This window comes from Lithobates pipiens, unplaced genomic scaffold (assembly GCF_037356315.1).
Source record: "Lithobates pipiens isolate NorthernLeopardFrog02 unplaced genomic scaffold, aLitPip1_a1.2 Scaffold_19, whole genome shotgun sequence".
Taxonomy (NCBI): Eukaryota; Metazoa; Chordata; class Amphibia; order Anura; family Ranidae; genus Lithobates; species Lithobates pipiens.
Genome location: NW_027507764.1, coordinates 27782424 through 27926602, shown reverse-complemented (window position 1 = coordinate 27926602; position 144179 = coordinate 27782424). Strand labels below are relative to the sequence as shown.

Genomic DNA, 144179 nt, shown 5'->3' with positions numbered 1-144179 from the left:
CAATCCTGATTGGGTGCCCACCACTTCTGCAGCACCAGTACTTCCCCCATTCACTGGCAAGCCCGGTATTCAGGTGGATACAGCTGATTTTACGCCACTTGATTTTTATTCGCTGTATTTCACGGAAGATCTCTATAGACCTATTGTGGACCAAACTAATTTATATGCTGGTCAACACATCGCCGCTAATCCCCAGTTGCCTTCCCTTGCCAGAGATCGGAAACCGTAACTGGTTTCCAAATTGAAGACCTTTCCCTCAACATGGGCACACATAAATTCATGACGTTGCTGGCATATTGGTCCACGCATCCGACTGACCACAATGACAATGAACTTTGTCGTCATCGTGGAGACCCTGAATACGATCGGCTCTACAAAATTCGGCCCCTCATAAACCACTTCAACCAACGTTTTGCAGACTTGTTTACTCCCCATCAAGTTGTCTGCGTTGATGAGTCCCTGATTACGTTTTCTGGTCGCTTGTCATTCAAACAATACATTCCCAACAAGCGTACCAGATGATACGGGGTCAAGCTCTATAAGTTCTGTGACAGGGCCACAGGCTATACATGGAGCTTTATGGTTTATGAGGGTAAAGATAGTTACGTAGAACCGGACAACTGCCCTGACTACATAGGAAGCACTGGCAAGATAGTGTGGAACTTGGTGTCACCCTTGTTCGGAAAGGGGTATCACTTGTACGTGGACAATTATTACACGAGCGTGCCACTGTTTAGTCATTTGTTTGATCAGCAGATTGGAGCATGTGGCACCGTGCGACCTAATCGCCGGGGCTTTCCCCAGCGGCTTGTAGATTCCCGTCTTAGGCTGGGGGAGAGAGCCTGCTATCGGTGTAATAATTTGCTCGCTATGAAGTGGAGGGATAATAAGAATGTTTTCGTTCTTACCTCCCTTGATGCAGACACGACGGTCCAAATTCATACGGCGACTGGTATTGTGGAGAAACCCCTCTGTGTCCACGAACAAAAATATGGGAGGGGTGGACCTCAATGACAAGTTGTTGGCGCCGTATCTAGTTGCCGTAAGGCCAGACGCTGGTACAAAAAAGTGTCTGTTTACTTATTTCAATTGGCTTTGCCGACTGTTTATGTGCTATACAGAGCTTCAGGCGGGACTTTAACCTTTTTTTCCAGAGAGGTTGTCACAGACCTTCTGTATCCAGACAGTTCTGCACCTCACCATTCCCAACCAAAGGCATTATCCTTATGCCCGCCCAAGTACCCCTACCCAACGAACCCCCCAAAGATGTCGTGTCCGCACCAAGCGCGGATATAGGCGTGACACCCGTTGTTATTGTCCACGCTGTCCTGGCCTTTGCCTTGGTGAGTGTTTTGAACGCTACCATTCACTAGTGAAGTATTAGCATAGGGTACAGCATTTCACAGGCTAGGCACACTAACACAGCGTCTCCCAAGATGCCATCGCATTTTGAGAGACCCGAACCGTTACAGTTGTTAGTTTACAGTTCAAAAAAAAAGTGTAAATTATATATATATATATATATATATATATATATATATATATATATATATATATATATATATATATATATAAAAAATAAAAACCAAAAATAGTTGTTTTATTGTTCTCTCTAATTTTTAATACTTTACTGTTTACTGTGTTTTATTGTTAACCATTTTTTTTGTTTTCAGGTACGCCATTCAGCTGCAGCGCGGATTTATTTATCTTGACAGCAATAGCGTTTGCTCCCACGATACATAAAGCCGTGACTCCAGTGCTGTAGGAGGTGATTTCACCACCACAGTTAAAAAAAAAAAAAAAAAAAAAAAAAAAAAAAAGCATATATGCCGAAGCATGGGGGCAGCAGGGGAAGAGGAGCGATTTTGCTCCTAATGCCACGTACATACGGTCGAAATTCCGACGGAGGGCTTGCCCATGGAAAAGTTTGACCGTGTGTACGTGGCATAACTTTTTTGTGGGAGGATGCCCCCATGCTTCGGCATATATAAATGGTGCATGTATGCCCATCATTAGAAGTGGGTGGATGAAGGGAGGTATTCTAATGGTGGGCATACCCAACAATCAATCTCTTTTTTTTTTCGTTCAGCCAACATGACTCTCAGAAAATAGCTTGGGGTGTCTACTTTCCAAAATGTGGTCATTTGGGGGGGTTTTGTGCTATTTTGGCATTTTATGGCCTTCGAAACTGTGATAGGTAGTGAGGAGTGAAATCAAAAACTTACGCCCTTAGAAATCCTGAAGGTGGTAATTGGTTTTCGGGGTGCCGTATGCGGCTAGGCTCCCAAAAAGTCCCACACATGTGGTATCCCCGTACTCAGAAGTAGCAGAATATATTTTGGGTTGCAATTCCACATATAACCATGGCATGTGTGAGCAATATATCATTTAGTGACAACTTTTTGTAAAACATTTTTTTGTCATTATTCAATCCCTTGGGACAAAAAAATAAATATTCAATGGGCTCAACATGCCTCTCAGCAATTTCCTTGGGGTGTCTACTTTCCAAAATGGGGTCATTGGGGGGGGGGGGGGGGGGGGGGTTTGTACTGCCCTGCCATTTTAGCACCTCAAAAAATGAGATAGGCAGTCAAAAATTAAAAGCTGTGTAAATTCCAGAAAATGTACTCTAGTTTGTAGAAGCTATAACTTTTGCACAAACCAATAAATATACGCTTATTGACATTTTTTTTACTAAAAGACATGTGGCTGAATACATTTTGCCCTAAATGTATGACTAAAATTGAGTTTATTAGATTTTTCTTATAACAAAAAGTAAAAAAATATATTTTTTTCTCAAAATTTTCTTCTTTTCTTTCTTTCCATTTATATCGCAAAAAAAAAAAAAAAATTAATAAAAATCGCAGAGGCAATCAAATACCATCAAAAGAAAGCTATATTTGTGGGAAGAAAAAGACACAAATTTCGTTTGGGTACAACATTGCATGACCGCGCAATTACCAGTTAAAGCAGTGCGAAATTGTAAAAAGACCTCTGGTCCTTAGGCTGACAATTGGTCCGGGGCTGAAGTGGTTAACTTATAATATTGGTGATGAGGTTCTTGTTTATAATTCTAGGAAGTGTGGAAGGAAAGGAAGAAGACTGGAAAGTGACTTCAATGGGCCATATATTAAGGCCATGTGTAGCAAAGGTTGTTCAGGTGGCGAATACGTGCGGGCATACGCTGAAGCAAAACACTTATATGGACCACATCGAGCCATTCATAAGAAGCAAATAGAGTTCAGCACCCCAGACAGAAAGTGCTGTCCAGTCATTGAACGCCTGAGGAGATCACCACCACCATATCATCTACACCACAAAGGACTTCCGTAAACAATTTGCTACACCACAAAAAGGTCAGTACTATTGAGGAACCAGCAAACTTGATACATGAATAGCTTGCTTAAATCTGCATTACATATAAAAAGTGCCTTGTTCTGTTTTCTCAGCCTAGGTTTTCATTCATGTAATATATACACATCCTAAAGTTATAATAAAGTTAAATTGATTAACATTAATTTTGGTTTTTAAAGACTTCAGCATCTTTCATCCCCGAGATAGCAGAAGACAGAGGTAGCAGTTAATGGGTTATTCATTACTACTTTGACCCCGTTGGTCATTTGTTTGGCCGTGCCATGTTGGTTGGCCTAGCCTTCTCACTCTGTTGGCCATCCTGTCCTTTTTATTTTTAAGTTTCCGCTGTTTGGCATTCTGTTCTATCCAGTTCTTGTTTTTTTTTTTTTTTTTTTAATTCTTTTTATTGAGTTTGCAATTAAAACATAAAACAACTTACAGCCTATTGGGCATACCCAGGCTGATTACTACAACCCCCTGAATCAACAACAACAACAACAAACCCCCCCCCCCCCCCCCCAAGATGCCGCCACCAGCGTAAACAACCAAAAAAAAAAAAAAAAAAAAAAACCCACCGTACACTCTAGCACCACTGCTCACTGCTCAGGACAATCTTCCAGTTCGCTCATGCTCTACTGCAGGCCATCCCCGGATGAAGCATGCAAGCCTTCGCCCCCCCCAACCAACTCCCCACTGCCCCTGTAAGGAGGACCCAAGACTACAGACGTGTTAATACCCTAGAACACCTCCACTAAGTCCTAATGAAACATTGTCAGTCAGCACTCGAGTCAGCATTGGTGTCTCGTGACTCCGTCCAAATGTCCCATACTTTATGAAATTTAGCTCCGCAGCCACGCGAAAGATAGGTGGCCTTGTATAGGGGAAGAGCCGTGTTCACTAAACGCTTCCAAAAATTAACAGAGGGGGCCAACGGAGCCTTCCACTTAACAACAATAGACTTATGGGCATAATATAACAGTAATCCCAGGAGTGTTCTGATCGCTCGGCGTGGGGCCAGCGATCCGACCAAACCCAATAGACATATTTCAACAGACAACGGTACCATTACAGTGGTAACCGACCGAATAAAGTTAGTCACCTCCACCCAAAAAATAGCTATTTGAGGACAGCCCCAGAATACATGTATAAAATCCGCTGAGAGTGAGTTGCATCTCCAACAGGAGGCAGGGACAGATGGGTAGATTCTATGGAGACGTTGCAGAGTATAATATACCCTATGCACTATTTTAAATTGCACTAATCTATCTCTGGCTGACACTAACTGTAAGAAAGGATACTCCCAGACGTCCTCCCAGTCCTCTGTGTCCAAAGAGGAGGAATCCGCCTCCCACTTTGCCCTCAGGAGCTCGAGACCGGTATGAACATTCGGGAGCAAAACCTTGTATATGGCCGACAGAGGTTTAGACAGATCATCGTCTCTGAGCAGAGTCTCTAGCCTCGAAGTGTAGAGCGCCACTGGGGCATTTCCAAACTGTGTTCGAAAGGCATGGCTAAGTTGCAGGAATCTGAATAAAATGTGAGTTAGGCAAAGCGTACTGTTGCTTCAGCCTGTGAAAGGTCTGTAATTTACCCTCAAAACAAAAAGTTGCTCAATATATTTGATGCCCCTGTTAGCCCACACACTAGGATCAGGAATAGAACCAAATTCCGGCAAATTGGGGTTAAACCAAAAAGAGGACTATGCGGAGAGATGTGCCTCGAAGGTACGGGACGCATCGAGCTAGCTATGTTCCATGCCCTCACAACCGCCCGCATTGCGGCAGTAAGAGGGAACGGGGCCCGAAGACCGCGATACATTAAGTTTCTCAATGCTTCATATGACCCCAACCACGCCGCCTCCAGAACCACCGCCGCATTGGACTCATCCGAAACCAGCCAATTGTGGGCATGGGACAGAAGGGCCGCCACATAATAGGAGTGTAGGTCCGGGCAAGCCAAACCACCCTCCCCCCAAGGCCTCTGCAAAACCGTCAGCCGAAACCTCGGCTGACCAGCGCCCCAGAGAAACGACACCAGGAGAGAGTTGATCATGCGGAATGTTTTTTTAGGAATCCAGATTGGAGCATGTCTGAGAACATAGAGGAAAGCAGGCAAAAGCTTCATCTTGAATAAATTAATCCTCCCAATCAAGGTGAGAGGGAGATGTGACCACGCCTTCAGTCTAGTCCTCATGTTCTGCACCAATGGATCCAGATTAAGGGCACAAAAATCAGAGGTAGAGGAGGAGATATAAATCCCCAAGTATTTGATTGTGTCCGTCCACACTAATGTTAGGCCGGGATCCGCTGCAGCTTTAGCCCCCCTGTCTATGGGCATGATTTGAGACTTGTCCCAATTTACCTTCAACCCCAAACACTCAGTGAAGTGGGAAAGAATGAGTAGTGTCTCCCGGAGAGACTGGGCAGGGTCACTTAAAAAAAGTATGAGATCGTCTGCATATAAAGCTACCTTTTCTCGAATGGAACCCACCCGTATCCCTCGAATCCCCTCCGCCCTCCTGAGGGCCGACGCGAGCGGCTCCATCACCAGGGCAAAAAGAGCCGGTGACAATGGGCAACCCTGCCTCGTACCCCTCCGGACAGCGAAAGGCGCTGACAAGGCGCCACCTATCTTAATCTGTGCCAAGGGCTCTTTATATAAAACATGAATCCAATTACGGAATTCCTCTCCAAAACCCATAACCTCCAGCACCAGGGACATAAACTGCCATGCCACAGAATCGAAAGCTTTTTCGATATCCAATGACACTATTACCCTCGTGGAAGACTCAGTGGATGGCAACTGCAAATGAGTGAGTAAAAACTATCCAGTTCTTGTTTAATGAACCTTACAAGTTTGATATTATACCAAAGTCTATCTACAGGTTGAGTAAAAGCCTTATCAGACATGCCACCCACCGATTTAATATTTTAAAAAAAATTCATATAAAAAAAATCATAAATGATTTTTCAGATTAGGTAATACCCAACTTGTATTGGCTTTGGCTCCCAAGTGTACAATAACAGATATATAATTTACTATTTTTCCTTCTTTTTTTTTCCTCAGTTAAAATCATTTGGGCTACAGAAAATCTTGGCTCGGTGGAAGCAGAAGTGGGACCATACAAGCTGTATGTATCTTCATTTCAAACACTGTGTGAGAGAAAGAGGTTGGTGGATGAGGTAAGATACTACACTCAATTTGAAAATGTATCAAAACCCACACTTCATAATTATTGTGGTTCCTAATTTTATTTTATTATTATTTTTTATATATATTTTTTTTAATGCAGGTGATTGATGCTTATCTTTACCATTTGAAAGAAAAAAGGTAAGTGTGAATTATGTGTATGCTTGTCTTATATGTATTTTGCATTGTTGTTCAGCATTTTGTGCTCATTTTTAATCTTTTTTTCACAGGAACCTGTTCACCTAATGTGTGCAGTGATTGCAAAGGCGATGTTTACTGGACAAACTAGAAGGCTTGGCAAGGTTGGTCACAATTACAGCTATACAGGAGAATAAAAAAATAAAATAAAAAATGTGTGTGTGTGTGTGTGTATTATATATAAATATTATTTTACTTAACTGGCTTTCTACCTCCTTTCCGACGACGTTTCTTACAGAAGAACTCTCACTATGCCCTATTAACACTGGATTTTAGTGGTAATTTATTTGTGAAATGAGTTAATTTGCCAATCTTCTGAGTCCATTCTCACAGGGGCGACTTTGGATCCGACTTGAAGTCGCCCCAAGTCACATGATACAATCAAAGTAAGTGAATGAGAGCCGTATTAATGCACACTACTGAAGTCGCTGCGACTTCAGAAAAAGGTTCACAAAGATCCAGCAGACCAATAGGAGGAAGAAATACCCAAAACATGGGAGCGGTTTGCAACACTCATTGAAAAAATGGATTGAAAACTGGACGCCCTGGGAGACTGAAGAGAGTGGCTTTGGTATTATGTGGCAGGAATGCTGAATAAAGTCCCGCAGGAACGAAAAAAACTATGTTAAGAAAGCTGTGATGGGCCTCCTGGAGGCTAACATGCTAAATGAGCCAGCCACTGACCGCTCACCAATTGTTGGCCCCCTACTAACTCCATCAGGCCCTTACTATGGATTTTTTCAAACCCTCCGCCACCCAGAACCCACCCTTACTATCCCCCCTCGCTACCGTCCATACACAGACGAGTATGGCAATGCCATAAACCCAGGAAATACCCCGATCCCCTATCCATCACCGTCCCCTATTACATGTACCCTTGGTGCACCAGGGAATCAACGATTCAATCAAGAATCATTTGAAATGCCACCCACACCTTCCCTAAGGCCTTCCTCCAGCTCTGCTCATAACCAACATACCATCAATTGTTAATTTTTGTGAATTATTTTTTCATGTTTTAAAAAATTAAAGTTTTGTGTGCTTCTACTGTCAGGGCCGGTTCACACTGCGGGCGACTGCGATCCGACTTCAGGTCGGTCTAGGTCGCCTCAAGTCGCCTCCAGGTCGCGCTGCATTAAAAACAATGATAGTCAATGGAGCGGTCTTAATATACGCTACTGCAGTAGCTCCGACTTTTAAAAAAGGTTCCTGTACTACTTGGAAACGACTTCTAGGCGACTTGTACCCATTCATGTCAATGTAAGTCGCCTCTCCTGTTCATCTGTAGGCTACTTGCAGGCTACTTGACAGGAAGTCACCCAGCCCCCACTGCAGGCAGCCCCTCCTTTCCATACACATTAGTTTCGTTTTCCTCCTTATCTTGAACTCACACAGACCAAGAGCTCTCTCCTCCAAAATGTCTGCTGTGAACAGGAGAGAACCAGTGGACAATGAGTCCCTCATACGCTTTGTTCGGGAGAGAAGGTGTCTGTATGCCAAGACCGACAAAGCATACCAGTTAATACAAAAAAGAGAGAGAGTGCCTGGCTTGAGATCTGCAGACTCTCTTTCGAAGACTGGGATGTCTTGTCACAGGCCGACCGCTCTGCAAAAAGTAAGTTTATATGTCTTTTCTCCTTCACTATGCATGATTGTTGTAGTTCAATTTAGGTCTTGTAGGTCTTCTTTTGCACAGGGAATCGGTGCATAAATGCCCCCTTTCACAACAGTCCTTGGTTCCTCCCCCTAGATCCCCCTGCCATCAAAAATATCACACCAGAGCAACAAAAGCTCCAATTACATGAACATTAGATGAATTGACTGTTCTAATAGTGTCTGAACTGTATTCCCCAAGTTTTTGCTTCAAAAAAGCATTGTTTCAATACCAACTTGATGTGCCACGTGACCTGCCACGGCTGCCACGGGACCTGCCACGGGACGTGCCACGGGTGCCACGGGACCTGCCACGGGTGCCACGGGACCTGCCACGGGTGCCACGGGACCTGCCACGGGTGACACGGGACCTGCCACGGGTGACACGGGACCTGCCACGGGTGCCACGGGACGTGCCACGGGACCTGCCACATGTAACATTTTACATGGCGCTCATTACAGGTCACCTGGCACTTGGGGTTCCTAATGGTGCCTATTAACTCTAGGGCAAGATTACGGAGCAACATTGGGAAGTCTGTCACTGATGTGTAGCACTATGATAATTTTATTACAATAATGATTGAACAATATAACCACATCAAAAGTAATTTCAACCTAATTTTAACATATTAAATTTATTGAACATATAATAACAAACAACAAAAAACATAGCAGACAACTTTAATTAAAAAACAATAATCCATATCAGCACGTTAACAACCGTACTCAAAAATTCCCAAAAAGATACTTGATATGAAATCAAAACAGTTGTGTAAAAATATTTTTGAATTTGATTAGGAAATGGCGTCCATCTGCCACGGCAATTCACCATCCGGTGAATTGAAATAGGATCTAAATTGATCGCGCACTGTGGCACCATCAGAGGATCCCCTTGTAGCACTGATGTGTGCACTTTCCATTTCGTGTAGTAGAGAATCCTCAAAACAATATCCGTCCCTGACTCTGACAAAATTGTGCAGCACGCATGCTGCTTTTACAGCAGTTATAGCATTTTCAATGTTTAAGCTTATTGTAGTATGTAGAAAGCGCAATTTATTGGCTAGAATTCCAAAACTACACTCAACCACCCTTCTTGCCCTTGTTAACCGGTAGTTGAAAATCCTTTTAGGAGTGGACAGGTTCCTACTAGAGTAAGGCCTCATCATGTGTTCACCCAATGCAAAGGCCTCATCCGCAACAAACACATAGGGTAGCGCAGGTTCAGCTGTGCCAGGAAGGGGGCAATTTTCAGGAATAGCAAGTAGATTCTCCCGTAGTCTTTCACCAAAGGATGAATTTCCTAAAATCCTTGCATCACAGCTACCTCCATAGGATCCAATGTCTACATATGTGAAACAGTAGTTGGAATCTGTAACGGCGAGCAGTACAAAGGAGCAATATTTTTTATAGTTAAAGTACATACTTCCGCTACCCACAGGCTTTTGTACACGTATATGCTTCCCATCGATAGCTCCAATGCAATTGGGAAAATTGCACCTACTCCAAAATTTATTTGCTATATCACGCCATGTTTCAGGTGTCGGCCTCTTCATCACCATGGTGTTAAGCATGTCCCATAAAACTTTGCAGGTGTCTCGGATGATATAGCTGATAGTCGACTTGCCAGCCATGAACTCATAATGTAGACTTACAATTGAATGACCTGTTGCAAGGTATCTGAAAAACAAAAGAATTGATTATGTTCCTGTTTATGTTTTGCAGTGACCATCTTACAAACCAGGTGGAAGGGGCTCCGCGATTGCTATAATCGCCATTTAAAAAAAATATTGAACCAACGAAGTGGTTCCGGGGGGAAAAGGGTAGCACCCTATATCCATGCCGAGGAGATGGAGTTCCTGAGGCCGTTCATGGATCTTAGAGCGTAAGATAATATCTTTCATATTAGGACAGTGATACTATACAGTTGGATAAGGTTATAATAATTGTATTCTATCTTTCATGCAGAACACAATCCAGTATGCCGCACCCGGAACAGCCAGGTACATCGGCCCAATGTGCTGCGGCGGGCAATGCTCCCAGCGGAGAGGAAGGGGCACCTTCTCCATCATTAATACAGAGTCTTGGCCAAAACTCAATTGAAACAAATGAGGATTCCCAGCCGGCCAATCTCAGCATGGCTGAGGTAGAGGAACCCGAAGGCAGACAGGAACCAGACCGTCCCGCTCTCCATGGAAGATCGGGAAGACCGTCCCGCTCTCCATGGAAGATCGGGAAGACCAATTCGCTTGCAAAACAACTTGGAACGTTTTGCAACACTAATGGAGAAGATGAATACCAAGTTAAGTGACATGGAGAGTGCAGAAAGCGGATTTGGGATTATGGTGGCAGCAATGCTTAAAAAAGTACCGCAGGAGCGCCAGGCTTTTGTTAAGAAAAACATTATAGATCTGCTTGAGGCAAATATAGCCTACCAGCCTGCCACCACTGCCCCCTCTCCAGTGTTTGCCCCACCACCACCCCCATCAGTACCCTTCCCTAACTATTATAATCCCCCGCCACCCAGAACCCACCCCTACTATTCCCCTCGTTATAGGCCATATTGTGACGAGTATGGCAACAACACCCAAAGCACAAATGCCCCCATGCCCTATCCATTACCTACCCCTGCAATGGCCACCCGTGAAAACGTCCAACCCACACCTTCCCCCATTCCTTCGACTGAAGGTGACAATTTTTTCCCATCGTACCAGAATTTATAGTTTTTCTCATTGATGTCTTGATTTTTCTTACAATATGTGCTGATGTTATTTCTTTAAAAGTTACTTACTGTTTGTTGATGCTATTTGCAAAAATTATGTTAATATTAAAAAAAGTTTATGTTTTGCTAATGTGTGGTATGTTTGAGTTTATTACATTTAATTACATGCTATGTTTTTTTATGTCAAAAATAATTACCTAGGTGGCTGCAGCATTGGAGCAAAGCTTCATCTGCTGCTCCTTCACACAAAAAATAATAATCAAACATCATCAATGGGTCTCTTCTATCCCCTCCAAGATGTGAGAGCTGCTGACACTCAGCAGCTATCCTGCTCTGCTCCTCCACGCTAATTGTAGCGCTGAGCTGTGAGGATGCAAAGTGTATTGCGCACCAGAAAGACAGTTTACCTTAATGTAATAATTAGTCTTTCAATGGATGAGATACTCTTCCTGTATGTTGTGTTCTGTCGCTCAAGATGGATGTCAACCAGACCAAGCAATTCATCAAAACTGCAACAAACCAAAAAAATTTTGTTAATCATCTATGTTAGAAAATAATAAATATAAACCACTGGTATCTACACACACACACACACACACATTATCGCATCAACAATATGCCAAATATAAATCATCCGATTGAAGGGATTTAGCTAGGGTGAGGTGACGTAGCAAGTCATGTGTTAAGTAGACAATACACAAAGTGTGGAATGTGTGACACCTGTGACAGGTAATGTGGAAGGGGAAAACTACTCTATTTTACTCCTGAAAAATGCTTTTGCAACATGACTTTAAGGCCACATATTTGTGAACAATTACTGCTAGCAAACACACTACTTCTGGTTTGTCATGTGCCATCTGTGCCAAGTCATGTGACACCCGTGGCACGTCCCGTGGCACTTTCCGTGGCACGTCCCGTGGCACTTTCCGTGGCACGTCCCGTGGCACTTTCCGTGGCACGTCCCGTGGCACTTTCCGTGGCACGTCCCGTGGCACTTTCCGTGGCACGTCCCGTGGCACGTCCCGTGGCACTTCCCGTGGCACTTTCCGTGGCACGTCCCGTGGCACTTCCCGTGGCACGTCCCGTGGCACTTCCCGTGGCACGTCCCGTGGCACTTCCCGTGGCACGTCCCGTGGCACGTCCCGTGGCAGCCGTGGCAGGTCCCGTGGCAGCCGTTGCAGGTCCCGTGGCAGCCGTTGCAGGTCCCGTGGCAGCCGTTGCAGGTCCCGTTGAAGGTCCCGTGGCACGTCTTGTGCCAAGCGCGGCACGTCGCGTGACATGGCACATGTGGCAAGGGACGTGGCAGGTCGACAATCCACAACTTGTGGCAAGTGACGTGGAAAGTGGACAATGACATACAGCATATGTACTTGCCTTGTGATCGACATCCGTGTATACTTGAAAAACTTGTCATCAAACCTACGCAAGTTCTCATACATAGCCCAGAACTGCCCTCTGTTATGTCGATTGGCAATGATTGGATGGATCCAGTAGCGACGTCTTCTTCCCATCCTCCTCCTCCGCTTCATTTCTTCTTCTTCCTCTTCCATCAGTACTGCCAAACCAGCTGTTAGGACAGCTGACATAAGGTAACGCACAGAGAGCATTTTGGACACAGAACAACTGTCAAAAACAGGAACAAGGAAGAAGACAGGAACAGGAATGATGTCACAAGGGGTGAAAGCTCACTTGTACAGTTCCCTGTCCTGGAGGCGACTTGTATCCGACTTAACAGCGCGACTTACAAGTCGTATCCGACTTGGCTTCCCAAGTAGTGTCGCCTCGTGTCGCCCCCTGTGTGAACCGGCCCTTATGCTGATAAACCTACTGTTTTATAAATATTAAAACATTGTTTAGAGATTATATATATATCTATATATATCTATATATATCTATATATATCTATATATATCTATATATATCTATATATATATATATATATATATCTCAAAAAGTTTAGATTTTTCTAACTTTTTGGTATGTTTGTGTGCCAAAATTTTGAAATGGGCCTTACACGATATGGTTTTAAAAAATAAAAAATAAAAATAAAAATATTACCCAGGTGGATGCAGCTTCACAGGGATGCTACATCTGTCTACTGCCACTTCTTCACACAGAACTGAGTCAACAAACATTGTATATGGCTCGCTTCTCTCCCCTCCATGAGCTGAGAGCTGCTGACTGTCATTCAGCAGCTCTCCTGCTCTGCCACGCTCATTAGAGCGCTGAGCTGTGAAGGGGTGGAGAGCGGCTTGCTGAGAGGCTGGGACTGCCATCAGTCAAGGCAGCTGCAGTCATTTGACCCGTTGGAGAAGACCGGACAAATGAGCACAGTTTGGACTTTATTCATGTGGAAAATATGCTATTAATGTGCATAAAAAAGATAGTTTACTTTAGTGTAATAAGAAGTCTTTCAGTGGATGAGATACTCCTCCTATGCGATGTATTCTGTCACCCAAGATGGATGTCAACCAGACCAAGCAATTCGTCAAAAATGCAATAAAACCCGAAAAAGAATGTCATTTACTATATTGAAAATAAGAAATATCAACCAATGGTAGCTACACACACGCACATATTACCGCTTAGCCAACCACTCTTATTTAAGAAGGTCTTCTTTCTGAAAAAAACATTTCCCGCAGTCAGAACATGAATAGGGACCATCTCCAGTGGCAACTATACAATGTAGCTGTGGATTGGTATTCCTTTAGTGTTGTGTTGCTTGTGATGGTAACTGGAGAGTCAACCATCCACGGCCAGTCCTCTAGTCTGTCAGTTTTTGGCTTGGACCAAAACTTGGAAGATCTTATTAAAAAACCCTCCGAGTAAAAATCCCAAACGTCTGCAAATGAGCAAAGACATCATCAAAAAAAGTCATCCATTCTTAAGTGATATCAAGTGAGATGAACTCAAGCAACTTAAAACGACTGCCCTATGTATAGCCAAGTGATGTGTGACAATCTACAAAAGACATCAGGTGAGACCAGACACAAGAGACAACGTGGGAAAAGGGTTCCAAATCAACATCCTCTCTTTGCCAGCCTGAAATGACGCGGCTGATCATCATCATGTTTTTAAAGCCCAAGAAGATTTAGATTGTGCTGGACTGCAGGTAACCAATTTGTAAACCTTTTGAAAGAAATAAAATTTAAAGTGTCAACATAGATCTGTAGAGAAGTTTAAAGCTTTTGATTGGCGGTTTCTCATTTTAACTTTTTGAACTTATCAATGTCCCTTCTTGACATTTTCAATGTAGGTCTGCAGTCATGCTTTGAAATGGTCGCACTTCTGGTTTGGGCCGGGCTTGGTTACTCAACCATGGCTGGTGGGGGACTATTTTCTACTGATTGAAGTTCATGGTAATTTTGCTCGCGCCTCTACGAGGCTTGTTGGTTTACTGGGAGGTAATAAAGTTGGCTAGTCAAGTTTAATAAAAAAGGTGGCTTTCAAGTTTTTACATAATTTGCTGGTCCTCAGCTGCCTAATATGAGGTAGGAGAGACCAGCAGAAATTATGTTCCTGAATTGTACATTAGCAATGCTCCCGAGTGTGAAGTCTCTGATATTTTAGAAGGTCAGAGATAGTCCAGTGTCAATTTAGGTTGATATAGAGGGAATCTTCTGTTCACATTTCATATATTTCATTCACCATCCTCACAAAAGTTTTTTTCTTATTCCTTTTTAACCTTTAAAAACATTGTTTTTGTTGTTATTGTATTGTTTGTTGTTTAGTGTTCCAGTATGGAAATCGCAAAAAACAACCCCCCTCAATGGACCAGTGATCTTTCTTCCTCGCATTTTCTTCTTCGTCAGCCACAGCTTAGACGTCTTTTTTTTTTTGCATGGATCATGGTGTCTATAGTTGTAATCTTACTGTGCACAATCCTGTAAATAAAGGACAACCCTCCTCCATAGACTTATGATCTCCCCTTCTTGTGTGTTCTTCTGTAACCTCAACTTTCACACTTTTTGGTTCTTGACCCCGATCATGGTGAGAGATGATCTTCTTGTGTGGAATCCAAAGAATAGAGAATAAACTTCCTCCATAGACTACTGATCTCCCCAACCTCAACTTTGATGTCTTTTAGTATGTAGCCCTGTTAATGGTGAGAGATGGTGTGGAATCCTGGGAACAGAGGACAACCCTTCTTTATAGACTGCTGATCTCCCCTCCCCGTGTTTTCGGCTTCTGTAGCCTCAAATGAGATGTCTTTCAGCTCTTGACCAAAATCATAATGAGAGATGTGTGGAATCTCAGGAATACAATGGATTGGGACATATCTCTGCTGGTTTTGTTACTTGATCCATCAGCATGACACCTTTGTAGAGATCCTTGTGTTCTAAATACTCCCACTCCTCTATAGAGAAATAGACAGTGATACCCTGACACCAGTTCTTGGCCATGATCATTGTGAGAGATGGTATGATCTTCCTGTGTGAAATCACCAAAATAGAGGACAACCCTCCTCCATAGACCACTGATCTTCCCTCCCTGCGTTTTCTTCTTCTGTAACCTCAACTTTAAATGTTTTTCAGTTGACCCCTTGACCCCTATTATGGGTGAGAGATGGTATGATCTTCCTGGATGGAAAACCAGAAATAAGAGGAAAACCCTCCTCCATAGACCGCTGATCTTCACTACCTATGTTTTTTTCTTCTGCAGCCTTAAAATGTAATGGCTTTTAGTTCTTGACCCCGATCATGGTGAAAGATGGTGCAATCCTGTGTGGACTCCCAAGAAAAGAAGACAACCCTACTCCATAGACTACTGATCTTCACACCCTATAAAATTTTCTTCTTCTGTAACCTAACCTTTGATGTCTTTCAGTTCTTGACCCCGATCATGAGAGATGGTGTACTCCTCCTGTGTAATCTCAGAAATACAGTGGATTGGGACATATCTCTGGTGGTTTTCCGACACTGGATCCATCCTGCGATGGAGGAGCAGTGTCAAGAAAATAGCCAAAGAATGGGAAACCCTGCCAGTACTCGTCATGGATGCGCAACGGTGGGTGTGCGCAAACGCACACGAAGTAACAGATGTTGGTGCCCGCTGGCCTATTTAAACCTGACACATTCAGATTGCTGGTTTGTCTTCAGCTCCCTTTATCTCCTGTGCCTTGTGTAGCCTGATCCTTTGGACTTCCTGCTACCGACCCGGCTTGCTGTACCCGTTTATCCTGAACCTCTGGCTTGACCCCTGGCTCACGTCTTGACCTCTGCTCCTGTCTGCTCCATTGTGATTGATCCTGGACCGGCTGACTACTCTGTTATCTCCTGCCCTCAGTGTATGGCCCAGCTTGCTCCTGTACCTATCTCGGACTGATTCTACTGACTCCTGGCTTGGCTATTGACTGACCTGAAAACATGACAGGCAGCTGATTCTTCAGCATGACATTTTTGTAGAGATCTTAGTGTCCTAAATACTCCCACTCCACCATAGAGAAATAGACAGTGATACCCTGACAACAGTTCTTGACCCTGATCATTGTGAAAGGTGGTTTGATCTTTCTGTGTGGAATCAGAATAGGGGACAACCTATACAACCTCCATAGGACTGCTGATCTTTCCTTCCTGTGGTTTTCTTTTCCTGTAACATCAACGTTGATGTCCTTCAGTTCTTGACCCCGATCATGGTGAGAGATGGTGTGATCTTTCAGAGGACCATAGACCATCCTCCATAGACTGCTGTTCTTCACTCCCTATATTTTCTTCTTATGTAACCTCAACTATGATGTCTCTGTTCTTGACCTCGATCATAGTGATGGATGGTATGATCTTCCTGTGTGGAATTTCAGTATACAGTACAGTATAAAATAAATAAATACAGTAACTACATTTATCGTCCTTACTGGTAACATGTCATCCTGTTGCTGCGACTGGCCTTATCCATTACATTTTTATTGAAGGAAAAAGGGTTATGACAACAAAAAAGTTTGTATAGTACTTATTGGCGAATGTATACATTCCTGGAGTGCTCACAATGTGGTATGGTGGATTTAATCACTGTACCAAATAGCCTACAAGTGTGTCTGTCCCTAAAGTTTGAACTGGCAGCATACTTTGGGTTAGCTGCGCTGTTAAAATAAAAGGAAATCCAGCCCTCTAAATTTGACTATTAGGGTGATTAAGGGAAGCATCTTCTTCTGAAACTAGTGACAGTCTAAGAATAAGTGCTACAGCATACCTAATGCGCATCCACAGCTTTCTCTAAGACCTGTTACTCTTCATGACCACTGTCTGCAGAATCCATTAGCTGGGCCCACTGTCCACATTTGGCAGTGGGGAGGACCAGAGTAGGACCCAGAAGGTGGACTTTTCTGCATTAGAGCACCTCCCCACATCCTTCGGGAATTATGGAATTGTTAAGACAATGTTCTGGGAGCGGTGAACAGGCTCCTATTCTGGACCCCAGAAGATAGCACCAAGAACCAGCACCAACCAGAATCCAGTAAAAACATTACACCACATTTCAAAGGGCCCTTGGGCTGTGGGCCTGGATTCACATCCTGTATTCGTGGCATCCATTTTGTAGTCTAGTTCTTCAGATGTGCCTGGGGAGGACTGGCACAAGACATTGACAGATGGAAAAAAAATATGTCTTGGATATGTCTTCCCAAAGCTGCAGCAGCACAACAACAATGCCCAGCACATGAAACTCATCTAGCACCAGTTGCACTAGTATGAGAAGAAGTGCACAAGACCAAGTGTCCTTGGGCAGACTCGTTTATCATCGGATTATTTCATAGTGGCTTGTGCCAAGGTATTTCTCATATCAAAACCAGGAGTCAAACAAGCTGCTGGCTGTAAAAAATAGCAAAAAAGGCACCTGAAGCAGCCAACATGGCAAGGCATGTTTTTGGAGGTGAAGGATAACCAATCCTTTGTCTATAGCAGGGGTCTCAAATGCCTGTTGGAGTAATGCTTGTAACTGTCAGCCTTGCAATGCCTCATGGGACTTGTAGTTTCGCAACAGCTGGAGGGCCGCAAGTTTGAGACTCCTGGTCTATAGCTATCAAAGCTTCCAGAAGTTGACACACTGCGGATTTGGTTGTGGAAGAATCATTTCGGGCGTGAACATTAGGATTTGTAAGGAACTATGTTGGAAGGCTGGCCGTAGGCCAGCCTGTATTTGTGGGAGGAGCCCGGCACTATTTAGCCCTCCTTCCCTGTCAGGGGCAGCATCTGTGGCTATTTCCGGGTCACGTCGTCATTTCCGGTGACGTACTTCCAGTTTTGCGTTTCAGCCGTGGTTACCACAGCACTCGGCCTATCGTGGCTCCTGGTCGGACGGGCGGGAGGTATATGGTGGTGGTGGTGATGGGGGGGGGGGGGCTGCGCTGATGGCTCTGATGGTTGAGCAGGCAGCACTGCTCCGCGGCCGGTCTCCTCACGCCTGGCTGTTGCCATGCTGGAGGTGGACAGCCAGGTCACTGGGACACGCTGCTGCTGTCAGTATCATAGAACACTGCACAGCATACCCTATACCATCCAGCACAGTACATCATAGAATACTGCCATGTCCTATCATCTAGCACAGAATATCATGAAATAGAAATACTGTCATGCCCTATCATCCAGCACACTATTTTATGAAATACTGCTGTGCCTCATTTGTAGCTCGTCACGTTTCTTGTGTTTTTTCACCGCAGATTCATCATGTCACGTCACATGTATCGGAGAGTGACGAATTTGCTTTATTCCTTCATTAGTCACCGGGGGGGGGGGGGGGGGGGGTCTGTGCACGGCAGCACCCCATCATTGAGGAGCTGGATGGTATCCAGGCGCACGGCAGACCTTCGTCGCGGGGGGGATTTCTTTTCCGGCCACGGCCTGGAAGGCTGAACTTTTTAGACTGTTGTGCTCTAGCTCGGATCTGCCACTCCCTGCTAACAGCATGTCGCAGGTTTCAGTGCAAAATTCACTCACGCCAATTCACACATTGTTAAAACACGTTATCCACTTCCATGTCTCAGATGCAGGACAGAATGGAGGTGGTGGAAGCGCATGCGGTCAGAGCGCAGGCGCTTCCTGTGTCCCCAGCTCCAGTCCTTCCCATTGCTCCCACAGGTAATGTGGCCATTTCCCTGCCTATCACAGCTCCGTCTCCTTTGGCAGCTCCCCCATCTGTTTCACCAGCTCACTTCATTCCTGCAAAATTTGAAGGACATCTTTGAAGGGAAGGATGTGAATTTAGCTTACTTACTGATTGCATCGCAAGACATCACTGAGAACAAGTCTTATGCTTGCGGTGAGGTGTCGGTTGTGCTGAAAGTCAAGGACCCCAGACTCAAATCGCAAACTCAATGTGGCCGAGTTTGTGCTGGCTTTCTGCATTTTCCGTGACATTATTTGTGCAGTCAGTCCAGACAGGAGGGTGGAGTTGGATCTATATCTACACAAGGTAGTGGATCTGTTTTAGAAAAGTTTTAAAGGTTTATTGTGTGACTATTAGAAAAACAATAACCCTGAGACTGATTTTTAAAATGACTTCTGAGCACGTTGTTGTATTAAACTTGCTGTATCGTTTTGTTTTAATTAACTCCATACTAAGTTGTAGGATGATTAGGTTTAACTATAGATAGTAGCACAAGTTTGTAAAGGAAACCCTGTTTAGCCAAAATAAAGTATCATCGTGTACGAGGCACGCTATCTATGTTTCCTCAACCAATAGAAGCGTAGAGGCTGTATTATTGTAGGTATTAGAAGGGGGAATATACATTCCTTTGTGTGAACCTTACTGCATCTTTTGGCTTGTAAGCTTCTCCCTGTTGCGTGACACATCAGAAATAAAATTGTCTGCTTCTCAATACACCTGGAATTTGACTGATCACAAGAGAAGAAGTTTCCCAACAATCTGGCACACAAGTATGGCGGTTGCAGTTCTTATGATTACCACCGTTCTTTTGCGGCCACGGTGGAGGCCACTTGGGCTCAGTTCCAGGTGGTCATGTGTTGGAGCAACTTAGATATGGAGCTTTTCTGCAGACATTTTGCCAATCAGAAATCCCCGGTATGCAGCTCCTGTCAAGTCTTCGGCACATACCCTTGCTTGGTGTCCTGTGGTTGAGGCCCTGGGCCCGTCAGGGGTTAGTAGGCAGGGGGTTGGTGTCTCTTCCACGGGACCGTCAGGCCAGGTGGACAAGCTGGGTAGGACCATTTTTTTATTTTTTATTTTTTTGGGGGAAATCGCAGGTTTGCAACAACTTCAACCATGCTGGCTGCAATTACAACCAACCAATGTAGACTCCTGCATGTTTGTTCCAATTGTTTCCATGCTCATCCTAAATCTTCCTGTCTGGTCAAACCATTCGGGAGTGCATGACTAAGCCAGGTGGATGTTGCCACCTTAGGGGGATAGTTAGAGGATCACCCATCCGCAGATGTCAGGCAGTTTGTTAGATGTCTTCACAGTTGGTTTCCATACAGGGTTGATCACTTTGCCTACGGAGACATTCGAATGTAGGAATCTTTTGTCTGCTGACCACCATGCCTCATTAGTAGACCATTTGTTGTAAATAGAAGTAGCCAAAAGGTTTTGTGACCGGGCTTTTTTCGTCCTCACCGTTCGGTATGTGGAGGGTCAGCCCTATCGGGGTTGTGTGTGGTAAATTTTCCAATAAATACCGTCTCATTTATGGATTTGTCCGCTCCTCATTTTTCACTCGTCCCAAGTATCAATTCACTGATTCATTCTGAAGAGTTTTCTTTGAAATAATCTTCTGTAGATTCAGCCATTCAGCTCATTCTTCAGTCAGGTAAAGGGGCTTGGTTATCCAAGGTGGACATTGCCGATGCGTTCAAGCTACTACAGATCAGTGCGGCGCTTTGGCAATGGTATGGCCTCAGGTGGCGTGACTGTTACTATTTTGCCACTAAATTAACATTTGGGGCCAAAAGCAGTCCGTTTGTTCAACATTTTCGCCCAGGCTCTCCATTGGATCCTGGGTCATCACAAAGGCTGTCGGGGGGTGGTGCACTACCTTGATGATTTTTTGCTCATGGAGGATCTGTCAGCCACCTAGGGATCTGCAGTGTCTCATGAGTTTGTTCACGGAATTAAATGTGCCATTGGCTGTCAAAAAGTGGAAGGTCCCGCCAATATCATCAATTTTTTAGGCATCACGCTGGATTCCAGTCGCATGATTGCGAGTTTGCCCAAGGAGAAGCTGGACAGAATTCATCTGACCGTCCATGCATTTGTACGATCTCCCGTCCGTTCAAAAAGGGACTTGCAGTCACTCTTGGGCATGCTCATTCATGCGATGAGAATCATTCCGCAAGGCAGGGCTTTTGTTTCCAGATTATTGGCCCTCTTGCCCCTCGTTCAGGATGTGGACGCTTGCGTCAGTTTGTAAGCTGACGCACCTGCCGACTTGGTCATGTGGGATCAGTTTCTGCGGGACTGGAATGGCATTTCGTTACTCGTGCCTCAGCCTTCCAGCTCTTCACCAAGGGTGTTCTCTGATGCAGCAGCATCAGGGGGGTTTGCGGCCATGTGTGGGGTTGAATCGTTGGCCCCCGGGAGGTGTTCCAGTTGCCCAAAGCAATGTTTGAAATCTACCCAATTGTGGCAGCAGCAGTCACTTGGGGTGGGGGTGGGGGGGGCGGTCTGGGAAGTTCAGTCATCTTTTTCACGGGCAATCTGGCCACTGCCATAATCAACAAAGGCAGGTCAGGGTCCCTGGTCATCATGACCTTCATGCGCAGATTGACTTGGTTGGGTTTGACTCACAGGTTCCATTTTCAGGGGGAATTCATCAGTGGGGATTTCAACAGGGCTGCCGATGTATTGTCACGATTTAAAAGCAGAATAGGTGGGCAAGCCGGTCCCTCCATTTTACCTGCTCACCATGGACTGACAAGATTCTGGACACAGGCGATCAATTTGGCTAACGCATCCTTATCCAACAACACATTCAAAGCCTAATCTACGGGGTGGAGGAGCTTTCTTGGGTTTTTGAGGCAGCATCCTACCAGCAGGCCATGGGATATCAAATCTGTCATGGCATTTGCGGCCTATTGCCACAGTGAGTTGGCTTTGTCCGCCGGTACCATCAGGTCTTATCTCGCAGGCATACAGCATTTCAGGTCCCTCCAAGACCCTTCTAGGTCTGTCCATTTTTGACACTCACCCTCTCAAAGCCTTGCTGAGGGGTATTCAGAAATCTCAAGGTCAAGCCCGGGCTTCCAGGCTGCCCATTTCCGGTCAGATGGTTCGGGATATTTCTGATCTGCTGTCGTCATCCCCTTTTGGTGTAGGTCCCAGTCTGGTGATTAAAGCGGCAGTTTACTTAAGTTTCTTTTGTTTCCTCAGACCAGGGGAGGTTTCACGGGTCAGAAATCATGCACCTTTCTTGTTCAAGGGCAGTCTCAGCAGGTTCCCGGATCACTTCGCCCTGCAGCTCAACAACAAGACCAGGCAGGTGGGTCAGTGTTATGTGGTTAAGTTTTACGGTACCAATAGCAGGTGGTGTCCACTCCAGGTACTCGATTCTCTTGATGCGTTTTTTGCTGCATCTCCCCCAGACAGCCCTTTGTTACCATTTTCCTCCGATCTGCTGTCATCCAAACAGTTCATGGCACGGGTTAGAATATTAATCACCAAGTTAGGGTTGGACCCTACATCATACACTGGCCATTCATTCAGAATCGGGTGGGCAGCATCTGCCTCGTCCAAACAGGGGGTGACCCCTTACATCATCAAGCACATGGGGCGCTGGAATTCCTCCTGTTTTAGCAGGTGCATCCCCGATCTGCAGTTAGAAGTCAGCAGGGTGTTCGCCACCTCTTTGTTAAATTAATCTCGGTTATTTCAGTACTATTAAACACTCTGTTTATTCACCTACTCATGTGTCTTTTGCCCTCTTTTCAGGTATACCGAACAACAGGCCAAGGCACAATGCAGGTCTTAGTTAGGTTGTAGTCATGTGTCGAGGAGGGCCCTGATTACAAGTTGGAAGGCTGGCCGTAGGCCAACCTGTATTTGTGGGAGGAGCCCGGCACTATTTAGCCCTCCTTCCCTGTCAGGGGTAGCGTCTGTGGCTATTTCCGGGTACCCACCCTCCCGGTTCCCACAATCTTAGCACTCATAGTCAGTTCATTCATAGAGGTTATGCCCTCTTTTCAGGTATACCGACCAACAGGCCAAGGCACAATGCAGGTCTTAGATTGTCCTCATGCTTCGAGGAGGGCTCCGATTACAAATATATATGTGTGGCAAGTTATCAGAGGAAGGGGACCACTCTGGGAGCTGCCTAAGGATCACATATGAGCTTCTTTGACCCTCTGTAATAGGGTGGTCAACTACATTTGCTAAGAGGCTGTGTGTGTGTGTGTGTTGGTGGTGATGGTGGCGGTCTCCAATCTGGATCTATGTTCAAGTCCAGCTCTCTAGTTTGACTATTAGGGTGATTAAGGGAAGCATCTTCTTCTGGAACTAGTAGAGTGACAGTCTAAGAATAATTGCTGCATTATCCTTCATGCACCTCCACAGCTTTCTCCAAAACCTGCTACTCACACTGGCCACCAATAGTAACTGGTGTCTGCTGGATCCATAAACCAGTGATAAAATTTCACGTTCTTCACTGGGAGACCCTGGAATAAAAAGGATCAACCCATTCAGGACTGAGCCAAGTAGAACAGCCCTGTTGCAAACCTGCCTGCGCTCTCCTTTGAAATTGAGGCCTAGTAAAATGGCTGACAGTGTGCAATCAAGATTATACAGTACATTTTTATTTCACCATAAAACCTGCCTGGTCTCTGGCCTCTGCAACCACGGCCTAGTAAAAATGTCTAACGGTGTGCTGAGTCTAAAGAAAAATCGTTTTTTCTCTCAGAAATATTACCTTAATATTTTTATTTCCCCGTGAAATCTGCCTAAGCCTACAAAATTGGAGTCTAGTGAAAAAGATGACATGGTAAGGTCTGTACAGTTTTTCTGGCTATATCTCATTAAACACACTCTGTTATATATTTCATGATAAAACCTGCCTCTTAAATTGCAGCCTAGTAATAAGGCTGACACTTATGTGCATTTAGTCCATACATTTTTTTTAATCCTATGATAAAACCTGGGTGGTCTCTGGCCTCTGAATTTACAGCCTAGGAAAAAGCTTGACAATGTGTGTTGAGCATGTACAGTATTTCTTGATAAAATCTGCCTGGTCTCTCCTTCTGAGATAGCGTACCAGTAAAAGGCTGACAGAGCGTGTGTGTATTGTCTGTACAATTTTTCTGCCTTTTCTCTCTCGGGATAATACTCTTATTGCGTGGGGGGGGAAAAAAATGCAGTCTCTGCCTCTGAAATTGTGGCTTAGCAAAAAGACTGACAGTGTGCAAGTGGTCTGTACAGTATTTCAGGCTATTGTCTGACTAATAATATACTATTTCAGTATAAAACCTTTTACCCCTGAAAGTGTGGCCTTGTAAAACTAGCAGTGTGCATAGCTTCCGTACAATTTTTAAAATTTATGATAAACCTGTCTGGTCTTTGGCATCTGAAATTTTGGCCTATTAAATTGGACGAACGTGTGTATCGAGACAATATTTTTAGCTTGTCTCAGAAATAATGCACTCTATTTCTTGATAAAACCTGCCTGGTACTCTCCTTCTGAGATAGTTTTCCAGTTAAAGTCTGACATAGCATGTTGTCTGTACGATATTTCTGGCTTTTCTCTCAAAATTATACACTTGTTTTTATTTCCTGGCAAAAAAACGAAATATAGTCTCTTCCTCGGAAATGTGAACCTGGCCTTATAAACCAGCTAACAGTGTGCATAGCACAGTGCCACAACACTACCTGCCTGGAGTCTTTACACGTTCTTCCTGCGCCTGCGTGGGTTTCCTCGGGTACTCCAGTTTCCTCCCGCACTTCAAAGGCATGCCTGTAGATTAATTGACTTCTGACTAAATTGGCCCTAGTATACAAATATGAGTTAGGGACCTTAAAAATTGTAAGCTCCTTGAGGGTAGGGACTGATGTGAATGTACAATGCATATGTAAAGTGCTGCGTAAATTGATGCCGCTATACAAGTACCTTAAATAATAATAACATTTGTACAATATTTTTTCTAATTTGTATTTCATGATAAACCTGCCTGGTGTTTGCCCTCTGACAGCTGAAATTTTGGCCTAGTGAATAGGATGAAAATGTATATTATATAGACAATATTTTTAGCCTGTCTCAGAAATAAATACACCTTGTTTTATTGGATGACAAAACTTGCTCGCCTATTCCTCTGAAAATGTGGCTTGGAATACAGACTGCCATAGTGTGCAAGGAGTCTGTACAATATTTCTGGTTATTGTCTCACTAATAATACATTCTGTTTCAGTATAAATGTTTTGTGCACTTTTTATCTGTCAAAATTTTAACACAGTGCGGTATTAGATTAAGAACTGATACTATGAAATGGGAGGTGCTTCATCGGATCAAGTGAAAGGAATTAGGAAGTGCTTTGGAGCACAGGCTTAAGACGGGGTTAATGCTGCTGATCCGGTTTCAGATGAGACCATCACCACATCACACAGTATACTAAGGCATGTTTTTTTTTATTATGAAATGTGAGTGTAACCTTGTGAAGTTTAAGTTGTAATAAATATTTAAAAAAAAATATATTACACCATTGCAAGGCTGTTTCTACATGTGACATATATGAGAGGAGGAGGTCACTGGTAACCAGGAGAAAGGAGTTGTTCTTGATCTGTAATTTGAGCCAAATAGAATGAGGAATCACAGGAGGATTTCCTAAGCTGTTAACATGAACTAGAGGTTATTATACAAATCCCTTAAAAAAAAGGGTGAGCGTACATCTGGTGGAGGAATACACTAGGATTGTGTGCACACTGCATCAAGGCACCAGCATCACTTTTATCCATGTCTTTATGATGGACTGTCAAGATTTTGATTCAATATATTAAGGATATCGTGCAGCACACAGAGCATGGGACTTTATTGTGGACATTATAAATAAATTGAATGTTATGTTAAACTTCACCTTTGAAGATTTGTTTCACAGGACATAATAGATTTTAGTAGATTTGTGTAATATATTTTTTATAGTTATTTCATTAATTTATTCACCATTTAGCCTTAGGGCCGCACATTTATGTAATTTTTTTATTGTTCCACTTAGGGAAGTATGAAGAGTACTGGCTGGCAGCTGTCTATTTTATTATTTCATTGCATTATTTTAAGCAGCTCACAAAAAAAAAAAGTTTTTACCTATCATACATGCTAAGAAATGGTTTTGCTGCTAGCCCTTCTTTAGAAGGTTGTGCTGCCTCTATGGTAATCCCTCTCCTTCAAACATAGTAGATCATTATAGAAGGTCGCACTGTCTCTATGGTAATCCTCCTCCATCATCCATAACAGATCCCTATAGAAGGTAGCACTGTCTCTGTAAAAATCCCCCTCCATCATATATAAAAGATCCCTATAGAAGGTCGCACTGTCTCTTTCTGATAATCCTCCTCCATCATCTATAATAGATTCCTAGCTCAGCTCTTCTTCTGCAGATCTCTATGGTAATCCTCCTCTATCCGCTCTGTATCTCAGGCATCCTCTATGATAGACTGGAATAGAAGGTCGCACTATCTCTCCCTCACTCTCCTCCATCCCCCAAACTGTATATTTCCCGCCTCCTCTCTCATAGAATACAGATAATCGGATCGCCATCTCTCTCCTGCATCTGCTCCTCGCTATGTCTCCGCACATACTACTTCCTCTCCCAGCAGCCTCCGCGTTTTATTCCTAATACGCTAGAGGACGATTTGTCTCATATCCGGTCTCCGGCAGGCGGCCATTTTGCCGATGACCTCATGCATTGTATTTAATGGGATTGATTTCTCAGACACTAGAGAACAAAATCCTCCATTCTGAGGCTCCGGCTGGAGACCGCCATGATACAGAGGACAAAGTCACCTCATGTAGCTGTTAAGGGGGAATACATATAATTCCTGACATTTTGTATAATAATGATATATACAGTATAAATCCAGTGTTATATCTCTATGTGTGTGTATATATAAATATATATATATATATATATACACATATATACATATATATACACATATATACATATATATATATACACACATATATATATATATATATACACATATACATATATATACATATATATATATATATATACACATACACACACACAAACACACAACACAAAGTATATACACGCACAATATATACACTCACACACAGTATATATACGCACAATATATACACTCACACACAGTATATACACACCCCCAGTATATACATATACACACCCACAGTGTATACATATACACACACACAGTACTGTGTGTGTGTATATGTATACACTGTGGGTGTGTTTTTTTATATACTGGGGGTGTGTATATACTGTGTGTGAGTGTATATATTGTGCGTGTATATACTGTGTGTGTGTGTGTGTGTATATATATATATATATATATATATATATATACACACAGAATTTCATATATACACATACAGTATATGCATATATACACACGCTGTATATACATATACACACAGAATTTACATATATGTGGAAATTCGGGACAGTTGGCAACTATGATATATATATATATATATATATATATATATATATATATATATATATATATATATATATATATATATATATATATATATATATATATATATATATATATATATATATATATATATATATATATATATATATATACATACACACACAGTATCAGACATCCCAACCTGCAAAAAATAATTTCAGGGAGGTCAAGCTCCATGATGACATTAACCCCTTCCCTGCCAGTGTCATTAGCACAGTGATAGTGCATATTTTTAGCACTGATCACTGTATTAGTGTCACTGATTCCCCAGCGCAATATCGCAGTCCCACTATAAGTCACTGATCGCTGCCATTGCTAGTAAAAAAAAAAGATAAAATAAATATCCCATAACTTTTGCGCAAACCAATCAATATACCCTTATTGGGATTTTTTTTAACAAAAATATGCAGCAGAATACATATTGGCCTAAATTGATGAAGAAATTCGATATTTTTTTCTATTTTATTTTTTATTTTTATTATTTGATGTGTTTTATAGCAGAAATTTAAAAAAATCTTTTTTTTTTCCATAATTGTTGGCTTTTTTTTTGTAGCACGATAAAAAACCCTGCAGAAGTGATGAAATACCACAAAAAAGAAAGCTCTATTTGTGGAAAAAAAATTACACCTTTAATTTATGGACAGCGTCACACGACCGCACAATTGTCAAAGTAACTCAGGCCTGTATCCCAAAAAATGGCCTGGTCATGCAGGGGGGAGGGGAGTAAATCTTCTGGAGGGCAAGTGATTAATTAGATCCACTTTCATAATATATGGGCTGTTGGTAATTTTTTATTTTTTATTTGTTGCATGTAGATCCCTTTCACACTGAGGTAGTTTTCAGGCGTTTTAGCGCTAGAAATAGCTCCTGAAAACTGCCTCCCTTTCCTGTACTTGTGGTTATTTAGCATGAAGAGTTCTGTACCATGTCATCTGGTATACTGTATTTACTTCATATGACAACAATAAAGCACCTTTGATTGTAAAAAAAATAAATAAATAAAAAATAGAAGAAGAAAACCGCCTCCCATGTCACACCGGGGCGGTGCGCGCCTGCGGGACATTAGAAAAAGTCCTACAAGCAGCTTCTTTAGGGTGGATTGGAGAGCGATGTATTTAGCACTCCCAAAACGCCCGACACATTGCAATGAATGAAAAGCGATTCAGAAGCGCCACAACACAGGAGTTTAAGACCCCCTTTTTGGGGTTAAAAGCACCCCGCTAGCACCCCAAAAGCACCACTTAAACAGCGGTAAACCGCCACTAAAATTCAGAGGGATTTTACCGCAAACGCACAGACGGCCTCTAGTGTGAAAGGGGTCTTAGAACGACTTGAATTTGGCGCAGGAGTCGCCTTCGGAATTTGAGATGGTCACAAACGCTACATGAATTGGCATAATACATTAACGCCAAAGAAGACCCCCCCATTGTGTATATTCGGGGCTGTGCACCCAACATGGATGTCACATTTGGGGGCGGCGTCCTGACATGAATGGGACGCCTGTATATGGGGATGGACACAACCCCTGTATATCCCTGTGTGGGGGGCATCGTGTGAACGAATCCTTCAATTTAGAAAACTTTGGAGCAGACAGGTAGTTTATTGTAGAAAATAAATGCAGCATTACTTCTGTAATAAACTGAACCGCCGTCTACATCAGCATGCGCAGTTTACATCCCCACGCGGATCCTGTTTTCCCGGGGCAACCAAACTCCCATACATGCGTGTGACTGCTATACAACACATATCTCATCTCTGATTGGTGATTCCTCCATAGAGACACACCGGGATTTATTCTGATTTTGCACAGGAGGATTGGGGATATTTGTAGTTGCTATGGGTTACAGCGAGAACCCCGCCCTGATCCCGGGAGAGGATTGTGTTTTGGGGGTACAGCACAAATTATCTATAGAAGAGATCAGATTGTGTTTTATATAAAAGCCGAGTGTTGGGGATTTATTAATAAACTCAGGAGGGGGGCCACACCTATTAACCACTTACCTACGAGGGGCAATTATTACATTTTCACACACACAGGAAAATCAGCTTCTCTTTTTTTTTTTTTGCTAGAAAATGACTTATGGTCCGTACACCTGATCCAAAATGATACGAAAAATACTCCTGTGAATGGAGGAGGTGAGCAGTGATGAGTAGGCCTCACTTAGCAACGTCCTGAGGAGTATTCCAGTCAGGCTTCATGAGGTATGTGAAAGGCCCACACCTATAGGAAGGGTATTGTTCATCTTTAGTCAGGGCTGCACAGTTTTTTTTCATCTACAGACTCCCCTTATCTGCATTGGCAGGTTTTGTTTGTAAAGGTGAACTATCCTTTTAACCAATTAAGGACCGGGCCTATTTTTCAGACTCTGTGTTTACAAGTTAAAATCATTTTTTTTTTGCTAGAAAATTACTCAGAACCCCCAAACATTATATATATATATATATATTTTCGAACACCCTAGAGAATAAGATGGCGGTTGTTGCAATACTTTCTGTCACACCATATTGGCACAGCGGTCTTGCAAGAGCACTTTTTTTTTTGGATTTTTTTTTTTTAACTTAATAAGACAGTAAAGTTAACCCATTTTTTTTTTTTTTTATATTGTGAAAGATAATGTTACACCGAGTAAATTGATACCCAACATGTCACACTTTAAAATTGTGCCCACTCATGGAATGGCGACAAACTTTTACCCTTAAAAATCTGCACAGGCGACGTTTAACATTTTCTACAGGTTACATGTTTAGAGTTACAGAGGAGGTCTAGGGCTAGAATTATTGCTCTCGCTCTAACGATCACAGCGATACCTCACGTGTGTGATTTGAACACTGTTTTTTATATGCAGGCGCGACTTACATTTGCTTCTGCGCGTGAGCTCGCCGGGACAAGGTGCTTTAAAAAAATCTATATATTTTTTTTATTTTACTTTATTTTTTTTACACTATCTTTTAAAAAAAAAAAAGTTTGGGTCACTTTTATTCTTATTACAAGGAATGTAAACATCCCTTGTAATATAAAAAAAAAAAAAGCATGACAGGACCTCTTAAATATGAGATCTGGGGTGAAAAAGACCTCAGATCTCACATTTACACTTAGCCCCCTTTCACACTGGGGCATTTTGCAGGTGATACAGCGCTAAAAATAGCGGCTGCAAAGCGCGCTGAAAGAGCCGCTGCTTTCACACTGGAGCGGTGCGCTGGCAGGACTCCTGCAAGCAGCATCTTTGGAGCGGTGTGTAGACCGCTCCTAAACCGCTCCTGCCCACTGAAATCAATGGGGCAATGTGGCTATACCACCGGCAAAGCGCTGCTGCAGCGGCGCTTAGCGGGCAGTTTTAACCCTTTTTCGGCCGCTAGCAGGGGGTTAATACCGCCCCACTAGTGGCCGAATAGAGCCGTTAAAATGACTGTAAACCGATTCCCCCACCACCCCAGTGTGACAGGGGCTTTAAATTCAATAAAAAATAGGTAAATACACATATAAAAATAATTAAGTGTGTTTTTTTTTTATTTTTTTTACAAAAATAAATAAATAAAAAATTCCCCTTTAAAAGCATTGGGCGGAAGTGACGTTTGACATCACTTCCGCCCTCCAATGCTATGGATTGAGAGGGGGGGGCATCTTTCCCTCACTTGGCATCCATGCAGTGAGGGGAACGGACGCGGTCGTCTCTGCCACTACCAACGGCTCCGGTAAGCGGCGGAGACGACCATAGCGTGGCAGGAGGGGGGCCCGCTCTCCCCCCCTTGATAAAAATGATCTTGCGGTGAATCCGCCGCTGAGACCACTTATCTGAAAGAGGACCGCCGGCCGTTTTTAAAAATACCGGGGGGGTTATAGCAGCTAGCTGCTGCCATAACAACGGCATTTAACCACTTAAGGACCAGGCCTCTTTTTCAGACTTGGTGTTTACATGTTTAAAACAGTTTTTTTTTTGCTAGAAAATTACTTAGAACCCCCAAACATTTTATATTGTTTTTTTTCTAACACCCTAGAGAATAAAAAGGCGGTCATTGAAATACTTTTTTTCACACCGTATTTGCGCAGCGGTCTTACAAGCGCACTTTTTTTGGAAAAAATTCACTTTTTTTGAATAAAAAAATAAGACAACAGTAAAATTAGCCCAATTTTTTTTTATGTTGTGAAAGATAATGGTACGCCGAGTATATTGATACCCAACATGTCACGCTTCAAAATTGCGCCCGCTCGTGGAATGGCATCAAACTTTTAGCCTCAAAAATCTCCATAAGTGACATTTAAAAAATTCTACAGGTTGAATTTTTTGTGTTACAGAGGAGGTCTAGGGCTAGAATTATTGCTCTCGCTCTACCGATCGCGGCGATACCTCACATGTGTGGTTTGACCACCGTTTTCATATGCGGGCGCTACTCATGTATGCTCTAGCTTCTGTGCGCAAGCTCGTCGTGACGGGGTGTTTTTAAAAAAAAAAAATTCTCTTATTTATTTTAATTGATTTTATTTATTTTTACACTGTTTTAAAAAAATAAAAAAAAATGGATCACTTATATTCCTATTACAAGGAATGTAAATATCCCTTGTAATAGAAAAAAAGCATGACAGGTCCTCTTAAATATGAGATCTGGGGTCAAAAAGTCCTCAGATCTCATATTTGGGCTAAAATGCAAAAAAAAAAGAAAAAAGAAAATCTGACATTTAAAAAAAATATACCTTTAAGAGGTATGGGCGGAAGTGGCGTTTTGACGTCGCTTCTGCCCTCCTATGGTATAGAGACGAGTGGGGGCCATCTTAGCCTCACTTGTCTCTATGCCCAGCTAACGAAAGGACCCGATCGCCTCCGCCACTACCGACGGCTCCGGTAAGCGGCGGAAGGTGCGGGAGGGCGGCGGGAGGGGGGGTGGCACCTCTCCTGCCGCCGATAGCGGTGATCTCGCGGCGAATCCGCCGCGGAGACCACCATTATCGTACAGCCGACCGCCGCCTGAAGAGATGGATATCTCGGTTGTGGCAGCAGCTGCTGCCGTTACCGAGATATCCCTCTTCAAAAATAGGACGTACATCGTCATGCGGCGGTAGGCAAGTGGTTAAACATCAAAGTAGCGACGTATAACAACGGCGGCTGGTCCTTAAGTTGTCAAAGACAATTGTGAAGCTTCATGCACAGATGTCTATCGAAGGCGCCCCAAAAATCAGCAAAAGTAGCGCAGGAACTACTTCTGCAGAACGGTGCCATTGCCGGCATTAGGCTGCAACTTGTCATGTGATTTGACCCGCTTCAATGTGAGGGAGGACAAAGACACACCGCGATTTATTCTGAGGCTGCACGGGAGGATTGGGGAGATTTGTGGTTGCTATGGGTTACAGCGAGAACCCCACCCTGATCCCGGGAGAGGATTGTGTTGGGGGAGGGGTGCAGCACAAATTATCTATAGAAGAGATCAGATTGTGTTCTATATAAAAGCCGAGTGTTGGGGATTTATTGATCAATTCAGGAGGGGGAAGGGAGGACCACACCTATTAACCACTTACGTACCGGGGAAAATGACATCTCACACACATATATAGGAAAATCAGCAGTTTGGGGTTTTTTTTTATTAGAAAATGACTTATGGCCCCGTACACACGATCAAAAAATGTATGAAAATACAGTTTTCAAATCAATCATACGATAATCTGATCGTCAGTACGCGGCTTTTCATAGCCGACCACAACAGTTGATCTGATATTATCTGATGGGACAAGCATGAAAATCTTCTCTCGGATGATAACAGATCGGATGGTTTTCATTTAGGCCGGATTCACACTATTCATTTATTTTTCTCCTTTTTGCAGATTTGCACCTCAGAGCGTGTTCCATAGGAAGCCATGTTATATGGACTGGACTGCAGATCTGCAAAAAGAACAAAAAATGTATAGGAGAGAATCAGGCCTTAAATCCATATAGTTGTCACCTGACAATACATGACAACACATGACGATACATGGCATCACATGACGATACATGACATCAACTGACAATACATGACATCACATGACGATACATGGCATCAACTGACAATACATGACATCACATGACGATACATGGCATCACATGACAATACATGACATCACATGACAACACATGACATCACATGACAACACATGACACTACATGACATCACATAACATTACATGACAATACATGACATTACATGACTACACATGACAACACATGGCATTACAGGACATCACATGACAATACAGGACATCACATGACAACACATGGCATCACATGACAACACATGACATTACATGACAATACATGACTACACATGGCATCACATGACAATACATGACAACACATGGCAATACATGATATTACATGACAACACATGATATTACATGATATTACATGACAATACATGACATCACATGACAATACAGGACATCACATGACAACACATGGCATCACATGACAATACATGACAACACATGGCAATACATGATATTACATGACAACACATGACAATACATGACATCACATGACAATACAGGACATCACATGACATCACATGACAATGCAGGACATCACATGACATCACATGACAATGCAGGACATCACATGACAATACATGACAACACATGACAATACATGATATTACATGACAACACATGACAATACATGACTACACATGACAATACATGACTACACATGACAATACAGGACATCACATGACAATACATGACAACACAGGACATTACATGACTACACATGACATCACATGACAATACATGATATTACATGACAACACATGACAATACATGACATCACATGACAATACATGACAACACATGGCATCACATGACAATACATGACAACACATGACATCACATGACAATACATGACAACACTTCCACATTTTTATCCTGCCATAGGAGAATTTTCATAACTTTAGTAATCTCTCCATTTTCTACTAGCAAGTGAGAAAAGTCAATATGTGGCCCAATTTTCAGATCACGTATGTACAGGGCATTCCACTGAGAAAAAAGATCGTTCAAAAATTTTGTATTTTGAACATTCATTCCAATTTCTGAGCATAAATCAAAAATAGTTTTTAAGTGTGGAGACCAAAAAAAAAAAAAAGAAAAAAAAAAGAAAAAAGTTGGAAAATGTTTGCTAAATTACCAAAACACTGAAAGCATAATTAGTTTACCGGACATTAAAAATGGTAATATTTGTATTACACGCGTGAGAAAAGTTTATATGGGAGTAAAAAAAGTATGTTTGCTCAAAATGTTTATTATTATACAGTATATATGTATTATAATATACAGGATGTGTATATATTTATATTATTATACAGTATATATGTAGTTATAATATTACACAGGATTTATATGGCACCAACAGGTTGTGTCGTGCTTTTGAGATATCTACAAATAAATCCTGAAGTCCTGTATAATATATATATGTAGTATGGTGTAGTATGGTGTGGTGTAGTATGGTGTAGTGTGGTGTAGTGTGGTGTAGTGTAGTGTGGTGTGGTGTAGTATGGTGTAGTGTAGTGTGGTGTAGTGTAGTATGGTGTAGTGTGGTGTAGTGTAGTATGGTGTGGTGTAGTATGGTGAAGTATGGTTTAGTGTGGTGTAGTATGGTGTAGTGTGGTGTAGTGTAGTATGGTGTAGTATGGTGTAGTGTGGTGTAGTGTAGTATGGTGTGGTGTAGTATGGTGAAGTATGGTTTAGTGTGGTGTGGTGTAGTATGGTGTAGTGTGGTGTAGTGTAGTATGGTGAAGTATGGTTTAGTGTGGTGTAGTATGGTGTAGTGTGGTGTAGTGTAGTATGGTGTAGTGTGGTGTAGTGTGGTGTAGTGTAGTATGGTGTGGTGTAGTATGGTGAAGTATGGTTTAGTGTGGTGTGGTGTAGTATGGTGTAGTGTGGTGTAGTGTAGTATGGTGAAGTATGGTTTAGTGTGGTGTAATATGGTGTAGTATGGTGTAGTGTAGTATGGTATGGTGAAGTATGGTGTGGTGTGGTGTAGTGTAGTATGGTATGGTGAAGTATGGTGTGGTGTGGTGTAGTGTAGTATGGTGTGGTGTAGTGTGGTGTAGTATGGTGTAGTGTGGTGTAGTGTAGTATGGTGAAGTATGGTTTAGTGTGGTGTAGTATGGTGTAGTATGGTGTAGTGTGGTGTAGTGTAGTATGGTGTGGTGTAGTATGGTGAAGTATGGTGTGGTGTAGTGTAGTGTAGTGTAGTGTGGTGTAGTGTAGTATGGTGAAGTATGGTGTGGTGTAGTGTAGTGTAGTGTGGTGTAGTGTGGTTTAGTGTGGTGTAGTGTAGTGTAGTGTAGTGTGGTTTAGTGTGGTGTAGTGTGGTTTAGTGTGGTGTAGTGTAGTGTAGTGTGGTGTGGTGTGGTGTAGTATGGTTTAGTGTGGTGTAGTATGGTTTAGTGTGGTGTGGTATAGTGTAGTGTAGTGTGGTGTGGTGTGGTGTAGTGTAGTGTAGTGTAGTGTAGTGTAGTGTAGTGTAGTGTAGTGTAGTGTAGTGTAGTGTAGTGTAGTGTAGTGTGGTGTGGTGTGGTGTAGTGTAGTGTGGTGTAGTGTAGTGTAGTGTGGTGTGGTGTAGTATGGTGTAGTGTGGTGTAATGTAGTATGGTGTAGTGTGGTGTAGTGTAGTATGGTGAAGTATGGTTTAGTGTGGTGTAGTGTAGTGTGGTGTAGTGTAGAGTGGTGTGGTGTGGTGTAGTATGGTATGGTGTGGTGTAGTATGGTGTAGTGTGGTGTAGTGTAGTATGGTGTGGTGTAGTATGGTGTAGTGTAGTATGGTGTGGTGTAGTATGGTGAAGTATGGTTTAGTGTGGTGTAGTGTAGAGTGGTGTGGTGTGGTGTAGTGCGGTGTGTGTCATCCCCAGGTGCTGGGTGTGGAGGAGTGTAATCACACACTGACAGCGCCCGCCGTTAGCGCTGCTTGTTTTAGCGGCACTGTTCTGTCGCTAGCTGGGCAGTTTTAACCCCAAAAAAGGGTTAAAAAGCTCCAGTTTTGTGGCGCTTTCAAATCGCTTTTCAGGCACTTTGGAAGCGCTGTCCATTCATTCCATTGGGCGGGGCGTTTTGGGATCGCTAAATACATCGATCTCAGCCCACCCCAAAGACGCTGCTTGGAGGACTTCTCCTAACGTCCCACAAGAGCCCCGCCCCCCGGTGTGAAAAGTCGCACTGGAATGAATGAGAGGCGGTTTTCAATCTCCCCAGTGTGAAAGGCGTCTTAACGTGGCATCGGTTTTGAAGAGTTGCCCGCACTACTTTGGTCCGGAGAATGTAAAGTCGCATCAAAGTGGCACCAAAAGTCTCTCCAGAGTCACGCTGGAAATGCTGCGACTTTGGAGACTCTGCTGTGATTGGAGCCTCCATCTCTCTTCTCTTCCTTCCTCCTCTACATGTCTGTGATGTGAATTCCACACCAATACACGGCGTTCAGAGGACACCGCCACACACATCACTGTGATCACGGTAATGGAATTCACTAAAGACACACTTTAACCACTTCTGGAAGGTTTTACCCCCCTTCATGACCAGGCCGTATAACGGATATTTTCTACTTTCTGCTATAAAACATTCCCAATAAAATCTCATTTCATAAATCTAGGCCAAAATATATTCTGCTACAATATCCCAATAAGTGTCTATTGATTGGTTGGTGTGAGAGTTCTATCATCTACAATGTATGGGATATATATGGGAATTTACCCCCCTATGATGGGGGAGATCAGACACTTCTAGTGTGACTGTGATAGGGTGGCGGACAATCCGACACTGACTGACACTGACATCACTAGTGACACTAAGGCCACTTTCACACTGCCAGCGCCCTGGCGTCGGCGGAAAAGCGCCGCTACTTTTAGCATCACTTTACCTTCGTTTTAGCGGCTCTATTCAGCCGCTAGCGGGGCAGTTTTAACCCCCGCTAGCAGCCGAAAAAGGGTTAAAACCACCCACAAAATGTCGGTGCAGCGGGCGCTTTGCTGGCGCTGCCCATTGATTTCGATAGGCAGAGGCACTTTAGGAGCCGTGTATTCACCACTCCTACAGCTCTGCAAAGAAGCTGCTGGCAGGACTTTTTGTGACGCCAGCGCAGCGCCCCCGTGTGGAAGCCCTCGGTCTTCATACTGGGATTACAGATGAGGATTTTTTCAGGCGCTTTACAGACGTTATTTTAGCGCCTGAAAAATGATTCCAGTGTGGGAGGGGCCTAATACAGAGATCAGTGATAATACTGAACACGGGCGGACAGAACTCCTCTATATCTCTGTGCGGGTAAACACGCCCCTCCACATACAGGTATGCACACCCCATGTTACAGGTATGTATGTACCATGTCACAGGTATGTACACCCCATATCACAGGTATGTACACTCCATGTCACAGGTATGTACACCCCATATCACAGGTATGTACACTCCATGTCACAGGTATGTACACCCCATGTTACAGGTATGTACACTCCATATCACAGGTATGTACACCCCATGTCACAGGTATGTACACCCTATGTCACAGGTATATACACCCCATGTCACAGGTATGTACGCCCCATGTCACAGGTATGTAGCCCCATGTCACAGGTATGTACGCCCCATGTCACAGGTATGTACGCCCCATGTCACAGGTATGTACACCCCATATCACAGGTATGTACACCCCGTGTCACAGGTATGCACGCTCCATGTCACATGTATGTACACCCCATGTCACAGGTATGTACACTCCATATCACAGGTATGTACACCCCATGTCACAGGTATGTACACCCTATGTCACAGGTATATACACCCCATGTCACAGGTATGTACGCTCCATGTCACAGGTATGTACGCCCCATGTCACAGGTATGTAGCCCCATGTCACAGGTATGTACGCCCCATGTCACAGGTATGTACGCCCCATGTCACAGGTATGTACACCCCGTGTCACAGGTATGCACGCTCCATGTCACATGTATGTACACCCCATGTCACAGGTATGTACACCCCATGTCACATGTATGTACACCCCATGTCACAGGTATGTACACCCCATGTCACAGGTATGTACGTCCCATGTCACAGGTATGAACACTCCATGTCACAGGTATGTACGCTCCATGTCATAGGTATGTACGCCCCATGTCACAGGTATGTACGCCCAATGTCACAGGTATGTAGCGCCATGTCACAGGTATGTAGCCCCATGTCACAGGTATGTACGCCCCATGTCACAGGTATGTACGCCCCATGTCACAGGTATGTACACCCCATGTCACAGGTATGTACGCCTAATGTCACAGGTATGTAGCCCCATGTCACAGGTATGTACACTCCATGTCACAGGTATATACACTCCATGTCACATGTATGTACACCCCGTGTCACAGGTATGCACGCTCCATGTCACATGTATGTACACCCCATGTCACAGGTATGTACACCCCATGTCACAGGTATTTACGTCCCATGTCACAGGTATGTACGCTCCATGTCACAGGTATGTACACTCCATGTCACAGGTATGTATGCCCCGCGTCACATGTATGTACACCCCATGTTACAGGTATGTAGCCCCGTGTCACATCTATGTACAATCCCGTGTCACAGGTATGTACACCCCATTTATGTATGCCCCGTGTCACATGTATGTAGCTCCATGTCACAGGTATGTACACCCCATGTCACAGGCATGTACACTCCATGTCACAGGTATATACACTCCATGTCACGCCCCATGTATGTATGTATGTATGCCCCACGTCACAGTTATGTACACCCCGTGTCACAGGTATGTACACTCCATGTGAACAAGGCTTTCATTTAGAACACTATGAGGCAGTCTATTGTAGAAAACACACACAATGTCACTTCTGTGATAACGTAATTTGTCCCTCTTCATTAGAATGCAGTGATCACATCCCCACACTGATCCTGTGTGTCGGGGGAACTCCTGCGCATGCGTGTGGTTGCTATGGGATACAACAACCCTCCCCTTATCTCTGATTGGTGATTCCTCCATAGAGACACACCGGGATTTATTCTGAGGCTGCACGGGAGGATTGGGGAGATTTGTGGTTGCTATGGGTTACAGCGAGAACCCCGCCCTGATCCCGGGGAGAGGAGTGTGTTGGGGGAGGGGTACAGCACAAATTATCTATAGAAGAGATCAGATTGTGTTTTATATAAAAGCCGAGTGTTGGGGATTTATTGATAAACTCAGGAGGGGGGAGGGGGGCCACACCTATTAACCACTTACCTACCGGGGATAAATTTTGCATTTTTCACACACACAGGAAAATCTGCTTTTTTTTTGTTGGAAAAAGATTTATTCATGAAATATTCCTCCCCTCCCCTCCCCCCCCATTGATGTTTCTTTCTAACAAACTTGTGTTTCAGCATCAATGAAATGTAATGATGTCTTCTTGAAAACCAATAAAATTATTGAATACAAATAAAACAATTATAAATGAAAAAAATGTAAAAGAAATAATTGTATAAGTCAAATTGCATTGTTAGTCTTCGGGTCGCACTGAATCCGACTTTTAAATTGTGTGACTTCACCTGAAGATGCCCAATTTTCAAAGTTGCATGTCAGTGTGACTTAGCAGACATCGGTGCGATTTCGGGTGCAACATTGGCTGACATCAGTGCGACTTCAGGTGCAACATTGGCTGACATCAGTGCGACTTCAGGTGCAACATTGGCAGACATCGGTGCGACTTCAGGCGCAACATTGGCAGACATCGGTGCGACTTCAGGTGCAACATTGGCTGACATCAGTGCGACTTCAGGTGCAACATTGGCAGACATCGGTGCGACTTCAGGCGCAACATTGGCAGACATCGGTGCGACTTCAGGTGCAACATTGGCTGACATCAGTGCGACTTCAGGTGCAACATTGGCAGACATCGGTGCGACTTCAGGCGCAACATTGGCAGACATCGGTGCGACTTCAGGTGCAACATTGGCTGACATCAGTGCGACTTCAGGTGCAACATTGGCAGACATCGGTGCGACTTCATGCACAGATGTCTATGCATGTCACACCTGAATTTGCAAAAAAGTAGTGCGGGAACAACTTTCAAAATCTGATTGACTCCGATGGAGTTGGAGTCGCACTGATTGGACCTCTTCCATTACGGACAATAGGGGGACTGACTTGTATTATGCAATTTGAAACAACCAAATTGCATGACAAAGTCGCACTTGGGGGGGGGGGGGGGGGGGCTCTGGCCTGGTTCACCCCCAATACGTTTTCTGATTCTTTTTTTTGCAGAAACAAACTACCGTCCATTTACCATGGTCTCCTATGGGACACGTTCACATCTATGCTTTTATTTTTTATTTTTTTTCAGCCGCTGCGTTTTTGGAAAGGGTCAGGGAACTTTTTTCAACGCATATCGGCGCTTTTTTTGGTTCAATAGACTTTAACGTGGAAGCTGCAGAAAAGCATGTAGTGCGTTTTGAATCCGCCCCAACAACAAATTGGCCAAAGAAAAAAAAAAAAAAAACATAACAAATGCGAAACGCATGAAAAAACACGGGGGGGGGGGGCAAAAAAACACGTGCGCAAGAACGCAAAACGCACAGCAAAAAAGCGCTGCAGAAATGGATAAAAAACAGCAAACTGCCGAGTGCAAGGTGGAGGTTTTCAAGCGCTTTTGCCACCATAGCAGTAATACGTCCTGACATTGGGGGGGGGAGGGATAATCTGAATGATGGGGGCAGCTACAGGCATCATTCAGATATCATTATTTGCAGCCGGCGATTCTGTGCACCATAAGAATGATCATAGCGGCAGTTTCGCCCGGTGTCGGATGAGGACCATAGAGATTTCCGGTGACCAGATGGTCAGCAGTCATCTCTATGACCATCGGAGGCCCGGGCACAACGTTATGACGTCACGCCAGGGCCCCCCCCCCCCAGAAATAAACGAACTCGCAATCGCGGCTGTCAGCATGAGATCGGGAAATTAAATTTTTCTCCAATCTCATGCTTTGCAGCCTGGAGGAGAGATGTGGGGGTCTTATTGACCTAAAGAGGACCCGTCACGCAGATTCCTATTACAAGGGATGTTTACATTCCTTGTAATAGGAATAAAAGTGATCAAAAACATTTTTTTTTAAAGTGTAAAAATAAAAAAAAAAATGGAATAAAATAAAAAATAAATAATAATAAAAAAAAAAAATGAAAACGCCCCCATCCCCGGTAGCTCGCACTCATGAAGCGAACACACACATAAGCCCCGCCCACGTATGTAAACGCCGCTCACACCACACACGTGAGGTATCGCCGCGTGCGTTCGAGCGCGTGCAACAATTCTAGCCCTAGATCTCCTCTGTAAACTCTAAACTGCTAACCTGTACAAAATGTTTAAGTGTTGCCTATGGAGAGTTTTAAGTACCGAAGTTTGGCGCCATTCCACGAGCGTGCGCAATTTTAAAGCGTGACATGTTAGGTATCCATTTACTCGGCGTAACATCATCTTTCACAATATACAAAAAAAAAAAAAATTGGGCTAACTTTCCTGTTTTGTTATTTTTTTTAATTCATGGAAAAAAAAAAAAAGGCGTTTGAAAAATGATTGCGCAAATACCGTGCGAGATAAAAAGTTGCAATGACCGCCATTTTATTCCCTAGGGCAGTGATGGCGAACCTTGGCACTCCAGATGTTTTGGAACTACATTTCCCATGATGCTCCTGCACTCTGCAGTGTAGCTGAGCATCATGGGAAATGTAGTTCCAAAACATCTGGGGTGCCAAGGTTCGCCATCACTGTCCTAGGGTGTCTGCTAAAAAAACACAAAAAAAAAAACATATATAATATTTGGGGTTCTGAGTAATTTTCTAGCAAACAAATGATGATTTTTACATTTACAAAAAAAAAAAAAAAAAAGAACCTAAAAAGATCAAGAACAACGCTTCCCTTTAACCACCGGGCGCTTTACCCCCTTCCTGCCCAGGCCAATTTTCAGCTTTCAGCGCTCTCACATTCTGAATGATAATTGCGCGGTCATAGAAAACTGTACACATGTGACATTTTTATCATTTTCTTCACACAAATAGAGCTTTGTTTTGGTGGGATTTGATCACTTCTGGGATTTTTTATTTCTGCAGAAAAATTTTATTTGAAAAAAAAAAAAAAAGTTTCTTTCTGTCAGTAAATTTTGTAAATAAGTAATTTTTCTCCTTCATTTGAGGCCCCAATATGCCGCACTTATTGGCACTTATATGTGGCACTGATGATCAATGAAAGGTGGCACAGATGGGCGGCACTGGTGGGCACAGATAGGCAGCACTGGTGGGCAAAGATAGGCAGCACGGATAGTGGGCACTGATAGGTGGGAGGGATAGTGGGCACTGATAGGTGGGACGGATAGTGGGCACTGATAGTCGGCACAGATAGGCAGCACTGGTGGGCACAGATAGGCGGCACGGATAGTGGGCACTGATAGGTGGGACGGATAGTGGGCACTGATAGGTGGGACGGATAGTGGGCACTGATAGGCGGCACAGATAGGCAGCACTGGTGGGCACAGATAGGCAGCACTGGTGGGCACAGATAGGCGGCACGGATAGTGGGCACTGATAGGCGGCACGGATAGTGGGCACTGATAGGCGGCACGGATAGTGGGAGCTGATAGGCGGCACGGATAGTGGGAACTGATGGGGTGGCATTGATGAGCAGCAGTGATGAGCATTGATGGGCAGCACTGATAGCCAGCACTGACTGAGATCACTAATGGCCACTGATTGCTGGCCCTTGTGGGCACAGATTGGTGGCAGTGCTGGGCAATTAATTGTAATCAGTGCCCTGATTACATACCTAGATGTCCCCTGTGAGGAGATGCCATTGATCGGCTCTCCTCTCCTCTCGCTCTCTCAGTGTGAGGTGAGGAGCGCCGATTACTGGCATTTCCGTGTTTACACGTGATTGGACGCAGCCGATCACATGGTTAAAGAGCCGCGGCTCTTTACACAGATCAGGGACGCGCCTAGGGTTGCCACCTTTTCTTCAAGCCAAACCCAAACACTTTAGCGGCCTGGGACACCTTTAGGTGCCCCAAGGAGAGTAGTAATGTGGTTGCGTATAGTGTGCTGGAGCAAACAGTGGGTGTAGCTAAATTGCTCTTACTGACATCATCACCGTGCCCCAATGATGCCAAACCTCACCCAAAAACAGCCGCCTGCAGCTCCCAACAGATTTGTGTGTTGACTATCTTGGTTATTTGGGCAGCCACAGGCCGGTCTGAATAATGTGTCCAGGTTTCAGTCCACCTGAAACCTGGACACAAGATTCAAAACCTGGACTGTCCAGGTGAATCCTGGACAGATGGCAACCCTAGACGCGCCATGTCATAGCAACACGGCACGCCTGCGTGCCCACGGAGGTGCCCGAGAGCGGTCTTTCTGGGAGGCCGTCATATGACGTCCACCCAGAATGAGAGCCACACCCGCCCCGCCCTCCTTTGACGGTGGGGGGGTGGCAAGTGGTTAAAATAAATGAATGAGTTCACACTGGGCCGGTGCGCTTCCATTGCGTTTTTCTTGGAAAAGAAAGTAATCCCGCTTGCAGCATTTTTGGAGCATGTTCGGGGAGTTAAAAATAAATAAATAAAAATGCACCAAAAACGCAACTTCCCATTGAAAACAATGGAGAAGGTGGTAAAGAGGCCCCTGGAGACCCGCTCTCACTCTCACTGTGATTGGACGCAGCATTTAGCCAGTCCTGCCTGAAGACAGCGCTGTGCTTAAGACCCCTTTCACACTGAAGGCGTATTTATGGCATTTTAGCGCTAAAATAGCACCTGTAAAGCGCCTCTCAAGCCACCCCCAGTGTAAAAGTCTGCTTGCGGGATGGGAAGCAGCATTTTTGGGGCGGTGCGGGAGCGCTGTACACACCGCTCCTCCCCCGTCCCCGCCCATTGAAATCGATGGGTGCTTTTTGAGGAAGTGATGTAAAAGTTGTGTCACCCCACCAGTGGCGTATATAGCACATCTCGCACCCGGGGCTGGACTTTTTTTTTTGCACGTGGCAATGTAGCGGCGACATGTCAACACTGTGGGTGTGGTCAGATTGCATCAACAGTGGGAGGAGCTTAACCACTTAAGGACAGGGCCTATTTTTCAAACTTGGTGTTTACAAGTTAAAATCAGTTTTTTTGACAATTACTTAGAACCCCAAACATTATATATATTTTTTTAAAACACCCTAGAGAATAAAATGGCGGTCGTTGCAATACTTTTTGCCACACCGTATTTGTACAACAGTCTTACAAGCGCACTTTTTGGGGGGGGGGGGGGAATACACTTTTTTAAATTAAAAAAATAAGACAACAGTAAAGTTAGCCCAATTTTTTTTTTTTTATATTGTGAAAGATAATGTTACGCCGAGTAAATTGATAGCCAACATGTCCCGATTCAAAATTGCGCCCGCTCGTGGAATGGCGACAAACTTTTACCCTTAAAAATCTCCATAGGCAAAGTTTACATTTTTTTACAGGTTGCATCTTTTGAGTTACAGAGGAGGTCTGGGGCTAGAATTATTGCTCTCGCTCTACCGATCGCGGCGATACCTCACATGTGCGGTTTGAACACCGTTTTCATATGCGGGCGCGACCTACGTATGAGTTCGCTTCTGCACACAAGCTCGGAGGAACAGGGCGCATTTAAATTTGATTAAATGTTTTTCTTATTTATTTTACCTTTTATTTTTTTTATTTTTACACTGTTCTTTAAAAAAAAAAAAAAAATAAGTAACTTTTATTCCTATTATAAGGAATGTAAACATCCCTTGTAATAGAAAAATAGCATGACAGGACCTCTTATATATGAGATCTGGGGGGTCAAAAACACCTCATACCTCATATTTACACTAAAATGCAATAGAAAAAAAAAATTATTATTTTTTATGTCATTTAAAAAAAAAAAAATTCCCTTTAAGAGCTGTGGGCGGAAGTGACGTTTTGACGTTGCTTTCGCTCTGCAATGATATGGAGACGGGTGGGGGCCATCTTCTCCTCATTCCTCTCCATGCCAAGCCAGGGACAGGACACGATTGCCCCCACCACTGTCGGTGGCTCCGGTAAGCGGCGGAGGGCATCAGAGAGCGGCGGGAGGGAGGGGGCCCCCTCTCCCACCGCCGATAAAAGTGATCATGCGGTGAATCCCCCACAGAGACCATTTTTTTCTTGAAGCGGACCTCCCGCTGAAGAAGAGGATACCGGGGGTTATGGTAGCTAGCTTCTGCCATAACAACATTATTCCGCCTCAAAGTAGCGACGTGTAACGGCGGCGGGCGGTCCGTAGGTGATTAAAGAGGGCTTCCAGATTCCAATAACCCCCCCCCAGCCTGTTCCCACAGACACTTTTCTCTTGATTTCTGTGTGGAGTTCTTCCTTTAAATCCAGACCAGACCAGACCAGGGGGACTTTTTTGTTTGGGGGGGGGTCCCCATTTCCATCTACATCATGTCGGTGTTACTGTAGTAGGTGGTATATATTTTTATATTTTTATTGTTTTACTTTAACCACTTCAATACCGGGCACTTTTACCCCCTTCCTGCCCAGGTCAATGTTTAGCTTTCAGCGCTGTCACACTTTGAGTGATCATTTCGTGGTCATGCAACACTGTATCCCATATGACAATTTTTATAATTTTGTTCACACAGCTAGAGTTCTCGTTTGCTGGTATTTAACCACTTTCAGACCGGACCATTTTGCTGGTAAATGACCAGAGGTCTTTTTACACTTTGGCACTGCGCTGCTTTAACTGGTAATTGCGCGGTCATGCAATATTGTACCCAAACAAAATTTGCGTCCTTTTCTTCCCACAAATAGAGCTTTCTTTTGATGGTATTTGATTGCCTCTGCGATTTTTATTTTTTGCGATATAAACGTAAAAAGACCGCAAATTTTGAAAAAAAATGATATTTTCTACTTTTTGTTATTAGAAAAATCCAATAAACTCAATTTTAGTCATACATTTAGGCCAAAATGTATTCAGCCACATGTCTTTGGTAAAAAAAAAGTCAATAATTGTATATTTATTGGTTTGCGCAAAAGTTGTCACATCTACAAACTAAGGTACGTTTTCTGGAATTTACGCAGCTTTTAGTTTACGACTGCCTATCTCATTTCTTGAGGTGCTAAAATGGCAGGGCAGTACAAAACCCCCCCAAATGACCCCATTTTGGAAAGTAGACCCCCTAAGGAAATTGATAAGAGGCATGTTGAGCCCATTGAATATTTTATTTTTTTGCCTCAAGCGATTGAATAATGACAAAAAAAAAATTTTTTTTTTTTTTTTACACAAAGTTGTCACTAAATGATATATTGCTCACACATGCTATGGGCGTATGTGAAATGACACCCCAAAATAAATTCTGCTGCTTCTCCTGAGTACGGGGATACCACATATGTGGGACTTTTTGGGAGCCTAGCCGCGTACGGGGCCCCGAAAACCAAGCACCGCCTTCAGGCTTTCTAAGGGCGTAAATTTTTGAGTTCACTTCTCACTACCTATTACAGTTTTGAAGGCCATAAAATGCCAAGATGGCACAAAACCCCCACAAATGACCCCATTTTAGAAAGTAGACACCCCAAGCTATTTGCTGAGAGGCATGTTGAGTTCATGGAATATTTTATATTTTGCCACAAGTTGCGGGAAAATTACAAACTTTTTTTTTTTTTTTTTTTTTTTCACAAAGTTGTCACTAAATGATATATTGCTCACACATGCCATGGGCATATGTGAAATGACACCCCAAAATAAATTCTGCTGCTTCTCCTGAGTACGGGGATACCACATATGTGGGACTTTTTGGGAGCCTAGCCGCGTACGGGGCCCCGAAAACCAAGCACCGCCTTCAGGCTTTCTAAGGGCGTAAATATTTGACTTCACTCCTCACTACCTATTACAGTTTTGAAGGCCATAAAATGCCAAGATGGCACAAAACCCCCACAAATGACCCCATTTTAGAAAGTAGACACCCCAAGCTATTTGCTGAGAGGCATGTTGAGTCCATGGAATATTTTATATTTTGCCACAAGTTGCGGGAAAATTACAAACTTTTTTTTTTTTTTTTTTTTTTTCACAAAGTTGTCACTAAATGATATATTGCTCACGCATGCCATGGGCATATGTGAAATGACACCCCAAAATAAATTCTGCTGCTTCTCCTGAGTACGGGGATACCACATATGTGGGACTTTTTGGGAGCCTAGCCGCGTACGGGGCCCCGAAAACCAAGCACCGCCTTCAGGCTTTCTAAGGGCGTTACAGTTTTGAAGGCCATAAAATGCCAAGATGGCACAAACCCCCCCCAAATGACCCCATTTTGGAAAGTAGACACCCCTAAATTTAGGGGTACACTAGTGAGACTAGGTAATAAATGGCGGGTGCCCTGAAACTATAAAAAAATAACTAACCAACCAGCGTCACCTGTAACAGTTATATGGTGATCACTGGTGAAAGGGTTAACTAGGGGGCAATCAGGGGGCTTTATGCGGTAGTATATGGGGGTCCCTGGCGCTATAAAAAGCTGCGGCGAACCTAAATACCTACTTGCCTAACTAGCGTCACCTGTGACACTAATACAGCGATCAGAAAAACGATCGCTTATTAGGCTGGGTTCACACTGGAGCGATGCGGGAACGCCACGAATGCGCGGCGGGTTCCCGCATCGCATGCCTCCCGGCGGCAGTTCACACTGCCCTATGCGAACTGCTGGGAGTGTCAGTGAAATGTTACTGACACCCCCAGATCAGTTCGCATATCGCAGTGCGATCTGCAAACTCGGATCGCATGGTGTGAACACCCATGCGATCCGATTCTGCTGCGGGCCAAAAAAAGGGTCCCGTGCGAATTTGCGGCGGGTGCGGCGGGTGTGGCGGGTGCGGCGAATGGCTGAACTCGAATCGCACAGAGATCGGATGTGATTTGCACTGCAGTGCGAATCACATCCGTTCTCAAACCGCTGCAATCTGAACCCAGCCTTAGTGACACTGGCGACGGGGGGTGATCACGGGGTTAAACCTTTATTGGGGGGGTTAGGGGGGTACCTTAGAACTAAAGGGGGCTAACCCTAACTGCCCTAACAGTTATTAGTCACAAATGACACCCGCCGGGTGATCAGGGGGTTAAACCTTTATTAGGTAATAAATGGCGGGTGCCCTGAAACTATAAAAAAATAACTAACCAACCAGCGTCACCTGTAACAGTTATATGGTGATCACTGGTGAAAGGGTTAACTAGGGGGCAATCAGGGGGCTTTATGCGGTAGTATATGGGGGTCCCTGGCGCTATAAAAAGCTGCGGCGAACCTAAATACCTACCTGCCTAACTAGCGTCACCTGGGACACTAATACGGCGATCAGAAAAATGATCGCTTATTAGGCTGGGTTCACACTGGAGCGATGCGGAAACGCCGCGAATCCGCGGCGGGTTCCCGCATCGCATGCCTCCCGGCGGCAGTTCACACTGCCCTATGCGAACTGCTGGGAGTGTCAGTGAAATGTTACTGACACCCCCAGATCAGTTCGCATATCGCAGTGCGATCTGCAAACTCGGATCGCATGGTGTGAACACCCATGCGATCCGATTCTGCTGCGGGCCAAAAAAAGGGTCCCGTGCGAATTTGCGGCGGGTGCGGCGGGTGTGGCGGGTGCGGCGGGTGCGGCGAATGGCTGAACTCGAATCGCACAGAGATCGGATGTGATTTGCACTGCAGTGCGGTGCGAATCACATTCGTTCTCATAAACCGCTGCAATGTGAACCCAGCCTTAGTGACACTGGCGACGGGGGGTGATCACGGGGTTAAACCTTTATTGGGGGGGTTAGGGGGGTACATTAGAACTAAAGGGGGCTAACTCTAACTGCCCTAACAGTTATTACAGTCACAAATGACACCAATGCAAAAAAAAAAAAAAAAAAAAAAAAAATGACATTGGTGTCACTGTGACTGGGGGGCAGGGGTAATTGGGGGGGTGATCGGGGGGTAAAGGGGGGGTGTGAGTGTGCCTGGCATGTTCTACTGTGTGTGGGATGTGTTGGTGCAACTCACTGATCCGCTCTCCTCCGTGTCGGAACGAAAAATACCGACACGGAGGAGAGAATACATCACTTCCTCTCCTGTGTTTACATTACAGGAGAGGAAGTGATGTCACCGGGGATTTCTATTCGTCGGGAGCGATCGCGAGGGGGTGGCCATGAATGAATGGCCGTCCCCTCGTCCGGGATCGCTCCCGAACGAAAACCGACCGCCGCAGGCACCGGGCGGGGGCCCGATCGGGCCCCCGACCCGCGGGAGGCAAATCACGTACATGTACGTGCTTATGCCTGCCCGTGCCATTCTGCCGACGTACATCGGCGTTAGGCGGTCGGCAAGTGGTTAACCACTTACACACCAGAAGATTTTCCCCCTTAATGACCGGGCCATTTTTTTTTTTTTTTGCAATAGTGCACTGCGTGGCTTTAACTGACAATTGCACGGTCGTGCGATGCTGTACCCAAACAAAATTTAGGTCTTCCCCCCCCCCCACAAATAGAGCTTTCTTTTGGTGGTAATTGATCACCTCTGTGGTTTTTATTTGTTACGCTATAAACAAAAAAAAGCGTGACAATTTAGAAAAAAAAAAACAATATTTTTTACTTTTTGCTATAATAAATATGCCAAAAAAAAATGTCTTCAGCAGTTTAGGCCAATATGTATTCTTCTACATATTTCTGGTAAAAAAATATTTCAATAAGTTTATATTGATTGGTTTGCACAAAAGTTATAGTGCCTACAAAATAGGAGATATGTTTTCGGCATTTTTATTATTTATTTATTTTTTACTAGTAATGGAGGCAATCTGAGATTTTAAGCGGGACTGTGACATTGCGGCAGACAGTTTGGACACTTTTGAGACCATTTGGACACTTTTTGGGACCATTGACATTTATACAGTGATTAGTGCTATAAAAATGCACTACATGATTACTGTGTAAATGTCACTGGCAGGGAAAGGGTTGACACTAGGGGGCGATCAAGGGGTTAGGTGTTCCCTGGGAGGTTTTTCTAACTGTGAGGAGGGGACTGACTGATGGAGGAGGAGAGAGATCGCTGTTCCTAATCACTAGGAACAGCCGATCTCTCTCTCCTCCACTGTCAGAACGAGGGATCTTTCTGTTTACATTGACAGATCCCCATTCTGGATCTCTTTCCCGAGATCGCTCTGGATCTCTTTCCCGAGATCGCGGGTGGTTCGGCGGACACCACGGCTGCCAGCCACGTGCATCGGGTCCCCCGCCATGCAGCGCACGTGCGCCTGCTATGACTCTTAGAGGAGCCAACGTACACCTACGGTGATTTGCGGGAACGGGCCGACCTGCCGCAGTATAATGATGGCGGCCGGTCGGCAAGTGGTTAATCACCACTGGCCTTTTTTATTTTATGCTAAATAAATGGAATTTTTTTTTTTTTTTCTTAGTTTCTGTTATAACATTTTAATTGTTCTTCATAAATTGAGCCCAACATGTATTCTGTATTCTTTCTTTGGTGAAAATAACCCAAATCAGTGTATATTATTTAGTCTGTAGGAAAGTTATAGAGTCCACAAACTAAGGAATGTATATCTGAAAATCGATCAATCCTGATGTACTGACGACCGATCTCATTTCTTGAGGCCTTAAAATGTCAGGACAGTACAGATACCCCCCAAATGACCCCTGTTTGTAAAATAGACAGTCCAAGGTATTTAGTAAGAGGCATTGCAGGTTTTTTGAAATTGTAATTTTTTTGTCATTATATTTTTTTGAAAATTAAGAAATATAAATATATATATATATATATATATATATATATATATATATTTTTTTTTTTTTTAAATGTCAATTATTTTTTTTACATGCTAACTGGTGTGGCGGTGATCAGGGACACTGACTTGTGACAGTATAAATTAAAGTTATAATTTTTAAACACACTGTGACCAGACCAAAAAAAAAAGCTATCAAAGTAACATTGTACTATTCTAGGGAAGTGATCAGGTTTGTTTTTTTAATTTATATGCATTATGTTTGCTTATAGCAGTGCATTACATTGCTATAAGTTTTTTTTCTGATTATCTGTGATTGGTCAAAGCTGACCAATCACAGCTAGCAACATAGTTGTACACATTGGATGGCATGAAAGGAAGCCACCCATTGTGTACAACTGCCATGTGACTGTTGTGTAAAATTTTATGAAGATGTATTTTTAATGTATTGTCATAAGTGTCTCCCAGTGTTAGCGCTCCCGCAGCCCGCTCTAAAGAGCTGACTGGGGCAGACTGACGCTGGTTGAGATCTGTTTGGTAGTGAAAAGCTCCTTGGGGATGTAGAGAAGTGTTTGCGGAGTGGGGACATGTCCGCCAGCTAAGGGCCCCTGTGCGATGCACAGAACGATCGTCTGGTGGGAATGTGTTCGCTCTGCAAAGACATTGTCGGTTTAAGGAGTGTGCACTCGTGTCGCCCCTGCTTGCCTGATCAACATATTTGTGGCCCCGTGAGTGTACACCTGCTGATAATCTCTCGTCCACGAGGACAGTAGAATAGTCCGGGTATGTGTTGTTCTCTGGAACAACGTAGAATAAGGATTCACAAACAAACGATAAGAACGGGATTCTTGTGAATCGTTGTGGTCAGGGGAGGTGTTCATAGTCTCGGGCTTCCTGTGATCAGGGACAGGGGGCTGGAGATTGCGCATGCTGCCCCTGCCCAGACACGCCCATAAGACTCCTGAAGTCATTGTTCATTGGTTGTATTTCCTATGTTGAAAGTCATGTCTTTATTTGGTCATGGCCTTATATGGTCATTTCCTGTGTTGTCATTATGTATAGAGGGAGTGATTGGCTGTTGTAATCACCACTTCCTGTTTGACATAGCTTTTGTGATGTTGGAAATAAAAGCAAGGGGGACTGTGAAGAAAGGCAGTGATGCTGAGATGAGGACGTAAGAATGTGGTAATGTCTGTTTACTGGGGAATGGGGAACCAGGGGAGACATGGGATCAAAAGGCTGCAGTATATCATTATGGTGGAAGAGCGCTTATTAGCGCAAGAGTGTAGTGGAATATCGACAACGGTGACCTACTGTGATTTGTCACAATGGTCATATGGTACCAGCAAGGAGCCGGTACACGGATCAGTCATTGGCCGCGTCCCGTGGACATTGGCGGTGACTTATCCTGCCATTGAGCGGCCCCATGTGGGCCCTGATCTGGGAGAACCTCATATGATATCCAGATTGACGAGAGGCCAGTGCCAGCACCATCTGACCATAGGCTGGACAGGAACCGGTTAAAGTAGAAGTACTGTATAGACGAAACTTTTTCATTTTGGACAGAGTAAGGGCCCCTGTCAATTTTATGTCGAGCTACACTACATCCCCACTGCTTATATATGTGCGACAGCTGGTTACTAAGCAATCAGCCTCCACGGTCATACTAGGAAATGCCCGGGGCCACAACTACTCATTGAAACACTACCAAATAGGTTCACACAAAAGAGTTATGCCAGCCAAAGTCAGATCAAGCAAGGAGCAGCCACCTCCTAAGTCCCGGCCGGAGCTCCCTGGCAGGGACACATGCTGTGGCTATCTTGCCTTTCTCCCTGGGTACCAGGCCGACACCAGCTGTCCAGAAGGACCTGCGGCAGCTATTTACAATGGATCCTGAAAGAAAGGAGGCATCACAGCCTGAAGCTGCAGCATGACTGCTCAAGGATTCTTCCACCTCAGCCATCCTACCTGCCATAGAGGCCAGTAAGACCACACTCATAAGCAAGATCGATACCCTGGTGATTGAGTGTGGCCTTATCTGGGAGGATCTGGACAAATTCAGAGGCTGTTTAACTACTGCTTCTTAACAACAAAGTCCCGCATATCAGAAATAGAGGCCACCGCTCTCACCACCCATCACAGTACAGAAGTACTACAATGTACTGTGAAAATCCTGATGGCCCGGTCGGAGGATGCAGAAAACATGCTTCGCTGCAATAATGTGCATGTGGTGGGACTCCCAGAAGGATCGGAGGGATTGCATCCTACAAGCTTTGAGGAATCATTCTGTAAGAAGATCATCAATTTGGCTTTGTGCTGATGTTCTTTCTTGCTCGCCACAATACAGGAAGACATGTTTTCAGAAAGTGGCTAAAGTCTTGTGCACCCCTTCACTCTCATCCCTGCCGGAGGAGTACCGCTCTCTCATCAGAAAACAACACCTCACACATTGCATCAGATTGTAGAGAATAGTAAAGCCGGTGACATCATTCTTCATTTTTAGAGGATTCTAAACCTTCTGTGTGCGGTTCTCCCGGGACTACTGACACCTGAGCTGAGCGATCGCTAGAGACGTCCACAAGACGACACATAATTGCAGGGGTGGGACGGCTCCATTCACAATACAACAACTACGTCACCAAAGAACAAACCTGAGATAAAAGTTTCTGCCGGATTCCCCCCAGGAAACAGACGCTGAATTTACTGATCACCATCTGCTTTCCAATACAAACTATCATCATACAAGTCTTATTATGTCTCTTCACTTTAAAGTGGTTGTAAACCCTTACAACACACTTTTACCTACAGGTAAGCCTAGATTAAGGCTTACCTGTAGGTCCAAGAAATATCTCCTAAACCTATACGGTTTAGGAGATATTTACCGAAAGACAGGCACCGCTGTCTACAGCGCATGCGTCGTAGACAGCGGTGTACAGGCGCACTGAGCGCGCCGCCACCAGCGGCGATATGCCGCGCATGGCGGCTCCCGTGCGCATGCGCAGGAGTGACGTCATCGCGGCTTCGCCGAATGACAGCGGCGGAGTGGCGAGACCCACCGAGAAGATGGATGCGGCGGACTACAGGGGACAGTGGTGACATCGTTGGCTCCTGTGTCAGGTAAGTGACACATAATGGACTACTATGCGATGCATAGTAGTCCATTATACTTTGCCTTTAAAGGGAATGAAAGAGGAAGTAAACTCATCAGGGTTTACTTCCTCTTTAACTATCCAGTTTAGGTGAATAGCAATAAGATACATACAAATTAATTAATAAAATAATAATAATACAAATATCAATATTATTACTATATTATTATTATTATTAGTAGTAGTAGTAGTAGTAGTAGTATTTTATGTAGCGGCAGCTCCTGAAGAGCATGCGCTATGCGTTAGTTAAAATTACCTAAACTGCAGTTTAGTTTGGGTGCAATTATCTAAATTAGACTTCAGCATCAGTCTGACTGGACTGTGAGACTGTCTGGCAGGCATTGGAACTATGTACTCCAGTACGTTGTAGTGGAGTTCTTTCTTTGGTATGGATTGCCATTATTGAGGCTGTTCTGCCAGCGACTGAAAGACGCTCGCATGACTGACAATTAGATTGTGTAGATGCGATCGGGATTGGAGGTTCAGAGTGAGGCTTGGTTAGGTGGTAACCGCTTAAAGGGAGGTGACGCAGCGTGCCGCCCATGCCCCTTGATAACGCAATCTATTACGAAACGCGTAGGTCTGAAAGACGCGCTGACGTCACCTCGTGCCAGTAGCCGAACACTCAGGAGGAACGGGTTTGTCTGAGTGTGTATCGCCCGATGCACTGGACTTGAGGCTCTTTTGAACTTATGCTTGTAAGTGTTACTCTTTTTTTCTATATACAATAAATACGTGGGTTTTACACTATCGGAGATCTTTTGTTTTTTATGTTGCAACGTTAATGTCCGTTCGGACCAACGATTGTTTGACCGGAGAGCACCGAAGGGTTGTCCACTGTTTGGAGGCTGTACATCATAAGAGAACTTCGGGATTGTGCAAGGATTTGGGAGATCCACCATTGTTGCAGGCTTTCTATGACCTTCTGTAACGGGGGGTCATAGACATCTGGTAAGCAGCCAATCTTTAAGTTTTTGGTGGTGGATCGGTCACAGCACCCATATATGAAGATTTGTTTATGGATGGACTTCATTTAATTTACAACATATTTTTACATCTATTTTCTTCCATATATTTTTGAATAATCAATATTTATTTTTGTTTTTTGATGAATGAGATATTTGTTCACTATATGTGGGATCAGGCTGGGTTCACATTGCAGCAATGCGGGAACGCTGCGAATCTGCCGCGTTTTCCCGCATCGCATGCCTCCCGGCGGCAGTTCACACTGTCCTATGCGAACTGCTGGGAGTGTCAGTGAAATGTTAATGACACCCCCAGATCAGTTCGCATATCGCAGTGCGATCTACAAACTCGGACAGGAATCGGATCGCATGGTGTGAACACCCATGCGATCCAATCCTGCTGCGGACTAAAAAAAGGGTCCTGTACAAGTTTGGGCCGGATGCGATGCAAATTCGGCCATACTATCTGTATGGCTGAACTCGCATCGCACAGAGATCGGATGTGATTTGCACTGCAGTGCGGTGCGAATCACATCCGATCTCATAAACTGCTGCAGTGTGAACCCAGCCTTATACACAACTAACCAATGTACTTAATCGTATTGTGATTTATAGTTATAAATGACACAATTGTTTAGGTCATTTTTCACAAAATTTCTTGAGAATTTCCTCACATAACGTTTTGCACATTATTAATTTGGGTTTAGCGCAGCTCTGTAGTTTTTTGTTTTTTATTGGAAGTATGGTCTGGTTAGGTGCTTAAGTTACTCTCTCTTGGAGCCCGCCCAGTGGGAGTGGCAGTCTCGCTGTGCTTTCTGGGAGAGGGTATTTAAGATGCGGACGTCACGTGGTTCGGGGTTTCTGGCCCAGAATGATGTACTGACTTCATGGTCCTGGTCCTCCTGACCAGCCCCCAGGAAGGATATGGCCTGGGGTGCAGATCCACCTGACTTTGAAGTCTCGGGGCTGGCTTGCCCGAGGCAAGGAAACTAAAAGAAGGATTCTGAGGTGGCCGAGTGCCGCCTCCAGTTTGGGAGAGACCCAGTGACTTCAAGCATTCCAGGGGAGGACTCTTCAGAAGAAGACCACGTATGGGTTGGTTTCTTAGTAAGAGCCTGGAAGGGCTGAAGTAACCAAGAGAATCCGGTCTTGTGGATATCGCCAAGCTGGCTGAAAGATCCAGGTATCCTACAAGTGTTTTCAAGCTTAGTTTCCCTACGTGTTCTACAACAACGTCTGTGGCAGAGACATTAACTTGTACGTTCTACAATGTCTGTGACATAGACGTGTTCCTGAGTAAGCACCTTGTTGGCTGCTAGGCCTTGTGTGAGAGGGACTGTCCAACCTGAGTGATCATCCAGCTGCGAATGGCTATTCTCTGGATGCAGTCAAAGTAAGCAAGTTCTTCAACGTTTTGACTTTGACACTAATGCCACGTACACACGATCAGACTATCCGGCGGACTTGGTCAATCCACCCGTGTTTGGACTCTGACGGACTTAGAAAGTAGTTTTCACTCAAAAATTGTAGTCCAGCGGACAATCAGGCCGTCTGTGTGCTAGTCCGCCAGACTTTTGAAATGAATGGACTTTCCCGCACACGGAGAAAAGTTTGTTCATTTTGAACGCGGCTCCAGGTAGCCGGGACTAGTGAAGGAGGTCAATGTCGCCGCCGAAGGCAGCGCCATTGGCACGTCACCTGGTATGGACTTAAAGGGGAAGCCCTACGTCGAAAAAACGGCGTGGGGATCCCCCCAAATCCATATTGGACCCTTATCCGAGCACGCAGCCTGGCCGGTCAGGAAAGGGGGTGGGGACATAGGAGCCCCCCCCCCTCCTGAGCCGTACCAGGCCACGTTCCCTCAACATGGGGGGGTGCTTTGGGGAAGGGGCCCCCCACCCCAAAACACCTTGTCCCCATGTTGATGAGGACAAGGGCCTCTTCCCGACAACCCTGGCCATTGGTTGTCGGGGTCTGCGGGCGGGAGGCTTATCAGAATCCGGGAACCCCTATTTAATAAGGGGGCCCCCAGATACTGGCCCCCCACCCTATGTGAATGAGTATGGGGTACAATGTACCCCTACCCATTCACCTGGTGAAAAAAAAAAAAAAACACAACACAAGGGTTTAAAATAATTTATTGCACAGCTCCGGGGGTCTTCTTCCGTCTTGGAGGGTCTTCTCGCCGGACTCCGCTATCTTCTGCTCTCCTCGTTGTACGTCTAGGGGTGTCCCGTGGTAATGGCCCAGTAACTTGAGAGACTGACAACAGATCCACTTGAATGGATTTTATTTCTATATGCCCCTAAAAAGTCCAATGACTACACATTGTTTTTGATGTTGTGTATATAGACTATAGGATGTGGGCATATAGGGCACAGAACTATCAAACACATTTCAGTACACTATGCTGTCATAAAAAAGCAATGATTACAGCATATGAGTGTTTATCATAAATTGGCTAATGAATAGTACAAGTATACATGCATTAGCAGTACAAAATGCTCCAGATATCCACTTGCCAACCGCAATATGTACAGTATTTATACGTTGCAGTTTGAAATTGATTTACTGGAGTTGTGGCTGAAGCCATTTTTTTCTCAGTCGGTGGCTGGCTTTCTCAAGAAAATGATCATTAGCACACTTGATTGCTTTCCGAAGTGGCAGGAGGGGACGTCCCCACCCCCTCCTGCCACTGGCCTGTGTTTCTCAGGCTTACCGTTTCCACCGGCGCGCCTTAGAAACGATCTGACTGTGCGGCTGGCTGGTCACAGAGGTGGTGATAGACTAGATCATCTCTGATTGCCTCTATTGTATTGAAGGACCGGAGCAACGTCATGACATTACTTCTGCTATAGACCAGAAGTAAACACATTTTTTTTTTTAAGCAAAAGATTAAACTTTACTTTTTTTTTTTGCTCTTTTGCTTTTAACCACTACAATACAGGGCACTTTCGCCCCCTTCCTTCCCAGTCCAATTTTCAGCTTTCATCGCTCTCGCACTTTCAATGACAATTGCGCGGTCATGCTACACTGTACCCAAATGAAATTTTTATCATTTTGTTCGCACAAATAGAGCTTTATTTTGGTGTTATTTATTCACGACTCCTTTTATTATTTTTTGCGATATAATCGCAAAAAAGCGGAAATTTGGAAAAAAAACCCCAATATTTTCTTTTTTCTATTTTAAAAGAAATCCAATAAAATCTAATTTTGTCATAAATTTAAGCCGAAATGTATTCTGCTACATGTTTTTGGTAAAAAAAAAAAAATCCGTTAAGTGTATAATAATTGATTTGTGTGATCACGGACATATGTATGCAAATGATCATGTACGTATGTGGGCAGGTGATCACGTACATATGTGTGCAGATAATCATTGGGACATGTGATTTTAGTGGGACATATCTGGGGGACATGTTTTTATTATTAGGGACATGTGTTTTTATTATTTGGGGACATGTATGTTTTGGGGACATATGTGGGGACTGTGTTTATACTGTGTGGTGTGTGTTTACACTAGACTGATGATCAGTGAGTAAAAAGCTGTAAAAAACAGCTCATACTCACTGATCATCAGCCGGCTGCAGCAATCTGCTCTCCTCTCCTCAGCGATGACTTCTGTGTGAGGAGAGGAGGAGCCTATTGCCTAGCAACCGGCTGTTTGTTTACATCACATGACGCCCGTGATTGGACACGGCCGTCATGTGATCAGGAGGGCCAATCACAGAGCCCTCCTGCCGATCTGAGATGCACCATGTCCGGGTGACACAAGCACATCGGGATCGCGCCGCTGCGCGGGCACGTGCGCGATCCCGCACCTTCTGAAGGACGTTCCTGAACGCCCTATTAGAAGTAGACGGCTCCCACCCGGCCTTATATGTGCATTGGCTGGGTGGGAAGTGGTTAAAGGTAAAGGAGAGATCGGGGGTATTTTTGACCCCAGATCTCTCTAGAAAGAGTACCTGCAATCCTTATTTCTACCACAAGGGATTTTTACATTCATTGTAAAAGGAATCAAAGCGAGAAAAAAAAAATTAAAGCGGCTGTGTTCAAATAATAAATAATACATTTTTTTTAAAGCACCCTCATCCCTCTGTGCTCGCGTGCAGAAGTAAATGCATACGTAAGTCGCACATGCATATGTAAATGGTGTTCGCACCACACATGTGAGGCATTGTTGCAAATGTTAGAGTGAGAGCAATAATTCTAGTAACCTGTAAAGGCATTTAAAGGGTCCCCTATGGAGATTTATAAGTACCATAGTTTGTCACCATGCCACAAGCATGCACAATTTTAAGCATGACATGTTAGGTATCTACAGTAATTGGGGCATATATTGTGTTTTTTTTTTTTTTTTTTTATGTATTAAAGTCTATATTTTACCCCCAAAAAAATGTTAGAAAACCTGCTGCAAAAGTACCATGTGACAAAAAGTTGCAAAGATCACCTTTTTATTCCCCAGGGTCTCTGTTAAAAAATATTTGTATAATGTTCGGGGATTATAAGTAATTTTCTGATTTAAACAAAAAGAACCAGAAAAGGCCTGGTCTTCAAGTGGTTATGTCTACCATCCCCTATCCATGTGCTTACAGCGAATATATGTAGAAGGGAGCTGTCTGTGTTACCCGAGGCCCTATATATATGAGATGACCAGTCCCCAGTAACCTACAATGGTTGGACATTGCCACATCAGATTAGTAAAGTTGGGGGGGGTCTAGTTTGCATTTAGGACAAGTCAAGGCCATCAGTGGGATCTTTAAAGGTATATTAAAGGCTTGGTGTATCCTGAGTATGTTTTTCAAAGGGAAAGAAGGAGAGAAATACAATTATAATGGATTGTTTTGTGTGTAGCCAGCTCTGCTGAAGGGTTAACCAGGCCTCCTCAGAGAGATTTAAGAATGTAATCCACTTGGTAAGGAGTTCCCATGGTAATGGGGGATTAGGCACTGGGCAGTTCTGAAGGTCATGTAGAACCATGATATGTTCCTTTTTTGCAAGGATTCCTTTAAGACCTGGGAAAGTCCTTGGGGGACAGTGAGCCCCTGTTGATGTGAAATCTTAATAGAAAGAAAACATTGGATCTGGGCATATTGTGGGAATTATGTAGGGGGTCACCCTACGTTCCTATTGCATAGATGATAACATTATGAGGTGGCCTTGGATGTCTAGAATTTGTTGAATACAATTGATTCCCTTCAGTTGGCACTGCCTAAATACCGGTGACTCAGATCCCTGGGGAAAAGCAGGGGAACATGTGAGGGGCATAACGGAGAGATGGGGCCTGGGAACTGCAGAATCTTCCCCATTTCCCATCATGTACCGTATTTATCGGCGTATAACACACAATTTTTTTCCCCTTTAAAATCAGGGGAAAATCGTGGGTGCGTGCTATACACCAATCCCCTGCCGATTGTGAGCCTCTCGGCGGCTTTCGGCAGCTCTCGCAGTCCTGCGTGAGCTGGCAAAAGCCACTGAGAACGACCGAAAGCCGCCTAGAATGGCCAAGAGCTGCTGAAAGCCGGCGAGAGCACTCGAAATGCGCAGAGAATGGCCGAAAGCCGCCGAGATACACAGGACATCCGGCGCTGTATCTCGGCGGCGCCATTTTTAAAGTCTGTAAATGACACTGGGGCAAGGCTGCAATGACAAGGCTGCAGATGGACACTGACAAGGCTGCAGATGGACACTGACAAGACTGCAATGATGGACAAGGCTGCAATGGACACTGAGAAGGCTGCATTGATGGGCATTTAAATGTAAGTTTTTTTCCTTAAACTTCCCTCCTAAAAGTTTTTTTTCCTTTAAAATTCCCTCCTAAACTTGGGGTGCGTGTTATACACCGGCGAGTGTTATACGCCGATAAATACGGTAACGAGTGTGTTTTGTAGGAAAGTGTTGTGTTCAGTATGGGTAGGTAGCTGTCTTCAGGGGGTACGTAATACTCTAAGCAGTGACCACGGCTTTACATATTTTCAATAAGGGTGTTAGTATAGTAGGAGGTGTTGTTCACCCAATCCTGGGCATGGCAGAAGGAACTAGCAAAGTTCTACAGCCAAACATTAGGTAGGTTTTAATCTTTCTATGTCTTTGTGTAAGATTAGGAGTGGAATAGTTTGCACAAAGATACAAGAGCCTAGCAAAGCCGACCATCTTAATGAGATGGCATTTTGCCAGGGACGATATAGAGAAAATCTTTCCATGACGGCCATTCTGTAACTCTTTTAGTTATCAACTTGTAATTCAGTCTTTATATGTTCTGTATCTGTCTAGTTGTAGGAACACCTAGATAGGAGATAAGCTCAGTTTAAAATCTTACTTTATCTATTGTTATATATGCTCCAATATGGAGACTCTCAAATATCAGAGTAAGGATCGCACTTTTCTAGGGGCCTTGATGAGGCAGTGCGACTTCCACACATATTTGTAAAAATCTGCAAATGTTGTATAACTGAAACCTCTGTTTTTAATGTAAATTACTAGACAATGTACTTTTTTTTTTGCAGGCTAGCTTGTTAGTGTGCTGGTAACATTTCTGCTTGCTTGTGCTGTGCAAAGCCCTTCCAGGTGCACCTTAGTTTTAAAGCAATTTATACAAAAATATAAACCGCTCTGATATATAACTTGATATTCAATTTTAATTTACAGATTAGGGGCACCCCCTGGCATGTCCCTTTTTGCAGTGGAAAAGGAGATGATAATGATGATAATGTGCCATGCTGTGACTCCTCAGTTTCCGCCATCTTGGTGGGGATATCTTTTACGTACTGTGAAGGGGTGTAATTCTCATCTCACCAACTGAAGCCGGGTGCCCTTGTGTTGTGGAGATGCCGTTGTCTTTTCCTCCTGATGGCGGGTCCAGTGAAGTAGCAAGCTGTCCTCGGAGTGGTGGTGGGATGGAGTTCAGGAACACATGTCTATCCCATAGGGTGCCGAATCCAGAAAGTCACTTCTAGTACTTAGAATGAGCACAAGTTTGGGCCTAGTGCAAATATTTTAATACTTGGCATATAAGTGCAATAATTGGGGGGGGGGGGGGGGCTTTTTTCCTGTGATTAAGTGCCTAATTAATCTAATGTTAATTTCTAGATTTCAAAATGGCTGTTAGTTGTCCTGTTCAATTTGGGGCCTGGTACAAATAATTTATTACTGCCCTAAAAATACAACTTTTTTGGGTGGCAATTTAATGTTGATTTCTATATTTTCTTATGTATACTGGGGGTCCTGTTAAAAATGGTATATAGCAGCCCTAACCATCCAGAAAAAAAATGCAACCTAGTTATTAACCGGTTCCTGACCAGCGCACGCCGATGTACGTCAGCAGAATGGCACGGGCAGGCAAATGGGCATACCTGTACGTCCCTTTAAATTTGCCGCCCTGCCATCGTGAGCGCGCCGCCGGTGGATCGCTCGCGTGCTGGTCGGGACCCCCGTGAGTCCGCAGGCATACCCGCGGTCGTCTCACGGGGCGGCTGAATGGAGCAATGCCGTTGTAAACAGCATTTCCCCGTTCTGCTTAGCAACTAGTGACGCTGATCTCTGCTCCATGTGATTGGAGCAGAGATCAGTGTTCTCTAAATGAAAGCCCAGCCCCCAACAGTTAGTAACACACCCCTAGGAACACTTAACCCTTACACTGCCACCCACTGGTTAACCCCTTCACTGCCAGTGTCATTTCCACAGGAATCAGTGCATTTATATAGCAGTGATTGCTGTATAAATGACAATGGTCCCAAAAATGTGTCAAAAATATCCAATGTGTCCGCCATAATGTCGCAGTCACAATAAAAATCGCTGATCGCCATCATTACTAGTAAAAAAAAAAATTATTAATAAAAATGCCATAAAACTATCCCCTATTTTGTAAACGCTATAACTTTTGAGCAAACCAATCAATAATCGCTTATTGCAATTTTTTTTACCAAAAATATGTAGAAGAATACGTATCGGCCTAAACTGAGGGAAAAAAAAATGTTTTTTTTTTAGATATTTTTGGGGGATATTTATTATAACAAAAAGTAAAAAATAATGTGTTCTTTTCAAAATTGTCGCTCTATTTTTGTTTATAGCGCAAAAAATAAAAACCGCAGGGGTGATCAAATACCACCAAAAAGAAAGCTCTATTTGTGGGAAAAAAAGGACGCCAATTTTGTTTGGGAGCCACGTCGCACGACCGCGCAATTGTCAGTTAAATCGACGCAGTGCCGAATTGCAAAAAGTGGTCTGGTCTTTGACCAGCAAAATGGTCCGGGGCTGAAGTGGTTAAGACACCAAAATATTTGACAAGTCTGTTATTAAAAAATAAAAATCCTTAAAAAAGTCACTTGATGTAAATCCATTGCCAAACATATTGGAAACCCGCAGACTTGCCAAAAAATAATTCTGATGACTCACCTTATTCTGGTGCACACGACTATTCCCGATGGTTCATGGACATATTTGGGCACTTTTATGGCCCTATTTAGTCAATGATTTAACCCTACAATCCCCACCAATTTTCATGCGTGGCCAACGATTCCCAGCCCTATAAGTGAATAGGGCAGGTGACCTCAGGAAGCATTGTGAATGACATGGATCACTGTACATTGCTGAAAGACATGATTGACAGTGGATGGAAATTGTGGGCTTTCTTATTAAAGAACTTGTCAAAATCTGTCTCTTTGTTTTCATTCACGCTTTACTTTTTTGGGAATGAGTATGAGCGCTCTGCACCCCTCACTCATTCACTTGGGAGGGACTGGTAGTTGGCTGGTCCATTATTGTTAAAGAGGGCTTCCAGATTCCAATAATCCCCCCAGCCTGTTCCCGCAGACGCTTTCTTGATTTTGGTGTGGGGTTCCCCCTTTAAATTCAGAAGGACTTTTTGTTTGGGAGCATCCCGCTAACATCTACATCCTGTCAGTGTTGCTGTAGTAGGTTGTATACATTGTACAGATACACCACTTCACAGGCAGGATCAGAACACCCGCCAGGCATGTTATTTCATGGAGTTTTGCTTTTTTCATGTTTTACTTTAAGTATTACTAATATCGCTGTACCCAGCCAAATGGAATTTATTTTATTTTGTTTCTTTATTAATTCTTTGCTTATTAGCATAGAAAATGTTAACAGCATAGAACTGTTTAACATTCAGATCCTTTTGAGTTCAGCGAAGTTTGGATTCGGCATTTGAACTGCACTGTTTTTAGAGTGTATGATTTGAATACTTATGGGAAGGGTCCGGGGCGATTGTTACTTTTTGATCTTTTTAGCTTTTTTCTGACATATCTGACCGGGAGATCTAAGGCCGCGTACACACGGGCGGACTGTATGGCCTACTTAGTCCGTCATACAATCCGACGGACAGTCCGTCATACTTTCGAATGAACGGACTTGACCACACAAACAGTCCGTCGAAAGCTTGCGCGATGACGTGTACAGCACGTACGACGGGACTAGAAATAGGAAGTCCAATACACAGCAATGCACCCTTCCGCCGTGTAAATCCTTTCTGAGCATGCGCCATTCTTAGTCCGTCGAACTAGCCTACTGACGAGCGGATTGTCCGCTGAAACCAAAGTATGACGGACAGAATTTCGAAAAATCTGAAATACTTAGTACGCCGGACTGCACGCTGAAAAAGTCCGCTGAAGCCCACACACGAGCGGACTGTCCGCTGAAATGTGTTTCGACAGACTAAGTAGGCCATACAGTCCGCCCGTGTGTACGCGGCCTTAGAGGTTGCAGACATCACCCCCCAGGGGGTCCTTATGAGCAAGAAAAGCACATTAAGCTCCTTGGTTATTGTAACAAGGCATTTGCCTTGTGCGGCAGGTTTCAGGCTCCCTCTTCCTGCCACTTGACCCCGCTGCACTGACCCCGCAAACCCAATACATAGAGGGATTGGTTTGTCCAAATATATTCCCTGCTCTGCTCCTCCGACCCTTCCTTTAGTGCCCCCCCCAACTCCCTGATTGCCAGGTGCTCCTTCCTGGCTCCCACCTCCCCCTCCCGCCGGTTGCAGCAGCTGCTAATGCGGGAGATGTGGATGGAGAGGGGGGGCTGCTCCTTGCAGTTGCTGGCCGGATCTCCCAACTCCACCTCCTGCCGGCTGCAGCTGCTGCTAGTGTGGGAAATGTGGCTGGATGGAGGGCGAGTGGGGGTTGCTCTATGCAGCTGCCGACCGGCTCTCCCACCTCCCCCTCCCACCGGCTACAGCGGATACTAGTGCCGGAAATGTGGATGGAGCGAGAGGGGGGCTGTTCCATGCAGCTGCTGACCGGCTCTCCCACCTCCCCCTCCCACCGGCTACAGCAGCTGCTAGTGTGGAAAAATCTGGATGGATGGAGGGCGAGGGGGGGCTGCGCCATGCAGTTGCTGACCAGCTCTCCCACCTCCCCCTCCCGCCAGCTACAGACGCTAATAGTGCGGAAATTGTGGATGGATGGAGGGCGAGGGGGGGGGCTGTTCCATGTAGCTTCTGACCGGCTCTCCCACCTCCCCCTCCAGCCACTGCTAGTGTGGGAAAATCTGGAAATCCGGACGGATGGAGGGAGCGGGGGCTGCTCCATGCATGTTTACCAGCCCCTTTCCTGAAAGAACACAGACAGTACTGATCGCTTCTGTATTCATTAATCACACATAGTAAAGTGTTATACGATTTGTCAGTTTGTGAATGAAATAGTTTATTATATTTCATTTTTGAATGTGTAGCACTGATCCCTGAAGGAGCTGCCGGTTTGTTGGGCTTACTGATACCTTCTTCTCCTTGATTTGCGTCTAGGGGTTTCCCGTGGTGGATGGCCCAGAAACTTTAGAGACTGGCGACAGATCCGCATAAAGAGATTTTTATTTGCAAAAACGTAGTCAACGAACAGTCTCTTAAAATAGGATCAGAGGGTTAGGAATAAAGTTCAGGTACTCTTAATGTCAAAGTCAAAATTGAAGGACTTGCTTACTTTGACTAAATCCAGAGAATAGCCATTCACAACTGGATGTTCACTCAAGTTGGACAGTCCCTCTCTCACAAGGCCTAGCAGCCGACAAGGTGCTTAACTCAGGAACAAGTCTCTGCCACAGACGTTGTTGTAGAACATGTAGGAATAAGTCTCTGCCACAGACGTTGTTGTAGAACATGTAGGAATAAGTCTCTGCCACAGACATTGTTGTAGAACATGTAGGAATAAGTCTCTGCCACAGACGTTGTAGAACATGCAGGAAACTAAAACTTGTGGAACACTCGTGTGATACCTGGATTCAGCCAGCTTGGCGATACCCATGAGACTGGATTCACTTAGGTACTTCAGCCCCACCAGGCTCTTGCTAAGAAGCCAACCCGTACGTGGCCTTCTTCTGAAGAGTCCTCCCCTGGATAGCTATGAAGTTACTAGGCCTCTCCAACTACCGGAGATGGCACCGGACCACCTCAGAATCCTTCTTTAGTTTCTTTGCCTCGGGCTAGCCAGCCCCGAGACAATCATTTGGGTGGATCCACACCCAAGGCCATAGCCTTCCTGGGGGCTCGCCAGGAGGACCAGGACCATGGAGTCAGAACATACTTCTGGACCGGACATCTGCATCTTAAGTACCCTCTCCCAGGAAGCACAGCAAGAGTGATACTCCCACTGGGTGGGCTGCGAGAGAAGGTAACCTTAAAGCACCCAACCAGACTGTGGTTCCACGCCTGCCAGAAGAGACAGTGCCCCCTGTGGCCAGGCTGAACATCCTATAGTCCAGTCAGACTGATGTTGTTGAGGTCTAAATTTGGAACAATTGTACCCAAACCAAACTGCAGTTTAGGTGTAACTTTAACTTTCAAAACATATAGCGCGTGTTCTTCAGGAGCTGACACTCAAATGAATAGGAGTCTCTATACAGACTCCTATCATTCCTCTTCATCCACAGTGCAGCTCAGGCTGCAGAGAAAGGGACTGTCTTTAGTCCCTTTCTCTGTCTCAAAAAGAGACATTAGAGGTCCATTTAGACCCCTGATGTCTCTCCAAAGCCCCCCCCACCCCCCAAAAAATAAAAATGTAATAAATAAATAAAATTGTACCTGTACAACAAAAAATAAACAAAGTTGTAACAAAAAAAAGTATAACAAAAAACATAGCAAAAGCCCGGGTTCTGTAGAGGAAACCTGCCTGCTCAGCGGGGATCTGTCTGCTATGGAGAGCGGACACGGACACAGCTCGCTCTCCTCTATGGGGCCTGTCCATTTCCATCAGACTGCCATCCAATCCAATCTGCCAAACAGATGGGGAATAGATCATCCATCTGCCTGTTTTCTGTGGGATCAGATGGTGGTGAGTGTCAATGGACAGGAAGGGGTGGGACAAATTTAAATGGGAGGCACCCAATTTTAGTCTTGCCTAGGGAAGCACAAAACCAAAATACACCACTGCATGGCGGTGGGCACTCACTGCAGCCAAGATGGCGCTGGTTCTCTCATGGAAACTGTCTAGTGCTTTCTCTCGCTGCTCCTATCAGCCCTGCTAGGGATTTCCAGCACACAGCAGTCCAGGCTGCACCATGGTCAGGCGAGTCCTCTACCTGATCCACCCCCACAACACGCAGAGAGGAGAGGGACCATCAGATCCACCACCCAGTCCTGTAGACACAGACTCTCAAGAAAGTCATCTCCAAGAGCTGACTAATATTGAAAACTTCCTTGCTGCTTTCCAGCCTGTGTCCGAATTTACCATAAAAATCTGCTGATCTCCCTGAGACAAACATTTCATACATATTTTTCATCCTTATTTTCCGACTCCCCAACTTACCACACAGGACCATCCATAGAGAATTCAACACAGAATCCAAAATGGGGGAACTTTTGATGGCGTATAATGATCTGGTAGGCGCACATGTTGACTATCATTTTAAAATACAATGACTTATAACTAAGATAGTAGACAGAAATACTTGGTCCAGATAGAACAACATAAAATGTAGGGGCATAGCAGAAAATGTCCCCCAATCAGATCTCCCTGCACTGATCCAACACATTATGAATTATAAACTACACTTATCCCTCCAAATACTATTGTTTTCTATGCACACAAACGGGAGATCAGACATTACATTTCCTCTACTATTGTTTAACCCAGTGTTAGATCACCCCAATTACTTGGCGTTTTACAGCAGCCCAGGCTGCCCAATCGCCCTGTCTTTTTTTACAGCATATTATGACCTGTTCTACAATGTTTTCTTATCGTCATCCATAGAACACCTTTTTTTCTACTTATCCCTACATCGCTACTCGCCTTTTTCCTCATCAAGATCACCAAATGGATCGGGATTCTTCATACTACTCTCTACACTTGACCACAGGCAATCCTTCATGTCAAAATCAACACAACCTCTACATGGCGTCTGAACCTCCGAAGGTACTGTTCGTCTTTTTTAAGACACATAAGCACAACATTCACCTCGTACATACTCCCATACTATGACCTTCAAAGTTGTATCAATAAATACAAGAAGACTAAATGGCCCTTATAAAAGGTCAGAACTACAAAAGAAGTATATTCTCTGAAAGGAGATATTCTTTTTGTTCAGGAAATCCACTTTGCATCTGGATGAGAAGGGGGTATAGGTGGGACATTAAATGAGGCAGTGACTGGGTAGAGTCATATGCCTCCATCCCTGGTGCAGATAAAAGAGGAGGGAAATTTAGAACTTTGAATGAAGCACACGGATCTGAAGTGATAAAAAAATCCATATATAATATCATGTTTATTGGCTTTTTTCAGCCGGAATGTGGCAGAACGCCGTTCTACCACCTATGACACTAGCCCTGTGCTGTCTGCTCACTGCTGTCACTTCCAAATTCAAAAGCCCGGCTCCTGTAGTTAGAAGTGACAGCACAACTCTCCAGGCGGTGAACCCTCCCTGCCCGGGTCCCTGATCTGGTACAATGTGCTGGAGGGGCAACAATGACATCGCTAGTACCGGCCATCCATTCATGTGTTGCCCACGCTGCAATTGCTAGCACCAACATCATCTCCCCCTGCCAGCTGCTGCTTGTCACCACAGATCCAAAGAAGCTTTCCCTAGGCTCCTCCTCGGCTCTGATGTGTCCTATGACACATGGGGAGGAGCCTGGGAGAAAGAACAGCCCGAGCCCACGCTGTATAGGAGGTCAGTTTTAGCAGATTTGGGGGAGTAGAAACAAATTTATGGCTGGGGAAGAGGCTTTATATTGATGTAGGGGCGCAGGGGCTTGTGCTAGAAGAGGGATGTCAGTCCTGTCTAGGATGAGGATTGGAGGCAATTTGGGGGGGAAAGGGGAGAGTCATTTTTTCTTTAAAGTGTCAAGTAAGAAAACCACTTGTACATAGCATGCACTCTGCAAGTAGCACCCTTCTGAACCTGCACTCTTTATACCACACTCTTCTCATTTCTAAACACTTCTGCACTTCTCTACACAACACGTACTCTTAAATCCTGCACTTCGTACACCGCACATTCCTAACCCCTTCTCTCTGTATACCGCACACACCTAAACTCTGAATTCTGTACACCACACACTCCTGATCTCTGCACTCTGTACACAGTGAACTCCTAAATCCTGCACTCTGTAGACTATGCACTCCTAAACCCTGCACTCTGTACACCACGCATTCCTGAACTCTGCAATCTGTATACCTATGTCTTTTAACCGTATTATGTAACTTAAAGCTTTTTGATTTTTAACAGTAGTTTGTAAAACGAATTAATCGTACCTAAAAAATCCCCTCCTGGTTACACTATCCTTCTATTATCCGATTCAAGGGATGAAGGCGCTAAATACCTTATTTACATTTTTGGCAGTACCCACAAAACTCTACACCTCTAATATTATAGGTACTCGGACCTTACCTGACCCTACGTTTGCATTACTGCATTCAGGTATTGAACAAATACCCTTGAATGCTAAATTTCAGCTAAACCCGTATGTTGTTAGACTTTTGAATTTCCTTTCACAACCCAATATATTCAACACTCCTATGTCACATACACACGATCGGACATTCCGACAACAAAATTCATGTTTTTTTTTCTGACGGATGTTGGCTCGAACTTGTCTTGCATACACGCGGTCACACAAAGTTGGTCGGAAATTCCGATCATCAATAACTATTACCTTGTTTTATTAGTTCACTCCCGTATTTGATTACCCCCCCACTGTCTCCCTCTACTACCCAGGCTTAACCCCAAACCTTAATCTTCCCTTCCTATACCCTCTTCTATCCAACCTTAACCCCAAACCTTAATTCTCCCTTCCTATACCCTCTTCTATCCAACCTTAACCCCAATCCTTAATCCTCCCTCCCTATACCCCCTTCCCCCTACATCCCCAGGATGAAGACATTGATTCTGCACAAACACTACTGTAAGCTTATTTTCAGTCTACTAATTCTATCTGGCCTCACCAACTCATTGAATGACTGTTTTTCTTCATAATTCTGCTCTTATCATTCATGCTGCTGTAATTTGTACGGCTTCATCCTTCTGTACCCCTCTACTGTTTTATAAAGTCAATAAAAACTATTGGAAATAAAATGAAGTCAACTCATCATCTAAAATGTGAACTTACTGAGAACATGTTCTCATCAACTTCAACTAATGTTACAAATTATTGGAGAATACACCAAGCCAAATGACTTTATTAATATAGCTGGATACATCTGCATACAATAATAAATATGAATTATGATATTACAAGCAACTTATAAAAGAACGTGTTTAATATTTACCTTTCTGGAGGGTGGTGAGTAAACATTTTACCATCTTGAAGAGCGATGGGTGGTGCTGGTATCTCACACTTTGTGATGGTTTTGTTCCCCTCTGGACTCTGTGGTTCCTCCTCACTAAGAGACTACTTTGTTCTATAGTGATGTAACAGCCGGTGGAAGGAACCACTACACCCAGCAGGGGACAAGGTTTCCAACAAATCCAAAGTGTCAGATATCAGCGTATGTTTAGTTCTTCAAGATAACAAAAATTAGACTCACCATCTACCTCTCTGGTAAATTAAAAGTTTAAATGTAATAATGTTCATTCTCAATACACTAACAAAATACTAAAATTAACAATAATAGAGATGAAGCTATAACTACTGGTAACCCAATGTTCCTCCATAAATATTAGTGGATAACTATTTTTACATTTAGGTCAGGTCTGAACATAATTTTGTAACATTTGTGGAAAAATATACATCCAAGAACTCCAGTACTTGATGCCATTATAGAAAACACCTCCACAGCCACCATGTATTTCCCTCTGGTGCTCAGATAGGCCGGGATCATCGCAATCCAGACACTGCAGAACACCAGCATGCTGAAGGTGATGTACTTGGCCTCATTGAAACTGTCCGGTAATGTCCTGGCTAAAAAAGCGATAATGAAGCTCACAGCTGCCAGAAGCCCCATATATCCCAGGACAGAGTAGAAGCCGATAACTGAACCCTCATTACACTGAATGATGATCTTTCCCGGATAAGAGTGAGTGTCCTGATCCTGGAAAGGGGGAGAAATAGACAACCAGGAGACACAGATTATGACTTGAACCAGTGAGAAGACACAAATAATAAAATTGGGCAGTTTTGTTCCCATCCATTTCCTCCAGGGACTCCCAGGTTTGGTGGCTTTAAAAGCAATACACACCATGATACTTTTGGCAAGTAGAGAAGAGACAGCAACTGAGAAGATGACTCCAAAAGAGGTTACACGCAGCACGCAGGTTATGTCTACTGGGTGGCCAAGAAACAAGAAGACACAGAGGAAGCTCAACATGATGGAGACCAGGAGAAGATAGCTCAGGTTCCGGTTATTGGCTTTAACAATGGGGGTGTCCCTGTAATGTATAAATAGCCCCAATATTAAACCAGTCAGAAGACAACAGAGTAGGGAGACAGCTGAAATTACTGCAACAATTGTATCATCCGTGTAGGAGAGAAATTCCACCAATTTTGAAACACACCGATCCTTCTTCTCATTTGGCCATTCATCATCAGGACATTTCACGCAGTTTTCACTGTCTGCAGGAAGAACAATATAAACACAATGAGCATCTTGGTCAGAGCTTCTGAGAAAACATAGTTACATAGTTAGTCTGGTTGGTACAATCCTATACCCACAGTTGGTCCAGGGGAAGGCAAAAAATTTGCTCCAGCAGGGGGAAACTCCTTCCTGATCCATTGAGAGGCAATCAGAGACTCCCCGGATCAACTTTGCCTATTAATGTTATACTTTGCTTTAAAAAAGGCCTGGATTCTTTTCTAAATGTACAATCTACTGAGCTGGCCAAACCAAGCTCTTGAGGTAGTCTATTCCACATTTATACAGCTTTTACTGTGAAGAAACCTTTCTGTATTTGGAGATTAAATCTCTTTTCCACTAGATGTAAAGATTGCCCCCTTATCCTCTGTGATGACCTAAACTGAATAGCTCAACACCAAGTTCACTATATGGACCACGTATGTATTTATACATGGAGATCATATCCCCCTAATCTCCTCTTCTCAAGAGAGGATAAATTCAGTTCCTCTAATCTTTCCTCATAGCTGAGCTCCTCCATGCCTCTTATCAGTTTGGTTGCCCTTCTCTGCACTTTTTCCAGTTCCCCGATATCCTTTCTGAGAACTGGTGCCCAAAACTAAACTGCATATTCCAAATGAGGTCTTACTAATGATTTGTACACAGGGGCAAAATTATATCATTCTCATTTCTCTCTGGAGTTTATTGGTGGCACAGTGGTGTAGTGGTTAGCACTCTCACCTAGCAGTAAAAAGGGTCACTGGTTTAAATCCCAACCATGACACTACCTGCCTGGAGTTTGCATCTTCTCTCTGTGCGGGTTTCCTCCGGCTACTACCCTTTCCTCCCACACTCCAAAGACATGCAGGTAGGTTAATCGGTTTCTGTCCAAAAAAAATGGCCCTAGTATATGAATGGGGACCTTGGACACTCACTCAGGTTGATCTAGATGGACTGGTGTCTTTATTCAACCTTACTAAGTATGTAACTATACCTCTCTTAATACAAGAAAGGACTTTGCTCGCTTTGGAAACTGCAGCTTGGCATTGCATGCTATTATTAAGCTTATGATCTACCAAAACCCCCAGATCCTTCTCCACTATGGATTTTGCCAGTTGTACTCCCCCTAGTATGTATGATGTATGCAAATTCTTAGCCCCCAAGTACCGTACATAACTTTACATTTATCAACATCAATCCTCCTTTGCCACATAGTTGCCAAATTAGACAGAGCATTGAGGTTGGCTTGTAAGTTGGAGACATCCTGTAAGGATGTTATTCCATTGCATAGCTTGGTGTCATCTGCAAAGACAGAAATGGTGCTTTTAATCCCAGACCCAATATCATTTATAAAGATATTAAAAAGTAAAGGTCCCAACACTGAACCTTGGGGTACACCACTGATAACCTTAGACCATTCATGGTATGAATCATTAAACACTACTCTCTGAATTTGGTCTTTTAGACAGTTTTCTATCCATTTAAAAACTGATTTTCTAGGCCTATAGACTATACCTTACACATTAGCAACAAATTGTCAATGGGATTTCCATCGTCGTCCTCGCAACATTTTATGCCACATTCATTTTCTTGCACAACAAAAAGAGGACGTGCTCTATAAGGTTTGGCAAATGCAAAGGATTGACTTTGATACAGCCACCTTGCAAATCCTCCCAGACCTGTCAATGAATACTCTACGATAGCAGGTGATCCTGAAACCCCTTTTGAATAAGCTTTGTGAGAGTGGTGCTACTTATCAGTGGGGGTAACCGCTGCACCTGATAGTCCAGAAGGGTACAGATACATTCTTGATCCGTTCCATGACAGATGTTCCTCTTACTTTGAAACACCTGAGGATCCCACAATTCCATCTAGATCACTGGTTCTGTTTACTGCAAGACTTTGACCTCCACGTGCTCACAAATGCAGTGGACACCGCATCAGCATTCAAACAGACGGCTACAGCCTTCTACAACCACTAACAGAGAAGACCGATGGGTGATCAAGAACTACTGGGCCAAGCCAGAGTCTACATGATCATCTGCCTCACTGATTTCTGGCAGATCTAAGGTGCATACTGTGTCCTATATATATATAGGCTGCAAAAAGCTAGGGTAAGACTTGCACCTTTATTCATGGCCACTAAGCTCATAGTGGCACACTAACCACTTGATCTATTTTCTGTTACTCGGAGGTGAATTTGGATGTATATAGTTCACAGGGTTAGCCCTCTTTGAGTGTTCTATTAAGTTAGACTGGGGATCTATCAAAGCAAGCCTATTAATTGATTGTACATTAACTTCTACTTTTGTTGCCCATTGTATCTCTGAAGCTTCTTTAGAGATCTCTGGGAGGTCCTACTACATTGTTGCCCATTCTATATACACTAGTTCATTTTTTGTTCTAGATGAGACGTGATAATTTAGTTGAAGGGGGCACCTCTACCTATTCCTCGTCATGTAATGCCCGGTCCTTCCCATCCCAGAGCAATATGCACTGGCCATACAAAGTTATGTTATATGTTTATATCAGAAGTTTAGAGGGTTATCTGTTGCTTCTCCATTGCCGGCTTACCCGCTGTCCCTGACTAAGTGCAGCCTGTGCCATAATGCTTTGATATCTTTCCTACAACTAAGATTGCTCTCAGAGCAGTCAATTTTCTCCAGTGTAGGTGGCGCTCAACCGCAATGACAACGCAGTTGGAGGGGAAGTCAAAAGGAACTTGGCTCCTGTACGGTTTCCTGAGTCACTAGGGGAGCTATCCAATTTAATACTGCCACCCTATGTGTCTCTGACAACCATCTTGGGTCAGGCAGATTCTATTTAAGGCCTAGATCCCAGGCTTAGTGTGCTTTTCGAGTGTGGATAGTGTAGGGATAGTTCACCCGTCTGACAGAGACAGTGATTAGTGGCAGGAAGAGGTTCCAGAAAAGTAGGGAAAGGATAGACACACATCATCCTTCCTGGAAACCTCCCCATTTGGGTCAGGACTGACCAGACCACAGTCCATACCTCAAGACAGACGCTGTTGACACCTCTGAGACCTGCTCTGCTACACAGTGCTGATACAGTCTGTGATTGTTCCTGGTCAGGTGCCTTCTCACCGGGTTTTTTGTGAATTACTAAACTCTGATATTAAGACAAGTTCTATTCTCTGCAACTGGGCTGTCGGTGTTTACTGACGCAGCACCACACTGAACCTCCCCGCACTTGGCGGCAGCATATGTCCCTTCGCAGCAGCAGGTGCAGAAGGAAGAGTAGGGACCATCATGGCACAGCTGGCATCAGCTTTGGCCCTGGTACTCAAGTTTAATGGCTCCAATATTCCTCTGGCTGAGTGGGAATAGAAATTAGAAAGTGCTGCGTACCTGTATCAGGTTCCCACCCGGCTGATTGTGGAGCTGGCTATTAACTCCTTGGAGGATGACACTAGCCGAGCGGTGATGGCAATGCCAGAAGAGGACTGGGCTACCTTTGAATAAATAGTGACACTCATGGAGGGCCAGTTCAGAGAGAATGTGACAGTCACAGGATTGAGGCGCAGATTATTTGTTTGGAGGCAGCAAGAGGATGAGAGCATCACTCATTTTGCAGTTACACTCCAGAGCCTCTGGAAACGAATGGAGAAGACGGATGCACATGGCTGTGCTGTTATCACTGACTCAGATCACCTATTGAGGAACCAGTTAGTGATAGAATTGATTTGCTCCTGCAGGGCCCTCCTGACTGGGCCAGCCTTCAGAGTGCAACTCACCATCTCTTTTCATGATGGTGGACGTGGTTGCGTGGGAGCAGGAAGAACTAAGGCTGCCATTAAAGTAGTGGCTTCCAGGACAGTCAATACAAGGTCCCAGCAAACCAGAGTCTATGGTCATGCCAAGTCCACTGGTGGATGCCCCCATTTATGGACTAGAGCCTGATTGATACAGGTTTAGAGGTCACTGTCATGGAGTATGACTTGTATGCTAGGCAGTTCAGGACACAAGTTTAACTGGATCCCACCTGGCTATTCCTCAAGGTGTTGAACAATTTACCCATCCTAGTGTAGCGCCACCCCCCAAGGAGCCACTTAGAAAATTTGGGTTTTATGTTCTGTGCCTTGACTCCAAGAACAACCTCTGCCTCTCTGGCACAGCTGGTTAAGATGATGAACCTCTTCAACCCCAGAAACATACACAGTGTAAAAATACCCCACACCTGGCTGGAGATTATGGAAGTAAATGCACACATGCATCTGTATAGTGGTAAGCAAGTTGCTGTATTGGAACCACTTAAACTGAAGAAATAATATAGGCTCACTCAAGTAAATTAGATAACAATCAGCTACACAGAATGAAAACTATGCCTAAATAAAGGATAATCAGTTCCTTAGCTTTAACTGGGGTTAATGAGCAAAGTAGCAGTGAACAATGTGAATGAACCTTAATATCAATATAACATTTATATTAAGCTACATTAACTTAGAGCGCATTCTAAGGAAATGGGCCCAAAGTGTGTCATTCTTTAAAACAAGTAAACTGGCAAGGGCTTAGGGGCAGCAAGAGTTATGGGTATGCAAAAAACAAAACAAAGGCTAACGCTGCGCTAGAAAAACAGTTAAAAGGATATAAACACAACACGAATACCCTGGAGGCTGCATATAAAGTAATGCTCCGATGGTATTGGGTACCTGCCCTGGGAGTACGGACAGATGCTTCCGCAATTGTGGACAGCGAGGTGATGTTATGCATACATGGTGGGCTTGCCCAAGGCTGGTGGGGTTCTGGTCTAGGATTTTTGGTTTGCTGCAGACACTTTTCCACCTAACCATCCGACGGGATGCTAAGCTAGCTCTCCTACATTGCCCGATACCTGGTTTGCGGGGCCCTCAACAGAAGTTGGCTACTTACCTATTTATAGCGGCCAAGCGGACCATTGCCCAAGCCTGGAAGTCCCAACGGGTAGACTTTCAAGATGTTAAAATCCACATGACTGCAATGTTACTTCAGGAACGTATGTCCAGTATTGTTCACGATTCTCATGCTACATTTCTAAAAATCTGGGAGCCGTGGATCTCCTATGAGTTCCCCGCACTCCAAGCAGCATGCCTAGGCTTGGTCTAACTCCCCTTGGCGAGGCACCCACGCCCGAACTTTCCCCCTCCTTCCTTCCCCCTCTTTTCTCTCTATCTTTTCTTCTTTTGTTCCCTATCTCTCTTCACTCTTCTTTGTAATCTCTCCCATTGCTAGCGAATTCTGCTGCCCCCCGTAGGAGGGGGTAGTGGAAGAAGGGCCTGCCCTCCGGAAACGACGAGGGAACGAGTTGCCTGGTTCTGGAACCAGCCATCGATACCATCCCCTACTCATATTCCCCCCTTTTCTTCTGTTTATTACAAGTATAATGTGATGGCTGGCCCTTTGGTTTCATGTTCATGTTTTGTAGCCCCTGCGAGGGCGCACAAGGAGCAGATTGTAGACTCTTGTTTATTCCTGTTTATTCAACTTTCCAATAAACATATTGAAACAGAAAAGGATATAAACACAGCTGCTACCACCCCAAAGTCCAATACTAACTCAACAGATATAAGATATAAAATTGGTGCAGCGCTCGTGATATTGAAAATTTACAAGTGAACAAAGGCTTAGAATAAAAGACTAAAGAAGAGTCGCAAATATGCAGTCCATAGGTGAAAGTAAAACAAATATCAGTGCTTGGTATAGATGAAAAAGCTGTAAGTAAGGAGAAAGTGATAATCCTTCACATTAGAAACATCCAACTCCACAACCAATTGAGAGTAAGTGGCCTTTACATGGAACTACAAACAGCATCGAATAGCCCGCTCCATCATTTTTGCCTCCAGAAATGATGGGGGTTTGGCATTTCCACACCTCCTACTACATGCCATGTACTTCCTACGCACATCTGGAAGCAGTTAAACCGCAGCACGCCCCTGCAGTCTGAGGCCTCTCTTGTAAGAGCCTTCCTTTACAACCCTAAACTACCCAACAGCTTAACCTCTCAGATGATCTCCCCATGGCTGCAGAGGAAACTTTTTCACTACGGACACCTGGTGGATCCAATGTCTAGGATCTTGCTACCGTTTGACAAACTCAGAGCTAAACAAGAGCTTTCCCATAGTGCCTTCTTTGGCTACCTCCAGATACGGCACTATGCACTCACCAACACCCCAACCCTCCAATTTTCTAAGCCATCCCCATTTGAATGTTTAGTCCTTTTGGGCCCCACACACAAAGGACTGACCTCAGACATATATACAGTTCTAAACTCATACGATATGGTCACTAGGAGGAAACATAGATGCATGCGTAGATGGGAAGAACACCTCGGAGAGGAACTAACCCGTGAAGAATGGGCCACTATATGGAGATGGGCGGCCAAGAGCTCTATATGCACACTTTACAAAGAGAACACATATGAGGTGCTCTTTTACTGGTACCTAACTCTGTCATGCCTGCATGCTTTATACCCATAGGCCTCGGATCGCTGCTGGAGGTGTCTCCAAGACCGGGGCATACTATACCACATCTACCAGAGCTGTCCATCCCTCCAGCCCTACTGATGCACAGCCCAGGAACTCCTCCACCAGCTATATGAGGTACATATCCTTCTCTCCCCTAGGTTCTTTTTACTGGTCCTCCCTCCCCCCAACATTCTCCAGACTAGCCAAAAAGCTGGCCACATAAATATAACGAAACCCCCCCATCATTATCTGGTCTTTACACCAGAATTAAGGATGTAGAGGTTATAGAGTCCATGACAGCTAGACTAACAGATTGAGTAGACAGACATACAGCCACATGGGAGCCGTGGCACCGGCGAATGGACCCCCCATGATTCCATGAGACCCTCTGCACACTGCTAACACCCGGAGCCCAGGGGAGATGCATCCTAATGATTGGGACTCTCCTACGGCTCTCTTCTTTTTCCCCCTTCTCCCCCTTCTTTTCTCTTCTCTTTTTTTTCTTTGCCCCCCTCTGGAAAAAACGGGCAGAGCAATTTTAATTTACAATATCCGCTGTTGGTCTGGTTGACAGAAGGGCTTGTTGTCAGGGCCTCCTCTGGGCTGGCCGCTCAGCTGTCGGCTAATTGCCAGCTCTCTTCTCTTTCCACAGTTACCAGCTGTTCCCGATGATGCTCGTCTGACCTGCCTATTTAAACCTTTCCTGCTCACATTTTCATCTGCCTTCGTGTTGGTCACATCACAGGGAACTATCTCCTGCTGTTTGTTTCAAGACTGGCTTGCTGACTTCCCACCTGGCTTCTTATCCTGCTTGCGGTTGCTCTCCTTGGATTCATGACTTCCGGCCTGGCTGATTACCTGATCTGGTTAATGAACTTTGGACTGGCTGACTATCCAATCTGGCTACAGGACTCTGGCTATGCTTGACTATGCATTTTTCTATTTACCTCTTTATTTTTATTAATAAACAAGTGTGATTTGATTGTACTTCTGTCTCAGTCTGTTTCATGGTTTCTGACACTTGTATTGTGATTGCCCCAGTGCTCGGTCTTCTTGTTATATAGAATGGTACTTTTCACTTCCTGGTTTGTTTGTACGCTTTGTGGTATGCTTCACTTCCTGGTTTGCTTGTCTGTCAAGAAGCGTGATGAGTCACCGTCGTTGGCTCCACCCTACGCATTTGATCACAAAAGAACATCACCTGAGGATTTGCCAGGTGATCGTGTCACCACGCATATCTTTTTATAATCATGTGGCGCCATCTTAACTACTGGCTGCAGGATATTGTACAACATTAGCTGCAGGGCGTTAGCGCCATTTTTACTGCTGGCCACCCATTCAGACAATAAGAGAAAAACAAGGAAGTAATGGAGCCGCATGCGAAAACAAAAAACAAAACACTCTGCCATCTAGTGGCCGAAGTATAGAATGACCAAATGAAAAGGTAACGGTTAGAAAACTTAGAAGGGAAGTTTGAAACCATGCAGACACGGCATGTATACAGGTAAAATTAAAATGATAATAAAATTGACACAAAGCAGTGATCTTAGTCAATATATAAAACTAAAACAGTGATCCAAAATTCCTATTAATATAATATAAAAAAAAAAAACTTAGGCATCAAATACATTGAAATATAAAAGAGGTAAAAATGTATTATACTCTCTAGGCATTATTTATAAAACAATTATTGTCCAAATTGACATTCAAGCCAAAAGGCACATACGATTTCATGTCAAATCTCCATCTTGTTTCCAGCCTAGAAACTGATCTGACCATATTTGTCCCCCTCCAATGGGGTAATGTCTTATCCAAAGCCAAAAGGGTACCTTTAAGATTCTTATCATGGTACATTTTATAGTATCTGGATAGATTGTGCTTTCTAAAACCACGCTTAATCTTCCCCACTAGGGAAGAGTCCGATGTTCGAGTCGAACGTAAGGGTGTTTGCCTGTTCGCCAAATAGCGAACAATCTGTAGGAGAAATCAAAAGTGCTAGTTTTAAAGGCTTATATGCATGGTATTGTCATAAAAGGTGTTTGGGGACCTGAGTCCTGCCCCAGGGGACATGTATCAGTGTAAAAAAAAAAGTTTTAAAAAACGGACATTTTTTCAGAAGCAGTGATTTTAATAATGCTTAAAGTTAAACAATAAAAGTGAAATATTCCTTTATATGTTGTACCTGGGGGGTGTCTATAGTATGCCTGTATAGGGGTGCATGTTTTCCGTGTTTAGAATAGTCTGAGAGCAAAATTACATGTCTAAAGGAAAAAAGTCATTTAAAAGTACTCGCGGCTATAATGAATAATCAAGTGCCAATTTTAAAGGCTTATATGCATGTCATTGGCATAAAATGTGTTTGGGGACCCGGGTCCTGCCCCAGGGGACATGTATCAATGCAAACATTTTTTTTTTAAACGGCCGTTTTTTCAGAAGCAGTGATTTTAATAATGCTGAAAGTGAAACATTAAAATTGAAATATTCCTTAAAATTTCGGACCTTGGGGGTGTCTATAGAATGCCTGTAAAGTGATGCATGTTTCCCATGTTTAGAACAGTCCGAGAGTAAAATGTCATTTCTAAAGGAAAAAAAGTCATTTAAAAGTACTCTACGCTATAATGAATTGTCGGTCCTGGCAATACACATAAAAGTCATTGAAAAAAACGGCATGGGATTCCCCCACAGTCCTATACCAGGCCCTTTGGGTCTGGTATGAATATTAAGGGGAACCCCAAACCAAAATAAAAAAATTGCGTGGGTGTCCCCCCAAATTCCATACCAGGCCCTTCAGGCCTGATATAGATATTAAGGGGAACCGCCATCCAAAATGTAAAAAAAATGGCGTGGAGGCCCCCCTCAAAATCCATACCAGACCCTTCAGGTCTGGTTTGGATTTTAAGAGGAACCCTGCACCAAATTATTTTTAAAAATGGTGTTGGGTCCCCCAAAAAATCCATACCAGACCCTTATCTGAGCATGCAACATGGCAGGCCACAGGAAAAGAGGGGGAGAATGAGAGAGCGCCTCCCTCCTGAACCGTAGCAGGCCACATGCCCTCAACATGGGGAGGGTGCTTTGGGGTAGCGGCCCCCCCAAAGCACCTTGTCCCCATGTTGATGGGGAAAAGGGCCTTATCCCCACAACCCTTGCCCTGTGGCATCCGCCGTAAAGACCGACCTCTCAGGTGACAGTTCTTTTATAACTGAGGGTGGGGCCACACGATGACATCGCCGGGTGACCCGCCCCCCGACGCACGGGGACATCTCTATGGCTTCCCTGTAGCGTTAAAGGGGGCAGGGCCTCTCAGTGGCATAACTGAGTGACCTTGCCCCCTCTGACCCCGCCACACAGTTTGAAAAGAACTGTCATCTGAGAGACCGGTCATTACGGTGGGTGCCTCCCATGGAGGCGGATCGGTGGCGGTGTGCAGCTTTTTTTTTTTTTGGTCCATCGGATGTGGGATGTGTAGTGGTGACACTTTGGACAAAGTGTTTGTCATGTGTAAATTTAGTTTTTGCCTCAGAACAGTAATGGGGTTCTGAGGGTTAATTGTGTAGGTTAACTTTGACATCAGTTTGGCTGGGCTGTGTTAGAGTTCTGCCTGGTCATGTGTACAGTGAGGTGCACATGACAGGCTCAGAACCAGGCCTGGTTGGACGTTTTGGGTATCAGCTTCCCCGGAGCCAATCAGTGGGTGCACCGGGCCCCGCTGAGGAGTCTGGGAAGGGTACTTAAGATGTTAAAGTCACGTGTTCTCAGTTCGTTCGTGATGCCCTAGTGGTCTGTTCCTGATTCTGGATCGGGGTAGCCCCACGAGGGGTCCTGGTCACGGGGGCGTTCGTCGCTCCTCAACATGCTTCGGTTGGTTAACCCCAATAGACCCGCCTGGTCTGGGGTAGGGATCCGTCTGTTCGTGAGTCTCGGAACCGGCTGGTCCGAGGCGCAGTAACTGAGGGAGGATTCAAGGCGTCCGAGTGTGCTCTCGGCTTGGAGGGGCACCGCAGCTCGTGCAAGTGACCGGGGGAGGACTCTTCAGAGGAGGCCCAACAAGCTGGCATCCTGAGAAGTGCCTGGTTGCTGAGTTGTGAAGGAATACTGACTAATTCACACTTTTTCCAGTACTGTCAAGGAGACAGAGAACGTTCCAGGTACTGAGGAAAAAGGTTACTGTTCACTTCTGTTACCAGTTCAAAGCGCTGACTGCTATAATCTTTGGCTAGAGATTTGTTCAGCCTTGAAGCGCCCAGCTGCGAGTGGCTACTCTCTGGGCAGTATTAGAGACTTTCTGATATTAGCAGTTCAAGGTGCCTGAGCTACTTTCACCCTTGCCCTCTGTTCCCATACGAGACTGTGTTGTTGGATGTTACCCCTGCAAATAAAAACCTTTTCTAAAGGACTTTTATGGTGTCAGCGTACAAAGTTGTTGGGTATCAACCCTGGGAACCTCTAGACATGGAAGAACAAGCCAAGCGGAGGTAACCAGTAAGCCCAAAAGTTAAGGCTGCCCCACCAAGGGTTATGGCCGCTACATACCTAAAGGCTGTCTCCATGCACATGAGACATGGGCAGTGTTGAAGAGAACGTGCAGGCTTGTTTAAGAGCTGGCAGGGGACAGGTCAGTGGGCGGACTTGTGTAACTACATGGCAGACCTGGGAGATGGATGGGTCTTTCGTTGGAACGCACGCCATCTAGTGGGTGGGCGTGGTCATGCGTTCCAGAGGCCGATCACATGACCAAAAGGTCTGCCAGATCCAGAAAGGTTGATCAGAGGAGACGGCAGTCATATAGTGAACTGAAACAATGTATGCTGTGAGAACAACATACATCGGCAGCTCCAGACGGCGGTCATATGATTGGTGTGTGAGGACCTGGGGATGACCATGTCACTCACTGGGACACACACCATTCCAGATGTAGGTGGGAACATGTGTACTGTACCAGTCTAAGGTGCATGCTCAGAGGGATTTAATAATAATATATATAAAAATATATAAATATATATAATTATATGAAAATAGGTATGGTGGTGTTGGGCAGCAAAGTGCAATTTTAATCATACAAGATGCAAATTAAAGGGAAAATTTGGATGTCGCAAGTTGGTGTGGACAATACAAAAAGTAACAAAAATGTGGAAAATAGTCACTGTAATGTCTACTACTATAAATAGTATTTAATTAATAATGGTGTATACAGATGTGATAGTATAGATGAACTAATAACTGGACTAAGACAGAAGGGGAGGGAGGGAATTAAGTATACTGCTTATGTAGGTGACTTTGAAAATTCATGATGAATATAAATGGGAATTGATGGCACTAGGATACTAGTAAATATAGAAGTGGTGGTGGTTCAAAAAGGGGTGGAATAGAATATAATAGAAATGTAAGTAGGGTCATGATAAAAAATTATTATTAGCATAAAGGGGCAGGAATTTATCGTGTGAGAATGGTTTGTATGTGTGCTAGTTCTGGTCATACATCTAGATTACCCTGTGGACTTCCAAATCTTCATTCATTCCAACAGGGGCCAAGGAACCGAGAGTGAAACTCCAGAATGATTCTTGTCTACAGAGTCTCTGAAATCTTCTCCCCATATCATCATCTTTTTTGCTGGCTTCAATGCCAAACACTTTTAGACCTGCTGGGTTTCCATTGTGACACTCTTTGAAAAGCCTAGGCACAGAATAGTTGTTGTTGTTCTTGATTTTCATAGACTGATCGTACACATTGCCATTAATGATGCTGCATTTTTGCTCACTAAATCTTGTCCTCAGTGGACATGTTGTGCGCCCAACATAAAGTAAGCCACAGGGACACACTATACCATAGATCAGTTAGGAAGTACCACAGTTGATGAACTGGACGATTTTATGGCTATGGCCATCGGACCCTATGACTTCCTTTTGCGGTGTGACATGAAAGCACAAATTCCACAGTTTCTAACTCCACATTTATAATTTTCTTTTTGGTCAAAGATTGATGTCCAGGGACCAGTGGTGGTCCTTGTTTGGTTCGAGCTTTCCATACTCTACTCTGTGCTATCAGACTTCTAAGGTCTTTTGATTTTCGAAAAACAACTTCAGGCCTAGATGGTAAGATTGGATTGAGAATGGAATCTTGTTTAAGGATCTTCCAATTTCTCTGAATTACTCTGTGGATATAAAATGCTTTTGTATTGTATTGTGTGCTGAATCTAATAGAATTAGAGCGATCTCTGTCGGTGATCCGTTTGTTACTCTCAGTTGTGTTGACCTCCATCGTCATATTGACTAAGGGATTTTTGTCATATAGTGTCCAGTACTTTAAGAAAGCTTGTTCAATTTTGTCTTCTTTATAGCCCTTCTCTAGGAATTTCTTTTTAAGGATGGACCCTTGCATTTCATAGTCGCCTTTTTTGGGGCAAGTTCTCTTCAGCCTGCAAAACTGTCCATAGGGGATGTTTTGGATCCATTTTGGGTGATGATGGCTTTTTGCATGGAGGTACGAGTTCCCCACACTAGGTTTGAAGTAAGTTTTAGACAGGATCATAACTTCGTCAATTTGCAACCCGTATTAGATCCATTCCAAATGATCTGAATGTCGTCAATGTATCTAGTGTAGAGGGCACGCTGAGCCTTAAAGGGATTGTTGGCCCAAATAGACCTGTCTTCCCAGAAACCCATGAAGAGGTTTACGTAACTAGGAGCAAATCTAGCTCCCATGGCTGTCCCTCTTGTTTGTCTAAAGTACTCGCCCACAAAAGAAAAATAATTATGGGTGAGACAAAACTTAATAGAGTCGAGAAGGAACTTAGTTTGTAAGGGTTGTATAGTGCTCTTAGATAAAAAGTACTCAACTGCTTCTATGTCGTATTTGTGTTCAATAGAAGTGTAAAGTGATGAGACATCCAGGGAGAGCCATTTGAAATGCAGTTGCCACGAAAATGATGAAAGAATTTCGAGCATATGTCCAGAATATTTGACAAAGGATGGAAGTTGTATTACTAGATCTTGTAGAAAGTGGTCGATGTAGCATCCTAGATTACTTGTTAGGCTGTCTATCCTCCCAGCGATAATAGGTCTACCCGGTGGATTTGTTTGATCTTTGTGGATCTTGGGGATATGGTAAAAGTGGGGAGTTAGTGGATGTTGCTTGCTTAGGAAGAGGTATTCGCTTTTTGTGATGACTCTATTTTCTCTGGCCTGATTTAGTAGAACTTCAAGAGTGATTGCAAAAGATGATAATGGATCAGATGAAAGTTTTGCCGTATGTATTGATATCACCTAGGAGTCTCCAAGCCTCTGCCATATAGTCATCCCGATTTTTGAATTACTAAATCACCACCTTTACCGGCTTGCCTGATGATAATGTCATCTCTGTATTTGAATTACAACAATACTACAACAATATTATTAATAGTAAACCATTAACCTGTTAAGGCTTGTTAATGTTTTTATGCTATAATGTTTTATTCTTTGCTAATACACTTCTATTATTTCAAATTTTAATTTTAATTACCATATCAATTTGAATCCATACTTCTATTATATGTCTCCAGTCTGTACGGTGTAGCATACATTTTCTATGTGCTCTGTACTATACATATATGTGATCTCTATTTCATCGACAGCGCTACAATATGGACTGGTATAGAGCTAAGGAGAACTAATTACTCATCACATGATATATCTCCCAACTAGCTACTCCTTTCCATGTTGTTTTATGTTGCTCTACCGGTTTACACAGACTCTGTTCCTGTTCCCAAGGCTCTGATGAAGAGGTTATCCTCGAAACGCGTCGGCCATATTTTAAGTACTTGCCCTTGCATGGGCATGTCCTACTTTTAAACTTTTAAGTGCATATTTTGTAACCTATCTTTCATGTCATGTAGTATATATATATATATATATATATATATATATATATATATATATATATATATATATATATATATATAATGTCTGTATTCCATTATAAATAAATAAACTATGATTTTGATGCAAGCGATTGATCACATGCCTTCCATCCACTTTTCCCACACAGTCTTCTTCAGACCACCCCTGGTCAGTCTAGGCAGCGGGACACGTATGATAATTTTCTCCAGTTTTATCATTTTAAATAGTACTACAACTTCACATTAACAACGCTTTCACTAGCGCAGGAGTAATTCTTTTTTCTGGCCTTATTTTGCACTTATACTGGTCCCCTGTGCTGTATCCGCATCTCTCACAACCTCCTTTGGAATTTTTCTTCCATGGCGACCGGTATCTGTACCTTTCCTCTTCTGCTATCTGGTCCTTGGATCCTGGTGGTGGTCTGGACGTGTTCACAACCAGGAAGCACGATCCCACCGCTGCCAACCAATTGTGATGGTCCCCCATACTCAACAGGACTATGTCCGCCGTAAATTCTTCCTTTGTCCAGAATTAGCACTATCCAAGACCCTTTAGCTCACCAAGTAATTAGCCGTAACTGAGTGTAGGATGATAAACATCAAACTCTTTATTGAAGCACATGTACAAACAGACATACAACTCAGGGAACAATCTTCTCTCCAGTTGGAATCCAGGGCAGGATAAACTGTCCAATCAGCAAGGAGAGCTGTTAGAAGAATCCGCCTCTCCCCTCTCCACCCTGCCCCACAGTCCACATTCCAGGAACACGAATACAAAACATCCATCCCAAGTTTTTACATAATCTGAATTTTTATTCATATTTAGAAATGTTTATTTTGTTTGTTTGGTTAATTTACTTATTAACTAAGGTCTCAAGACTATTCAATATATGTTTATTTATCGAACTGCAATCTATTTTGTACGAGGCATGTTGCCCCAAGTATTTTTTAGAGGCTTGTTGCCCGAAATAAATTAAAATTTTCAAGGTCACTTGACCAATCCATTTACTGCTGTGTGCTTCACTCAAAGTCCCATCTCTCTCCTCTCCTTATAAACTACTGACAGGGATGGAGGCTGATGTCCCTTTGATGCTGGCCTCATTTAAAGTCCCAAAATGCATTTTTCCTATATTGATATCCATCCCATAATATATTTCTCCTAAGGTAGACAGGCACAACAGAACAATGGGACACAGTCACACCCCAAACAATCCCAGCAAACAGTCCACAACAGCATGAGACAACACACAATATATACATACAATATATACAACATTCCATTATGGCTGTACAGCGAGACTGACTAGCACAGATCAGATTGGGGTTCTCGGTCACCCTGTGCCCCTAATGGACACAGGTTAATTTACACATAGGAAGGGCCAGGGAAGCTGTACACAAAGTTTTCAGAGCTCTCCAAGGTAAGCTGGGTTCCACAAGCCCCCCCACCCAAAGTGACTCCCGTCACATACACTATATTACTAAAAGTATTGGGGCACTTCTTTAACCCGCACATGAACTTTAATGGCATCTCAGTCTTAGTTTATAGGGTTCAATATTGAGTTGGCCCACCCTTTGCAGCTATAACAGCTTCAACTCTTCTGGGAAGACTGTCCACAAGGTTTAGAAATGTGTCTATGGGAATGTTTGTCCATTATTCCAAAAGCGCATTTGTGAGGTTAGGCACTGGTGTTGGACAAGAAGGCCTGGCTCGCAGTCTCCACGCTAATTAATCCCAAAGGTGTTCTATTGAGTTGAGGTCAGGACTCTGTGCAGGCCAGTCAAGTTCGCCCACCTCAAACTCGCTCATCCATGTCTTTATGGACCTTGCTTTGTGCACTGGTCCAAATCATTTGTTGGAGGAGGGATTATGGTGTGGGGTTGTTTTTCAGGGGTTGGGCTTGGCCCCTTAGTTACAGTGAAGGGAACTCTTAAAGTGTCAGCACATCAAGTCATTTTGGACAATTTCATGCTCCCAACTTTTTGGGAACAGTTAGGAGATGACTCTTTCCTGTTCCAACATGACTGCTCACCAGTGCACAAAGCAAGGTCCATAAAGACATGGATGAGCAAGTTTGGGGTGGAGGAACATGACTGGCCTGCATAGAGTCCTGACCTCAACCCGCTAGAACACCTTTGGGATGCATTAGAGCGGAAACTGTGAGACAGGCCTTCTCGTCCATCATTAGTGCCTGACCTCACAAATGAGCATCTGGAAGAATGGTCAAACATTCCCATAGACACACTTCTAAACCTTGTGGACGGCCTTCCCAGAAGAGTTGAAGCTGTTATACTATACTATAATAAATAAGTAGCAGTAGCAAAATATAACTGGGCAGGGCTGATACCATTCTTCTGATTTCAGTCCACAAAATCCTGTGTGCAGTCAGCCGACTGGCAGGATCAACAGGTATCTTTCTTTACTTGCAGGAACCTTTAAAGTGATAAAACATGGGAAAAATGTGTACAAACTGTACCTGAAATGTTGGAGATCTCTCCTTCTGGACACGGAACGCACTCATAGCAGCATTTATGGATGGAAGATCCAAACTTTTTTCTGCTGCCAGGTAGACAGGGATCTGAGCACCGAGATACCGGAGCCTGAAATCAGATATTATTATCATTATTATAATGTGAATGTTGATCATTTCTCATGAGGCTATACAAACTAAGTGTTACAAATAGGAATGAGGTTCAGGTTTTCCTCTCCAATGGGTTCAAGGTGAATTCTGCAGGTCTGAGATCCATTCAGGGGTCGGTATTTTGTGGGTTTTCATTCATTTGTGGTGTTTATTGATTTCTGTTGTATGTTGATAGGGCCTCTATTTTTTATTAAAGTTCACTTTTTTCTTCTAAATTACAACCCCCCTATGTACCAATATACCATCAAAGTACTTATTTTCCAGAAATAAAAAAGTTTTCTATTTATCTTACACATCCCTTACCTCAGTGTCTAGCTGGATGTATAAAAACATTTCTCCATTACTTCCTGGACAGACCTTGGGATGTGACCCAGGAAGGAGTTTACCAGCTGACCTCATTAGTACACACCCTGCATCATCTACCCTCCTACTTCCCCACATCTCTTCCACCCCTCACCAGCTGTGTGCTTTTTCTATGCAATCAGTGGATACCATTGTCACTAAATACACAGCCATAGATCGTTCATTTGGCAGAGTGTGCAGGAGCTGAGCGATCCGATAACAGCCTATGTAGATAGAGCTGTAATATTGAAAATAGGCAAAGCTCACAATACAATATCCTTTAGATCTACCATCAACTACACTATTTTACCAAAAGGATGCCTGTGGCCAATTATAGCTCAGGTGGGTTTAGTACACGCCCCACACTATATAAGGCCACCAGCACGGCGGCCTTGTGTAGTGTGTTCCAGCGTGCAGGGAGAGAAGGATAGGCAGGGACAGTGTGTTTTGGACAGTGGGTGTTGTGTGCCTCCAGCACAGTATACACCTGTATCTACCCTTTATTGCTGGTGTTCTCTAATACAGGCATCCGCAGGAATTAGTGGGTGTTGTTTGCCTCCAGCACAGTATACACCTGTATCTACCCTTTATTGCTGGTGTTCTCTAATACAGGCATCTGCAGTAGTTAGTGGGTGCTGTGTGCCTCCAGCACAGCACAGTATACACCTGTATCTACCCTTTATTGCTGGTGTTCTCTAATACAGGCATCTGCAGGAGTTAAAGTGGGTGTTGTTTGCCTCCAGCACAGTATACACCTTTATCTACCCTTTATTGCTGGTGTTCTCTAATACAGGCATCTGCAGGAGTTAGTGGGTGTAGGAACCCAGTATACACTGCTATATCCACCTACATAGCTCTTCTCTATTTGAGCCATCTGCCATCTGCAGGAGTTAGTGGAAATTGTGTGCCTCCAGCACAATATACACTACCCAATTGCTGGTTTTCCCATTTCCCTACAGGCCATTACTATGTCTAGAAGGCCAACAAGGAGAGGCAGATGGTCATGAGCCAATAAAAGAGGGCAAGCAGGCTCTGTGTCTAGAGACAGCAGTGCTGGTCCTGGACGCGGTGCATCGTCATCAGCACGTGGCCATGGGACACGCTTGTCCTTATTTTCGGCAGCTGGACATGTTGAGCCACATCATGCCGAAGACTTGGTAGAGTGAATGACCAAGCCCTCCTCATTCTCTTTCACCCAGGCTCAGGCTACTAGCAAAGCAGCTGCCAACACGTCCTCTTCCCTCATCTCAATGTCATCAGTCACTCCTTCCATAAACCCACCATGTCCTCCTGAGGAGTCCCCCAAACTGTTTGAGCACAGTGTTGAGTACATGCTCCAGGAGGATGCCCAGCATTGTGAAGGCTCTGATGATGATACCCAGCTAGAGGAAGAAGGTAGCGTGAGCGCAGAGAGAGGGGATGCTCAAGAAGGACAGCAATCTGGCAGTCATGTTCCACCAGCTGCAGCATACTGCCAGGTTTGCTCCAGTGATGAAGAGGGAGGGGATGATGAGGTCACTGACTCCATGTGGGTGCGTGATAGGAGGGAGGAGGAGGGGGCACATCTCCAACGAGGCAGGATGCCCTCCGGGGGCCAGCTTAGGGGCAGCACACCGACTGAATCACACCACAGAGCTCCGCCTGTGCAGGGCGCTGCCTCTGCGCGTTATTCCAAAAGTTCTTTGGTGTGGGCCTTTTTTTAGACCAGTACATCAGATCGCACTGCTGCTATTTGCAACATATGTCTCAAGCGTATCTCGCGTGGTCAAAACATCAGCTGCTTTGGCACCACATGCTTGACCACACATATGTTGACCTGCCATGCAGCTTTGTTGCCAAGCGTAACTTAAAGAGCCACACCAAAGAACAAAGCAGACCTCTCCTTGCTACTCATCATCTGGGATCTCCATCCCCACTAGACCTTCAGTCCTCTCTGAAACCTGCACTGAGAGGAATGAAGGTGTAGAATTAGGTGTGTCACAGCCAAGTACTTGCGGGCACTCTGCTATCAGTACACCCATGTCCAATTGTAGCAGTCAAATTTCCCTGCCCCAGCTGCTGGACCATCGAAAGAAGTTTACTCCCAGCCATCCACATGCCCAGCGGTTGAATGCTAGCTTGACTAAATTGCTAGCACTTCAACTGCTGCCTTTTCAGTTGGTAGACTCTGCCCCCTTCCGTGAGTTTGTGGAATGTGCGGTTTCTCAGTGGCAGGTCCCCAAATGCCACTTTTTCTCTCTACCGGCATGTGAAAGGCAATGTCCATGCCTCGCTGGACAGGGCAGTCAGCGGTAAGGTGCATATTACCACTGACTCATGGTCCAGCAGGCATGGACAGGAACGTTACCTATCTTTTACGGTCCATTGGGTCACTCTTCTGGCAGCTGGGAAGGATGCAGGACAAGGCGCAGTAGTGTTGGAGGTTGTTCCACCACCACGCCTCCAAAATGCTACTACTGGTTTTGACACACCTCTCTCCTCCACCCCCTCCTCTTCTTCTTCCACCATGGTCTCTTCCAGTGCTCTGTCCTCAGAACCAGCGGTGCTCCATGGGTGTTCAAGGGGCTACGCAAGTACGCAGGCAAAACGATGGCATGCCGTGCTTGTGCTAGTTTGTTTGGGGGACAGGAGCCACACTGGGGCAGATATTTTGTCAGCTCTGCAGGGGCAGGCCGAGAGGTGGTTGATGCCACACCAGCTTAAGCCAGGAATGGTGGTTTGCGACAATGGCACCAACCTCCTCTCCGCCCTCCGACAGGGACAACTGACCCATGTGCCCTGTGTGGCTCATGTCCTTAACCTGGTGGTGCAGCGGTTCTTGGGAAGGTACCCGGGCTTACTGGATGTCCTGAGGCAGGCCAGGAAAGTCTGTGTGCATTTCCGCCGATCATTTAATGCCAGTGCTCGGCTGGCTGAGCTCCAAAAGGAGTTGAACCTGCCCAAGAACCGCCTTATATGTGACATGCCCACCAGGTGGAACTCAACGTTGGTAATGCTGCAGCGGCTGCACACGCAGCAGAGGGCCATCAATGAGTACCTGTGCAACTACGGGACCAGGACAGGGTCAGGGGAGCTTGGTTTATTTTCACCACGCCAGTGGGGCATTATCAGGGATGCATGCACTGTCCTGTCACCATTTGAGGAGGCCACGAGGATGGTGAGCAGTGACAGTGCATGCATCAGTGGCACTGTACCTCTTGTCCACCTGTTGGAGCATAGGCTGCGTGGAATAATGGACAGGGCACTTGAGGCAGAACAGAGGCAGGAAGAAGAGGACTTCCTTGCCTCTCAAGGCCCCCTTTATACACACAGTGTTCCTGCTGTCCCACCCACCACACAGTAAGAGGATGAGGAGTAGGAGGAGGAGAAGGCTTGTGTCAGCATGGAGGTGGAGCCTGGCACTCAGCGTCAGCAGCATCAGTCTTTTAGGGATGATTTACAGTCCCAAGAAACACGTGGACTTGTACGTGGCTGGGAGGAGGTGGCTGCAGATCATGTTGTCCTTGGTGACCCAGAGGACTCCGGACAGAATGCCTCAGCTAACCTACGCTGCATGGCCTCCCTGATTCTGTAAAGTTCGAAAGTTCTGGTGCGAACCGAACCGGGGGGTGTTCGGCTCATCCCTAGTCACATTAGATCAGCCACCATTTATCCAGGAGACACCTCTAGAAGCTTTGCAGGTTCCTATGAGATTTATGTTGACTGGCAACATGAAAAACACAATGAGGCACCCAGTTAGAATTATTTTCTTTCCATTTAAATTTATTTTATATATTTGAAGAAGTGCTAAGAACATGTAAGGACATTCTAAACATCTTGAGGGCCCTATTGGATGTATTACTGACAATCTCTTGATTTCAGTGCTGCTATTTCTCTTTAATAATTATATCTCATGTCACATATTCCAAAGATTTATTCCATAACACATCTATACACAAAATAGAATATAAATACAGTATCTTGTAAGAAATGTTCTACATCCGCAAAATTACCGCAATTAATAATCTTCACTGACTCAGAAAAATTACCCCTTTCATGGACATCCACATTTGATAGTATATCTTAAAACAAGGCTAAACGATCCCAATAAATCCAAATGATGGACCTCCTCAGCAAACAATATAAACAGAAAACATAAAGTCATTTCTTACTTTGCCGGTTTTCCAGTAGTTGGGAATACTCATATTGGGAAATGTTTCAGGCACATAGTCTGGGAAAGGAAGAGTGGAAATGGTGTAACGAACGAAATGTGTTTTGTTACAATAAAACATGCTTGTTAAAAGAAGATCAGTTGAAATTTCTTTCTTCTCATTAAAGGACATCTCGGTTCCGCCCGTTACCTTAATAGTTCTCACATATTTATGCAGCTTTTCATGGAAGACAGAAATACACACATCATCATATACAGTTATACAAAGTCTGAGATAAAATACAAAGTGGTAATATTCAATGTACTAGTTGGCTATTCTATAAATGTGAATAGAAATGAAGGAATCAGGAGAATCACTCATTGTTTATTTTTTAATTATCATGCAATATCTCTATGTACATCTCTCTGATATGAAAATAATCCTCCAACCCACTAATCCTGAGAATCATCAATCATTTGTTTTATTGGTCTGGTCAGGTGCTTAAATTACTCTTCTTTCGGAGCCAGGTCAGTGGGAGTGGCCCTCTCGCTGTGCCCAATGGGAGAGGGTATTTAAGATGCGGACGTCATATGGTTTGGGGTTCCGGTCCAGTATGAAGTGCTGATTACATGGTCCTGATCCTCCTGACCAGCCCTCAGGAAGGCTATGGCCTGGGGTGCGGATCCACCCGACTTTCATGTCTTGGGGCTGGCTAGCCCGAGGCAAGGAAACTAGAGGAGGATTCTGAGGTGGTTGGGTGCCGTCTCCAGTTCGGGAGAGACCCATTGTACTTCAAGCATTTCAGGGGAGGACTCTTTAGAAGAACACCACGTACGGGTTGGTTTTCTTAACAAGAGCCTGGAAGGGCTGAAGTAACCTGAGAGAATTCGGTCTTGTGGATATCGCCAAGCAGGCTGAAAGATCCACGTATACGATAAGTGTTCTACAGCTTAGTTTCCCTACATGTTCTGCAACAACGTCTGTGACAAAGATTTTGTTTCTGAATAAAGCACCTTGTTGGCTGCTAGGCCTTGTGAGAGAGGGACTGTCCAACCTGAGTGTTCATCCAGCTGTGAATAGCTATTCTCTGGATGATGTCAAAGCAAGCAAGTTCTTTAACATTTTTGGACTTTGACATTGAGAGTACCTGAACTTCATTTCCAACCCTCTTATCCCAAGTTGAAAGACTGTTCAATGGTTTTAGTTTTGCAAATAAAAATCCATTTAAGTGGATCTATTGTCAGTTTCAAATTACTGGGCCATCTACCACAGGACACCCCCTAGATGTGCAACAAAGATAACGGAAGGTAACGGTAAGCCCAAAAATAACCAGTATATATATACATACTTACAAAGTGATCCAATCTGAAAATAAAATATAAATATATTAGGGATGCACCGATGCCACTTTTTTGACAACGAGTACGATTACCGATACTTGACATCATGTACTCGCCGATACCAATTACCGATACCTGATTTTGGTCATGTGACCATTTTTGAAAAAAATATGAAAAATTACACATTTTCGCCATAATATGAGGCATTAGGAGGGTGTTAGGATGGCGCAGTACAGGGTGTTATGAGGGTGTTAGAAAGGTGCAGTACAGGGCATTAGGAGGGTGTTAGGATGGCGCAGTAGAGGGCGTTAGGAGGGCGCAGTACAGGGCATTAGATACAGACCAGTCTGTACACTGACACTGTACCTTTACATTATTTACAGACTGGTGTGTGTATAACATATACAGTACAGTGTTGGGGTACAGACTGGTCAGTATATACTGTATGGTGCTAGTGTATAAGACTGGTCTGTACCCTGCTGACATTGTCCTCTACATACTACACTAACCTGTTTGCAGGACTTGCTCTCCTCATTATACGGTTCTGCTTCCAGGGATGATTCCACAGCTGCCCCACATAGAAACACATGTGCCCATGCTATCCAGCCCCTTGCCCTTGGCGACCCACCCACTTTCTGTTATTGGATAGCGGCCAGCCATCCAGCTAGCTCTCTCTCTCTGTGCAGGAACAGAATGGGAGGAATCATGACATGGGAGGCTAGCCAACAAATCCACATTATCCAATTTTTATTGCTCTTCTTTGCTTCCAAATCTCATTTTTCTCTTAAAGTCCCAAACTTTTTTCTATTGTATCGTGCCGATAGGGATGGAGACTATGTTGATGTAATTGTCCTAAGCCTCATTTAAAGTCCCAACCCTTCCCCCATTTCATGACATCACCCATCCTCTTCTTGTTTACAGAGGCAGGAGAGGATCGCAGTAGTGCTGCATAATGAAAAAAAGACACCTGGGAGCAGGAGTATTGGTGTGGCCAGCTGTCAGCCTGCTCCCACTGTGCTATGGATTTTCCCAACCCCCTCCCCCCTCGTCCTGGTGCTGTAAGACGTGTACTGCTCCGAACCCCACTTTCCCGGAGGGGAGGAGGAGGAGCCCCACTCCCAACTGACATCACTGCCGGTACCGGTTTTTGGTATCGGAGCATTTTCCGATACCAAAAACTGATACTCGTGAAAATGCTTTGTATTGGCACCAATACCAATACCAGTATCGGTATCGGTGCATCCCTAAAAAAATTGGATTTTTATATACAGCTTACCTGTAAAATCCTTTTCTTGAGAGGACAATCACGGGACACAGGAGCTCATTACATAGTGGGTTATATAGGCACCTCTGGTGATTGGACACTGGTTAACCCCAATTAAGGAGAATTCCTCCCCTATATAACCCCTCCTATATGGGAGGCACCTCAGTTTTGTAGCAAAGCAATAAGAAACCACGTAAAACCCAAGAGGGGCGGGAGCCCTGTGTCCCGTGATGTACTCTCAAGAAAAAGATTTTACAGGTAAGCTGTATATAAAAATCCCATTTTCTTGATCATACATCACGGGACACAGGAGCTTCATTACATAGTGGGATGTCCCATAGCAATGCTCAGATTGAGGGGAGGGAGACACAGATCATAATTATAGACCGCCAGGGACTGGAGGACCCAAACTGCAGCCTGCAGTACACTGCGCCCAAAGGCGATATCCTCTTGCCCTCTGACATCCACCTGATAGAATCTGGTGAATGTGTGGACTGATGACCAAGTTGCAGCCTTACAGATCTGAGCCAGGGAGGCCTGGTGATGCACTGCCCAAGAAGCACTTACAGCCCTAGTAGAGTGCGCTTTCACTTGAAAAGGAGGGATTTTCCCTTTAACACTATAGGCTTGAGAAATAACCTGTCTAATCCACCTTGAGAGAGTGGATTTTGACGCCGCCTGGCCCTTCCTAGGGCCTTCCAGCAAAATAAATAAGCAATCAGTTTTCCTTATCTGAGCAGTTGCTTGAAGATATATACGGATTGCTCTAACCACATCCAAAGTGTGCAAAGATTCTTCTTCTGTGGACTGTAGGTCCGGAAAAAAGGATGGTAGGATTACATCTTGATTCAAATGGAATCCCGAAACCACCTTAGATAGAAAGGACCTGTTGGGATGTATGACCACCCGGTTCTTATGAATAATTAGATACGGCTCCTTGCTGGAAAGAGCTGCTAGCTCTGATACTCTTCTAGCCGTGGATATGGCTACTAAGAAAACCAATTTTTTAATAAGGAGAACTAATGGAGCCAGATGCAAAGGTTCAAATGGTTGCCTCTGCAAAGCCGAGAGAACCAAATTCAGATCCCATGGGCATACCGGAGGTTTGACTGGCGGTCTTATCAGCATGGCCCCCTGGATGAAAGCCCGTACCAGGGAATGTGATGCAAGTGGCTTCTGAAAAAACACTGACAGGACTGAAATCTGCACCTTGATAGTACTTATGGCCAAATTCATTTCTAGGCCTGACTGGAGAAAGGCCAAGATCCTGCTAATGACATACTTTCTAGGATGCCATTCCCTGAGTTCACACCAGGAAACATATGCCCTCCAGATTTTGTAATAAATAAGCCTGGAGGCCGGCTTTCTGGCATTGACCAGAGTAGAAAGGACTGGCCCCGAAAGGCCACGGTCTCTCAGAATGTGGGTCTCAGCAGCCAAACCGTCAAATTCAGACTGTGTGAAGCAGGATGGTAAATTGGACCATGTGAGAGCAGGTCTGGCTGGAGAGGGAGGATCCATGGCCTGCCTACTGCCAACTTCATGATCTCTGCGTACCACGGTCGCCTGGGCCAAGCTGGGGCTACCAAAAGGACCAATTTTGTCTCCCGCTTCCCAGGAACCGCGACAAATCAGATTGTACTGATCCCAGGGAACTGTCAGAGCATCTGACGCCTGAGCAAGTGCACCTCTTGTCCTTGACACAAAATTGTCCAGTTTCCTGTTGAACCTGGACGCAAACAGATCTACGTCTGGAGTACCCCACTTGCGACATATGTTCCGAAACACGTCGGGTGCAGAGCCCATTCTCCTGGGCACAACTGCTGGTGGCTCAGAAAATCCGCCTGCCAATTTTCCACTCCTGGAATGAAGACTGCACAAAGACACAGAACATGCTTTTCTGCCCAGACAAGTATGCGATTCACCTCTTTTTGTGCAACCAGGCTCCTGGTACCGCCCTGGTGATTGATATAGGCCACTGCTGTGGCATTGTCGGACTGAACCCGAACAGGAAGACCCCGTAGTCTGTAAGACCACCTTATGAGAGCCATATAAACTGCTCGGATCTCCAAGACATTTATGGGCAATAGCTTCTCGATCGCAGACCATTTCCCCTGCAAGCACATCTCCTCCAACACTGCTCCCCAGCCTGTCAGGCTGGCATCTGTCGTGATAATCTTCCATGGAAGAGGAAGAAAAGTTTTGCCCTTCAGCAAATTCTTGGTTTGTAACCACCAGACGAGACTCTTGCGTGTCCCTGGGGATAGATGCATAGGAAGATCCAAGGATTGGGGCTTCCTGTTCCAAGCCGCAGGGATGCATCTTTGCAGCGGCCTTGAGTGGAACTGGGCGAATGGAATGGCCTCGAAGGAGGCGACCATTTTCCCTAACAGTCTCATGCACAATCGAATGGGGGAAGATCTCCTGCCCAGAATTAGGCGCACCAGATCCCCAATGGCCAAAGCTTTTGGCCTTGGAAGAAACACCTTGCCCTGAGCGGTGTCGATGATCATACCCAGGTATTCCAACCTGGTAGCAGGCTGTAGGGAAGACTTTTCTAGGTTTATATTCCAACCTAGGCGTTCCAGGTGTTCTAGCATTCTGGTAACGCTGTGGTTCAGGAACGCTACTGTTTTCTCCATAAGAAGCAAATCGGCTAGATAAGCCATGACGGCTATACCCTGAGCTCTTAGGTTTGCCAAGCGAGGGTCCAGAATCTTTGTGAAGACTCAAGGGGCCGTAGCAAGCCCGAACGGCAAGGCCACAATTGAAAATAGCGCCGCTCTACCACAAACCTTAGATATTTTTGGTGTGCGGGAAAAATTGGCACATGGAGATATGCATCTTTGATGTCTATTGATGCCATAAACTCTCCCCCTTGCAGGGAGGAGACCACAGTGCGAATTGACTGCATTCAGAAGGACCGGATGTGTAAAAACCGGTTTAGATCCTTCAGATTCAGGATAGGTCTGACACTTCCATTTGGCTTCGGAACGGTGAAGAGATTCGAGTAAAACCCTGAACCCTGTTCTTTTGGGTCCACTTCTACTATCACCCCCTGGGACAGTAAGTGATCTAAGGCCAGAAATAGCGGTTTTTGCTTTACTGGATCCCTGGGGATCCTTGACCTTAGAAAGCGGTGGAATCTCCTGAAACTCTAGCTTGTAGCCCAGAGATACCGAAGAAATCACCCACTTGTCCCGTATCTCTTCCCGCCAGGCTCCTGCAAACTGCAGGAGCCTTCCCCCCACTCGGCTGAGCGGGGGTGCCCCTTCACAAGGAAGCTTTTGGGCTCTGCTTGGCAGGCTTTCGCCCCCAAGTCTTTTTCTGCCCCTGGGCCTGGCCCTGAGCCTTTCCTGTAGAGGAGGGTTGAGAAGGCCATCGCCACTGCTTAGAGCTTGATGCTCCGGGAGAGAGAGCATGCCTAAATGATGGACACTTGCTCCTTTTGACTGGAAGGAGAGTAGATTTACCCCCTGAAATTTTTTGGACGAATTTGTCTAATTCTTCTCCAAACAATCGTTCCCCTTTAAACGGGAACCCAATCAAATTCTTCTTGCATGACAACTCAGCTGCCCAATTCTTTAGCCATAGGGCCCTTCGCATGTGTACCAACAGGAGAGACAAACGAGATGCTTGTTGGACAGAATCCAAAATCGCATCAATCATGAAACACAGAATTTGAGGTATTTCTGCATAATTCCCTACTTCCTCACTGGGAAGGAGGCCAAGTATCTGCTTAATCTGTTCCTTGAGGAACTGACACAACCCCACGGCTGCGACTGTAGGTTGCACCACAGCGCCAGTCATGGAAAAGGAGGCTTTTAACAAGGTTTCCAGCTTCTTATCAGTTGGATCCTTAAATACCTGAGCATTATCCAACGGACAAGTCAGGTTTTTATTCACGCAAGAAACAGCCGCATCAACAGATGGGGCCCCCCATTTCTTGGTGAAACTTTCCTCCAGATGATAATGCATAGAAAACCTTTTAGGAGGAGCAAACAGTTTATCGGGATGTCCCCAATCCTCATACAACAATTCATCCATTAAGGGATGGATTGGAAAGGAATAGGCAGTCTGTGTGACTTTCCTGACTCCCAGGGAAGAAACAGAGGACGTTGCGGCTTCAGCAGCAGGCATTCTGAATGTGGTACGCACCAATTCAGTATAATACTGCACCTGTTTTCTGAGTGCCTGGGAGGAGGGGACTCTCTCCTCTTCCTCTGATTCCTCCGACTGCTCATGATCCCTGTCCCAAGATAGGGATCTCTCCTCATTGTCAGAAGAATCATCTGAAAGAGGAATCTCAGCAGAGGGAGGGGATCTACCTCTTTTTCTGCTATCTTTTACGGAAGCTGAAATAAAATTCATTATTCTCCCTTCAAAACCCTCCAATGTAGCCCTAAGACCCCTTTCACACCACACCGCCCATTGCGTCGGTGGTAAAACGCCGCTATTTTTTAGCAGCGTTTTACCGCTGGATTTGCGGTGGATTTGCGGTGCATTTCGGGAGCTAGCGGGGCGCTTTTACCCCCCACTAGCAGGCGCGAAAGGGTTAAAACCGCTGGCAATAGCGGCGTTTTGCCAGCGGTATTACAGCCCTGCCCCATTGATTTCAATGGGGAGCAGCGGTGGAGGAGCGGTAAACACACCGCTCCTTCACCGCTCCAAAGAAGCTGCTGGCAGGACTTTTTTTTGGCGTCCTGCCAGCGCACCGCTGTAGTGTGAAAGCCCTCGGGCTTTCACACTACATACAATGGTCCAGCTTCTTTAGGGCAGATTGCAGGCGCTATTTCTAACGCTATAGCGCCTGCAAAACGCCCTGGTGTGAAAGGGGTCTAAGGGAGTCCTCAGTGACATACCGGGGCTGGGACATTAGGAGAGGCTGCAAAACCTGACAGGGGCACTGACTCGTCCTGAGAGGCTGGCTCCAGTCTTGCAGGGGGGGGGATGGTAACTTACAGGCATTTTTAGAACCCCTGGACCTAGGCGGTGATTTACCGGCGCCTTTGTTACCTCCCCCTGAGACCCTCTTACGAGGAGACATAGTCCTAAGCTACAAAGAAGAGGTACTAGTACAAAGTGCAATCACTGTTGTGCTTAAAGTCTCACAATAAATATATATGCTTAAACTGCACAACCTGATGCTGAGTAGGTGTCTAAGGTTTGCCTGGATCCAATCCCTTGGGATGCTTACTGCCCACAGCTCCTGTGTCTCCACTTACAGCCCCCTGACGCTCTGGGCTTTTTAAAACTGCCGCCTGCGCAGTAAAGCGCCATGCACACTGACGTGCACGGCTCACAACCACACTCCCCCCTCCTCCATTAGGATGGGAATGCGCCCGGAACGCGTGCACGTGGAATCCAGGGGGGGGGGGAAAGGGAAACTCCATCGGAGCTGCGTGGGACCCCCAGACTATGTGGGACCTCTGTATTTACCTCTATTGTGGCAGGGATTGCAGTGGAGACGTGAGACAGCTGGAGAACCAGGCTTCACTGAGCGTGTGTACTGAAAAGGCATGTAAGTATGCATCAGGCTGCTCTTACTCCCTCTAGTGGTGGAAACCAGGTAAGACATGCATCTACTCAAAATGAAGAAATCCATCAGATAATTATATATAGGATTAACTTCCCTTACCTGTCCTCGTCAAAGGAATTGCTGAAAGCAGACAGATTCCAGCCTTCACCCATCACGGCGGGCATTTTTGTGCCAACCATCAGGTTTTTTTGGGGTTCTTTCTCAGAAGAGCCTCCTACCTGGACCATGTAAAAGACTCTGCCAGAAACTTTTGTGCGCTCTGTGTAAACAGTACACCAAGTCTGGTTTTCCCAGAGCCCAGTCTTCCAATGGAGAGGACTTACAGGCCAAACCTCGTTTCTTCGGATGACGAGGCCCGGGTACCATACCATCTTGGGAGTCAAATATCGGCCTGAGATATGGATCCGGTTTGTTGTAGCCCTTAGGCCCCTACAGGGACCTGCACAGAGCTTTCTTCATAGCACATGTTTTACGTGACCAACCACCATAGACACTGGCGAAAAAACTGAGGTGCCTCCCATATGGGAGGGGTTATATAGGGGAGGAATTCTCCTTAATTGGGGTTAACCAGTGTCCAATCACCAGAGGTGCCTATATAACCCATATGATCAAGAAAAATAAATAAATATATATATATATATATATATATATAATTAGAATAAAAACATTTATTTTTCTGTCTATAACTCTCAGGCCGCGTACACACGGGCGGATTGTCTGCCCAACTAAGTTCGTCAGACAATCCGACAGACAGTCCGTGCAACTTTTGAATGAACGGACTTGACCACACACGATGAACAGACAGTCCGCTGAAAGCTTGCGCGATGACGTGTACAGCACGTACGACGGGACTAGAAATACGACGTCCAATACACTGCAATGCAACCTTCGGCCGTGTAAATCCTTTCTGAGCATGCGCCATACTTAGTCCGTCCAACTTGCCTACTCACGAGCGGACTGTCTGCTGAAACCAAGTTTGGACAGACTGTATTACGGAAATTCCGAAAGACTTAGTCCGTCAGACTGTCCGCTGAAAAAGTCCGCTGAAGCCCACACACGAGCGGATTGTCCGCTGAAACACGTTTCAGCGGACTAAGTTGGACGGACAATCCTCTCGTGTGTACGCGGCCTCAGGCTATTACTCTAAGGGAGATAAGCAGAGGACAGAGAAGGCTTCATATGGAGTGACTGATTGTTGTTAATAATTTTCAAACCCATCATTATGTATTGTTCATTACTCATTACTAAGGATGAGCCGAACACCCCCCGATTCGGTTCCCACCAGAACCTGTGAACGGACCGAAAATTCACGCAAACTTTAGAACCCCATTAAAGTCTATAGATCTCGAATGTTCGAAATTAAAAGTGCTAATTTTAAAGGCTAATATGCAAGTTATTGTCCTAAAAAGGGTTTGGGGACCCGGCTATTGCCCCAGGGGACATGTATCAATGCAAAAAGAAGTTTTAAAAACTGACGTTTTTTCGTGAGCACTGATTTTAATGATGCTTAAAGTGGAAAAAAAAAGTGAAATATCGTGCCGATGGGTGTCTATAGTATTCCTGTGAAGTGGCACGTGTTTCCCATGTTTAGAACAGTCCCTGCACAAAATGACATTTAACGGAAAAAAAGTCATTTAAAACTGCTTGCGGTTTTAATATAATGTCTGGTCCCGGCAATATGGATGAAAATCATTGAGAAAAATGGCATGGGTACCACCCCCCCGCCCATTACCAGCCCCTTTGGGTCTATGGATATTAAGGGGAACCCCGTACCAAAATTAAAAAAGGAAAGGCATTGGGCCCCCAGGCCCTATATACTCAGAACAGCAGTGTACAGGAGGTGCAAACAAGACAGGGACTGTGTAGGTTTGTTGTTAAGTAGAATCTGTTTGTAATTTTGAACTGGTACATTTTTATAGTGTAGCTCCAGTCCAAAAATCTATTTTTAAAACATAGGGAAGGCTTATCACCCCTGTAACTTTTTTTTTTTTGCTGTCTGTGCACCTCTTCAGAAGATTTCACCTCACTTTCTGTCCCAATGACCAATGTTTTTTGAAAATTTGGGGTTTTTATTAAAAAAAGGATTGGGATAAAGCATCAGTTTTTACCATATCAACTCTTAGCCCTTGTACACATGGTCAGACATTCCGACGGAAAATGTCCGATCGGACCGTGTTGTCGGATAATCCAACCGTGTGTGGGCTCCATCGGACTGTTTCCGTCGGAATATCGGACCGAGAACGTTTTAGAGCTTGCCTTTAAAATTTTCCGACAACATGATCCGATTGGACTTTGTCTGATCGTTTGTAGAGAATTCCGATCGGACAAAGTGCCACATATGCTCAGATAAAATTCCTAGACCAAAGCTATTGGCTACTAGCCTGAACCTAGTCCCGTCGTAACGAATTAACGCCATCACGTTACGATTTTCCGACAACTTTGTCCGACTGTGTGTATGCAACACCAGTTTTGGACAAAATCCGACGGATTTTGTTGTCGGAATGTCCGACCGTGTGTACAAGGGCTTACAGGGAGTTTCCCTTCCTAGATGTAGATTTCATCTCACTTCCTGATGTCTCCTTCCGTTTACAAGTAGGAGACGTTTGTAAGTTGGATGTTTGAAAGTAGGGACCTGCCCTATATGCTCTACAGAAATTTGGGCCTAAGGTGTTGGTGTTGCCACAAAACTGAAAGCCCTCAAAGTGACTCTTGTTGGGCGCTGGAATGCCCTGCTGTGAACTACTATATCAAGAATTGTAATTACATACCATTGTTGAACAGTGGTAGAAAAATTGGGCCTTTCGTGGTGGTGGTGGTGCTGGTGCCATAACACTGTAAGTCCTCACAGTTACTCTCTGTGGGCGCTGGAATGGGCCCTGCTGTGAAATATTATATCAAGAATTGTAATTACATACACCTGTTAAACAGGGGCTGAAAATTGGGCCTTAGACACTGCAACACCTCCCAGAAATTCTAGTTAGAGAGCAGAAATGAGCCCTGCTGCAAAGTATTGCATCAAAAATTGTAATTACACGCCCCTGTTAAACAGATATAGAAAAATTGGGCCTTAGGCACGGGTGCTGGTGCCAGGACACTGTCTGCAACCCTCACAGATACTCTAGTTGGAGCGCAGGAATGAGCCCTGCTGCAAAGTATTGCATCAAAAATTGTAATTACACGCCCCTGTTAAACAGGGGCTGAAAAATTGGGCCTTAGCCATTGGTGGCGGCGCCCAGAACCAGAAATGTTCCTCTAAGCAATCAGCGGGATCATCGAGGAGGAGGAAGAGGATAATTAGTCAACATAGCAGGATAGTCACTCAGCATCAGCAAAGGCAGTCTTGAAGGGATCTGACATTTCCAAAAAAATTATTCGGTTACCTCAGCTTCAGGTGCTTGGTAGCTGGTGGTGACTGATTCACCTTTATGAAGGTCAGTCGATCAACCGATGGACAGACGCACCCTATGATCGTTTACAAAGCCTCCAGCATTCTGAAAGAATGCTGGATGCAGGACCGGCCATCCTCAAGACCCAATAACCCAGAGGATTTTCTGTGGGAAAGGTGTCCATGTCTGATCTTGCCCCTAGGTATTCCTGCACCATGTAAATCAGGTGATGGTTGCTGGAACTGATCATACCTTGGGGCTGCAGACTAAAAAATTGTCTGAACGCATCGGTCAGACGGCCACCTTCTCCACCGCTCCTTTTGTGACTGACCGAAAGCCTGAGCAACACGTTGTCCAGGACCAGGAATTTTTAACCTCCCAGTCTCTGGGAACGCGATGCACAGACCTTTCTGCAAGGCGTTCCGGAGATGTCTCATCCACTGCTCCCTCTGCTATGGCAAGATAAGATCCGCAACCTTACCCTTGTACCGTGGATCAAGGAGAGTTGCCAGCCAGTAGTGATCCCTCTCCTTGATCCGCTGAATATGAGGATCCTTCCGCAAGCTTTGCAGGATCAGGGAGGCCATGCAGTGTAGGTTAGCTAAGGCATTCGGTCCAGAGTCCTTTGGGTCACTAAGGATGACATGATCCGCAGCCACCTCCTCCCAGCCACGTACAAGTCCACGGGTTTCTTGGAACTGTAAATCATCCCTAAAAGACTGCTGCTGATGCTGAGTGCCAGGCTCCACCTCCATGCTGACACAATCCTCCTCCTCCTCTTAGTGTGTGATCAGCGGGCCAGCAGGAACACTGTCTGGATAAAGAGGGCCTTGAGAGGCAAGGAAGTCCTCCTCTTCCTGCCCATGTTCTGCATCAAGTGCCCTGTCCATTATTCCATGCAGCGTGTGCTCCAACAGGTGGACAAGAGGTACAGTGTCAATGATGCATGCACAGTCACTGCTCACCATCCTCATGGCCCAAGCTCCCCTGACCCTGTCCTGGTGCCTTAGTCGCACAGGTACTCATTGATGGCCCTATGCTGCATGTGCAGCCGCTGCAGCATGGCCAACGTTGAGTTCCACCTGGTGGGCATGTCACAGATTAGGAGGTTCTTGGGCTGGTTCAATTCCTTTTGGAGCTCAGGGAGCCGAGCACTGGCATTATATGAAAGGTGGAAATGCACACAGACTTTCCTGGCCTGCCTCAGGTCATCCTGAAAGCCTGAGTACCTGCCCAAGTACTGCTGCACCACCAAGTTAAGGATGTGAGCCACACAGGGCACATGGGTCAGTTGTCCCTGTCGGAGGGCGGAGAGGAGCTTGGTGCCATTGTTGCAAACCACCATTCCTGGCTTAAGATGGCGTGGCGTCAACCACCTGTTAGCCTGCCCCTGCAGAGCTGACAAAATATCTGCCCCAGTGTGGCTCCTGTCCCCAAAGCAAACCAGCGCAACCAGGGCATGGCATCTTTTTGCTTGCGTACTTGCGTAGCCCCTTGAACGCCTACGGAGCACCACTGGACAAAGGAGGAACAAAGCACAGGAAGAGGCCATGGAAGAAGAAGAAGAGGACTGGGTGGAGGAGAGAGGTGTGTCACAATCACCAGTAGTAGCATTTTGGAGGCGTGGTGGCGGAACAACCTCCAACACTACGGCACCTTGTCCTGCATCCTTCCCAGCTGCCAGAAGAGTTACCCAATTTGCCGTGAATGATAGATAACATCCCTGTCCATGCCTGCTGGACCATGAGTCCTTATCGGTGACCCCCCATTCCAGCGAGGCATAGACATCGCCTTCCACATCCTGGTAAAGAGCCGGAATCGCCTTCCGTGAGAAAAAGTGGCGTTTGGGAACCTGCCACTGAGGAACCGCACATTGCACAAACTCATAGAAGGGGCTGAGTTCTGTTACTATACCACAGACAGCTGCAGCAGTTACAGTTGGTGTATTGGGCATCCTGCACAGTATACACCTGAAGCTACCCCCAATTGCTGGTGTTGTTCTGTTCCTATACCACAGGCAGCTGCAGCCATTACAGTTGGTGTATTGTGCTTCCTGCACAGTATACACCTGAAGCTACCCTCAATTGCTTGTGTTGTTCTGTTCCTATACCACAGGCAGCTGCAGAAGTTACAGTTGGTGTATTGGGCCTCCTGCACAGTATACACATGAAGCTACCCCAATTGCTGATGTTGTTCCGTTTATATACCACAGGCATCTGCAGCAGTTACAGTCGGTGTATTGTGCCACCTGCACAGTATACACCTGAAGCTACCCCAATTGCTCGGTGTTCTTCAGATCCTATACCACAGGAAGGCAGCTGCAGTAATTACAGTCAGTGTATTGTGTCATCTGCTTAGTGTGCACCTAAATCTACTGTCTGGAAGGCCAACAAGGAGAGGCAGACAGTCACAAGCCAATAAAAGAGGGCAAGCAGGCTCTGTGTCTAAAGGCAACAGTGCTGATCGTGGACGCGGTGCATCGTCATCAGCGCGTGACCATGGGACACGCTTGTCCTTATGCCGAAGACTTGGTAGAGTGGATGACCAAGCCCTCCTCATCCTCCTCATCCTCTATCACCTAGGCTCAGGGTACTGGCAAAGCAGCTGCCAACGCATCCTCTTCCCTCGTCTCAATGTCATCAGTCACTCCTTCCCTAGACCCACCATGTCCTCCTGAGGAGTCCTCTGAACTGTTTGAGCACAGTGTTGGGTACATGCTCCAGGAGGATGCCCAGCGTTTTGAAGGCTCTGATGATGATACCCAGCTAGAGGAAGGCAGTAGCATGAGCCCAGAGAGAGGAGATGCTCAAGAAGGACAGCAATCTGGCATTCATGTTCCACCAGCTGCAGCATACTGCCAGGTTTGCTCCAGTGATGAAGAGGGAGGGGATGATGAGGTCACTGACTCCACGTGGGTGCGAGGAGGAGGAGTAGGAGGCACATCTGTAATGAGGCAGGATGCCCTCTGGGGGCCAGCTTAAGAGCAGCACACAGACTAAATCACACCGCAGAGCTCCGCCTGTGCAGGGCGCTGCCTCTGTGCATTATTCCAAAAGTTCTTCAGTGTGGGCCTTTTTTGAGACTAGTGCATCCAATCGCACCGCTGCTATTTGCAACATATGTCTCAAGCGTATCTCTCATGGCCAAAACATCAGCCGCTTGGGCACCACATGCTTGATCAGACATAGGTTGACCTGCCATGCAGCTTGTTGGCAAGCGTTCCTTAAAGACCCACAACAAAGAACAAAGCAGACCTCTCTTTGCTCCTCATCAGCTGGGATCTCCAACCCCAATACCACTACCGGGGTCAGCAGTAAGGTGCATATTACCGCTGACTCATGGTCCAGCAGGCATGGACAGGGACGTTCCTCTTCCTCCTCAATGATCCTGCTGATAGCTTGGAAGAACATTTTTTGTTCTGGGCGCCGCCACCAGTGGCTAAGTCCCAATTTTTCAGCCCCTGTTTGACAGAGACATGTCATTCCAATTTTTGATGTGATACTTTGCAGTTGGACTCATTCCTGCGCTCCAACTACAGTATCTGTGAGGGGTTGCAGTGTCATGGCACCAACACCAGTGCCTAAGGCCCAATTTTTCTGCCCCTGTTTAACAGGGGCGTGTAATTACAATTTTTGATGCAATACTTTGCAGCAGGGCTCATTCCTGCTCTCCAACTAGAGTTTCTGTGAGGTGTTGCAGTGCTGTGGTACCAGTGCCTAAGGCCCAATTTTTCAGCCCCTGTTTAACAGGTGCATGTAATTACAATTCTTGATATAATATTTCACAGCAGGGCCCGTTCCAGCGCCCACCGAGAGTAACTGTGAGGACTTACAGTGTTATGGCACCAGCACCACCACAACCACCAAAGGCCCAATTTTTCTACCACTGTTCAACAATGGCATGTAATTACAATTCTTGATATAGTAGTTCACAGCAGGGCGTTCCAGCGCCCACCAAGAGTCACTTTGAGGGCTTACAGTGTTAACTTGTGGCAACACTAACACCTTAGGGCCAAATTTCTGCAGAGCATATAGGGCAGGCCCCTACTTTCAAACATCCAACTTACAAATGTCTCCTACTTGCAAACGGAAGGAGACAACAGGAAGTGAAATGAAAAAAGACGGACGGACAAAAAAATTATACAGGGGTGATAACCCTTCCCTATGTTTTCCAAAAAGCTTAAAAATAGATTTTTTGACTGGAGCTACACTATAAAAATGTACCAGTTCAAAATTACAAACAGATTCTACTTAACAACAAACCTACACAGTCCCTGTCTTGTTTGCACCACCTGTATACTTCTGTTCTGAGTATATAGTGCCTGGGGGCCCCACGCCTTTCCTTTTTTTCATTTGGGTACAGGGTTCCCCTTAATATCCGTACAAGAACCAAAGGGGCTGGTAATGGGTGGGGGGGGGGGGGGGGGGCTACCCATGCCATTTTCTAAAAAAATATTTTTTCTTTTTTCAAAATGTTTTTTTTTTTGCAGTTGTACGGTTATGCAAGTATAAATCAAATGCAATAAACAGTGTTAAAACAGGGTATACATGGCTCAATAATGAGAACAAGTCAAAAGCAGGTGCGCGCCTCACCCGGCGCGTGCAATATTGTATGAGGTTAATTAAACAGTGGAACAATTAAAGGTTTAACATGGAAGTTGAGGATAGTAGGATACATTCATAGTGGAATTTGTGTAGATAAGAAAGGGGGGGGTAAGGGAATGGAAGGAGGAGGGAAGGAAGGAAAATAGGGGGTTGGGGGAGCTGCGATAAAATACAGTGAATCATAGATTGTGATTAAGGTTATACCATAATTTCTTGATCATACATCACGGGACACAGGAGCTTCATTACATAGTGGGTTATATAGGCACCTCTGGTGATTGGACACTGGTTGGGGGAAGTTAATCCTATATATTATTATATGATGGATTTCTTCATTGTGAGTAGTTGTATGTCTTACCTGGTTTCCACCACTAGAGGGAGTAAGAGCAGCCTGATGCATACTTACATGCCTTTCAATACACACGCTCAGTGAAGCCTGGTTCTCCAGCTGTCTCACGTCTCCACTGCAATCCCTGCCACAACAAGGTAACACAGGGGTCCCATGTAGTCTGGGGGGTCCCACACAGCTCCGGTGGAGTTCTCCTTTCCCTCCCTGGATCCCGCGGTCCTCGTGCACGCGCGCGTTCCCGGCCTAATGGAGGAGGGGGGAGTGTGGTTGTGAGCCGTGCACGTTGGTGTGCATGGCGCTGTACTGTGCAGGCGCCAGGCGGCAGTTTTAAAAAGCCCAGAGCGTCAGGGGGCTGTAAGTGGAGACACAGGAGCTGTGGGCAGTAAGCATCCGTGGGGATTGGATCCAGGCAAACCTTAGGCACCTACTCAGCATCAGGTTGTGCAGTTTAAGCATATATATATATATATTGTGAGACTTTAAGCACAACAGTGATTGCACTTGTACTAGTACCTCTGCTTTGTAGCTTAGGACTATGTCTCCTCATAAGAGGGTCTCAGGGGGAGGTAATAAGGGCACTGGTAAATCACCGCCTAGGTCCAGGGGTTCTAAAAGTGCCTGTAAGTTACCATCCCCCCCTGCAAGACTGGAGCCAGCCTCTCAAGACGAGTCAGTGCCCCTGTCAGGTTTTGCAGCCTCTCCTAATGTCCCAGCCCCGGTTTATGTCACTGAGGACTCCCTTAGGGCTACATTGGAGGGTTTTGAAGGGAGAATAATGAATTTTATTTCTGCTTCCCTGAAAGATAGCAGAAAAAGGAGTAGATCCCCTCCCTCTGCTGAGATTCCTCTCTCAGATGATTCTTCTGACAATGAGGAGAGATCCCTATCTTGGGACAGGGATCATGAGCAGTCGGATGAATCAGAGGAAGAGGAGAGAGTCCCCTCCTCCCAGGCGCTCAGAAAACAGGTGCAGTATTATACTGAATTGGTGCGTATCACATTCAGAATGCCTGCTGCTGAAGTCGCTACGTCCTCTGTTTCTTCCCTGGGAGTCAGGAAAGCCCCACAGACTGCCTATTCCTTTCCAATCCATCCCTTAATGGATGAATTGTTGTATGAGGATTGGGGACATCCCGATAAACTGTTTGCTCCTCCTAAAAGGTTTTCTATGCATTATCCTCTGGAGGAAAGTTTCACCAAGAAGTGGGGGGTCCCATCTGTTGATGCGGCTGTTTCTTGCGTGAATAAAAACCTGACTTGTCCCTTGGATAATGCGCAGGTATTTAAGGGTCCAACTGATAAGAAGCTGGAAACCTTATTAAAAGCCTCCTTTTCCATGACTGGCGCTGTGGTGCAACCTACAGTCGCAGCCGTGGGGTTGTGTCAGTTCCTCAAGGAACAGGTTAAGCAGATGCTTGGGCTCTTTCCCAGTGAGGAAGTAGAAAATTATGCAGAACTGCCTCATGTTCTGTGTTTCATGATTGATGCGATTTTGGATTCTGTCCAACAAGCATCATGTTGGCCCTCATGTTGGTACACATGTGAAGGGCCCCTATGGCTAAAGAATTGGGCAACTGAGCTGTCATGCAAGAAGCATTTGATTGGGTTCCCGTTTAAAGGGGAACGTTTGTTTGGAGAAGAATTAGACAAATTCGTCCAAAAAATTTCAGGGGGTAAATCTACTCTCCTTCCAGTCAAAAGGAGCAAGCGTCCTTCATTCAGGCGTGCTCTCTCTCCCGGAGCATCAAGCTCTAAGCAGTGGTGACGGCCTTCTCAACCCTCCTCTACAGGAAAGGCTCAAGGCCGAACCCAGGGACAGAAAGAGACTTGGGGGCGAAAACCTGCCAAGCAGAGCCCAAAAGCTTCCCTGTGAAGGGGCGTCCCCGCTCGGCCGAGTGGGGGGGAAGGCTCCTGCGATTTGCAGGAGCCTGGCGGGAAGAGATCCGGGACAAGTGGGTGATCTCTTCGGTATCTCTGGGCTACAGGCTAGAGTTTCAGGAGATTCCACCTTCTTGCTTTCTAAGGTCAAGGATCCCCAGGAATCCAGTAAAGCAAAAACCACTACTTCTGGCCTTAGATCACTTACTATCCCGGGGGGTGATAGTAGAAGTGGACCCAAAAGAACAGGAGAACAGGGTTCAGGGTTTTACTCAAATCTCTTCACCGTTCCAAAGCCAAATGGAAGTGTCAGACCTATCCTAGATCTGAAGGATCTGAACCGGTTTTTACGCATTCGGTCCTTCCGAATGCAGTCAATCCGCACTGTGGTCTCCTCCCTGCAAGGGGGAGAATTTATGGCATCAATAGATATCAAAGATGCATATCTCCATGTGCCAATTTTTCACGCACACCAAAAATTTCTAAGGTTCGCGGTAGAGCGGCACCATTTTCAATTTGTGGCCTTGCCGTTCGGGCTTGCTACGGCCCCTCGAGTCTTCACAAAGATTCTGGACCCTCTCTTAGCAAACCTAAGAGCTCAGGGTATAGCCGTCATAGACGATTTTCTTCTCATGGAGAAAACAACAGCGTTCCTGAACCACAGCATCACCAGAACGCTAAAACATCTGGATTGCCTAGGTTGGATCATAAACCTAGAAAAGTCGTCCCTACAGCCTGCCACCAGGTTGGAATACTTGGGCATGATCATCAACACCGCTCAGGGCAAGGTGTTTCTTCCAAGGCCAAAGGCCTTGGCCATTGGGGATCTGGTGCGCCTAATTCTGGGCAGGAGATCTTCCCCCCATTCAGTTGTGCATGAGATAGTTAGGGAAAATGGTCGCCTCCTTCGAGGCCGTCCCATTCGCCCAGTTCCACTCAAGGCCTCTGCAAAGATGCATCCTTGCGGCTTGGAACAGGAAGCCCCAAGCCTTGGATCTTCCTATGCGTCTATCCCCAGGGACACGCAAGAGTCTCGTCTGGTGGTTACAAACCAAGAATTTTCTGAAGGGCAAAACTTTTCTTCCTCTTCCATGGAAGATTATCACAACAGATGCCAGCCTGACAGGCTGGGGAGCAGTATTGGGGGAGACGTGCTCGCAGGGGAAATGGTCTGCGATCGAGAAGCTATTGCCCATAGATATCTTGGAGATCCGGGCAGTTTATATGGCTCTCATAAAGTGGTCTTATAGACTAAGAGGTCTCCCGGTTCGGGTTCAGTCCGACAATGCCACAGCAGTGACTTATATCAATCACCAGGGCGGTACCAGGAATCTGGTGGCCCAAAAAAAGGTGAATCGCATACTTGTCTGGGCAGAAAAGCATGTTCCGTGTCTTTCTGCAGTCTTAATCCCAGGAGTGGAAAATTGGCAGGCGGATTTTCTGAGCCGCCAGCAGTTGTGCCCAGGAGAATATATGTCACAGGTGGGGTACTCCAGACGTAGATCTGTTTGCATCCAGGTTCAACTGGAAACTGGACAATTTTTGTGTCAAGGACAAGAGATACACTTGCTCAGGGGTCAGATGCTCTGACAGTTCCCTGGGATCAGTACAATCTGATTTATGCCTTCCCCCCCGAGCCCGCTTCTGTCGTGATTCCTGGGAAAAGTCAAGAGGGAGACAAAGTCTGTCCTTTTGGTGGCCCCGGCTTGGCCCAGGTGACCATGGTACGCGGAGATCATGAAGTTGGCAGTAGGCAGGCCATGGATCCTCCCTCTCTCAGGGTCCAATCTACCATCCTGCTTTACGCAGTCTGAATTTGACGGTTTGGCTGCTGAGACCCACATTCCGAGAGACCGTGGCCTTTTGGGCCAGTCCTTTCTACTCTGGTCAATGCCAGAAAGCCGGCCTCCAGGCTTATTTATTACAAAATCTGGAAGGCATATGTTTCCTGGTGTGAACTCAGGAAATGGCATCCTAGAAAGTATGTCATTAGCAGAATCTTGGCCTTTCTCCAGTCGGGCCTAGAAATGAATTTGGCCATAAGCACTATCAAGGTGCAGATTTTGGCCCTGTCAGTGTTTTTTCAAAAGCCACTTGCATCGCATTCCCTGGTGCGGGCTTTTATCCAGGGGGCCATGCGGATAAGACCGCCAGTCAAACCTCCGATATGCCCTTGGGATCTGAATTTGGTTCGCTCGGCTTTGCAGGGGCAACCATTTGAACCTTTGCATCTGGCTTAATTAGTTCTCCTGACTAAAAAATTGGTCTTCTTGGTAGCCATATCCACGGCTAGAAGAGTATCAGAGCTAGCAGCTCTTTCCAGCAAGGAGCCGTATCTAATTATTCATAAGGACCGGGTGGTCATGCGTCCCAACAGGTCCTTTCTACCTAAGGTGGTTTCAGGATTCCATTTGAATCAAGACGTAATCCTACCATCCTTTTTTCCGGACCCACAGTCTGCAGAAGAAGAATCTTTGCACACTTTGGATGTGGTTAGAGCGATCAGTATATATCTTCAAGCAACTGCTCAGATAAGGAAAACTGATTGCTTATTTATTTTGCCGGAAGGCCCTAGGAAGGGCCAGGCGGCGTCAAAATCCACTCTCTCAAGGTGGATTAGACAGGTTATTTCTCAGGCCTATAGTGTAAAGGGGAAGATTCCTCCTTTTCAAGTGAAAGCGCACTCAACTAGGGCTGTAAGTGCTTCTTGGGCAGTGCATCACCAGGCCTCCCTGGCTCAGATCTGTAAGGCTGCAACTTGGTCATCAGTCCACACATTCACCAGATTCTATCAGGTGGATGTCAGAGGGCAAGAGGATATCGCCTTCGGGCGCAGTGTACTGCAGGATGCAGTTTAGGTCCTCCGGTCCCTGGCGGTCTATAATTATGATCTGTGTCTCCCTCCCCTCAATCTGAGCATTGCTTTGGGACATCCCACTATGTAAGTGTATGTGAGTGTGTGGCCCGCAGGTGACACCTTTGATGTCCAGATTTTGTCGAATGGCTAGGGCGAGAGTCTCTATCGCTATTGCAAAAATTAGTGGCGAGAGTGAGCACCCTTGTCTGGTCCCCTGTCTGATCTGTATGGGTTTTAAGTAAAAGCCTTGGATCCGGACCCTTGCAGAGGGAGTGGAGTAAAGTGCTTGGATTAAGCCCAAAAAGTGATGGCCAAAGCCCCACTTTTTCAGTTTGGCAAGGATGTAGAGCCATGAGACCAAATTAAAGGCCTTTTGTAGGTCTAAAGAGAGCAGCATGCCCGATTGTTTAGGTCCCCCAGCCCAGTTAGTTTGAAGGATTGACATTACATCAATGGATCTCCGTATCTGGTCGGGGCCTTGCCTGCCCGGGATGAAACCCACTTGATCCTTGTGAATGTATGCATTAATAAACAAAGCCATGCAATTGGCGAGAATTTTGGTCAATATCTTCACATCACGGTTAATTAAGGAGATGGGGTGGTAATTTCCCACTTCCTCCAAATTTTTGTCCGGTTTCGGAATGACTGCTAGAAATGCTGCATTAAGCTGGGGATCAAGTGGGTTTCCTTTCATTGTGTAGTTAAAAAATTTCGATAGATATGGTGCTAAGAGGTTAGCAAACTTTTTGTAGTAAGGATTGGATAACCCATCTGGCGCCGGGGCTGAACCTGTCTTCAGGGTTTTTATTGCTGCTAATACTTCCCCTGCCGTGAAAGGGGCTTCTAGGCTGTCCCTGTGATCAGTGGATATTTTAGGAATGGGAAGGTCGTCTAGGAAGGCTTTTAAAGTGGAGTCAGTCGGGGAGGGTGTCGGCGAGTAAAGTTTGTTGTAGAACTCAGAGAATGAGTTCAGAATCTTGGAGGGATTTGCGGTGGAGTCTTGGCCAGGGATTTGTATTTTCGGCATTGTATGCGATTTTAGTCTGGGTGTCAATTTATAGGCCAGTATAGAGTCCATTTTATCTCCTTGTGTGTAAAAGCGGTTTTGGGACCAGCATATGTTTTTTGACTTTAGCTGTTAGAACCAGGTTAAGTTCCAGTCTAACCTTGTCAAGTTGGAGGATGAAGGTGGGATCAGGGTTCAGTTTGTGCTGGGTCTTTAATGAGGTGTATTCATTTTCTAGCCTCTTGATGTCCGCTTCTCTCCCCCTCTTAATGTTGGCAGCTAGTCTGATGAATTCCCCTCTAATAAAGGCTTTATGAGCTGCCCACAGCGTTTCCGCAGAAACCTCCTCCTGATCATTGAATTGGTAGTATTCTCTGGATTCTTCGAACATTTTTACATGACTAGGATCCAAGAGAATAGATTCGTTAAGCCTCCACTGTCTCTGATTCGGTCTATTGTAGTGGGAGCGAATGTTCATGACCACCAGGGAGTTGTCAGAAAGGGTAGATTCCGTAATGTGTGATTTCAGTATGAGAGGGATTGTTTAGGAGCCGACTAGTAGGTGATCAATCCTGGCGTTTTATTGTGTGGATGGGAAAAGTGAGTGTAGTCTCTTTTAGTGGGGTTCAGCTCCCTTCAGACGTCCGCCAAACCCTGTGCATGTATTAGTTTAGCAATTTTGAGACTTTCGTTGGATGGGTGGGTGAGCTGTGATCTCAGAGGTCTAGATTTGACTAAGCCTTGATCTCAGGCCGCATTGGAGTCCCCACCAAATATGACCGTGCCCTCCAGAAGTGGATTCAGGGCTTGGAAGAGACGTCTGAAGAAGGCTGCTTGCCCCTTATTCGGGGAGTAATAGGAGACTAAGGAGTACATTTGTCCATCTAAGTTGCCTTGTACCAATAAGTACCTGCCCCCAGGGGTCTTTAGTGTCAGAAATCCAATGAAAGTTACGTGTCTTAGCTATAGCAATTGCCACCCCTTTGGTTTTGTTCTCCACATTTGCCATGTAGAATTTAGTGTAATGAGAGTGAATAAATGTGGAGTTGTACCTAATGGGGAAGTGGGTCTCTTGCAAGAGAATGATATCTAATTTGGAAGATGTATATGGGTTTAGTGATTGTCGAACTTCCGACGGGACGTTTTCGCGAATGCGACCAAAAGTTTGCGAACCGCAAAGTTCGCAGCGGGCCCCATTGACTTTAATGGAAGGCGAACCTTAAAAACCTACAGGTCATATTTTTAGCCACAAAATACTTACTAGCTGTGCACACATACAGTTAGGGCCATAAATATTTGGACAGTGACACAAGTTTTGTTATTTTAGCTGTTTACAAAAACATGTTCAGAAATACAATTATATATATAATATGGGCTGAAAGTGCACACTCCCAGCTGCAATATGAGAGTTTCCACATCCAAATCGGAGAAAGGGTTTAGGAATCATAGCTCTGTAATGCATAGCCTCCTCTTTTTCAAGGGACCAAAAGTAATTGGACAATGGACTCTAAGGGCTGCAATTAACTCTGAAGGCGTCTCCCTCGTTAACCTGTAATCAATGAAGTAGTTAAAAGGTCTGGGGTTGATTCCAGGTGTGTGGTTTTGCATTTGGAAGCTGTTGCTGTGACCAAACAACATGCGGTCAAAGGAACTCTCAATTGAGGTGAAGCAGAACATCCTGAGGCTGAAAAAAAAGAAAAAATCCATCAGAGAGATAGCAGACATGCTTGGAGTAGCAAAATCAACAGTCGGGTACATTCTGAGAAAAAAGGAATTGACTGGTAAGCTTGGGAACTCAAAAAGGGCTGGGCGTCCACGGAAGACAACAGTGGTGGATGATCGCCGCATACTTTCTTTGGTGAAGAAGAACCCGTTCACAACATCAACTGAAGTCCAGAACACTCTCAGGGAAGTAGGTGTATCTGTCTCTAAGTCAACAGTAAAGAGAAGACTCCATGAAAGTAAATACAAAGGGTTCACATGTAGATGCAAACCATTCATCAATTCCAAAAATAGACAGGCCAGAGTTAAATTTGCCCAAAAACACCTCAAGAAGCCAGCTCAGTTCTGGAAAAGTATTCTATGGACAGATGAGACAAAGATCAACCTGTACCAGAATGATGGGAAGAAAAAAGTTTGGAGAAGAAAGGGAACGGCACATGATCCAAGGCACACCACATCCTCTGTAAAACATGGTGGAGGCAACGTGATGGCATGGGCATGCATGGCTTTCAATGGCACTGGGTCACTTGTGTTTATTGATGACATAACAGCAGACAAGAGTAGCCGGATGAATTCTGAAGTGTACCGGGATATACTTTCAGCCCAGATTCAGCCAAATGGTGCAAAGTTGATCGGACGGCGCTTCATAGTACAGATGGACAATGACCCCAAGCATACAGCCAAAGCTACCCAGGAGTTCATAAGTGCAAAAAAGTGGAACATTCTGCAATGGCCAAGTCAATCACCAGATCTTAACCCAATTGAGCATGCATTTCACTTGCTCAAATCCAGACTTAAGACGGAAAGACCCACAAACAAGCAAGACCTGAAGGCTGCGGCTGGAAAGGTCTGGCAAAGCATTGAGGAGGAAACCCAGCGTTTGGTGATGTCCATGGGTTCCAGACTTAAGGCAGTGATTGCCTCCAAAGGATTTGCAACAAAATATTGAATAAATAAATATTTTGTTTGGGTTATGTTTATTTGTCCAATTACTTTTGAGCTCCTAAAATGTGGAGTGTTTGTAAAGAAATGTGTACAAGTCCTACATTTTCTATCAGGTATTTTTGTTCAACCCTTCAAATTAAACGTTACAATCTGCACTTGAATTCTGTTGTAGAGGTTTCATTTCAAATCCAATGCGGTGGCATGCAGAGCCCAACTTGCGAAAATTGTGTCACTGTCCAAATATTTATGGCCCTAACTGTAGTCCCACAACATGGACACTGACATAACAAATGTATGAAGGGAATCTGGGATTGACAACGACAAGCTTCCTTTTTTTATCTGTGAAATTTTGACAATTCAGGAGCACATGAAGGCCATGGAGGAGAGGCAAGGTCAAGGCAGGCTATGAAGGGGGTGCAGGAGATGATCAGTGCCGCAGTCAGGGCAGCGCAGTCCTGTGCCAGTGTCCCAGTGTGCCAACCTGTGCTTGAGCTCCTCCCTCTGCCCGGCCCTTACCCCCAACTATGCAGGGCTCCACTATGGTGGTCCGGAGGTGCCAGTCCAGTGCTGATCCTCAACCATGGTGCTGGCACTGCCTGCTGATTGGCTTCTCCGCTGCCATCTCCCTCACTGACACCAGCTATGCGATAGAGACTGAGCACTGACACCAGCACCAAGATAGAGAGCACTGACATCAGCATTGTGATAGAGAGCACTGAAACCAGCACCGTGATAGAGAGCACTGAAACCAGCACCGTGATAGAGAGCACTGACACCAGCACCGTGATAGAGAGCACTGACACCAGCACCGTGATAGAGAGCACTGACACCAGCACCGTGATAGAGAGCACTGACACCAGCACCGAGATAGAGAGCACTGACACCAGCACCATGATAGAGAGAGCACTGACACCAGCACCGTGATAGAGAGCACTGACGCCAGCACCGTGATAGAGAGCACTGACGCCAACACTGAGATAGAGAGCACTGACACCAGCACCATGATAGAGAGAGCACTGACACCAGCACCGTGATAGAGAGCACTGACGCCAGCACCGTGATAGAGAGCACTGACGCCAGCACCGTGATAGAGAGCACTGACACCAGCACCGAGATAGAGAGCACTGACACCAGCACCATGATAGAGAGAGCACTGACACCAGCACCGTGATAGAGAGCACTGACGCCAGCACCGTGATAGAGAGCACTGACGCCAGCACTGAGATAGAGAGCACTGACGCCAGCACCGAGATAGAGAGCACTGACGCCAGCACCGAGATAGAGAGCACTGACGCCAGCACCAAGATAGAGAGCACTGACGCCAGCACCGAGATAGAGAGCACTGATGCCAGCACCAAGATAGAGAGCACTGACACCAGCACCGAGATAGAGAGCACTGACACCAGACCAGCACCATGATAGAGAGCACTGACACCACACCCGTACCGAGATAGAGAGAGAGCACTACCACTGACACCAGCACCGTGATAGAGAGCACTGACACCAGCACCGTGATAGAGAGCACTGATACCAGCACCGAGATAGAGAGCACTGACACCACATCAGCACCGTGATATAGAGCACTGACACCCCACCAGCACCGTGATATAGAGCATTGACACCAGCACCGTGATAGAGAGCACTGAGACCACACCAGCACCGAGATAGAGGGCACTGAGACCACACCAGCACCGAGATAGAGGGCACTGAGACCACACCAGCACCGAGATAGAGAGCACTGACACCACACCAGCACTTTGATAGAGAGCACTGACACCAGTATCGAGATAGAGAGAGAGCACTGACACCAGCACCGAGATGGAGAGCACTTTGTATATTTGAAAGAAAGTATATTATACGTGTACAACCCTATATACTGTACACCTATAAAAGGACCTTTGTGGACCTAGTAGAAAGTGATTTGCAGACTGTCCCTGCTCAGAACACCAAACTGTCCCTCAGTCCCTACACTGATAAAAGACAGCTGCAGAATCGGTCAGCAGTCAAGTATAATAGGCTTTGTATATTTGAAAGAAAGTATATTATACGTGTACAAGCTTATATACTGTACACCTATACCAGTCCTTAAAAGGACCTTTGTGGACCTAGTAGCTAGTGATTTGCAGACTGTCCCTCAGTTCCTACACTGATAAAAGACAGCTGCAGCATCAGTCAGCACTCAGCTCAGCAGTCAAGTATAATAGGCTTTCTATATTCAAAAAAAGTATATTATACGTGTACAACCCCATATACTGTACACCTATACCAGTCCTTAAAAGGACCTTTGTGGACCTAATAGTAATAGCTAGTGATTAAACTGACTGTCCCTGCTCCACACAGCGTCCTGTCCCTACACTGACAAAAGACAGCTGCAGAATCGGTCAGCAGTGCACTCAGCAATCACCTGCACAGCAGTCAGCAGCATTGCACCGAACCCTATATACTGTACTACACCTATATCAGTCCTTAAAAGGACTTTTGTGGACCTAATACCTAGTGATTTGTGTCACTACAGTCTCTCCCTGCGCCACACAGCATCCTGTCCCTACACTGACATACGACAGAATGTAAAATGACCGCCAGATCAGGTCTATTTATAAGGTAGAGGGTATGTGCAATTGTCCATGCGCTGAAATGTCTCAATTGGTTGTCCTGTACCCCATGATGGATGTGTCATCATGGGTAAAAGTTCTTTCTTAATGCAAACGCATATGTCCGCCGGGCGAACAGTGCCAGAAGTCCGCTGGTTTGGCGAATCACGAAAACGCAAAATTCGCCACAAACCGACCGCCGGGCGAACCGGAAGGCCATCTCTATATGGGTTAAAGACCTTCTTGCATTTAAAGTACATTTAAGCCCTGAACGTTATGGGAGGCAATCCTCCAAACATTACTTGTGTGATCAGCCATGGACCCAGTAGAAAGGGATGCTACCCATAATCACGTCACTTACCCACTTTGGAGGCAGGTAGAGCCATGCCCTCCTGGAAAATTGCTGCCTGTTCCTGTCTGTGGCAATCTTCCAACATGACCTGCTGTGTGGAACATCCGGAAGACAGAAAGTAGGTGAGTGATGTTCTGGGGATAAGAGAGGGAGAAAGATAAAGAGGTAGAAGGACCAGATGGGGAGAGGGATATTCCTGCTCAGGCGGAAAGAAGCCCAGGGGAGAATAACGTCTTCTGAGGTCATCTCACTTATAACTGTGAGATGAAAGTAAAGATCTAGCTCCAACCGTAGAGGTTGGATACCCTACCCCTCCGACACCCAAGGGAGTCAAAGGGGTAGGAGGAGGCGCATGTGGACCACACTGCGCCCCATTGCCCAAAGACCTAATGTGTATCAACCAAAATAACAATGGAGCAGAAACATAACATCAGGCTGTGATAACTGATCGCTTAATGTGCCACCCAGGAGGCTCGCCAGGCCTCAGACACCGTAGATACAAAAAAAGGGGGGAATTTGTGAGCCATGAGCATGGGACCGTGGTTGGATGATCTTCTAGACTTGGTCTTGTTCCACAGGGGATTCGGAGAACTCGTCGGGGGAGGTCTTTTATTAGAGTGCGAGGCAGATGCTGAGGCTTCCATTTCCATTTCTTGAGTGATTATATTCGATTTCAGGAGCAGCTTTTCCCCGGATACAAATGTGGAGAAAGAGTGTTGCTGATCTTTGTAAACGAATTTAACTGCGAATGGAAAGGCCCATTTATATTTAATGTCCTTTTGGGCCATAGCCGTCAAGAGTGGCTTTAAGGCTCTTTTCCGTTGAATGGTGGAGGAGGAGATGTCTGCAAATATTTGGACCGGATGACCTTGGCATACGATTTGAGGAAGAGTACGTGCTTGTTTTATTACTGATTCCTTCACTGCGTAGTAGAGGGGCTTGGCAATGATGTCCCTGGGGGACCCATCTTTCCTGGGGGGGCCCAAAGCTCTGTGCACTCTGTCAAGCTCTAAACAGTCCGTTGGGATGTTCGGGATTAGTGACTTGATCAAGTCCTGAGTAGCATTAGCGACGTCAGTGATTGATTTGGGTAGGCCTCTGATTCTAAAGTTCAGTCTCCTGGACCTGTTTTCCAGGTCATCAATTCTTGAAAAGGACGTGTCCAGCTGGTCCTGCATTGTTTGAATTAGACCCGAGTTCTGATGGGATACTGCAGACGTCTGTTCCAACTTTACCTCAATGGCGTCCATTCTGTAGCCAATATTTTGTAGGTCTGCGTTAATTGCTCCCGTAATGGCCGCCGCATTAGCAGCTAGGACCCGGTCAAGGAGTGTTGAAAACTTAAGAAATAGTTCATCCAGTGAGAGCTGGGAGAAATGGGTGAGGGGGCCTTGCGGGCCGGCTGAAATCATGGCAGGCGGGGCGGCTGGAGATAAGGCCTGATCCCCAAACGAGTGGCTGAGGAGAGATTCTGTGGAGACTGGGGAGGGGGTCTGAGCTTGAGCCCCTAAGTCTTGAGTTCCTGGAGTAAATTGTAAAAGAGCAGGGGCTAGGACTGATTTGTGTTCTGGTGTGCTTTCCAAATGCAGGTGTGCTGTCTGAGAGGCTGCAGCAGCCGCGGTGGCCATCTTGGGACACTCAGATTGTGAGACGGCAGAGAATTCCCTTTGGAGGCTCCTCCTGAACCCCCCGAATTGTACATGCAGGGAGCTCTTGAGGTAGAAGAGGGTATAGTGTACCTGTTGTGAAGGCTTTCTATGCTGCCAGATGCTGCTGAGTGTTATTGCGTGTCTTAGGAGAGTACGGCAGCCATATTGGTACACCCCGCAGGAGTTGCTTCGTCCGTGCTGGGGCTTGCCACCGGTTCAGGAGACGGGGGGGACGATTGGGAGCGGTGACCGGGTGGCGAGGGTCCTGGTCTGTGTCTCTGTGGCTCGGTAGCTGGGCTGGATGGCTTGCTGTGGGCGCTGGAGAAGCGGTGTGTGGCGCAGAGCTCCCATATTAAGCAGCCATCTTGGGGCTCTTTTGCATGCACACTCTGAATTCCCTTTTTTATCAGTAGGGGCTGGCCAGTCCAGAATGGCAGAGACCTTCTGAGGGTCCATTTTGATACCCTCCACAGAAATGATCAGTCCTAGTAACTGAATGCTCTTTTGTTCAAACACACATTTTTTCGTGTTTTGTGTACAAGCCGGGAAATCAAAGTCAAGCTAGAACATTTTTGACATGTTCACGATATTTAGCCAGAGAAGGGGAGAAGTTCAAGATGTCATCTAAGTATGTAATGACAAACAGGTCAAGATAGTCTCTGAAAATGTCATTCACAAAATGTTGGAATGTGGCAGGAGCATTACAAAGGCCGAAGGGCATAACTAAATATTGAAAGTGCCCGAACTGGGTGCGAAAAGCTCCACTCCGGATGTGGACAAGATTGTAAGCTCCACAAAGATCCAGTTTTGAGAATACTACTGCGGCCCCCAGTCTTTGAAAAAGTTTGAGTTTCGGTAGGCAGTGTTGATGACAATATGGAAAGAGGAAATTGATCTTTCCTGTGATCCAATCAATTTGCGGATTATGGGCCTTCAGCCAAGGCATGCCTAGTATGATAGGAAATAGTGGAGATTGACCGATGACATCTAAGCATAATAGCTCTTGATGAATTCCTGTTTCCTGGGTCACTGGCCTTGATTTAAGAGTAGAGCCATCGGCCAAATGTACCGAAAGTCCTTTTGCTCTAGGCCAAAGGGGAACGTGGTATATGGAGGCAAAGGACAAGTCTATAAAATCGTTGCAGGCTCCTGAGGCAATTATAGCATTGGTTTTCATATTCCCCCCCTGGGAGCTGGAAGAGAATAGAAACAGCCAAATGAGAAGTATTACTTACCAAAGCAGGTGTAAGAGCAGAGGAAATGGAGAAGCACTTACGGAGCTTTGCTGGGCAAGTCCTCACAAAATGTTCAGGTTCTCCACAGTACAGGCAGATTACCAGCCCGTCGGCATTGACGTTCTTCTGGAGTGAGTGAAGGGCAAAGCAAGCCCAACTGCATCGGTTCTGAATTGTCCGAGGCGGTAGTTGCAGGAGCTGAGGAGGCAGAGTGAGGAAAGCTAGGCATGTGGGTCAGCATCCAAACAGGAAAAGAGGGGCCAGAAGATCACTCAGACCGTCGTTCACTTAGACATCTGTCTATTTGGATGGACAGGTTGATGAGGGCATCTAAAGTCTCTGGGATGCCCACTCGGGCCAGTTCATCTTTTAATGGTTCCAAAATGCCCATACGAAACTGGTAGCACAGGGCGGCTTCATTCCAGTTTGTGTCAGAACTCCAATGCCTGTACTCGGACACATATATTGTAAAGCGCTGCGTAAATTGCTGGCGCTATATAAATCCTGAATAATAATAATAATAATAATAATAATAATAATAGTCTTCCGCAGGTCTATGGCCTTGCTGCAGGGTATGCAGGGCTGCCCTCATGGTGGCAGTTAGTTGCCGGTCCTCGTAGAGCAGGGACATGGCTTGGAAGAAGGTGCTCAAACTGTTGAGTGAGGCATCCTTCTGTTCAAGAAGACGGAGAAAGTCCTCGGCTGTAGGGTGAAGAAAAGTTCACAGGCATTGCGGAATGCTCTAAATTTACTTTGTTTGACCGAGAATCTTTCAGGTGTGGGGACCTTGGGCTCTAGCGGTATCATCACCACTGAAAGTGCAGCAGAAGTTCCTGATGAGGAGGGCGTGGAGGTGGACAGAACTTGAATGCGTTCCTCCAGTCGGTTATAACCCTCTTGCAGATATTTAACAGCCTGGGTAAGTCCAGCAAGATGATGGCAGAGCTTGTCTATTGGAGAAGCTCCCTGCGTGGGCTTGGACATGGCTGTGCGGTACTGTCACATACCTGGTGGTTGAGCCCAGAATGCAGGAAGCGGCTTCTCGTATACCTCTGGCTCGAGAACCCCTGGTAGAGCAGTCAGGGGCTCAGGAGTGCAAAGGGGCACAAGTGCCTGACAGGTGGCTGATGCAGGGGCTAGTCCGGACCTCCAATGTTGCTGCAGAAAGGCGGGCAGGAGATAGCAGGCTGGAACCGGTAGCTGGAATACAGCGGACAGAAAGGAGGTGTTCAGTAGCACAGCAGGAACAACCGGAAGCAGCAGGCAACAGGAAGATGCTCTGTAGTACAGCTGGAACAACAGGATACAGCAGACTGCAAGAAAGTGTTCTGTAGTACAGCAGGAACAACTGGGGACATCCAGCAACATGAAGGTGTTCTGTAGTACAGCGGAGGCAACAGGATATAGCAGACTGCAGGGAGGTGTTCTGTAGTTCAGCAGGACACAAGCAGGGTCGGGCAGGCTGGGTCAACACTAGCGGGCAGATCAGGTACCAAACAGAAGCAGAAGAGTAGTCAAGGTGCAGGCCAGGTCGGTAACAGGCGGACAGCAAAAGGTCCAAGGAAGAGGCAGAAGAGACGTCAAGACAAGCCAGAATCGGAGACTGTCCGCAAGCAGGGCTAGTCAAGAGCAAGCCGGGTTGACAGGAATCGGGTAAGCAGATCAGCAAGTAGCAATGGTCTGAAAACGCTGTAGACAGGACAGCAAGGGAGCAAGGTGTCAGTCTCTCTTAAATAGCGTTTCTTAGTACCAAGTGCTGTCACGGAGCGCGCGCCCCCATGCGTGCAACGTCATTTGCGCTATTGCGCACGTGCGTGCGCCGGACAGCTCTTTTAACCTCCCTGGCGGTATGATTCAGTCTGGAATTAGGTGCTGAAAGCGGTACAATTATTTTGCACGGAAATCTGGCTTTTATATTGTAGTCCTGTAATTCTTAGGAATAACGCTCTTAAATCTGTTCAAACCAGAGTCTAGCAGACATCCCGGGTATGATAAAGTTTATAATATAATAAAGAATGCAGGGCACTGCACAGACCACTAGGGACAAAGGGGGTGTGTATTTTTTAATACAGTAGTGTAATCTGTAAGATTACAGTGCTGTGTGTGTTTTGTGTATTTTTACTTTTTTGAATTTGCTGCCGTTCTCCGCTCCCGTGCGCCGTAACGTCGCAGGGAATGGAGCTTGGCGGCATTCGGCACTGTGAATCGAGCGGAGGACGGCTCGATCGCACAGCGCGGCAGACATCGCTGGATCCAGGGGACAAGGTGAGTAACGCTCCCTGTGTCCTCCCCTGCATCGAGCGAAGCCATCCCGAGTCTGGCTCGGGGTTACCGCTCCTGTCAGTATATTCCTACCCCGAGCCAGACTCGGGATTACCGCTAGGGGGGTTAATGGGAACTCTGCTCACAGGTATTCTTCTGCTATTCCAATTGCTAAAATGTCTTCCTTCACAGGAGCTGAGGGGCTGCCCTGTAGTGAAAACATTGATGTGGTTTTCCACAAAATGGCACCTGTGGACACCATTTTGTGGATAACCACAGCTATGTTTTCAGTATAAAGCACAGAGTGATGGGTGGAGTTATCATGGCGTCACACATATCTGGATTTATGTAGCAATGGCTGCTGTGTTCCCAAATACCAGATTGTATCGGTTCAAAGAACACATATGACTGAACAATGGTGACATCACTTTCTCGCTAAAACTTTATTGAGCTGTGTCACACTGCTGTGCTCACCTGAAGACCACCCTTCTCTGAGATGTTTCACTCTTTTGGGTTTAGTCCTAGAGACAGGGGCTCATAATCAAGATGCACAAAATCTTCAAAGAGACATAATCTCTTTATTAAAAAGAGAAAAATAGTAAAAAAAAAACAATAAATTACAAAAAAAAAAAAGGTGATTGCAGTTTTCATGATCACCTACACAGTAAAGCCGCATTCACACTTGTGTGACTTTGGACCACAAAGTCGCTTGACAAGTCGCACCCCATGTTTCCCAATGAGCACCATTCATATCTGTGTGACTTAAATTTGCAACGACTTTAAAGTAGTTCCTACACTGCTTTGGTCAGACTTTCATGTGACTTGAGTACCATAGCCTTCAATGTAAACCCTTGCATCGCATTAAAGCCGCACCTGCATGTTACACATGCGACTCTGTAGAGCACAATCAATCACATTTGTCAAAGCCAAAGTTGCACTAATTCAAAGTCTCATCAAAATTGCTTTGAAGTCACATGTAAAGTCGCGATGGAAAGCACACGATTTTTGAAGTCACACAAGTGTGAATGGATGCTATGAGGGATCTCACTTCATTTACATAATTCTTATATAATATAATATAGGATAGGATTATAATAATATAAACACTTATTAGTTAACTTACTTTGTTTCGGAATCCATGCAGTTTAGATTTAAAGGTCATCTCGTACACGTCACGTAGAGCTCTGGCCAGCATATATACAGCCAGGTATGCAAAGAAAGGTATAGTTGTATCACTAGCTAATGAGTATGTCCAATCTGTTGAATTATAACAAGGTTTGTAAGAATGATTAAAGATTTTTTTAAAAACATTATTTGTGTATTTATTTGGGGAGAGGCACTTAAAAAGGAAAATCGAAATATCTTCCAGTATTGGGTCATGTAAGAGTTTAGGAAACATGCTATAATCATAAATATTTTTTTCTAACTTGAATTTTGGTGGCCATAAAAATAAGAAGCTGTGGTTGATTATTGTAACGTCACTTCTATACTGAGTAGTTATTTTACTCCATAATGGTGGAAAAATAAATGTGATAGTTTCTATAACAGAGCGTATACGAGAAGCAAACTGATGTAATCGATCTGTGTAAGGTCCACACACTATGATAACTTTAGATGTAGATTTACTAACAATCTTTAATTTCTGAATATCATTTTCAATATTCTCAATGAGTGGAATGATATATTCTGTGCAGATCCCATGTTGGCTCATCATATTACTCAGTTTTTGGGACTCCTCATCACCGCTGCCATCATCGGATGAGAATATGCCAACCCAATTCCACCCAAAATGCTGCAATAACTTAAAAATAGTTGCATAACAGGCCCGGTCGCCTGGTATAATACGAAATAAAGTTGGATAAATTTTCCCATCATTCAGGGGAGTGTCAATGACTCCATAAGTGATCTGGATAAGATGTTGGGAAATATTTTAATGGGATGTTTATATTCAAACAATGGAAATATGAGAAATGAAATATATAAATGGCACACAATGATCTCTTGTTATAATACAAGAAGTCAGAATTTATATCATAGAAATCTAAGTATATGACAGCACACAATGCCTACTTACAGTGGTGTGAAAAAGTGTTTGCCCCCTTCCTCATTTCCTGTTCCTTTGCATGTTTGTCACACTTAAGTGTTTCGGAACATCAAACCAATTTAAACAATAGTCAAGGACAACACAAGTAAACACAAAATGCAATTTGTAAATGAAGGTGTTTATTATTAAAGGTGAAAAAAAATCCAAACCATCATGGCCCTGTGTGAAAAAGTGATTGCCTCCCTTGTTAAAACATACTATAACTGTGGTTGTCCACACCTGAGTTCAATTTCTCTAGCCACACCCAGGCCTAATTATTGCCACACCTGTTCACAATCAAGGCATCACTTAAATAGGAGCTGCTTGACACAGTAAGGTCCACCAGAAGATCCTTAAAAGCTACACATCATGCCGAGACCCAAAGAAATTCAGGAACAATTGAGAAAGAAAGTAATTGAGATCTATCAGTCTGGAAAGGGTTATAAAGCCATTTCCAAAGCTTTGGGAATCCAGCGAACCACAGTGAGAGCCATTATCCACAAATGGCGAAGACATGGAACAGTGGTGAACCTTCCCAGGAGTGGCCGGCCGCCTAAAATTACCCCAAGAGCGCAGCGACGACTCATCCAAGAGGTCACAAAAGACCCCACAACAACGTCCAAGGAACTGCAGGCCTCACTTGCCTCAGTTAAGGTCAGCGTTCATGCCTCCACCATCAGGAAAAGACTGGGCAAAAATGGCCTGCATGGCAGAGTTCCAAGGAGAAAACCACTGCTGAGCAAAAAGAACATCAAAGCTCGTCTCAATTTCTCCACAACACATCTTGATGATCCCCAAGACTTTTGGGACACCATTCTGTGGACCGATGAGACAAAAGTGGAACACTTTGGAAGGTGTGTGTCCAAGTATATCTGGCGTAGAAGGAACACTGCATTTCATAAAAAGAACATTATACCAACAGTAAAATATGGTGGTGGTAGTGTGATGGTCTGGGGCTGTTTTGCTGCTTCAGGACCTGGAAGACTTGCCGTGATAAAAGGAACTATGAATTCTGCTGTCTACCAAGAGACCCTGAAGGAGAATGTCCGACCATCTGTTCGTGTACTCAAGCTGAAACGAACTTGGGTTCTGCAGCAGGACAATGATCCTAAACACACCAGCAAGTCCACCACCGAATGGCTGAAGAAAAACAAAATGAAGACTTTGGAGTGGCCTAGCCAAAGTCCTGACCTGAATCCTATTGAGATGTTGTGGTATGACCTTAAAAAGGCCGTTCATGCTCGAAAACCCTCTAATGTAACTGAATTAGGACAATTCTGCAAAGATGAGTGGGCCAAAATTCCTCCAGGACGCTGTAAAAGCCTCATTGCACGTTATCGCAAACGCTTGGTTGCAGTTGTTGCTGCTAAGGGTGGCCCAACCAGTTATTAGGTTTAGGGGGCAATCACTTTTTCACACAGGGCCATGATGGTTTGGATTTTTTTTCACCTTTCATAATAAACACCTTCATTTACAAATTGCATTTTGTGTTTACTTGTGTTGTCCTTGACTATTGTTTAAATTGGTTTGATGTTCCGAAACACTTAAGTGTGACAAACATGCAAAGGAACAGGAAATGAGGAAGGGGGCAAACACTTTTTCACACCACTGTACCTCCTCCAGCCTCACATCCAGATTTTAAGGTGGTTGTAAAACCCATTCATTAAATGTAACCTAGGCACATATATCTGTCGTGTTTACTGATTTCTCTCCAAAGCTCTATGTGCCATGTCTTTCTGCCCCCCCCCCCCCCTTCACAGAGCTGTGAAGGGGGCTAGAAACACAGCTCTGGTGGGGTGATGTGAAGGGCAGAGGACACCACTTTGTGGGGCAAAGCTGTGAAGGGGGGCAGAGGACACCAATGTGGGGGGGGGGCAGGGGACACCACTGTGAGGGGTGATGTGAAAGGGGCAGATGACACAGCTGTGGCGGGTTGATATGAAGGGGTAGAGGACACAGCTGTGGCAGGGTGATGTGAAAGGGTAGAGGACACTATTGTGGGGGGTAATGTGAAGAGGGGCAGAGGACACCACTGTAGGGGGTAATGTGAATAGGGTAGAGGACACTACTGTGGGGGGAGATGTGAAGGGACAGAGGGCACTACTGTGGGGGGGGGGGGTGCTGTGAGGGGAGAAGAGGACAGAGGCAGAGGGGGCAGTGCTCTGGGGGCTGTGGTGTGAAGTGGGGGGGCTGCGGTGTGAAGTGGGAAGTCAGAGTTGCAGGAAGGCTGTGGTGTGAAGTGGGGGGCAGAACTACAGGGGCTATAGTATGATGTGGAGGGAAAAGATGCAGGGAATGTGAAGGGGGGACAGTGCTGCAGGGGTCTGTGATATAAAGTGGGGGTAGAGCTGTGGGGGGAGCTGTGGTCTGTAGTGGAGGCAGAGCTGTGGGGTGACTAATGTGAAGGACAGCTAAAAGACACCAGTGGGGGGGGGGGAGCTGTAAAGAGGGGCAAAGGACACCGCTGTGGGGGGTGATGTGAAGGGGCCAGAGAACACTGCTCTAGGGGAATGATGTGAAGGGCGCAGAGGACACTACTGTTGGGGGTGATGCGAAAGGGGCAAAGGACGCTACTGTGGGGGGTGATAGGAAGGGGACAAAGGACGCTACTGTGGGGGGTGATAGGAAGGGGGCAGAGGATGCTACTGTGGGGGGTGATGGGAAAGGGGCTGAGAAAACCACTGTGGGGGGTGATATGAAGGGGGCAGAGGACACAGCTATTGGGGTTGATGTGAAAAGGGCAAAGGGCACTACTGTGGGGGGTGATGTGAAGGGGCAGAGGACACCACTGTGGGGGGTGATGTAAAGGGGGCAGAGCACACTGCATTGGAATATACGATGTGAGGGGGCATAGGACACCGCTGTGGGGGGTGATGTGAGGGGGCAGAAGTAGGGATGAGCCGAACACCCCCCCCCCGTTCGGTTCGCACCAGAGCATGCGAACAGGCAAAAAAAAATAGTTTGAACGCGCAAACCCCGTTAAAGTCTGTGGAACACGAACATGATTAATCAAAAGTGCTCATTTTAAAGGCTCATATGCATGGTATTGTCATAAAAAGTGTTTGGGGACCCGGGTCCTGCCCCAGGGGACATGTATCAATGCAAAAAAAAGTTTTAAAAACGTCAGTTTTCTCAGAAGCAGTGATTTTAATAATGTTTAAATTGAAACAATAAAAGTGAAATATTCCTTTAAATTTCATACCGGGGGGGGGGGGGTGTCTATAGTATGCCTGTAAAGTGGCGCATGTTTCCCGTGTTTAGAACAGTCTGACAGAAAAATGACATTTCAAGGAAACAAAAGTAATTTAAAACTACTCTCGGCTACAATGAATTGTCGGTCCGCAATACAGATAAAAGTTTATTGATAAAAACGGCATAGGGATTTCCCCACAGGGGAACCCCAAACCAAAATTGAAAAAAAAATGCGTGGGGGTCCTCCTAAATTCCATACCAGACCCTTCAGGTATGGATTTTAAGGGAAACCCGACACCAAAATTTCTTTTTAAAACTGGCGTGGGGTCCCCCCAAAAATCCATACCAGACCCTTATCCGAGCATGCAACCTGGCAGGCCGCAGGAAAAGAGGGAGGGATGAGAGAGTGACCCCCCCCCCTCCTGAACCGTACCAGGCTATATGCCCTCAACATTGGAAAGGGGGCTTTGAGGTAGCCCCCCAAAGCACCTTGTCCCCATGTTGATGGGGAGAAGGGCCTCATCCCCACAACCCTTGCCCGGTGGTTGTGGGGGTCTGCGGGCGGGGGGGCTTATCAGAATCTGGAAGCCCCCTTTAATAAGGGGACCCCAGATCCCGGCTCCCCTTGTGTGAATTGGTAATGGGGTACAAATGTGCCCCTACCATTTCACAAAAAAAGTGACAAAAAGATTAAACACAAGAGACAGTTTTTGACAATTCCTTTATTCATTTCTTCTTCTTTCTGCTTCTTCTTTCATCTTCTTTCTTCTGGTCTTCCTTCGGTGTTCTTCTCGTTCCTTCTTCTTGTGACCCCGCCCCCTCTGACAACACGGAGAAAGCCATATGGAAGTCCCTGTGCGTCAGAGGGAGGGCGGAATCAATAAGCCCCCCGCCCGCAGACCCCCACAACCACCGGGCAAGGGTTGTGGGGATGAGGCCCCTCTCCCCGTCAACATGGGGACAAGGTGCTTTGAGGGGCTACCTCAAAGCACCCTCCCAATGTTGAGGGCATGTGGCCTGGTACGGTTCAGGAGGGGGGGGGGCGCTCATTTTTTTACATTTTGGCACGGGGTTCCCCTTAATATCCATACCAGACCTGAATGGCCTGGTATGGAATTTGGGGGGACCCCCACCCAATTTAGACCCAAAGGGCCTGGTAATGGACTGGGGGGATCCCATGCCATTTTTTTTTTCAATGACTTTTTATCTGTATTGCCAGGACCGACAATTCATTATAGCCGTGAGTACTTTTAAATTACTTTTTTTCCTTTTAGAAATGTCATTTTTTACAGGGACTGTTCTAAACACGGGAAACATGCGCCACTTTACAGGCATACTATAGACACCCCCCAGGTATGAAATTTAAAGGAATATTTCACTTTTATTGTGTCACTTTAAGCATTATTAAAATCACTGCTCATGAAAAACCGTCAATTTTTAAAACTTTTTGGCATTGATACATGTCCCCTTGGGCAGGACCCAGGTCCCCAAACACTTTTTTTATGACAATAACATGCATATAAACCTTTAAAATTAGCACTTTTGATTTTTCATATTAATGTCCCATAGACTTTAACAGAGTTCTGGTGTTCTACACCCATCAGATAGTGTCCGCCCCGTACTGCAAAGGTGCAGCGCTTGCGCAGTACAGAGGACAAGGAGACTCCGAAAGTCTCCAAAGATGAACGGCGCCTGTGCACTTGCTAGTACCTTCTGCCCTGAGTCCATGTTCAAGCCCCACCATGCAAGTGGACATACCATGATGATGTAAAACAGCACTTAGTAACAGGGCCTCTCGCGGGCATGCTTCGCTCGCCACGCTTCCTGGACAGCCTCGCTTCGCTCTGCAATTTTTTATTCTAGCTCTATGTCCACTTGGATGGTGGGGCTTGAACCTGGACTCGGTGAGCTGGCGCCGTTCATCTTCGGAGACTTTCGGCGACTCCTTGTCCACTGTACTGAGCAAGTGCAGTACAGGGGGGACACTTTCCGACGGGGGACAGTATTTGACAGTACACCGACAGCTTTGGAATTTGCCCCGAACACGCATATTGTTTGGTGTTCTGCAGAACATCAGAACAACCAAAGTTCGGCCCGAAACTTATGCTCGGCCTGAACCATTCGCCCATCCCTACTCTTTACCAGGATCGGAGATGCGGTGTGTCAGATGGACACACCACACTACCGATCGCCACGCGCTTATCCTGCTGGACATCATTTTGTTATATGGTGGACGGGAAGTGGTTAAAGTGTACGTAAACCTTCACCTTGCAAATCAACCCAGTTTAAAATAGAAATAAAAGGCAACACATTTGTGTAAAGATATAACAACTACAAACAATTGGTTAATATGACATACTCAGAATATGGTTGTATACTACTGGCAACAAGGGGGTGGGCTGGGTGATCAAATAACTCCATATATGACAATATGTCCATGTGAGGAGCGTTGTTTGCTGTCTTTAGGAGGCTGTCAAAAGCTAGAAGAGAATCTGGAACATAGTAAAAGACAATAAACGGTGCCCTCTAAATGCAGCGAGTCTTAACTATTTAATGGTAAAAGGTAAGATTAAAAACACTCACAAACGAGCGACATTTTCAGGCATGGATGTATGTACTACTGTTCCGGAATAGTGCTGGCACTTGTCTGCACTGTTCCGGGATAGTGCTGGCACTGCTGGGTATCACTGGCTGGTGGAGGAGATCAGTTGTCCAGCTGTATACTGTGATGACTTCACTTCCAGGAACGGAGTCAGCGAACAGTGCTTCGTGTTTCGGAGCATGCGTACTCCTTACTCAGGCTTTGCTGGTGGCCATTTTGGAGAAGGCTAAATATACCTTACAGGGGAGGGGCGCAAGACGAGTAGTATGCCCAGAAATCATGGTAACTGACAGAACACAGATCAATAACAATTCTATCTGTTGTGGAAATGTAATGAAGATGTATTTTAATATGTATTGTCATAAGTGCCTCCCAGTGTTAGTTCCCCCGCAGGCCGCTCTAAAGAGCTGACTGGGGCAGACTGAGGCTGGTTGAGATCCGTTAGGTAGTGGAAAACTTCCTGTTTGGAGATAGGTGTTTGCAGAGTGGGGCTCCTGTGCAATGCACAGAACGATCGTCTGGGGGGATGTGTTCGCTCTGAAAACACATTGTCGGTTTAGCGGATGTGCGCTCCTGTCACCCCTGTATGCCTGGTCAACGTATTTGGGGTGCCATGATGTACACCTGCAGATAAGCTCCCATCAGCAGTAATTGTAGTCATCGTTCATTGGTTATTGTATAAATTAATTTATCTTGTGTTGACATTTACACCCTGTGTTGCTACATCCTTATTTGGTCATATCCTGTGAGGTCACACCCTGTGTAGGAGGCGATTGGCTTTTGGAGGCAGGACCTCCTCTTTGTAATTTCTTTTGTTGCCTTTAAATAAAAGAACAAATCAACTGCTCGGCGGCAGTAATGCTGATGGAGCTGAGAACGTAAGCTATGGTGATGTCTGTTTACTTGGGGATATACGGGAAATAGAGCTATAGGTGAGATGCATTATATCATTAGACGAAATGTGTGCTTAGGAGCACAGGAGATATAGTGTGCGCATAGCGTACAGCTGAATTTCTTGGACATCAATGGCGGGCCAGAAACTAGTGAATAGGGCTTTCTTGGCATCGGATCGAGATGAGGGAGCAATTGGATCCACACCGATGCTGTTGTGGAAATTTGATTGTATAACATTTATGTGAACATTTTATTCTAGGATGTGTGTTTTATAGATTGTCATCTGTCTCCCTGTGTCTGGTTTAATCGAAGAGCACTCTAGCAGAGCGCACTTGGGTTAAATCGAGACCAGTGGTAAAAACGGTCAGTATGAAAACCTTCTCAAGGGATTTGAGACGTGTTCTCTGTGTCTGTGGATGTTTGTTGGTTTGTAGGTACCAAGCGCAATGCGCTGGGCTTCTTGCCTTAAAATGACTATGCACATTAGAGAAGCGAAGTCCACATAACGAGATAAACATATTATTTTATCTCTGTGTGGCTACGTTATCCCTTTTGGATACATATCTGCTTTAATAAGAGGACATTGGTATCTGTCTTGTTAATATACTCGTACCGTATTTCGACAACACCAGTAGCAATGTCCCCGCAGATTGTCTCAAGCCTGTAAGAACTTAGATAGGCATAATATGAAACTAGACTTCCCCTCCCCCTCCCTCTTCCTGTTCAGGTGTGCAACAGGAAGTTGGTGGGAGGAGCTTTTTTTTTTTTTTTTACTTGTGTTTGGAAGGACAAAATCATTTTAATTAAGGTTTATACTGTGATATAGTTTTGGGTAGAGAGCAAACAGGATACATCCAAGTTATTGTTGTAATATCTAGGTACAGAGGGAAGCCACATTGTTTTATAGAGAAAGCAGGTGTAAGTGCGCCGTGTAATTTAGTCTGGGGACGCAGTGTATGGTCGTACAGCGCAATGCATTTGTATATGCATACACTGAGGGGTAGAGACCTAATTCGGGGGTTGATCTGTGGTTGTTGATGAATCATTTGGCATAGTTAATAGTTAGTTGATAAAAGAGTGGTACTCTGTAGTTCTGTGCCAAAAGTGTTGGGACAAAAAGCTATAGAGGTGACGCCTTGGTTAGGGTTTCTAGTTGGGGACTGGACCATATATAGTGGTTGTAGTCCGTCGATCTACCAAAAAAGAAGGCTCTCCTAAATGGGTGTAATGGTTTCCCTGGATGCAGGGGTAAAACTATCAGCCGATTTGAATCGCCATGGGCACTTGGAGGTCCATGCAAGAGAATGAATGCTAGGCTTCCCACAGTCAGATGGCTGCACAGTACATAAGGCCTAGTTTTTAGGGCAAAGGCCATTAAACCCCAAAAAGATTGACATAGGTGGTCCAAGGATACTATTTTGGGTATCCCTCTGGAATTGATGTAGCGCGACTGCGGCTTCAGAAATCTGTAATGATGAGTGAGTTGATGTATGTGTAGTACACGCTTGTGTGATTAAAAAATTTCAGGCCTGTTTTTGAACTTTGTATGGCTGGTCCATGCAAAGATTCCGAGATGCTCTCATGTTTTTCCCATTGTATTTTTTTCTATCCCTAAAAGAGTGAAGGTAGAATTTCATCTGGTTGTTTTGTTTTTTCATTTTTGTATTGGGAACTATGAAATATCTCCCCCACATTTGTATCTAAATGTTTGTCTCATGTTTGTATGTAGTAACAAGAATATGTTTGAACCTACCGCGTGTCGCGGGTGTTGTATTTTAGTAAGAACGTGAAAGTTAGGGTTACAGAGGGTTTAGTTATTATTGGTTTTGAGGAATGTCAGTGACAATTTACCAATGTACAGTAGGTGCAGCCGATATTGTGTTTCCAACACGATCCTGTCGTTCTGGTTCCCAGCTACAGGCTTCTCTTCTTCTATTGCTGGCTGCAATAGGAAATGTAATTTTCCTATAGTAGCGAGCGAGAGAGATCAGCGACAATGTCGCCTCACTGAGACCTGCATGCCTTCAGGGGCATTCCAGGCCCTTAGGTCTGGTAGGGATTTTAAGGGGAACCCCCTACACCGAAAAAATGGCACGGGGTCCCCCCAAAATCCATACCAGACCCCTATCCGAGCACACAGGCTGACCGGTCAGGAAAGGGGGTAGGGACAAGCAAGCGCCCCCCCTTCCTGAGCTGTACCAGGCTGCGCGTGCCCTCAACATGGGGGGTGGGTGCTTTGGGGGAAGAGGGAGCCCTGCAGCCCCCCACCCCAAAGCACCTTGTCCCCATGTTGATGAGGACAAGGGCCTCTTCCCGACAACCCTGGCTGTTGGTTGTTGGGGTCTGCGGGCAGGGGCTTATCAGAATATGGGAGCCCCCTTTAATAAGGGGGCCCCCAGATACCGGCCCCCCACCCTATGTGAATGAGTATGGTGTACATCGTACCCCTACTTGTTCACCTGGTGAAAAAGTGTAAATAAAAAAACACAACACAAGTTTTTAAAATACATTATTAGACAGCTCCGGGGGTCTTCTTCTGTCTTCTGACGATCGGTGTATACTTTGTTGAAGGTACACAGAACACCCACTAACTGCTACAGACGCCAACACACTACACAAGGCCGCCGCGCTGGCGGCCTTATATAGTGTGGGGCGTGTACTACACAGCCTGAGCTATGATTGGCCACAGGCATCCTGCTTGTGGCCAATCATGGCTCTTCTCGCTGCCGGCGCTGTGATTCGCCAAGCATGCGGGGTCACAGTGCATGAGCCAACAATGCACTGCGCCATCGAAGTGCAATGTGGGCCGTGAGCGCCACACGAATTTGGTGCGAACTGCCCATAACGTTTGGAATTTGCCGAACGGGCGAACAGCCGATGTTCGAGTCTAACGTATGTTCGACTCGAACACAAAGCTCATCCCTACCCATAATGTAGAGCAGCATGTGGCTTTATATGTGGTGTTAAAAGCTTTTTCCCATTGGTCAACTGTATAGGTGTATCCTAAGTCTTCTTCCCATCTAATTAAAGGGGTAGTCTTTATAAACACACTTTTTTGTTGAAGAAGATTATAGAAAAGGGAGATCCCTTTTTGTTGATGTATGGGGATCTTAAGGAAGGACCAAGCCGATTGGGGAACATTATAGGTCCATGTTGGGAGATTGGAAATGCAATTCTTAGTTCAGATGTAGAGGAATAAATCTGAATTTGGCAATTGAAATTTCTTTTGCAGTGTTGGAAATGGTTTCATCACCCCATTATCAAGTAGATCAGACAGATATTTAATTCCCTTCTCTATCCATGGTGTAAATGAGGTTGTCTTCATGAAATTATGTAGAGTATTTAGCGGAATTTGGACTTTGGTAGGAAGAGGGTGTGACTAAGTTAGATGCAGAAATCGAACCCAGGATTTAAGTGTTGCTACTATTGTTGGGGAGATGCGAGAAGGTATCTTGGCTCCAAGTGCCATGGAATGAATCCATATTGATAGATTATTTCCTGGGATCTTAGCAGTTTCCATCTTCCCCCATATTGTAGATGGAGGAGATAGAAACCATTCCTTAGACTGTGTGAGAACCAAGGCTAAATAATAATCTTTATACACACAATAACACTGCGCAATACCCAAAAGTGTAGGAAGAAGCTGCCAACACGCTAAAACTAGGATTTTTTTAGCCACAGAAATGTTAGATATAAAGTGTAAGCGCTAAATATATGTTGCCATAATAATCAGACTGTAAAGTGCAAACAGAGGATAATAAATGGGAAAAAATAAACAACTTGTACACTGAAAAAAGATATAAAAAACCTATACAGTGTGTTCATACGACTATTAACTTTTTGTGAAACATAACCACAAACATGGGGATATAAAGAAATAAAGTATATAAACACAGGTGGTGATTAAATAAAGTCCATAAATAAATGTGCAATCATAAGTCCCAGCAAAATATGATGACGACCGGGATCCCAATCAAATGTAGCCGTGAAAATTCCACCACAGTGCAACTCCCACCACCTTAAGATGGAATTGACCATATAGACATATATCTAAGGGGTCAACAATCGCTTACAGTTCCAACTAATGCGGCACTGGCTCATCGTTTCATGGTTGTATGAATTCCAAAACAAGTGGTTCTTTCAATATAATCGACTATGTGTAGTAACGGTTTTTAGAGAAACAACTCCGGCATCAACCCCGACATGAAATGGAAGGATAGAGCCAAAATGGTGTGATAACGTTTAAAATAATTTTTAATAAAAATAAAGTATGAAACTCACATTCCAGTGGTTAACAACGAGCATATCAGGAAAAATAGGCAGTGGTAGAGTCTTCCCGACGCGTTTCGACCGATGGGTCATCATCTGGGGTGGACTACTACCACTGTTACACTGCCTTATATAAGTTACATACCACAATACAATTGGAATCCGCCCCTGTGTGTCACAAGTGTCCACTTCCAGTATTGAGGAAAATGGCGGCTGGGCGTGCGTTCCACGTCTCTATCTTATAAAATAAATTGCGTTCCACCTGATACACTTATGTAACAGGGCCAGATATTTAAAATTCCCATCTGCATGAATTATCATAATACAGCCTGGAGTGTGGTGAACAGGATGGAGCATAAGACCTATAGCAGTACCAATATAGTCTAATATGCGTTCCAGACTGTTGAAAGAAATGACACCACCGCGTCATTTCCGGTGAGACCAAAACCGGAAGTAAATAGACATCATTTCCGGTGGCCTGCATAGTGATAACTCCAAAACCGGAAGTAGACAGCGTCACTTCCGGTGTGGAGAGGATGGAACCTACATGATCGAGATCGGAAGTAAACAAACGTCACTTCCGGTACAATGAAAACAAGGCGTAGATGTCAACTAACATAATAGCATCGACCCTGTTATCTTCAAAACTGGAATTAAAGAGCCTCCAAACAAAATTGTAATGTATAAAAATATAAAAAAGAATCAAATACACAAGTATCTTCAAATCTTTCACATGACTATCAATAATGGATATATGATATCCGAAATTCTCCCTTCAATACTAATCGAACAAAGAGGAGAACATATTTTTGCCTAATTAGCTATTCCCACTCAGATGTACATAACAAAATATTTAGGCAATGGGCAGCCAGGGCAAGTTTAAAACATATCCCACACTCAATTTGTCTTGAGGAAATTATAAATGATCATTATCAAGACAAAACGTATATAACTAATGCAATGTCCACTGAAGTGACACACAAGAGTGAAAACCCACACAACAAAAAAAAAAAATAATAATAATTTTAAATTCACCAGAATTATACTCTGAGTCATCAATGAAAGCATTAATATCCCACTCCACATTCATACCGTATGGGGAGTGGTATTGGAGGTCGTAAATCCAATAAGTCTCCAACCTCGAGACCCCTCTTGTAAGGGCCCCCCTCTCCAAGGTGGAGTATACCTATCAATCACAATAAATTGTGTACCTTCTGGATCGCTATTGTGAAATTCCTTGTAATGTCTTGGAACTGTATGCTTCGATTCTTTACTCTTAATCAGGGAAATATGTTTGCCTACCCTGATGGAGAACGTTCTGGTAGTACGACCGACATACTGTTTCCCACATGGGCAAGTTATTAAATAAACTATGTATCTCGTTTTGCATGTACAGAAAGATTTGATGGAATACCTCCTCTCAGTCACTGTTGATATAAAGTCGACAAACCTTCCGTTTCGTCAATGCATTGTGTTGACATGCAATGCATTTCCTGCAGGGAAAAAACCCTACAAGGTTATGAAAGAAGGTGGCCCGAACTGGAGGGTTAATAATATTGGGTGCTATTTTGCTCTGTAATGATGGAGCCCCTCTAAAAAGGACTCTAGCTCTTTCGGGGAGTTTAGGGCCTAGATGGAATCGTTCTTAAGGATTTCCCAATGTTTACTAAAGATAGTTTTTATTTGTCTGTGTTGGATATTAAATGTAGTAAACAAGGACCATTTGAATTCGTCCCCATTGGTCAGAGGGTTTTTTTCCTGTAATAAAGTTTCTCTACTGATATGAGAAACTTCCTGCATTTGTTTATCAAGAATTGATGCTTGATATCCCTTGTCAATAAACTGCTGTTTTAAAAAATTAGCCTGATTAAAAAAGTATTTATATCCGTACAGTTCCAACGGAGTCTAATGAATTGACTACGTGGGACAGAGGAAAGCCAGGTTTTATGATGACAGCTGTCCATAGAAATATAACTATTGCGATCTGTGGACTTAAAATGTATCTTGAAACAAAATCCACCTGACACAATCCCTATCTTCAAATCTAAGAATTGTATCTTCTCTGTACTCATCTGGTAGGTCAATGAGATGCCCCTATCATTGGAATTCAAGCCAGAAAAGAACTCTGAGAGTGTTTCCGGGGTACCACCCCATAGGAGGAGGATGTCGCCTATGTACCGGACCCACAAAAGCAATGATGGGCTCCGTTGAGCATAGACAACATCCTCCTCCCATTTAGCCATAAAGAGGTTGCCAAACTGGGGGTGAACTTAGCCCCCATGGCCACACCCCTTTGTTGTAAGAAATATTGGCCATTGAACCAAAAATAACTGTGACTTGTTGCAAACTCCAACAGCTCAATAATATAATCACGTTGATTGGAGACAAGGGACTGCTCCCTTTCTAAAAAGTGACACACTGCTCCAATGCCCTTCTCTTGTGGTATGCATGTATATAAAGATGCAACATCGTCAGTGGCAATAATGCACTGCCCATGAACTTGTAGCCCTTCTAGTCTCCTGATGGTGTCACCTGTATCTTTGAGATAGGATGGCATCTTTCTGACTAGAGGTTGGAAGTAAAAGTCGACGTAGTGGCCTATCCGGGATGTCACTGAATTGATGCCGCTAACAATCGGCCTTCCGGGGGGGTTAACTAAATTCTTGTGAATTTTGGGCAAATAATAAATGGTGGGTATTTGTGGGGATAAGGGAACTAAAAATGTTCTTTCTTTTTTATTAACATTTTTTTGTTCGTAACCTTTATCTATAAGATCATTCAATTGTTTCCTATATACATTGGGGGGATTTTTAGGCAATTTGCAATATGTACCAGGTTCGCTCAGGATGTTAACCATTTCCTCCACATATTTATCTCTGTCAAGAATAACAATACCACCTCCATTGTTTTTGGTCACATATTGACCGCAAAGCTATTTTTGGCAGAGAGGAGGGGTAGTGTTTCTTCACCGGCAAATTTGCCAAATCTTTGAGTACCAAGTCTTTAAAGATTTTTACCGCGGGAGCGGTTGGTACTGGAGGAGAAAAAAGGGAAGGATTTGATAATCCCGAGTGAACGGTACCTGATGTACTAGCACTATAATCTGTTCGATATGGATTAGATATTAAATATCTTTGGATGTTGATTTTGCATATGTACTTGTCATGGTTATGCAGTGATCTTCCTGTGTTTGCTTACCTTCCCCCATGTCTTCAGACTAAGAAGCCAGCCACTTCCACCTGGTGGTTTTTATAACCTCTCCTCTAAGCATGGCTCCACCCCAGGCCCTATCAGGGAGCCCTATATTAACCTGTGCACTGCAGGCCTCAGTGCTGATCAACCATTGTGTATTCTTTGTGTGTTAGCTTCCGCTTGCCTGCCATGTGCTCTGCTACTGGTTTCTGTTACCAACTTTGGCGTGTCTTGACTATCCTTGTTTGCCTGTGATCCTGACCTTTTGGCGTGTACCCGACTATTCTTGTCTGCTTGTGGCCCCGACCTTGGCTTTGTCCCTCATCCCTATCCTCCTGTTGCCTACTGTGGGTGTGAGCTGGGGGTCGCGACCTGGAGCCAGTTGCAGCCAAGTCCATCCTCACCACTGGAGGCTCTGGTGAACACCTGCTGGCTCTTAGACTCCGTGCCCCAGGGAATCTCACGCTCTATCCCCAGTGGGATCTGTCCCCCGTCTGCAGCAGTCAGCCGTAGGGTCCACAACCTTGCGGTGCACTCCGGATCCCTACGGTGTGCACCTGTCACCTCGCCTCAAGGTGACCTGACAGTACTTTTGCACATCTATGAAGGTATTAAATTAGTTTAACTTGTTGGGAGGTGTGAATTTGAGGCCCTTATCTAATATGGACATTTCGTCTTGTGTAAAAGATTTGGTACTCAAATTAAAAACACCTTGGCCTATCAAAGCCTTCTTCGCTTTCCGCCTTTGTAGTCTCCTTCCACTTCTACACCCTCTCTTAGTTCTTGCCCCCGTTTTCGGGTGTATGGGTCCTCGTAAAAACCCTGTTGCTCATAACTAATGATAGGTTGATTATATGGGTAAGGAGAAGGGGCATGTCCGTTATAGGTGATGTCGGGGTCTCTCGTATCTCTTAATGGTG

At 45.1% G+C, this 144179-nt stretch overlaps 1 protein-coding gene across 1 annotated transcript; it reads right to left on the bottom strand.

The window, feature by feature from the left end:
* Window positions 1–71297: 71297 nt before the first annotated feature.
* On the bottom strand, window positions 71298–140103 carry LOC143997964 (vomeronasal type-2 receptor 26-like). The gene is made up of 5 exons (XM_077493769.1): window positions 140080–140103; window positions 128151–128933; window positions 94070–94285; window positions 89412–89535; window positions 71298–72606 (listed from the first exon to the last, which is right to left on the bottom strand). Exons 1-5 carry the CDS (start codon window positions 140101–140103, stop codon window positions 71714–71716), a joined length of 2040 nt encoding a protein of 679 aa, XP_077349895.1. The 3' UTR covers window positions 71298–71713.
* Window positions 140104–144179: the final 4076 nt, after the last annotated feature.

What these genes read in the sequence shown, in the direction of transcription:
- LOC143997964 (XM_077493769.1), bottom strand. Translation starts at nt 140,103, where the DNA reads ATGCTCGTTGTTAACCACTGGAAT. An exon ending in ACTACTGGAAAACCGGCAAA is followed by an intron (nt 89,536 to 94,069) that starts GTAAGAAATGAC and finishes ATCTGATTTCAG; the next exon opens with GCTCCGGTATCTCGGTGCTC. An exon ending in AGAGATCTCCAACATTTCAG is followed by an intron (nt 72,607 to 89,411) that starts GTACAGTTTGTA and finishes TTCTTCCTGCAG; the next exon opens with ACAGTGAAAACTGCGTGAAA.